The sequence below is a fragment of the Salarias fasciatus genome, chromosome 23 (genome assembly GCF_902148845.1).
Source record: "Salarias fasciatus chromosome 23, fSalaFa1.1, whole genome shotgun sequence".
NCBI classification, from domain to species: domain Eukaryota; kingdom Metazoa; phylum Chordata; class Actinopteri; order Blenniiformes; family Blenniidae; genus Salarias; species Salarias fasciatus.
This window is the reverse complement of record NC_043766.1, coordinates 18,769,081-18,895,679: the sequence shown is the minus strand read 5'-3', so window position 1 is coordinate 18,895,679 and position 126,599 is coordinate 18,769,081. Positions and strand designations below refer to the sequence as shown.

The 126,599-nt window shown below is 40.3% G+C and overlaps 11 protein-coding genes across 17 annotated transcripts; 7 read left to right on the top strand and 4 right to left on the bottom strand.

Moving 5' to 3' along the window:
• Nucleotides 1-7,015: 7,015 nt before the first annotated feature.
• LOC115381851 (ras-related protein Rab-8A) lies at nt 7,016-14,990 on the top strand. The gene is made up of 8 exons (XM_030083477.1): nt 7,016-7,207; nt 7,695-7,755; nt 8,758-8,818; nt 12,175-12,252; nt 12,410-12,499; nt 12,619-12,684; nt 13,185-13,235; nt 13,333-14,990. The coding sequence occupies exons 1-8, from the start codon at nt 7,084-7,086 to the stop codon at nt 13,420-13,422; spliced, it is 621 nt and encodes a 206-aa protein (XP_029939337.1). The 5' UTR covers nt 7,016-7,083; the 3' UTR covers nt 13,423-14,990.
• A 2,343-nt stretch (nt 14,991-17,333) lies between these two features.
• hsh2d (hematopoietic SH2 domain containing) lies at nt 17,334-21,754 on the top strand. The gene is made up of 5 exons (XM_030083385.1): nt 17,334-17,510; nt 18,426-18,515; nt 18,624-18,789; nt 19,124-19,384; nt 19,836-21,754. The coding sequence occupies exons 1-5, from the start codon at nt 17,380-17,382 to the stop codon at nt 20,289-20,291; spliced, it is 1,104 nt and encodes a 367-aa protein (XP_029939245.1). The 5' UTR covers nt 17,334-17,379; the 3' UTR covers nt 20,292-21,754.
• A 1,754-nt stretch (nt 21,755-23,508) lies between these two features.
• tax1bp3 (Tax1 (human T-cell leukemia virus type I) binding protein 3) lies at nt 23,509-31,491 on the top strand. Of its 3 annotated transcripts, none has more exons than XR_003930524.1 (5): nt 23,509-23,730; nt 25,411-25,530; nt 28,800-28,877; nt 29,360-29,580; nt 29,623-31,491. XR_003930524.1 is itself a non-coding variant. In XM_030083984.1 (5 exons), exons 1-4 carry the CDS (start codon nt 23,692-23,694, stop codon nt 29,507-29,509), a joined length of 387 nt encoding a protein of 128 aa, XP_029939844.1. In that variant the 5' UTR covers nt 23,509-23,691; the 3' UTR covers nt 29,510-29,554; nt 29,597-29,812. The 3 variants fall into 3 exon arrangements, 2 of the variants coding, with proteins under 2 accessions (XP_029939844.1, XP_029939843.1); XM_030083984.1 differs by having other exon boundaries at nt 29,360-29,554; nt 29,597-29,812; XM_030083983.1 differs by having other exon boundaries at nt 29,360-29,812.
• Nucleotides 31,492-36,142: 4,651 nt separating this feature from the next.
• On the top strand, nt 36,143-49,320 carry slc1a6 (solute carrier family 1 member 6). Of its 3 annotated transcripts, none has more exons than XM_030083571.1 (11): nt 36,143-36,167; nt 40,485-40,751; nt 40,907-41,044; nt 41,266-41,473; nt 42,146-42,188; nt 42,437-42,565; nt 42,691-42,875; nt 46,038-46,271; nt 46,492-46,686; nt 47,123-47,257; nt 47,515-47,713. In XM_030083571.1, exons 2-11 carry the CDS (start codon nt 40,529-40,531, stop codon nt 47,711-47,713), a joined length of 1,689 nt encoding a protein of 562 aa, XP_029939431.1. In that variant the 5' UTR covers nt 36,143-36,167; nt 40,485-40,528. The 3 variants fall into 3 exon arrangements, with proteins under 3 accessions (XP_029939431.1, XP_029939429.1, XP_029939430.1); XM_030083569.1 differs by lacking the exon at nt 36,143-36,167 and adding an exon at nt 37,476-37,563 and having other exon boundaries at nt 47,515-49,320; XM_030083570.1 differs by lacking the exon at nt 36,143-36,167 and adding an exon at nt 39,346-39,447.
• A 1,172-nt stretch (nt 49,321-50,492) lies between these two features.
• On the bottom strand, nt 50,493-54,286 carry ccl44 (chemokine (C-C motif) ligand 44). The gene is made up of 5 exons (XM_030083810.1): nt 54,062-54,286; nt 52,872-53,001; nt 52,042-52,189; nt 51,870-51,948; nt 50,493-51,737 (listed from the first exon to the last, which is right to left on the bottom strand). The coding sequence occupies exons 1-4, from the start codon at nt 54,123-54,125 to the stop codon at nt 51,910-51,912; spliced, it is 381 nt and encodes a 126-aa protein (XP_029939670.1). The 5' UTR covers nt 54,126-54,286; the 3' UTR covers nt 50,493-51,737; nt 51,870-51,909.
• Nucleotides 54,287-61,208: 6,922 nt separating this feature from the next.
• On the bottom strand, nt 61,209-65,105 carry pole4 (polymerase (DNA-directed), epsilon 4, accessory subunit). 2 transcript variants are annotated; one of them, XM_030083350.1, is made up of 4 exons: nt 64,720-65,105; nt 61,820-61,904; nt 61,671-61,712; nt 61,210-61,479 (listed from the first exon to the last, which is right to left on the bottom strand). In XM_030083350.1, exons 1-4 carry the CDS (start codon nt 64,972-64,974, stop codon nt 61,466-61,468), a joined length of 396 nt encoding a protein of 131 aa, XP_029939210.1. In that variant the 5' UTR covers nt 64,975-65,105; the 3' UTR covers nt 61,210-61,465. The 2 variants fall into 2 exon arrangements, with proteins under 2 accessions (XP_029939209.1, XP_029939210.1); XM_030083349.1 differs by lacking the exon at nt 61,820-61,904 and having other exon boundaries at nt 61,209-61,479; nt 64,720-65,099.
• Nucleotides 65,106-66,364: 1,259 nt separating this feature from the next.
• Nucleotides 66,365-70,611, top strand: LOC115382054 (serine/threonine-protein kinase NIM1). Its single transcript, XM_030083697.1, has 4 exons — nt 66,365-66,386; nt 67,976-68,269; nt 68,797-69,065; nt 69,829-70,611. Exons 1-4 carry the CDS (start codon nt 66,365-66,367, stop codon nt 70,579-70,581), a joined length of 1,338 nt encoding a protein of 445 aa, XP_029939557.1. The 3' UTR covers nt 70,582-70,611.
• Nucleotides 70,612-81,051: 10,440 nt separating this feature from the next.
• On the bottom strand, nt 81,052-83,065 carry ccl25b (chemokine (C-C motif) ligand 25b). Its single transcript, XM_030084027.1, has 4 exons — nt 82,982-83,065; nt 82,526-82,618; nt 81,398-81,515; nt 81,052-81,160 (listed from the first exon to the last, which is right to left on the bottom strand). The coding sequence occupies exons 2-4, from the start codon at nt 82,587-82,589 to the stop codon at nt 81,052-81,054; spliced, it is 291 nt and encodes a 96-aa protein (XP_029939887.1). The 5' UTR covers nt 82,590-82,618; nt 82,982-83,065.
• Nucleotides 83,066-89,059: 5,994 nt separating this feature from the next.
• Nucleotides 89,060-101,612, top strand: gclm (glutamate-cysteine ligase, modifier subunit). The gene is made up of 7 exons (XM_030083663.1): nt 89,060-89,437; nt 91,843-91,905; nt 93,352-93,436; nt 94,225-94,281; nt 94,370-94,572; nt 98,122-98,236; nt 100,495-101,612. The coding sequence occupies exons 1-7, from the start codon at nt 89,306-89,308 to the stop codon at nt 100,662-100,664; spliced, it is 825 nt and encodes a 274-aa protein (XP_029939523.1). The 5' UTR covers nt 89,060-89,305; the 3' UTR covers nt 100,665-101,612.
• A 2,554-nt stretch (nt 101,613-104,166) lies between these two features.
• Nucleotides 104,167-111,386, top strand: dnttip2 (deoxynucleotidyltransferase, terminal, interacting protein 2). The gene is made up of 7 exons (XM_030083649.1): nt 104,167-104,295; nt 105,357-106,765; nt 107,175-107,310; nt 107,469-107,564; nt 108,449-108,613; nt 108,731-108,837; nt 109,476-111,386. The coding sequence occupies exons 1-7, from the start codon at nt 104,197-104,199 to the stop codon at nt 109,546-109,548; spliced, it is 2,085 nt and encodes a 694-aa protein (XP_029939509.1). The 5' UTR covers nt 104,167-104,196; the 3' UTR covers nt 109,549-111,386.
• spata6 (spermatogenesis associated 6) lies at nt 110,894-125,579 on the bottom strand. 2 transcript variants are annotated; one of them, XM_030083650.1, is made up of 11 exons: nt 125,447-125,579; nt 124,668-124,805; nt 124,153-124,201; nt 123,983-124,024; nt 123,753-123,865; nt 122,703-122,783; nt 117,965-118,405; nt 116,603-116,705; nt 116,073-116,113; nt 114,456-114,565; nt 110,894-111,060 (listed from the first exon to the last, which is right to left on the bottom strand). In XM_030083650.1, exons 1-11 carry the CDS (start codon nt 125,510-125,512, stop codon nt 110,955-110,957), a joined length of 1,290 nt encoding a protein of 429 aa, XP_029939510.1. In that variant the 5' UTR covers nt 125,513-125,579; the 3' UTR covers nt 110,894-110,954. The 2 variants fall into 2 exon arrangements, with proteins under 2 accessions (XP_029939510.1, XP_029939511.1); XM_030083651.1 differs by lacking the exon at nt 117,965-118,405.
• Between the last annotated feature and the right edge of the window lie 1,020 nt (nt 125,580-126,599).

Below are 126,599 nucleotides of genomic sequence, written 5' to 3'. Positions count from 1 at the left end.
GGGGTTGTGTGTGTGAATGAGTAAATGTGATTACAGTTTTTTTCGATGGCTAAAACACAAAAGGCAAAAATTAAGCACAATTTTCACAACCTTTACTTCTGTCCCCAATCGCTTGACTCAATTTTTACTACTTTAGATTTCCTTATCTTATTAGAACTCTAACTTTCCTTCTTTACATTCTGATGTCAACTTCACATCACCTTGTTGTCAAAACACAACACACACTTTTTCAGGTTTGCACACACTTCTCACATAAAATCTCAAAGCATCAATCCACAACACACAAATATGCAAATCTCTAAACTTTCGTCCCACTGCTCCAATCAATGGAGGAGGCTTCTGGAGATCTGGGCTTTGAGGCAGAGCCGGCCCGGACTTGTTATGTGCCCCAGACCAGCCTGGAGATTCATCTGGAGATTATTTACAGACTGCGCATAGATGTTTTGACATTTCCGGACAGTTATCTTTTTGAACGGTACCGCTTCACGTCATACGCTATATTCACAATCTTATCCGTCCATACATTTACAACATAACCAACCATAGTCGGGCACTCACATCCCAGCATATATTGTGTGTTGCGCTGCGGTTCGTCGCAAATGGAAGTTTTTTTATATAACATTGGAGATGTAGATAGGGTGACCAAGCGTCCTGTTAACCATTCCTGCCTTCTGTCTCCTAACTGTGGTTGGGGGACGCAAGGGAGATCTTCTCCAGGGCCGAGGATGACTTCTCCTCCGGGGTTAACTCCCAGAAACAAGGTTACCTCTGCTTGAAGAATGGCAGAGGTGGGAGATTGGAGCCTGATCAAGTTTTCTCCATGCCATGTTTTTGCCCTCACCATGTACCACAGACAAGCTGAGGAGCAGGGTTGATTAGATTCACCTGGTGTGATACATGGTCAGAGGAAAAGCAAGGCATGGAGATGACTTGATCAGGCTCCAGTCTCCCACCTCTGAAGAATGGTGGCAAAAAGAACAACTCCAGTAGTGCTGAAGAGCTGGGGCGCTTTATTACTGCACTGCACAAAAGTTCCCTTTCTGCCTCGGTCGCCGTACCTGTCCTCACTGCCTCCTGCATGCAGTCGCCCACACTCAACTGCTCCGCGCTCTCTCCAGGGCCGGCGCCGGCTTCTCAGGCGCCCCGGGCAAGGCCGACACGAGCACCCCGTGGTAGTGTCGCGGAGGGTCCCGGCGTCTCGTGAGAGTTGTTGGGGGGGGAGTGAGCGAGCGAATCCAAGCAGTGCGCTGCTCAAACAGGCCGTCACAGCGGCGCACCCTGGGCGGCGCGCCTCACGGCCTCAGGCACCCCCTATGGCTCAGCGCCCTGGGCAAGTGCCCCGGATGCCCAGCCTAATCGCCGGCCCTGGCTCTCTCACCAGGCACGCTCACAACACTACCCCCACCATGGACTGGCAATTAGCAATAATTCCTTTCCATCCTAACTTCATAAAGCTGGCACATAATCTCTGTATCTGTACATAAATTGTAACAGTGAGGTAGGAATATCAGTAACAAGTGTCTATGCAGTGATAAAACTTAGCTCATTTAGCAGTGAACAAGTGTGGAAAAATACAATGAAATGCAAGTTTCTCATTAAACAAAAGAGTACTTTACACTTTCACATCTAATCTTTGGTGACCGAGGATGACACTGACTAACTGAATACATACATTCACAAGGCATAAAGTGCAAGTATAAGACAGCGTTGTCTCTTCAGCTTCTTTTTTTGTTAACAATGAAAAGTGCTTTTAACAAACAGAAAACTGTAAAACTAGCCTAGAGTCCATATGAACTGTAAAGTATCTAGTGCAAATATAAACCATCACAGGTGACAAACTAAGTTACCCAGTCCCCGTAGTGGTTGAGTCCTCTGCGCTGGCGTCTGGGCCGTGACACAAGCTGGGTCTGGTGGTGTGGTTCTCCCACCACACCCCCACCATGGTCAAGTATCACATGGAAAGGAGTGGATGGAAGAGACTCGATCATGCTGGAAACATTAGCAGGTGGTGTAGACGGCTGAGAATCACTGGAACCATAACTTGAGGCAACAGAAAGGAGGTTATGTAGGTGAAGATCCTGATCTGCTGAGTCTCCATCTGCAGCTGGTGGCAAGATCTCAGCAGGTGTCCAGTTCTGGGCTTGGTCCAGGACCCAGGTGTTGTCCAGCGGATCACGACTGCGGTAGTGCTTCAGCTGATCATGATGGACGACTTTGACTTTGGCTCTTGGGCTCTTTTGGATCCGGTAGACAAGGTTGTCCAGCTGTCCCATAACAAAGAAAGGTCCTTCGTAGGAGGGAAGAACCTTTTTGACTTTATTTCTGACATGACGTGTTCCTTTGATGAGATACCACGCTGCATCTCCGATTTTGTACTGTGTGTGGCAAGCATTTTTGTCGTTTTGTCTTTTTGCACATGTGACTGACTCACCCAGGGCTTCTCGAGTGATGTTGTGAGCCAGCTCCAGCCGCTCGTGCATTTGTTGGACATATTCTGGGGCTGAAGTGCATGGTCAGAGTCGGGGGGCAGACCAGCTACAAGGTCCACTGGGTCACTTATCTCACGTCCAAACATCGTGAAATTGGGGGTGAAACCAGTTGAACTGTGCTCTGTTGCTCTGTAGGCCATAACGGCATATGGGATCATCAGGTCCCAATCCTAGTGACAGCATTCCGCAGTAGAGGCCAGGATCTTTTGCAGTGTCGCATTGAAACGCTCAACTTGGCCGTCTGACTGTGGTCTGAATGGTGTAGTGTGGGTTTTCTCAATGCCGAATAGATGGCACATTTCCTGGAATACCTCAGATTCAAAATTGCACCCTTGATCGCTGTGCAGAGAGTGAGGCATAACAAAGCGACAAACCCATTCTGTAGCAACAACACATGCCACTGTGACAGCCTTTTCATCTGGGATAGGAAATGCTTCAGTCCATTTTGTGAAGCATTCTTGTATTACGAGCACATAGCTATTTTTTGCGTTCTGTCTCATTGAGTGGGCCCATAATATCCAGTGCAATGCGCTCCATGGGGGCTCCAACTCTCACTGTTCCCATGGATGCTTGTGGAGTTTTGTGAGGTCTGGCTCTGCATGCACAGTCGGTGCAAGTCCGGCACCAGAGGGCCACATCTTCTCTCATGTGGTACCAGTAGTATTTGCTTTGAAGTCTGGCGACAGTCCGTTCAATACCAAAGTGTCCACCCACTGGCCCCTCATGCATTTGGTGCATAACATCTGGTTGCATTTTGCATGGCAGGACAATTTGGGGGTAATACTGTGTGTCGTCCAAACAGTAAAAGCGACGGACCAGAACTCCATCTCTGAAGTACAGTCTTTTCCCTTGACTCGAGTATGTTTTGGTGGCTGGGCTGCATGGAGAGACTGTGGTCCAGGGGGGGCGCTCTCTGCTGGACTCTAACCAAGCTTTTATTGGTGCAATGTCTGTATCAGCAGCTTGGGCCTGGCACAACTCCTCTATAGTCCAGCCAGAAAACAGTGTGGTCTCGATTGTGTTTGTTATTGTCTCCGTCAGTTTTAGTGTGTCTGTATTGGTAATGTTGTCTGCGCTTACCCCCACCCGACTCACAGTTGCAGTTACAGGGCGTGTCTCTACCCCCACCGGACTCAGCAACAGGGGGCTGGTGTCGGAGTCCAGTTCACATTGAACGGCTTGGTGACTTGTGGTTCTTGGCTGTGAGAAGGGGTCCTGCAGATTACAAGGACAGGACTGGCGGCAGGGCCTGCGGGAAAGACTGTCAGCATTAGTGTGTAGGCGACCTGGGCGATGAATGATTTCAAACTGGTACTCTGCTAGCTTGTCAAGCCACCTGGCTAACTGACCTTCCGGCTCCTTCATACGTGTTAGCCAACGGAGGCTGCTGTGGTCAGTATGTACCTTGAAAGGTCGCCCAAGAAGATACTGCTGAAAATGAGATGTGAAGTCTACAATGGCTAGCAGCTCCCGTCTTGTAGTGCAATAGTTTCGTTCAACTTTATCCAGTTTACAGCTGCCGTATGCCAACACGCGTTTTGCACCATCCTGCATTTGTGACAGGACGGCATCAATGCCTGTGTCACTGGCATCAGTGTCCAGAATCATTTCGCCATTATCCAGTGGGTAGCCTAAGACAGGGGCTGTAATGAGACGGTGCTTGAGGGTGTCAAAGACAGCCTGGTGCTCAGTGTGCCACTGGAAATGTGCGTTTTTCTTGGTCAGGTTGTGTAATGGCTCAGCGATGGAGGCAAAATCTTTCACAAATCTGCGATAGTAGGAGGCGAGGCCAATGAAACACCTAACCTCTTGGACTGATGTTGGAGTGGGCCAAGTTTGGACTTTGTGAACCTTATTTGGGTTAGTGGCTACACCATACTCAGACACAATGTGTCCTAAATAGGCAACTTGGTGGTGAAATAGGCAGCATTTGGCAGGTTTGAGTTTGAGGTTTGCTTGTTGCAGTCTCTGGAACACTTGACTTAGCTGCTGCAGCATCTCGGGCATGTCCTTGGCCAGCACGATGATGTCGTCCAGGTAGACGAGGCATGTCTCCCACTGCATGCCGGACAGGACGCGGTCCATAAGACGTTGGAACGTCGCCAGCGCATTGCATAAGCCGAATGGCATGACGTTCCACTCAAATAGTCCTTTTCAGGTGCAAAAGGCGGCTATGCAGCGGGCTCTTGGTGCTAGCTCAACTTGCCAATAACCCGAAGCAAGGTCCAAGATGCTAAACCATTTCGCAGTGGCAAGAGTGTCTAGTGTGTCTTGGATGTGGGGAAGCGGGTACGCATCGGTGATGGTGAGGTTGTTGAGTGCTCTGTAATCTATACAAAGGCGGTAAATTCCATCCTTTTTACGCACCATAACAATCGGTGAAGCCCAACTGCTGTGGCTGCAGGTGGCGATGCCGTTCTGGAGGCTCTCGTGGATCTGCTGGTCTGCGTGATGCTGCTTTTCCAAAGCCATCCGACGAGGGGGTTGCTTCACCTGAGCTCCAGGCCGAGTGATGATGTCATGCTACACGAGATTGGTCCCGCCCAGGTCACCGGGTCCCCTGGAGAAGACATTCTCATAGGCACATAACAGGTTAGACAGTTTAAGTTTCTCAGTGTCATTAAGCTCAGCGGAACTCTGGGCATAAAGCTCCTGGAGGTGCTCTGGGATTGCAGGGAAGCTGGCTGGAGAGTCTGCCGCTGTGGGGACACTGGGTGGGGGCAGAGCTTCAGCTGGTTGGAGGAGGCCTGCGATGGCACCGTCTTTAATAGTCCCATCTGGGTCGCCAGTGTTAACCATTCCTGCCTTCTGTCTCCTAACCGTGGTTGGGGGACGCAGGGGAGATCTTCTCCAGGGCTGAGGATGACTTCTCCTCCTCCCAAAAACAAGGTTACCTCTGCTTTAAGAATGGTGGCAAAAAGAACAACTCCAGTAGTGCTGAAGAGCTGGGCCGCTTTATTACTGCACTGCACAAAAGTTCCCTATCTGCCACGGTCGCTGTACCTGTCCTCACTGCCTCCTGCATTCAGTCTCCCACACTCAACTGCTCCACGCTCTCTCACCAGGCACGCTGCTCGGCCGCGCGCACACGCACACATATGCACTCTCTCTCTCTCACTCATGCACTGAGCTCCTGAACACACACATATCTAGACACATCTCACATGTCCACTTTTTACGTCCTGTCCGGGGCGTCCAGGCGGGTTTTTTTAAATTCAAGGAAATGTCCGAGGTTCACTGTTTCTCATTAGCCTCGTAAACCAGACCCGCTCACTCCTCATCCACATTTGGATTTGGAGTTAAGCTTAGTCTGGATAGGAGCCCATTGAAACTTCTTGCAGGGGGTGTCGGTTACTCCTTTGACTGACAGCGCACTTCAGCCAATCAGCGCTTCAAAACAAATACGTCATCAAAATGCATTCGCTTCTCTAAGGATTACCATTAGCTCATTAGCTCTAGCTTCCTTACACACAAAGACACGCGAAAATGTCTTTTCCTGTTAGAAATTCACCAAACGCAGACTCTTGCTCTTGCTTGATTGTTGTATTGCTTGGTATTTTGGCTATAACTTTACTGATTGCAGCTTTCAGACGATGGTTAAAGTTAAAGTCCGTCATCTCCGATAATGATGTCATATGGATCGATGTTTTTAATTGTAGCCACATGCTGGTCCCTGGCCTCCTTTATGGACATTTTAGAGTCACTAATCTGGCGTGTTAATAGAATGGGAAGAGAAAAAGTTACTTGTGCAAACAATTTCTTTAGGGCCTGTCCCATGTTTGATCCTGTGGCCTTCTTGGCAGCACAGTGGTACTGCAAAACAATACATTTTTTTTGTTATAACCCTGCAAAATAAAAACTCTGCATAGAAAACGAATCAAAAACAAAGAAAATTTAGTTTGATGAAAAACTTCTATATTGTACATTGGCTGATAGATAGATAGATAGATAGATAGATAGATAGATAGATAGATAGATAGATAGATAGATAGATAGATAGATAGATAGATAGCTTTCTTAAAAAGAAGAAATAATCAAACAAACTTAAAGCTATATTATTTTGTGCATAGTTCATTTACTACTGGGTTGAACGATAACACTTATTTTATGACCCATATATATCTGTATTTATTTTTAGATGAGATAACGCTTTAAGTAGCTGAGCTTTGGAAAGAAAGCAGCCTCATTGTGCTCACTGTAGAAAGCAGCATAGAGTGTGATATACAGCCATATCTGATGTTACCTGTTTCCTGAACATATGAAACAGAAACTACCACGAGCCCGCTGCCGGTGAACTGTCACCAGGCACATTAAAACAGACTGCGTGGTTCGGTTTGACGCCAAAAACCGCAGTTCCGCGTTCAATGTGAAGAACAACGAAAATGTTCTGCAAAAGCGATAAATTGCTATTACTAAACGTGCCGGTTGGTGACAGAATTCAAAACGAACCAACCCACAGTGACAGCGAAGGACTTCCGTTGCCACGACGACAGAGAAGAGTGACGTTTGATTCGACCAAAAGACCGTTCACGAGCAGTGACGTCTCTGTCTTCACACCGGGCGGGATATCCGCAGTAGTAGGCAAGCTAATAACATGGCGAAGACTTACGACTACTTGTTTAAACTACTTTTAATCGGCGACTCGGGCGTCGGGAAGACCTGCGTGCTGTTCAGATTCTCAGAGGATGCCTTCAACTCGACCTTTATCTCTACGATAGGTGAGTTAAAGGCTTAAGATCGGGACCTTTTTTTCGAGAAGAATAGGTAAAGGAACAGCCCATCCCGTCATGCTAATGTGCTGCTAACTTTTGTTGCTCTTGTCAGGAAGCTGCCCACCCGGCTTGTCACAGGGGCTTCTCCTGGACGTTAGGTCCATTTTAACACATTTTATGTGGCTTAAAGTGGCTACGTGTGTTATCTGATGTGGGTGTACTTTTGTCGTAATATTTGCCTGTACTGCAAGCGGAGCTAACGTGCTACAAGGTGCAGTGGAGTTAGTTGTCATTTCCCATATCTCCAAGCTGCTCTCTGCACTTCGCACTGTGATCAAACTTATACAACGTTTTCACTTTCTATAACCCTTACATTTTCTACCAAAAAAATACTGTATAAATTGTTTCTGTCATCGAGATGGTTAGCCAGACGCTTTGCTGAATTCAAAAGTAGGATTATTTTGAGTTGTGTGTTTTTGTTTGTTTTTTGTAGGTATTGACTTCAAAATCAGGACAATAGAATTAGATGGAAAGAAGATCAAGCTACAGATATGGTGAGATACCGAAAGATTTGAAATGCGTTGACGGGCTCAGTGTAAACTTTTTTTTTTAAACATGCACTTCACTCCTTGCACAGGAAGGAAGTAATGATCTACAAATGGTTTGGTATTGTACAGAACATGTGAATGTATTGCAGTTAAATGGGTAACTCGCTAAAAACTCAATGCTGTTACAACCTGAATTGTAGCATACATCTATGTAATTTGTTTCTAAATACTTGTTAAAATTAGATGTAGACAGGAAATATCTTTCTAAGGGCTTCTTTGTTTAAACTGTGAGAACATCTCAGCATGTCTACCTTTAGCGAAGACATTAAATCAGATCTCCTTTCTTAATAGATCTTTTGTCTTACTTATACTAAAGCAATCCATGTTTCTACTGAACTGTAAATTTGTTGAAATTGTTCACTGTTCTATGACTTCATAATTTCTCAATTATACAAGATTTGATTTAGAGAAAATTTGTTTTATTTTCTGAAATGTTTGTATATTGCATGTAGTATTTTACATTTATAAATGGAGTAGTAAGAAATGTCATAAAAACTATTCCTATTCAACATTTAGAGAAACCTTGAGTTACATGAGTTACACTGTCTTAAACTTTGAATTTGCTTTTTGTTGCAGCATTCTTTTTTTAAACTGCAGCAATAATTAAATTATTTCATCATCATATGCACTATGTACCGTATATATCATGTGACCTTTTGTACAATAGAGTGTCTGGATCCATATTATCCAATTAATTGTGACATGTGATCATTGTAGTATCCATATGTGAGTTAGTTAAACAGCAGCAGTAACCTGGGGCTTCAAGGACCATCCATCAGTAACTTAAATTTTGAGTTTGTGTAAGAGTCTGTGCTGTTGAGGGTTTCTGATTCATTTTTTGATTTTGTTATGAATACATTAGTTTTAGGTTGATAATGATTTCGGTTTAGCAAAGCATCTTTGGGTAGCTTCTGCTATGCCACATTGAAACCCTTTTTTGTCGTTTAGGGACACAGCAGGACAAGAGAGGTTCAGGACAATCACAACAGCCTACTACAGAGGAGCCATGGTAAGTTGCACTGTCAGCTTTGCATCTACTGCACAGGTCAGTGCTGGGAACTATGGGTAATTATCTTAGGTATAAACATGGCAGCAGAAACCTTTACCAGGACCACACCCAGCATTGTTGATGTTGTACACTCCTGGGACAGTTGAGTTGCACTCATTGCATCTTGTGATGTGTTATTCAGCCTCTCTTCCAGTTCAGGTTTTGCTGCATGCCTCCATTTGTGGATAGCAATTCAAATGTAGTTAATTGTTGTCAACTTTGATATTGAGTTTGTCATCTACTTAGATGCTGAGAACACAGTATGTGTAGAGTACATGTTGTTGATATCAAAGCGGAAAAAAAAAAGATATTTTACTTTCCCTTTTAGTTTGAGATGACCCCTGTCTGTCTTCTTTGCGGCACACAATGTAGTTTCCAAATGTGGTCATGCAAGGAGGAAAGTCTATTCACGACATTTGAACAAAATTTTAGTTACAACGATTTCCTAAATATTGTAAATTGAAATGCCTTTTTAAAGTGTCTATTATCAAATCCAGACAAAATTTGATGTAAGCTTCATTTGAAACTACTTAAGCAATTTTGTTGACTGTCAACAATAACGTGCTACCTCCAATTTTCATACATCATTCAAATGTTACATGTATGCCATTCATGAAGGTTTTATAATGGTTATTGTGTATAATGTGTCCTCAGCTCATGATTTCAGATGTTTAATAATTCAATCAAATTGATCGTTTGACAACTGTAAATATGGAGGAGGTACTGATAAAAGAAGACTGTTTTCAGAAATTCACTTAACACAGCTGCTCCATATTACACAGAACAATAAAATTAATGTTTAACATTGAAGTTATACAACAATTTATAATTAAAACAGAGATCAGCGTATACAGCATAAATAAAATAAGTGAATGACTGACAAACACACCGAAAACCTTTTCAAAAGTGAAAAATGTACATATTTACAGTAATTTAGTCTGAAATATTTTGAATCAGCAATGTTACAATATTTGCATTATACAGTTTTGCAGAAGGTATAAATGATCTATGATAGGTCCTTCTTGGATATAGGATGCATCAGTGACCTGGCCTTCCTGACCAGTTCGTTTAGCCTGGAAGAAGTTCTTTATCACATTATATTGCTCAAACTGTTATTTTCTGATATAACTTCAGTAAATTAAAAATATTTGCAGTTGCTCCTGAAGGAAATTATCAGTGATGTAGCTTGGAGTGTTAGTGCGTTTTGGGTCTCGCACCATTAGACACCATTAAACACCCTTTCCAAGACCACACAGCTTCAGTTGATCAGACTTGTGATGTTCTCAATGGCTTTGCTCCTTGTTAACTCAGGTTCTGTCCTGTGGGACTAGAGCTTTGTGAAGGAACCCTCAAAACCTCTCCGGTCTGCCTTAGTGGGCATACATGTCGCCTTCCAGCTATTTATTTGACAGTTGATGACTATTTATTCATAATTGGCTTTTTTTGTTGGTCTACCTTAAGACCTCCTCCCTGTGTCATTGTAAGCTCTTTGATAATGATTTGCTTCATGTGCTCGGATCAGAAAGATCTCACTACAGTTCTGACAATGTGCTATGACCATTACAATTGTTTCTCCTTTGATCTGCTTGTCTTGGGCAATAGCCCTTGGTTGCTGACTTGATATAGCACACAGTGGTCCAGATATTGGCGTGTACACAGCTGTAGATGGTAATCTCCTTGCTGATTGCTTTTGAAATAGATTTCATTAATAGACATATTGTCCATGGTGTGGAACCCTGAGTCAGTCAAGGTTGAAACACCCATTTTAAATTCTAAACTTTGTTGAAGAAACACTGTGGAATCAACGTGTACATGTGCAACTATGCTATTACCTTTAATAGCATCATGAGGTGCATGTGCCAATAATAGTGTTTCCAAAACCTTTAATTTCCTATGTTCAGAGAGAGATGAGGCAAATTGATATTGTTTCACTCTGGAAGCGGCTCCATTTTCTGGGGTGAAAAGCATATTTACTGAGTAAAGAAATATCAATAGTTTACTGTTTTCATTTGTAAAAGTCATATAACAAGTTAGAGGTTGGTCACAAGGTCTTCACCCTGACCTTCCTGGATCGTCCACACTGCTCCGTAACCTCTACACACACACACTTCGTCCCTCCAGCCATTCACATCTCTCTTGTGGGCGAGGATGCGGACCAGTAGGACTCCCTCTGATTGGCTTAATAAGTTGACATACAGAGCATACAGAGCACATCAAAACATAGTTTTTCATATTTCAGTCCATCTTTTGTGATTTGTACATTATTTCATGAAATAAGGACAGCAAATATGTGATATGTTGTGCAGCTTCAGTCTCCATACATCCACAGGGAAAGGATTGCAGGGTATCACACACTGCCCAGATCAGGAAGAGAATGCGCTGTGCTTCTTCCTGCCAAAGGTCCATCAAAGTGGCTTCCTGTTTAATGGCTTCCTCACACCTTGTCCAGACCCCTGTTACCTCAAACCAGCCACGCTGAAAGACATTTTTTCCTCTACTGCAGCTGCCTCTTCCTTGTGAATTTACATCTGCTTGTCCTTTCCACTGCATGGTTTGTGCTGAAGTGTTGAAAACAATCCCAAGCCTGATCTTCAATCAGCCACCACACGCACCAAACTATTGAGCCGTAACTGACTCTGCATCCAAAACAGTAGCCAGATCAACTCACTTTCTTCCAATTCTCATCTGCACACGCACCGGTTCTACCTTTGGGTCCCTCTGGTCCCCGTAAAGGAGCAGTTTTCTTGTTCATGACATCTTCTGTATCCACTTATTGAGGAAAGCAGGAAAACCAACAAACAATCTCTGATACTGGACAGATTCTATATCGAAGCTTCATTATACTTGAGTGAAAAGCACCCGCTTGACTTTGAGTATTATATTAAACATATAACAAAACTTACACACCCCTGCATGTCACGCTCTGATTTCTTTCAGTTTTTTCCCCTCGATTCATCTGTCTTTCTGCACTTTGTTTCATCTATCACATGACAACAATGCTTCATTTAATGCACAATACCACAAACACCATATTAACACTGCTGCTACTAGCCCCACTGTCATCACAGTAAACACACAGTAAATACCACTCACACCTCCACCAACACCACTGCTACAACTATAACAACAAACTCTACTAACACCACAATCACCATCAACTCCCGTATCTCTGCTCAGACTGGCCTGTTTTTCTGTTCCTCTCTTCCTCTTCAGTTCCCCTCCACAATGGCAAATGAAGTTTAGCCGCGTGATGCAAACACTGAACCTTGTCAAAAGCGCTACTGTGACTTATGTTTTGTTCGTGTTCAACTCTACAGGGCATCATGCTAGTTTACGACATTACCAACGAGAAGTCCTTTGACAATATCAAGAACTGGATACGGAATATAGAAGAGGTAATACGTTATGTTACGACTACTGTCCTGTTCGTCTCATTTTTCATTCTTTTCTCTCCCCTTTTACACACACTCTACAGAGTATGCATGCAGTTAAATGCATTATTGTTCGTTCCGTCTTTCCATCTATTCATCTTGCCTGCTTGTCAATTCACAGCATGCCTCAGCAGATGTGGAGAGGATGGTCCTCGGCAACAAATGTGATGTCAATGACAAACGACAGGTGTCTAAAGACAGAGGAGAAAAGGTAATTACTGTGAATGCAGTGAAAAGTGTGTTTTTCTCTGAACACATTAAATCCATTTTATGGTTTCAGTTGACATCTGAACATTGGTTCTGATTCTGTTTCTGTTCTCTTGCCTTCAGTTGGCCTTGGAGTACGGCATCAAATTCATGGAGACCAGTGCAAAGGCAAACATCAATGTGGAGAACGTAAGTGTCTTCTTCTTGTTTTAATGGTTGAGCACCGTTGTTTTGAGTTCATCATGTTCAGATTGTGCTTGGCACTCTGAAGCACTTGCAAAGAGTCATCCATTTACTATATAATTCAGAATTTTTCTAATAGATGATCTTTATGTTTCAGGAGAATCTTGCTTTTTCAGCTCGTTTTAGCTGAAAGATGCACGAAGCAACCTTTCAACATATTTCTTACGCTGGTTGAGAATAGACGATTTTCATCATTGTCACTCATAGCAGCAGTAACTTGGGACTTGAAGCAGCTAGTCTCAACGGATCAGCTCAGCTGACAGCATAACTGCATTTACAATGTAGTGTCAGCATTCTTGGGTCAGCAGGTTGACTCTCAGCTGCTGCAGTGAGACCATTCAAAAGACACCTGAGTTGAGATAAACAAGAATGCAGAAATTCTAATTTTTCATTGTTCAGTTTGTGTCAGACTGGTGCTGATTTTGTTTTTATGTTTTTGTTTTCAGGCCTTCTTGACCCTCGCAAGAGACATAAAAACAAAGATGGACAAGAAGCTGGTAAGAAAATTGGATACAATGGAAACAGTAGTGCTCATAAACTAAAAATCCCAAATGCTTATGGTGTGGTCATGCTGTGATTTTACTTGTTTTTTAGGAGGGTAACAACCCGCAAGGCAGCAATCAAGGAGTGAAGATTACAGAACAACCCAAAAAGAGCAGTTTCTTCCGCTGTGTGCTTCTGTGAGCGGATGGGAGATTTGGTATCCACCATTGCCTTAACTGTGTCCCCCACTGGGCAGAACTGGACCGAGTAACTCTGATCTGTTTTATCCCTCTTCATTTGTCTTCCACCCACCTTTAGTCCTTCTTGTGGTTTTGGCCTGTTAATCTAAAAAGAACAAGGTTTATCATTCTTCACTAGATGCCTGTGGATCTCTCTTCTGTGGCCTTTGTTATGTACTGAATCTGACGTAGATTGACTTCAATTTCCAACTAATCCTTGATTTTCAATGGCTTCATCCTTGTGAGGCATCAAAATCCCCACCCTGACCCCCACCCTCCCACTCTCACCCACTCACTCTTTTGACATTTGCCTTCAGATTATTACCTTATCAATTACATTGTTAGGGTCACATGCTGAAGTCTTATTTATTGCATTTTTACAAGCAAAAGTAACCCAAGTCATGCTTCCTGAATAAGAATAATTTCATTGTTACTGTCAAATGATTTCTGCAAAATCATGAGATTACAATCTCTCTCTTTTTTTTTTTTGTTATAATACCACGTTTATACTGACATAATGTAAATGCAGCATGTAAATAGATGTCACTGATTTTGTTTTACCATATGAAGTAATGCCAGCCCGCTTTATTCATCACATCAGCAGTGAGTTTACTCATCCTCCTTTTCTTCTCGTCTTCTCTTGATTTCTTCTACTGAACTATTCCAGTCTTATTGTGAACTCTTAATGTGCAATGTATGCAGAGCCCCAATCGATCTAATGCAAGTATTCACGTGGTTGCAGTAAGACTGCGTTCATGTCAAATCCTGCTTCTTCGAAAAGCACACAATTCACTTTTGTTGTTTGCATTCCATGTGATTTTAACTATTCTAATCGGCAGTGGTTTTTTTTGAGTATTTATGCAGCTCTACAGGTAAACTAGCAATATATAAACCAACCACCTGGAGGCAACTCAGTTACACAGGCATGGCACAGAAGGAATCGCAACAATGTTAAAATCCTTGTTTTTTTTGCATTTTTCCACTTGTCTGTTCCAATGGGGGAACATGCACACAACTGTTTTCGGGGCCTTGGATAGGGGCTGTGCTGTAGCAGTATTTATGGAGTGAAACAAACATAGCACCAAAATGACAAAGTGCCCTTTTTTTTCTTATTCCTTATGCACTTTTTTTTCAAGCTTTTATTCTTTCTGTTAAAACAAAGACGTTGTAATGTTTCTTGACATTGTTTGTTGCGAGTCTTGAAAAACAATATTCATGCACAAGATTTTTGTCACATATCTTCTCTGGGCTTCCTAGAAACATCCAAGCACTGAAACCTGTTTTTAGTTAGCACATCAAAGGTTTGGAGAAAATTTTGTGCTGCAGGGATTTATTTTCCATGATATCTTTGTCACAACATTCCCACTGAAGGATTGAAATTATGTGTATTGTGTTTATACATTTGCTTCTTCATTGATGCTTTTGGGAACCTCAGCACCCTTTAATTTTGCCTCTCTAAAGATATTAAGTGTTGATTTGTTGCAGTGTCACAGTCGTCTGAACTATGCATTTTTAGAACATTTAAAAAAACTGAAAAAGCTTTGCACATTTGGCTTAACAAGCTTTATTTGAGATTAGAAATGTGCTGAAGATTCTTGAAGATTTTTTTTTTCTGATATCACTCCAAACTCAAGAGGGCAACAATAGGAAAACTTTTGAAATCTGGTTAAAACCATCTTGAATGTCTTTACAGTGATGATCAGGTAGCTTGTTGTGGTGCAGAAGATTCATCAAATCTGTAAACTTGTGGAATTAAGGAATTGCTGGTCTAGTTGCTCTCAATTAAACCAAATCACAGTTTGTTAAAAGTGTGTTGGTTTTTTTTTATTTTGTTTTTTTTTGGGGGGGGGCTTTGATTTTCCTCAAATTATTAATAGTAATAATAATTACAAAATAAAACAAAACAAATTGATTTGAGTGTTCAGTAATGTTCACTGCTTGTAAATTACACATTTCTGTGCACATATCTGCAGCATTCCTTCAAGTGAATTTAAACATTTTATCGATTTACTTCATATCAAGTAAATTCCATACTTCAGCAATTGTAAATAAGACCTACAATGATTGTACTGTAGTTTCATAAATCTTATTGATCTACACTTTTTGTAGATATGTGTACTTGTGATGATTTATTAAAAATGAGATTCTTAAAGAAAATAGGTTCGTCCTGTTACTGTCTTTTTCTTTGTATTTCAGCTTTCCGAACAAACGTATAAAGCAGCATCCAGTAAATTACAACAATTGCATTTAGTTATTGAATCACCACCAAAAATAAGAACGGGAGTTTAACTGCTGAGTTTTTTTCCACCCACAGCTCATTTTCTAGGAAAAAAAACATATACAGGTTTCTCTTGCACTTTTACAGAGACTCTTGTATCTAGACTTGTTCTCTCTCACCACGACATTAGACTGGGCTCAGAGAGGATCTTCAGTGGAATCCTGCCTCTGTCACACCAACAGCACACCTCACTGCTATCAAACGTCCCTCTTGTGTGTGCTGTGTCACTCTGCTATACTTCTCAGCCACTCCTGACTTCTTCGTGCAGCATTACACTTCCTGTCTTCGGATCCTATCATATGATTTTCCCACAAGGAGGCAGTGGCATGCTGTGAGTGGTCATATTCATTCCACTGTAGTTGCTGGAGCCTCAAACCTCTCCCTTGAACATTGAGGTTAATGCACTTCTCCACTCCTTTGACGTCCTCTCACTTTAGAGGGACTTAAGCAATGTGGCAGTGGGTGTATTCAAACCGAAAGTCCCAGCGCTCTTTACACAGCTGTTATCTGAGAGCATGGTGGGTGGCAGTGTGTGAGTAGAGAAGAAGAAAATTAACACTTCCGGACGTTACATCTGCTTCACAAACACTGGTGGAAGATAATCATGTTTGAAAGACTTTTGCCTTTCTTTCGGGATTTCTTTTGTGTTCATAAATATGTCATGGGTGGAAAAATCTTTTGGAAGTAGCCCTGTTCCATTGAAGGCATTTGTTATTGACTCATGTCAACAAGGGATCGATCCTCCATCATGTGCTTTTACTGTTTAAGAACAATCTGTGACCTTAACAGAAGTCACGTGCTGATTTTACCGACACATACGAGATATCAAGTAATCTGCCGACAACCGTGAACTGTGAACTCTGGCACTATAAAAATGATCAGATGTCATCTAACAGGGCAGGACTGCAGTGTCCTACTTCATCTATGTCTAATTTCCTCCACAACTTTGTTCAACCTTTTTTTTCTGTTGTGTTTCGTGCGTGTGTGTGTGTGTGTGTGTGTGTGTGTGTGTGTGTCTGTGATCATTGCTGTGCATTGTCTTGTTTTTGTTTTTTGATTGGCTATCCTGTGAATTCTTCCTCTCCAAGCATCTCCTTCCACTCTCAGTGTTTAGGCTCCTCCCTCGGGCAGGTGTAGTCAGGGGAGGAAGTTCAGTGTGTCATTTCTTTGCAGAGCTGCCAGAAACGGTGAGTAACTTCTGCTGTGAGTTGTTAGAGACCTCATAAGTAGTGCAATTCAGTTTTTACTACAAAAATGGACGTCTAACCTTTATTTTTTATCTTAATTTGTATGTTTAAAATGCTAATTTTGGATTGTTTAACAAGTCTATTTTTATCTGTTTTATGATCATCGTGGCAAGTCTGACTGTATCTTGCTTCTTTTGCACTTTAAAAAAAAATCTACCAAATATTTGTAATTGAAAATGCAAAATAATTAATACATTAACTGCAATAATGTTACTGGACTGTCACTCTGAATACCACACCTTGAAGAGAAACCACTGATATTGAAAGCTATGTGTGTTGTGTGTCTTGTGCATGATGACATTTTCTATTAAACATTAATGAGCTGTAAATGATACGATTGCAGGTCTCTGTGTGAAGAGAATTTTTCCATCAAACACAACAGAGGAATAGTGTGATGATGATGGATTTGACGCAGACGTTACAAGGACAGCATGATGCTGTCACCTGGTTCGCAAAGTACCAGCTCCAGTCCGTGATCAACAACGGTGTTGTCCCAGAATGGTTTCATGGCATTATTTCCAGGAAGTAAGTTTACCACTCAACCATCCATAGAGGAGATTACCAGACAGAGAGCGATGTTAAGGATTGTTGCTTTAAAAGTCTGAAATAGAAATGTGAAAAGTGCATATGTACAGTAGTATTATTGAAGTTTAAAGTATTCTTGTGGTGTAATTTTTGCACTGTAGTTTTTCATGATAATATCAATGTTTGTTTTAAATCGTAACATTACAGATAGAGTAACAGTATACAGTTTTTAAGAATATATGTCAAAGTTTACATTGTATATACAGCAAAAGTATGGAAGTAACAGAAGGTAGAAATATATATGCCTTACAGTGTGAGCAGGAAAAGATTTGTACAAGGCTACAACATGATATTTTGGGAAGTTGTGCAAATGTTTTCAGGAAGCTGTTGTTCACCACAAACATATTAAATGCATTTGCTCCACTGAAACATCAAAAGCATGAAAAACTGGAAGTGAGCTTCATCAAAACTAGGAGACATGACACTCGTTGGTTTAGTACGCTTCACTCTGTTAAAATCAATCATGTAGAATTCAGTCACTGCCTACAAGTTTGGTTGTAGAAATGTGAGACCAGAAAATAATTATACTTAAACACTTATGTAAGCATAAGTGGACAAGTCTGTGAGCTCGTTCAATATTGTAAAACTTGATTTGTTCAGAGCTGTGGACACTGAGTATGGACGGTCATTTGGATTATTGAACTGCGTATCTGTTTACTTCATTTACAATAGTAAAACTTTTTTTTTTTTGATTTGTCTATGTCTGCATTTAGGGGAGCTTGCTGGCTGTACTTCTTACAGATATAAACATGATGATTCCCACCGTGATCGTCACTGAAAAGAGGACTTTCCCCAAAATTCACAGGTTAAAGTGACTGTGTGAAGGTTAACTGTTGTCTGTGGTCGTTTGTGTAGAACAGCAGAAGACCTGCTCATGCCCAAACCTCCTGGATACTTCCTCATCAGAGTCAGTGAGAGCAGGATCGGCTACACTCTCTCATATCGGTGAGCAATTTCAGAGTAAAGGTAGATTTATTTATTTGTTATTCTCACACCCACCTAATACCACAGTTCAAAGTGCTGCAGTCTTGACTCTTTTGTGCGACCCCTCAGCGCCGAGGATCGCTGCAGACATTTCATGATTGATGCTCGGCAGGATGGCCAATATGAAATTGTAGGAGAGAACAGGTGTCATCAGTCATTGCAAGACCTGGTGGACTATCATCGCAGGACTCCCATCATGCCGTTCTCTCAGGTGCTGACTGTTGCCTGTGGTCAGGTAAGGAATTGTGTCTGCTATATGACCTTCGTACAATGTTCTCAAAGATATACAGTAAGGATTTGTTCTGTTTTATGCTATTGTAATGAGCACACTTAATATTGAAGTGTATTGTTTCAGTTGCAATGAAAAACAATCCATTTCAAACTATGACGTGACAACAGGACAGCTTATTGCTACAGCAACAAATCCTCCAACTCAAGCATTTATTACTGAGTATTGGTCATTTAAAAACCACAATAGCTGCATCTTTTTTGTGTGCTGCACCCAGAAAGAAAACACAAAATGAATGAACACCTGCTCTCTTTTGTTTCTCTGTTTGGTCTCATGTAAGCCCTCAAATGATATGACCAACTATGCAGAACTGCTGTTTCCACAAAAGCATCCAAAACCAAATAGCAGTTTGCCTCCAAACAACCTGCTGTTCCCTCACACAAGTCACCAAGCAGCTGCAGAAGAAGAAGAAGAAGAAATCCCACCAGCTCTTCCTTATCGACCCACCAACCTGATCAGCTCTGAAGTCCTTTCTCCAAATAGGCTTTACCCTTGTTTGGATGTTGAGTTTACACAACCTGCCATACCACTTCCTGTTAAGGTAAAAACACATTCAACAACAGCAGTGAATTTCAAAATATTTGCAAGGTTATAATTAGAGCTAATTAGATATTTTTTCAAGGGTATCTTGTTTTTTTAAGCATGAGTTTTGATATGTAGGAATGTTGATGATGAATTATAATGTGAAAATACAGACATTTCTACAAACTCAGTGTTTATAGATATTTGCAACACACTTATCAATTCATATCCAACATATTTTGCTGGTCTGGGCGGTTGTCAGGTTAACTGTAAGAAGATGAACTTTGTTGCACAGACATTTCTCAAAATAATTGACCATTTCTCAGAATTAAAGTGAGAATGTACAGAAACCATGAAACCACACTATCTGTCAAGTTTCGTTCACATCACCTTTACCCATCAATTAAAAATAAGCATGTTATTTTTCTAACAGGTTTCTATGTTGTCTCTTTCATATTCTTGAACCACAGCCTGTGCCAATACCCAGGAAGAGATACGCAGCTGAAAACCCTTCAGCCAGCCAGCCTCCTGAGGTCCCTTCTCGGAGCAGCGTGCCTCTGAGGCTCAATCAGGTTTGTACAAGAACTGTGTCTGCGCCGGAGAACACGTCCACCAGCGGTGAGCAAGCAGCAGCGATTACCAACACTCAGCCAGGAAAACAACTGGAGGCAAAGGTGTCAGTCGTCACCAACTTTAGGAACCTCAAAAAGAAATTCCAAAAGAAGCGAAGCAATTCACAAGATACTACATACGCAGAAATTCCCAAGGCAGAAACTGACCATGCGGAGAATGAGTACCAGGCGATTGACAGGGAGCGGACCTTTAGTGGGACAGCGCTGTCTTACCCCTGCACTGATGTTAGACAGACTGGCCAAGGTTTACCCCAAGAATACTTCACACCTCCACCTTTTGCACCAGGCCACTGATACACAGCATGTATCCTAGTGAGATGATCTAATGCTGGTATGCACTGCCTTTATAAAACAGAAGCAAAAAAGGTAATAAAAACTCACTTCATGACCAATACGTGTTATAGTTTAGTAAATCCAAAGGTTAGTAGGTTACAAGGTTGATTTCTTCTCCACATTGTACAAGACAACAGTTTGACAGACGAATCCAGACTAGCTGTTTTATTGGGAGTAAAGATTTTGTTTTGTACCTGGCATTAGATTTACAATTTATGGAACTAATATTAATTCGGATGAAGTAACATGTTTTACTTATTGTTTTAGTAAAGCACAATGTAACAAAATGCAATAACGTACAGAAAATATAAAATGCAAAACAATAATGCTCGTATGTTTGAGTTGCATGGGCTGCATGGATACACTATGGGCTTACTTACTTGTTTTTAGTGTGAGTTATGAATTAATCAAGCAAATTTTACTCTTGATGGGTGAGAATAAACAGCACTGCTTTACTTAGGAAATACATATATTTATTCAGTTTTGTCTGGTCTGTGAACTAGCTCTAATCATTATATGTGATACATTTCATCCCACCCATGAAGAGGGGTAAAGCCAGAGGAGGGGTCATTCCCTCAATCACAACTAGCAGATCTCACTTTTACTTAAAGGTGTAACGGACGATTTTCTCAAAAAAGTCGAAGCCAAACGTCTGTTACTCGCTTTTTGAAAAACGTGCGTGCGCCAGACCATCCTACCTGCTCTGCTGCTCCTATGAGTGCGCTTGACGGCGTTACGCAAGCGTTTCTCCAGCGTGATTGACATGTTAGAGAACCAATAGTTGACACTCGCATCACGCCATTCATTGGCTAAAACATCGTCCATTGCACCTTTAAGTAACAACATTAACATCATATTTTACTTTGCCTGAATGCTAAACTGTGCCTTTTGACTTTTGTAACTATTTTATAATCTGTGTCCACATTGTCAAGTTTGTAATGTTTTCTTTTGTCTTCAAGGAGTGCAACAAATATAATCCAATGTAATTTCAAGATGAAACCACCTCGGTCATTCTATCTTTTTTTCAGCTTAACTTGACAGGCTTCCAATGAAATAGCCATGTTTCTGTATGTACTTCTTTGTTAATGGCATGAAGACAGCTAGAGGAAGTTTCAATCATCATATGTAAATCGGGACCAACAGTCACCCTTTATGCAGGAGTGGTGGTGTGACCTGGTATCACGATCAGATCTGTTATCAGATGTATCACAGAAAAGCTGGACAACAGAGGAACAATGTCTGGTCATGGTGAAGCTCTTTTCATATGTAGAAACCTTCAGGCAAATGTGCTTTTAAAATGTTTTACCAACAAAGACGCAATTCTCACAGCAAATAATTGTGTCCTACATTTGAATCGCAACTTTCATGAGAAATGTAAATTCTGCAGAGGATGTTATGTCTGTGTCTGTTTATCAAATGAATGATTTAACTGTGATAGAACTGTTTGAATAAAGCATTTTGAAATGTTAAGTCTGCAATGTATTTCCAGTACTGCACAATAACTGCCAGACTCCAGCTTTACCAAGAACCATTATCAGGTGGACTGAGCCTCCTACAGTTATAGAGTCAGGTGTGGGGATCATTTAGCATGTCAAATCAGGCTGAAATCCTTCATATCAAGCTCATAAAAACAATGTTTTTCTCATAAAGGGCAATCATTTAAAAATCATGCCGAATCTTTAAAGAGGTGTTGGTTAGATGGTTGACCGTGCATCCTCTGTGTCTAAATAAAAATCATTACCTCTGGTGCATTCAAATCCATCCATGTGCTGTAACAGCTTTACATAAATAAAGAACAAAGAGTGCCATTTTCAGCCAACACATATTCAAACTCTTGGACTATGGGAAGAAGCCATGATACCCAAAGTGAATGCTGTTTTAAGGAGAGGGGAATGCTCTCAAACACAAAGTAAGATGAGTGCTCTAAGTACTGGTCCAACATAGAGATAAGACGCATCTCCACATCCCAGTATGTCACACTCTATCATCAAGGCCTGTCACTGCTTCGAACCCCCAAACATTATCCACTTCACCTTGAATGTTCTGTATCATGATGAACTTCTTAATTCCAAATTACATAGATCATTAAAAAAAAAAAAAAAACAAAGAAAAGAAAATGTAGGACTAGTTCTGCAAACGTATCGAACTTGGTTTGATTTCTTTGTCAGCCAAACTGTACTTCAGAATTCAAAATTCTTGTTTTGTTTTTTTTTGGTTCTTTTTTTGTTTGTTTTTTTTTTGGGAGGGGGGTAGATGGTGGTGGTGGTGGTGTGTGTGTGTGTGTGTGTGGGGGGGGGGGTGATTACACATGTGCAAAGTGAATAAACTTGGCGTAGCCAGTTGAGAGTTCATCCATCCGCCTTTTATGATGGTTTATCTTCTTCAAGGGTTGTGAGATTGGAGGGCATCATTAGAAAGGAAGCTGAATATCAATCATCATGTAAATGTAACATAATTGCACAGTTTTAGTAAGAACAACAGAAACAACATAACAGAGACCTTAGCCGATAAATCAGCGATGCAACAATGAGGTACTACAATGTTAGTGATGTAGCATTAGCCTTATAGGCACTGTGAAAGTGAATCTGTTAAAATAACAACAATCAAAGAAACCATCATGAACATTATAACTTTTAAATATATAGTTGCTGATGATGATGTGGTCATGGTCAACCAAACCTAGCAAGTTGCCTGGCCTTGTAGCTGAAAACTGCTGGTAGTCATTGTATTTCAAGATGATCAATCTCAAAGTCAAAACCTTTGGTGTATTTTTGTTCTGGATACAACTAACTTCAACAAGCAAATACAGGTCTTGATATTCCTATGCACGTTTGATTGTTGAAAATAGAATGTTAGGTATTAGAATTTCTTTATTCAAATTTTGTCCTCTTATGTCTTTGCACTAAGCCAAATTGTTACATTTGAATAGTGTTGTTTTTAAAGTTACTTGGACTGGCCACCTCCATATTAAACTGGGCTGCGTGTGTTCTCTGGACCTAAAGTATCTGTGATTCGCCATTCCCCGAATTACAAGCTTCTCTGACCCGAGCAGGGCGCAAAGATTACCGATTTGATGTCCACATCTGTGCAGAGCAGAGCAGAGCGACGGTCAGTGATTAAGCACCGCCCGCCCGGATTATCAAGGTGTGGGGAAACGGGCAAACGTTCCGAGCCGTAAATCGCGGTGACGTCATCCGGGAAGCATTTGGTTCGGGTTCGTCCCGCTGTAACAGATGTCGAGGGCCGGGAAGTTGTCCCCCTGAGAAACGCCTCGCTTTTCCTTGTTTTTGTGCTGGGGGAAAAAAACCCACTGCTTTACTACAAGTTTCTTCGCCTTGAGCGCCTCAGCGAGCCCACAGCCATGTCTTTCGTCCCAGGCCAGCCGGTGACTGTTGTTACGGTAAGTTTGGAAGTAGAGCCAGTTCCATTCAACGGGACTCTATTGTTCAGCGCTGCGACTCTTTTTTTCCGTTTCTACTTTAAGATAAAATCATTCTAACTGTCCCACGTGACGCCCATTAACTAATGTCACATATATTCACCGCAACGAGACTGTTTTCCATTAAGTTTAAACAGTAGATACGTGTTTCCGCCTCGCGTGGCTGGATGTAATTAAATAACTCATCGAATCAACGATGTTTGAACTTTCATGGTTTCTTTAGCTGTAAAGTGTGACTTTGTGTCACTTTAAAGGATTTAAATGTCTTCACAGCTTTCACAGCTAACTACTGAAAAAAAAATGGGCGTCACCTCTGCCGTGGTTCGGTTTTCCTGGTCGAGCTGCAACGTTACACTGTTAACATTGTCGACTGTTCTTCAGACTTTGAGACATCAGAGAGGAGCTCTGGCTAACACATCCATGTAAATAAGCTCTTGAGAGATGGGATTTTATGAGCTTTTGATTTACTAGACGAGAAGTAGATGAGCAGGACAATGAAATAGTCCGTTCATGTATCATTTTTCTCCCTCATATGTCAGTGATTGTTTTATATTTTACTCTCACCCATCTGCCAAGGCTCAGCAGATTGTACAGTATCCAATTTTTCATTATTAATGGAGTGTATTCGATCACAACACTTATTTTTCTTATTTTTATCTTTGTTTTGTTTTGTTTTTTTGCATTATAGAATTTTACAGAAGTCAATCAATAATTATTACTATATTGTTCCATACTATATTCGGGTTTCATCTGTTGTTTTTTTCTGAGCATTGTTTTTGTTTGGTCCTCACATTCAAAACAAACAAAATAGACAATCAGACTTACAATCACACCTACACTTAAATTTAGAACCACCAAGTGTCAAATGCATGTTTGTTGGACTTTGGAATAACACCAGAATACCCAAAGAAAATTCACCCAGAAACACCTGTGCTCTTCTAATGGTGATTCAAAAATGTGACCACAGTAATTCAACCAATTCACTACATATTCATGAACAGTGCAGCAAAAGGTGGATCTGTAAGGTTCATATACCTCTTTTCAAAGTGACAGAGAAGGAACGTTCTGTAGTGCTGCCACATCCTGTCTGACTGACAAACACCCAGAGGTGGTCCCAGTCATCCTCAGACTTCATTCTACCAACCACACCACTGAGAGACTCTGATTATTCACAACACACACAGAGACAGGCATTGTATTTGAGAGGTCTTTCCATCAGAGTCATCTGGTCCTGGTATGAGCCTGCAGCTGCATGTCAGTGTCAAGGGCAGGGCGCCATTAATAAACTGTCCATCCCAGAGAGGACGACTCAGAAACAGCCTCAAGAATTCAGCTCTTCGCCTGCAGTGAAGCATCAGTGGTGAATGTACCAGTATCTCAGTGCCATGTAAAACAACACATTAGCGGTCTCTCTTCCTTTTGTCTTTCTGCAGGTTTTAGATGTACATCTGGAACGGGATTTTAATGTCGTTGCACATTTAGCTTTTCGAAAAATTAACCTCAAAAGACCTGGAGTTTCTTCTGATTGTAATAGTTGTAAAACAAAAGAGACTGTGTTTTTCCACCTCCCACTGTACTCTAAACAAGAAATTGTGTTTAATTTGAAATTCTGTTTTTTTTTTCTCTCTCTCTGCTAAACAGCAACGAATTGAGATCCAGAAATTGCGGCAAGGAGATAATCTGATCTTGGGTTTCAGCATCGGAGGAGGGATTGATCAGGACCCTGCGCAGAATCCTTTCTCTGAGGACAAGGCTGATAAAGTAAGCAAAGTTCACACACAAAGGATGGAAATTTGTGTTTGCTAGATTATTTCTTTGTTGTAGCAGTGCTGTTCGGTAATAAATCTCATAATATTGAAAAGCCTGGTTATTTCCCCTGTAGATGGTGCCACATCGGGGCCTTATTGAACTCTGCTGGATCCAAACGTCTTTTGTTTGCAGTTGGTGTTTTTTGATGGGTTGGATGATTGAGTTAGAAGAAACAACACCTGTTGACATCTTTAAAATGTGAATTGTTCAATCAACAAGAGCCTTAGCAGAATGTGGAGGAAGCATACACAGCCACAACAGCCGGAAACTATCTCCTCACGGTGGTCACCAGCCTGGAAACACACTCTAGTGGGATGAATGCCATTCTTTAACCAACATTTGCCACAAGTCAGTCATGGTGGCACTCACAACGTGCTCAAGCTGATCCCGTAACTTTAATGGTCCTTCACACTCCTGAATTCTAGTTTGGTCCCACATTGTGGAGGTGTTGGATTACCACTGGCAGCAAAAACTCCCCTTCGTATCTTTTCCCATTGAGCGTTACCATTCAGATTCCTGTTTGTCGACACCAGAATCTCTAAACATGTGTCAAGAAAGAGACGTTTGCACAAAGGATTTGCAAAACGTTTGGGGAGTGCTACCCACATACTCAGATCAGCTGCTCATCCCACAAATGCCTTTTCATTTCAGATATGGTGTCATTCTAAAGTGAAATGATCATTGTTTGAAAGATTTATTTCTGCAATGCAAAATTGCAACACAGAAATGATCTACCAGACATAAATATCCCTTCTTCTTCTTGAATAATTTATTGAAATCCTGTTTGTAGTCATCAGCTCTTTAGATACAATGAATGCATGGAGGATGCTACAGTTTGTGTCATGACAGAGTTATGCAGAGGAACGGTCAGGTCCAAGAGTAGATTTTCATACAAAACTACTGTTGTAATGGTGTTTCTCAACGGGTGGGGGTCAATCCAAATGTGGGTCCTGAGCCTAGGCAAAAAGCATAGCAAAACAAAACTATATTGAAGTTAACAAACAACGAAGCAGTATCTATTGACACTCTATAACATTAAGTGGTTAAAAATTTTAGTGAGTAAGATTTTTTTTAATGTGATTATCGAACATAGCTGAACACAGGTGTAACTCAATATCTGATTAAATGCAGTGTGTAATGTGGATTTCTCTAGGTTCTTTGGGGATATAAATGTCTGTGTTTTGTGTCCCAGAGAGTCAGTATGTGAAAAGATGAAGCCATGAATACTGAGGTGACATCTGGCATACATTTTGAAGCTACACTTCAGTACTCATCTTATTTTATGATTGAATCTGTTGGAGAAAAAAAAGCGTTGAAGTTACTGAAGTGAAGAGTTTTGGTTTTCAGTAAAATGCAACTTATTGTATATAGAGGGGAGTATTTGTCTCTTTCAATTCTCATTTACAGGCCATTTATTCATATGCCAACATGGAAACAAGTTTAATCAAAAACTCTAATAATCTGTTTGACTACTGCAGCTTTAAATAGTTCTCTGTTTGAATTCATTAGAAGGTTCTTGCCGACTTTTCACTGAGGAGCTGGTGGGACTACTGTTGTATTAATATGTGCACTTTTTATTTCAGTCTTCACTTGCATGTTTCTGAACAGGTTGAAACACGTCACTCCCGGCCTTAGGAGGCAATAAATTATGATCAACTGTCTGAATCATCGAAAGACAAACTGCAAGTTTATACAAAGTTAAATCTGACCAACCTGCTCGCTGTATTTATGAGCTGGAGGTATAAACATGAGTCAAAAGGCATGTGCTGCAATCCTGAAGGTGTGTGCCTCAAGCTCACATTATGGTCTTCTCTGTTTTGAACTTCCACACTTCAATTTAAATATTTTGGACATATTTCATAGACATTCACAAGGTTGAAATATATGAATGTTTCCTGATTCCTGGGAAGCTTCTGAAAACTAACACTCGTATGTTTTAGGGGTGGGGAAAAATCGAGTCACATAAATATTGGGATTTATTATTTAGTGATTTTTAGATTGATTTTTTGCAACATTTTTTCCACCCCCAAAACTTTAAATACTTCACTCTAGTTTTATGTGTAGCAAGCCGGGTTGAAAAATACTTAAAGTCACCTTTTAGATATATTAGTTTAACAGTAATATACTTACGCTACTTTTGTTTATGATAGGTCTTTTTGTATTATCTTGTTTTTGCAGTTTAAAATGCACTAATATATACTGTATTTTAAGAAGAAATGCAAAAGAAATGACTGGGTTTTAAGAAAACTCTATCTTTTATGCTTTTATTTTTGCATCTTTAATACACTGGCAAAGCTTTTGAAAAAGTTCAGTATAAAAAATTTAATTTGGATGTGATGTGTATTTTTTTGGGGAACTATGCCTCCTGAAATAGTCTGTAGACATCAACATTCAACTTTTTCAAGTGGTCGTGTGTTAAACCCAACTAAAAAGAGCACAAAAATGACAAGAATTGAAATTTAAATTGAATCAGCACCCCAAAAAGTTGTAAATAATATAGTCAGGAAAGAAGCACATCATCATATTCTGCAGAGTACAGAGCAGAGATTGACACAGAATTTGTAGTTTTGTCTGTTTTTAATGATATTCTCCTGAAATCCAGAGAGAAGAGCAATTTTAAACTTGTAAACATTTGAAAAACAGATGAAAATTTCAACATCATATTTTGAAGTCGTAACTTCACGCTTTACCCATGTATTCATTCATCCTCTACTGCTGATAGTCACAGACCGCATTTATAACAGGATGTACTGTTGTGAGATAAATGTGATGTTTGAGGGTTTACCAGGATCTCTCACCCAAAATGCACAACTGACTTGTTCTTGCATCATCTTTTGCTGCCACATTATGCACAAATGGTTGCATTGAAAATACTAATATGTGCTAAAATAATGGGGTTTGAGAATGAATTCATTGTGATGTTGGTGTAAATCGTTCATTTAATTAAAACATGTAAGCGTGGCCATTATAGTACCATACTATTTACAGACTACTGTGCCTAGTAATGGTGTGTAGGGTCCCTGTTGTTGTCGAAGAACAATTACCCGTTGTTAGATGGACTCTAACACCATTCAGTCAGAGTCATCACACTGTAAATTTCATTGTCATTTTATATCTGTGATATTTTCTTTTTTTTTTTTCAGTGTTTAAATAGCCTATATAAACATGTGGTCCCTGTAAGTTATGTGGCTGTAATTAAATATGTGATTAATTGTTTAAAGGGCATCTATGTGACCCGGATATCACCAGGAGGACCAGCTGATGTTGCAGGTTTGATGATGGGAGACAAAATAATGCAGGTATGTATTGCAGTGAAATATTAAATAAGTGATCCACAAGGTGGCACTATGTCCTCCCAAGTGCCCTTATAGAGTAGCTCTTCATTCAGCTGCATTTTTCTTTTTTTTTTTTTTTTACAGCACATATTTTATTCTGTTTTGCTGAATTTCTGCCTTGATTTTCTTTTTAACTTTATTGAATCTGTTCAAAATTACAAGTTATATAAATTTCTACTTAAAAAATGATAGGCATGCAGAACACTGAACATTGTTCCTAACAGTTATCTTTGTTTACATTTTACTATTTACTTCTTTACAAACGTAATGCTAGTATAACCATGTACACAAAATAATTACCTATCCGAATATACCCACGCATTTCTTTTTACCCATAAACATTGTTTTATTGTGTGTGTGTGTGTGTGTGTGTGTGTGTGTGTGTGTGTGTGTGTGTGTGTGTGTGTGTGTGTGTGTGTGTGTGTGTGTGTGTGTGTGTGTTACAGGTGAATGGTTGGGATATGACCATGATGACTCATGACCAGGCTCGCAAACGACTCACAAAGAAGAACGAGGATGTGGTGCGACTTCTTGTGACCAGAAAGTCTTTAGAAGAAGCTGTCAGACACTCGATAGGCTCTTACTCCAAACAGTGACGTGGTGATACTACAGCTCATAAAGATGCAATATCAAGGGACTGAACACACACACACACACACACACACACACACACACACACACACACACACACACACACACACACACACACACACACACACACACACACACAGTATATTGACTCCCCAACATTCAGAGGGTGTTTGAAGCGTGGCCTTTATAAATACATCAGTGCAAAAAAAAAAAACCCACTAAATACTGTCTTCCAAAGCACAGAGTTCAAAATATGCTGAATCTGGATGCGTCCGTTCTTACATATTTAGTTTTGTTCTTAGAAATACTAATTACCCCTGTTCCTATTGATTTAGCATATTCAAATGGAACTGACAAAAGAGGTAAACTAGGTGAAAAGCTGAGGCAACTACTGACTTTTAAAAAGTTCAGATTTTGCTGTGGGACAACTGCGGAGGATAAAACAATGTCAGGCTGGGCTGAAATTAATTTCTGAAATGTGCTTTTTAGATAGATTCTAGTCTGAAAGATCTTTGTCACACCTCTATCCGTTGAGAGAGGAGATATGGGAACAATGATATCAGGTGTTGGGATCATTCCTCGGAAACGTTTTTAATCCTTTTTCACCTGTACTTGACCAAAGTGGGACACTGGATACACCAACAACAGCTCACTGCTGTTGATTGTCTCTTTCACGTTAAGATTTGCCTTTCATTTAAAGGAGAGAACCAATGTTTTGTTTTCAAAAGTCACAGCATTCAAAGCCAAAGTGAAAGTTCATGTCCTGCCACACAGTCAGCATAATGTAATACAGTGTTTTTTGTTCTACGATATTTTTTCCCCTTAAATAACGGTACAACATATAGTACAAACTATTGTAAACTACACTGTTTTGATTTATACTTTTTCACTAATTATCAGTTAACTGATGCATGTCTCTAATCTGTTATTTTTTTGTTGATTTTATGCAGTAAAGAGTCAGCATTTCTCTGCATCTGCTAATCTGAGATGTTTTTCTTTGTTTCTTTTCCTATGATGCTCCACAATCGGGCTCAGTGGCTGAAACTTGTTTTGGAAGATGCCTATTATGCAAAATATGGTCATTTTATTCTTTTACTGATTATCACCACTTCTGCTGAACACTGTAAGAGAAAAAATGATCCATCATTAATTTGTTGTTTTTGCTGGAAGAACAGTGTCACACTGGAATCTCATTCACATTGATTGTAAAATGTTTTGCAGGTCTTCATTGCCAATGACCAGAATGCAAGCTGTAAACCTAAACCAAACAACAATGAATGTTTAATTATTTGAACTGTGCATCTTTAAATGAACACTCCATACCACTAACTAATGACTTGTTTCTTTTTTTAAGAGACTTTAAATCCTATCATGCAGTTCTTTTACTTGTGAGGGAATGCAGACTGCATAAAAGCACCTACCAATGGAGTTCATGACATATTGTCTCGACCCATCACCACCACGCAAAGCACTGTTTTTGTTTTGTTTTGTTTTGTTTTTTCCTCTGTACTGTTCAAAATTACTAATATTATATATAGGATGTCGTTGCATTTTGCAGTCATTGCATGCTGGCCAAACAGTGACGAGTCAGCCTGACAATAACTAGACTGAGAATAACTGTGCTGTTCCCAGAATGATTCCTAGAGTCACCAGACCACAGAAAGTAACTTGTAGTGGAACTACAACAATAGTGACTGTGTGACCTGGTGGGATCTTGTCATACAAACAAGAAACAAACAAAAGTTGTTTCATTAACAACAAGAACAAGACATGTGCACGGACAAGTTGTATTCTACAGGTTCACTCAAGTACAAGTCTTTTTTATTATCTTAAGGCTCTTTCTCATATTGGTTTACAAGATGTTTCATGTACTGTAAGTGTTCAAGAGAGGACTTTCATTTAAGGACATTCTGAATTTTCTCCTTAAAACAACAACAAATGTCCTTTTATTTTGGTGTAAGAGCAATAAATGTATGCATACTGATGATACAGTCTGCCCAAATCTATGCACTTCAGTATATGCAGTTTATCATATGAACGTTATTCAGAGATCAAAACTGAAAACAAAGTCTGCCCTTCCACCTTTTATAGATAAAGAATCATTGTAGTATGATCCATAGCTAACTATATTTATCCACTCTCTAAAACTGACGGACCCTTCAAATAGCTTCATGTTGCCGCTTGTAATCAGCTGACATTTCAAAGCCAAGAATCTATTCTCTGACCTTTCTGCATTTGCTGAAGCATTTTGATACAGAGCCCTGTCTGTACTTTCATCTCTTTAATATGTGAGCTCAGGACCAATAAAATGTCTTTGAACTGAGGACTCGGTGGGTAAAATCGTCCAGAATGTCTCAAACTGAGAACATATGAAACATAAAACACAAAGAGAGACCACTTAAAAAAAAAAAAAAGATTATTTCTCAGGTTTTAGTTTTTGCTTCTTTTTGGAATTTTAACATTTAATGGAATGCAGTTAGAAATTCTATTAATCTGGCTTATTTTTGTCAGGTATGGCCCTACTGTTTCTTCTGGTGTTTGTTTCAGTGGAGCTGCTGGAAATAATTTTCAGAGTAATGTTTAAAGTCTTGGGAAAAAAAAGCATCTGGTCACATCATGGGAGAGGGTCGATTTGGGGCAACACTGAGCTAAAATCTCCCCTTTGACAAATAATTGATGAGCAAGCTGTGTGTGTGCGTGTGCGCTGCCTTGCTTGCCTCATTTGTGGGGTCCAGTCTATCTTGTGGGAACTTAAACATAATTTTAGATCATTTTAAAAGTTGTGTGATTTACCTCAGTCGCTGTGAAGGATGGCAATGGACTTGTGATTAAGTTATAGGTAAGAGCTATGGAATGCACTATATCAATAAGTGACCTATTCAACAACAGTGATGTACATCACATATATATCTGTGTGTGCGTACTTGATTTCCAGTTACTGGGGAAGCATGCTCCATTCCACTTACATGGGCATCTTAATGCCATTATACCGCTCCACAAGACAATGTTGTGATCACACAAACATCTGAGAAAGTACTCACAGTCACAATTTGGGTTAGCTTTTATCAATACTTCAACATTAACACGTTCCACATGTTGCTGGGTAACTAATGGATGGCTATAAAAGGGAGGAATGAGCTCCTAACTTCATTACAGGAAGTGTTGTGTGCTGTAATACGATCAGGGGGCAGGGATGAAAGCAATTTATTGAAAATTTGTTGCCATAGTTGTCAAAGTGGTTTAGTTAACTTGTACTGTGATAGGATGACCCATTTCCATTCAAGAATAATAGCTGTGTATCAATTCATTTACTTGATTTATGTTCTAAAAAAGAAAAACTCACTTTAAAGCTCTCGTTTGACAGAACCATTCCTGTGATGTACCGAAAGAATGCAATCTGTACCACATAACAGATAACACAGAGATAAACAACCCTGCCTGCATGTGGTTGAATAATTACGCTATCTAAATGTAGATCATACATGATCCATGCCTCCCACGTTATGGCAGGATAATTGTGTTGCCATGGCAATGCAATCTGCTCCTATCACTTTGGTTCTACACCAGATTGGAACCAGAGGGAAGCCCACCGCCTATGCTTGGAGCAATAAATGGATGAAGTGGAGTATATGTAATAATGGCAGTGAATGTGTGAGCATTCATTTTTCATTCATTTGAATGTAGTTATTTTAATTTTTAACAAAGATAGTTATAAACTTTTGTCAAAGTGGCCCCAACGATCATTGAGGTCAGGGACTTTTCATTCTGCTTGTTGCTGAGCTCCATTTACTGTGAACTAGTACTGTGCAAAGCATCAGAACATGATGTAAAAAGTCTAGGTGCAAACCTTTAGATAGATATGGAACTTGTCATTCAGCTTTTGAAACATAATTTGTTTCAAATGACACAATGTTTCCACAAACCATGATATTAAATCGCTGCATCAAAGTTGATAAAACCCTTATTTCAGGTCCATCACTTCAAAGATCTTTTGATTCTAATAGATGAAAAAAGCATTTTGTGTAAATCCCGTGTAATAGATTTAGACTCATTAGTTTCTGTCATTTTTTGGTCTGTTCATTTTTGACACAGCAATAAGATTTTATTTGTGTAATTTCACTGAGGTGTGAATGAAAGTCTTTCTGTGTTTTTCTGTCTGTGTGAGCCGTGGTAATCTAGCCAAGGCATACTCTGCCTTCTCCCACAGCTGATTGGGATTGGCTCCACCTCCCCATCACCTTGAACTGAATAAAGCAGTATAGAAGATAGATGCAATCGACCATTATTCTATTGAAAGCTCATAGAGTGCTCTTCACTACTCTTCATCGTCAAACTACTACTGTTACATGATATGAGAGAAAAAATACTCTGGTGAATACCAAAAAAAAAAAAAATAAAGAATGGCAGAGAATAAAATAGAAAGTAACATAGAGTAGAATTGTAATATAAATAGGTACAATATAAACAATACATACAGTGTTCACAACATGAACAGATAGGCTGGAGGGATGCAGGGAATCTCTGGTGTCCCTCAAGATGCTTCTTCAAGGAGAAGAGTCTAGAAGCAGTGTTTAGTATGCTGTGTGATGCCAACATTTTCACTTATTCCACTCATGACTGGATATCTATTACATTAGAACTACTTTTAAAATGTATGTTCACACCATTGAACATAATAATGATTGATAAAAACATTCAATATCTAATTTCTTTTGAGATTTGTGGCTGCAGAACCTGCTCCATTCACTCATTGACTCTAACATGCAGAGTGCACGAAGACCACTTGTTATACTGCCTTTTTAACATTTATTTCTGAGGATCTATTACTCATATTCATTTGTAATATTATCATGGAAATGGAAAACACATTTCTCAGGTGGGAGCTGAACATTTGTCTTCAACATCCTGCCTCCTGTGATACACACATTACCACTGACTCTGAGCGCAATTATGTGTTGGCGCTTATTTGGGTTTTGCTTGTCTCTTTGATGCATCTGTAGTAACCAAGTTATACAACAACCGAACTCTTTGTTTGACAGTATCACAGTAAACTATAACATGACACCAGAATCTCACATCAGGAGTCAGAGAATACCTTGTTTATTTTCCAAAAGAGCAATGTGGGTATTCATCTTTGCTGTTTTGCCCACAGACAGATCAGTTTTCTTCACCCCTGTATCCTGTGCAGAGTCACGGGAGCGAGCTTTGGGTGAGGGCAGGAGACACCCTGGACAACAGGGCACCAGTCCATCACAGGGTAAACACAGAGAGGCAGACAACCGCAAACACTCACATTCACATCAAGGGGCAATTAAACTCACATGCATGCTTTTGGACTGTGGAGGAATCACACACCAGCACAGAGTGGTCACACAAACTCCAAACAGAAAGGCCTGGCTGGTGTTTCAACCGGGAACTTCTTACTGTGAGGCAGGACGGGTAACCACTGTTTCACCGCATGGCCTCCACAAATACGTATTCCATGCAACTGTGCCACCATGTAAAAGACAAGTGTTTTTCAGTGGCATTGTTACAACAAAGAAATAGTCTAATAAACACAGTTATCCTATGTTTTGTGTTTATAATCATCCATCCATCATCAATATGGCTTCGCTTGTAAATATATCCTGGCCACATGTCACTTCATAAGAATTGATTGATTGATTGATTGATTGATTGATTGATTGATTGACACTGCTATAATTGATTAAAGTACACTTAAAAATAAGATCTCGGAAGTCTTTAATCTCCTTTACAATTGAACAGAAAGGTGCGTTGTTTTTTTAATTCATGCTAAGAAGACACTGATTGTGGAAGCGATTCCAGTTTCTTTCCAACTCCCTGAACTTGAATAAAATGGATGTGATGTGTGGGTGTGAGAGGGGAGAGCAGGGCAGCTGGATGCCAGCGGGGGTTTTAACACATGAGATCCCCAGAGCTCAGAGATGAGCAGATGCATGTTGTCATAGCAATCTCATGTAGTGTACTCACACAGTGCGACTCCGTCAGGAGCCAAATGCATAAAACAGGTTCCAGCCGCAGCCTCGCCGTCCAGGAAAGGGAACACCTCATCTGTTTACCTCAACGTGTGACAATAAGAAAATCCTTTAAAAAAAAACCTGCACTGCTCGCGAGGCGGTGTTTCTCTCAGACTTATTTGTGGTGGACGGTCAGGGTTGTGTGTTTTTAGTTATTTCTCGCTCCTGAAGGATCCTTGACCTGTCCTCCACCCACGTAGACCTCCCATGCGCTTCTCCTCGCCAGAGGCGCGCAGAGAAAGCACGAGCCGCTTCATAGTAAACCGGCAGATGATGATGATGATGAGCATGATGATGATGATGATGGTAGCGGTGGTGGAAGATCCGATGTGTGGGCACCACTAGTTCATTATCGGCTGCATGGTGGAGAGGAAGGCATTCACATGACGGTGTGAGGATCGTCTTGGACGCACAGAGGTGCGTAATAATTTATTTAACAGTAGTCCGTCATTTATTTCCGCACAGTCAGTCATTAACACGTCTGTCACAGTTTGAGCGAAAGTTGCGCAGAGGATTGACTGAAGTTTTGATCTCTGTTGTTGCAGCGCCTTCGGGGAGGACGACCAATACAGGGAAGGATCAATTTCCTCATGACCGCTTGACAGAAAGCAAGGCACATACCAGGGTATCCGAGTTCATATTTATTGAATCTGATGCACAATTTTCCTAGACGACTGTTGTTTTGTCTATCTATCTATTTATCTATCTATCTATCTATCTATCTATCTATCTATCTATCTATCTATCATCTGCCTGTCGAAATGCAAATGAGGATCAGTGTAAGATTTGAAGAATGAAATGAAGAGTATTTTGCAAAACCTTGTCTTAAGTTTGTCCCTATTTCACTCTCATCATCTCCCTCTAGGTTTTCTTTTGCTCTTTGTCTTTTTTTTTTTTTTTTTCTTGATTGTGGAGAAGGTCTTTCTTGATGAAGAAAATATGAATTCAGGCACTCATCTAAAAATTATTCACTGTAGAGAGTTGATGGGCTTCAAACCCTCAAAATGAAATCCCCTAACCTTCCAGTAAAACCCAATTATTTGCTGCTATTGCTGTAAACCTTTTTGACAAACTGTGAAGCGCAAACTGTCACCTTTTTTTCTGTAATCTTAAAGGTACTTTGACCAGTGGAATGGGTTTGGTCTGATTTGGACAGATTGATTGGAAGTGTGAAATGGACTTAGCAGTTTGCTAAATAAAATTTACAGAAAAGTTTTTCAGCTGATAACTTGGGCAACGGTATTGTGAGGAGATGCATGATGGCAGCATAGTGATACAGTGGTTAGCGCCTCATATTGAGGTTGATTTAGGTCATGAGTTTGAATACAGGCTGGGCCTTTCTGTGTGGAGTTTGCATGAATGCACTATGTTCAGGGGTTTCCCACAGGTACTCCACTTTCTTTTCGCAGTTAACTTTAACATACATGTGAGGTTTGGTTGTTAGTGTGATTGTGATTGTGAGTGGTTGTCTGTCTGTGTCTCTATTTGCTCTGTGATGGAACTGATGACAGTGTACCTCCAGTTGTCAGTAGGTTTGCTCCAGCCCCTGTGGCCCATTAAGTGAATCTAGAAGATGAATGAATGGAGGATATGCATTGATACTGATGGTTAACTGCATGACATTATCAGTAAAACACTTCTATGTAGTGTGTTTAAAGAAAAAACTTTGTGTATGAATTTCAACTGTCATGGACTTGCCATAGATGGGAAAAGGCTGCACGCTGTGTGTGTGTGTGTGTGTGTGTGTGTGTGTGTGTGTGTGTGTGTGTGTGTGTGTGTGTGTGTGTGTGTGTGCACGCGCACGGCGTGAGAAGGTCAGATCATATGAGTGGACTTTTCATGTCTGCCTCAATATAAGAGCAGGGCAGAGACAGCTCATCATTGTGGTGCTCGGCTGCACACACACACACACCCACAAACTTACACACACACCCACATGCAGTCTGACTCTCGTCTGTGTTGCTGCAACTTGGTGTGTCACCTGAAACTTGATTGGACTATTTGACTTTAAATCATGAGTGGTGAGTAATCAGTTGGTTGCTAATTAAACTCTGCAAAGTCTTAGAGACTTTTTCTTGTGTTTTCACTTTGTTTTTATAACTGCAGTTGATATTTGTAATTTATTTAGTTTTTGACTGATGGACTGTTGAATTTTGTACACTTGAATTGAAAAATACAACTGTATATAGTACATAACTGTACTGATAAGGGAAAAAAATGAAATGGGAAAATGAAACAAACTGCAGCTTGAGTTAGGATCTCTGTGTCCCGATGTATTTTAACATGGTAGTCTGAAGTGACTTCTTGTTGAAGTGCGAAATGTGTCTTGCCTGACTGGCTTCAGGCTCCTCTGGCCAGAATAGTATCTCAATCAACGTATGGCCTTGGCTTATCATTTAACTTTATTTTTCACTACTTTCCTATCATATGTTGTTGGATTTTGGGGTCGTCAACCAGGACGGTGACATCTACAGCCTGACCAGTCTGATGCAGTGTTGGCATCATTGGGGGAAAAAAATAAGCTACGCTACTGCATTGGCAACACAACTTTAAATTTTACAAGATTATACAAGATTCTGGCTGGGCTTGAGTTGATTTTCTGTGATCAGCATGTTTGCGCTTTAATGTATAGTACTGTTTAATATATTAATAGCCATGAAATAAACAGAATTACAAATTATTATTCAGCACAGCTTACAGTTGTTATTGTGGTTTATGTAATGTGATTATATTTCATTGCAGGAGCAGCCTTTGCTCCTCTTCATGAAGAGAAACCATCTTCACCCATTCATCACAAACACAAAGACCAACTTAAATGTTTTAAAAAAACAATGTCTTCACTCAGTCACTTCTCATTTAATGTTGCAACTTTTACACTTTTGCGAAGTATTTCTGTTTGGGCATTATTGAAATAGCAAGGGATGGTAAATAGGAACAATAATGACATATTGCAGGTGTTTTTTCTTCTATCAATGATAAACACATTAAAGTGTGAAAGTACTTGCAAAATATGCATTATAGTGGAACTGAGGACTTATTCACAGTGTTTTTCAAAGACCTGAACAGTACTAAACTCCGTTATTTCCAAGGCAGTGTTAAAATGTTTAGAAATGTTTACAGAATCTTAAATCAAGTCTGCCATCAGGAGGTACAGGATTTAATCACTTTTTTCATGTTCTCCTAGTGGTTACACTGTGCTTATATGGTTAGCTTTGTTCATTCATCGTAAAATGTTTCTGTGGGTTTGATTCATGGCCAGATCTTTCTGTGTGGAGTTGCAGGTTGTGTGTGTGTGTGTGTGTGTGTGTGTGTGTGTGTGTGTGTGTGTGTGTGTGTGTGTGTGTGTGTGTGTCCAGGTTGTTGTTCCCATCACCCTTGGTTAGGCTGAATATGCCCCCCCCCCCAAAAAAAAAAAAAAAAAAGTTAAATAAAAAAAGTCATTGTTAAGTGCTCTGTACCTAAAGCATCACAAACATTAAGGGGCTTTTTGTGCCTCAAGCGCTCAGTATACTGAAAGGCGGCTTTTTTTTGACACTGGGTTACCATAAATAATGCACTAGTACCATCATTCAGAGTGAGTCCAGCCTGCTGAACAATGGATTTGCTGTGTTACAGTGAGATGTCAGCTCCTCACTGCAACACGCAAAAAGACAAAAAATGGTGCAAGCAAGGAGATGTAAATGTCAGTGATCAGAGATCCGGTATTTATCTCCCCGGAAGAAAAAAATGAAAGAGAGAGGTGTGTAAGCTCATGACGAGGCTGACCTCACGCTGCACTATAAACTTCACGTGCGGGCTTCAAGTGTGTTTACTGAGGGTGGTTAGAAGGAAATGCTGCAGCCTAGATAGATAAGGAGTGAGACCCACCGCCACGTGTTAGTCGCACATTGAGGGAAGGAAACACGGTAAGACTACCATAAATCAATACTTATACTTTTTTTGCAGTTTACGGCTGTTACTGAGCCTTTCTGCTTGAACTTGTTAACATGATAACTGCACAGTTTTAGTAAGACTCGGCTGTTACCGGCTTACAGGCTTTAATCCACAACGGACTGGGTTTGGACTTGTAGTTCACTGCATATACAAGGTCATGCAGGATATTATAAAGTTTTAGTAAAAATAAAATGCTTGAATTATTTTGTAATTGTGGTAAAGCTCATTGTTAAATGTTTCGTTTCTCTTTGTGTGTTAGCATAGCATTTTACATCCTACATAAATTTACCAGCCAGGTAGTACAATATCAGGTCATATTCAAATACTTGGACATTTAAGAAGCTGTAGACTTTTAGACGGTTAAACATTTCTGCTCTATGATACAGCTTAAAAGCTGAATGAATAAAAAAGAGGCCGCATCGGCTCTTATCAGTAAACTTCCCTCCATTTCTGGCGCGTGCCGTGGTGTATTGTAATCATTATATCCTGCCAGTCTGAAAAATGTCTGCCACAGAGTATGTGTCCTGAGTGAGCTGCAGGTATTATCGCTCAACAATGATTCATTCTGACAGTTGATGAGCTATGATCAATACATTTATTCTTTATGAGTTAACTTTTACTTACTTTTAAAATAAGTTAATTTGCTCTCTGAACCTTGAGAGAAAGACCAGAGAGGTATTCATGAAGAGAAATATAAATGAAATGCTGTTTGTCTTTAGACCTCACTTATGCAGTGATGTTGTATTTTCCATTGGTGTGCATCAACATGCAGGAGTGTTCTGTTCATCTTTCACACAGCAGTCCTCTTTTTCATGAGCTGTTGTATTTTCAATTTTGTCCGCCACTTTCCACCGTGTGCTTTTGAGAGCTGATGATTTCAGATCCTCAGACAGTATTACTGTGTACGCACACTCTCTTTATGTTATTAAAAATTTCATCCAGCATCGGCCAGAATTGGCACATCAGAAAAACAAAATAATTTCACCCTCCTTATTTCTTTCTTGTCTAGTTTCTCACGAGACCTGCCTCCTGGACCAAGTACTGGATCTTATTATGAATGAGAAGCCTCCCACCAGCACTAGTCTTTTCCTAAACGAGGACACGGACAAACTGCCTGCTGCAGACAGAGGAGACCTGAGGAGGCGAATTCGAAGGGCTATGGAGAAAAAAGCCAGCAGCATGAAGGAGAGGATTAGCCACATCAGCTCGAGCAGCGTCAAAGGTTTTTTCAAGAGAAACCTGTTTGTTTTGTTCACTGTTGCTGCTGTGGCTCTGGGTGAGTGGACAGAGAAGCCGGCTGAGGGTTTAACATGTGGGTTTTGGTACTCGGTTGACTCCATTTGACTTGTGTGTGTGTGTGTGTGTGTGTGTGTGTGTGTGTGTGTGTGTGTGTGTGTGTGTGTGTGTGTGTGTGATTGCCTATTTATCCAGGTGTCATCCTGGGCTTTGCTCTACGCCCCCACAACCTGTCCCTGAGGGAGATCAAGTACTTTTCCTTTCCCGGGGAGCTCCTAATGAGGATGCTGCAGATGCTGGTGCTGCCTCTCATCATCTCTAGTCTGGTCACAGGTTGGTTTCTCAAGACAAAACACAGCAATACTTTAAAAAAAATTGTAAAATCGGGGTTTGTAAATCAGTTTGTGTCTTCAGGGTACCAGTTACCCTTCTAGAATAGTCCAGTAATGATGTAGAACACATACTGTGTGTATTTGTCAGTCGTGAATGAACAATGAAGAGATCTGAACCTGCAATCAGACTGAATTTTCAAATCAATCTCCTCCTTGTATCAGGTATTTCCTCTTTGGACAGTAAAGCTTCGGGTAAGATGGGTGTTCGTGCTGTGGTCTACTACATGGTGACTACCCTGATCGCTGTGTTCATCGGCATCGTGATCGTCATGATCATCCAGCCGGGAAAAGGAAGCAGAGACAGTCCGGTTGACAAAAGTGGAAACATTGAACCTGTTCAGGCTGCTGATGCTTTTCTGGATCTTATCAGGTAACGTCTCACAATAATAATGTATGAGTGACTGTTGACACTGTGTGCCCACTTGCCCCCACATTTCACATTTAACAAATCAAGATGCAATTCGACATTCACGAGTATCCCCCAGTCTCTGTTTGTGTGCTTCTCCTTTTCCAACTTGATTTGATGTCATGTTATGCCACCTTCTTGCATATGCATCTCCACAGAGCACAATAGATCTAGCTGTTTACAGTTTATAAAAATAAGAGGTGTGTGTGCTGGTCCAGGTCTCATTTGGTGAGGGGAGTTAAATTTACCAAACAAGCAAAACAATTGCAAAACAACAACCAGTTGTTCTTTTTCATAACTCATTTTAGTGCATCAATAGACAGCTTTACAAATAAGATTTCACACCACACAATTTTTTTTCTTTGTTTGAAGTTCACAAGTCAGCTTGCAGATGCAGATAAACTTTTCTTTTGCGCTATGTTAAGCTGGCTGTTTCCATTATTGATGATAGTTAGCCAACCTGCTCCTTCTTATTTACTGTAAACTGACGTGGAAAATGTGTTTGTATTAGATCTTGTAAACAACAGTAGGGATAATATGTTTTGATTACTGTTGAATATGGTGATTAATAAAGTTTAGCATCACAGACTTAACAATCTATTTCTTCTCTCTCTTATTTTTTTTTTTTTATCTCAGGAACATGTTTCCACCCAATCTGGTAGAAGCCTGTTTCAAACAGGTGAGGCTTTTGTACACTTATAATCACATTTATGTCATGTTGCAAAAAAATAAATTAATTAAACAATTTGAACAAGATATTCTTTTCATCCTGATGCTCCCATCAGAGCTCTTCAAATAGACAAAAAAAAACGAATGTGGGGAAAAAAAAGACATTTTATGACATTATTCATTATGAAATCACATTTATCGCCTCAGTACTGATTTGAAATATCTTGAAACATGCCTGATCTTTATTTCCTTTTTCAGTATAAAACCATGTACAAGAAGACTGTTCACACGAGGAACGTGACAGTGACGCTAAACCTCACCGACTCTTTCAATGTGAGCGAGTCCATCCTGAACGTGAACCTCAGCAGGGTGCTGCACACTATACAGGTAAGTGGAATACATCTCAATTATAGACTCAATTTAAAAACCACATGTTCAACAATTATGAGATGGGAAACTGAGTGTGTGTGTGTGTGTGTGCTTTAATCTATTTAATGTGTCTCCTCCCACAGGAGACGGTGGAGGAGACAGTTCCTGTGTCGGGCTCCTCTGGTGGAGTCAACGCTCTGGGTCTGGTGGTGTTTTCCATGTGCTTTGGTCTGGTCATCGGCAACATGAAGCAGCAGGGCCAGGCTCTGAGGGACTTCTTCGACTGCCTGAATGAAGCCATCATGCGACTGGTGGCCATCATCATCTGGTCAGTATAGCGTAGAGGTTGAAGATCTGTATTGTGACATGATCCACCTATATTCATACCGCGCTTTTTCTAGTTTCAAATTGCACGGGGACAGGGGTGGGGGTTATGTTGATCTCAGCTGATTAAAAGGCATAAATTATATATGTATATATACATATACATACATACATATATATATATATATATATACATATATAGAGAGAGAGAGAGAGAGAGAATCACACCTGCTCACAATCTCACCTACATGCAATTTGTAGATGCCAATAATTGTTTTTGAATTAAATCCAGGGAAAACATTCACCACACAGAAAGTTTTATACAACTATGCAGTTTTTTTTTTTGGTTTTGGAGGGGGGCTCAATGCAAAAGTTTCGCCAACCCCAGCGAACAATGTGTTAAACTTGTGGAATCAGTCGCATATCGAATCTGCTAACTCACTCAGTAACACTCGCACAATTTCAGTTATCTCACACTGTCATGTTACACAAGCCTTTGCACATATTGCATTCATTAAAGGTGCCTTAAGGAGTTTGCACGTTTTATGCGAAACAGTGCCCCCTGCAGGCCTTGGGCGTAATGCAGTTTAGTGAAAAACTTGTCCCTGTGGCTCGCGTGCACGGAAGAGGGGAACTCCGTCTTCGCTCGTTTAGTAGCGCTCAAGTAAGATTTAAGTTTCTTTTACCTGGTGGAGTCTGTGCTGGAGCTGTGGCAGTGCTAGAAGCCAGTCTTTTCTTACTTTCTGGAAGATCCTGCTCAGTTGTTGCTCACTAAGCATCTGGCGGAGTAATGGCGGACAAAATGAAACCTAACCAGCCGGAGCGTGCATTACGTCATTCCTTTCAAATTCTCCCCAAAAAAATGCTGGTGCCGGACCGGCACTGCAACTTTCAAGTGACAATTTAGCGCTGTTAGAGGTACTTGTAATAAATATGTCAGGGCACATTGTACACATGATTAAAAACATGTAACATATTTATGGTGGAAAATAAGTATTTTTAAGGTTGTAAAACTCCTTAATGCACCTTTAAACAGTTGAATGTGTCAGAACTAATTATTGGATTTATATTTTAACCAATATTGTCTTAAACCCGGTCATTAAAGGCTCAATGAAAGTGTTTTCTATACATCTCAGGTTCTGTCTGGTTGACGCCTGGATTAAAAGATTAAAAAGAAACATTTAAAGAAAATATTGGATTACTACTGGAAGGCCCAGAATAAATTTTCTGTTGTGTTGATTGTTGATTTACATATTTTACTGCCCCCCCCCAAAAAAAACCCCCAAAAAAACCAAAAAGACAGACATTAGGAGATATTATAGGATGAAATACAAAAGATAAATCATTTTAAAATGTGACTCAGCCATGCTGCTCTTTGTTATTGTGGCTCACTGTGTGCATCTGCATCACAATATACTGTTCTGAAGGGTGTTCAGTTTCAGACATACTGTGTTTAACACCTTTATGGTTAAATTGAGGCAGTGGTGGCATAGAGATTAGAGAAGTGGACGTAGGATCAAGAGTTCACAGGTTAAAATCCCACAGCTGGCCTTTCAGTAATGTGCCTGCACCTTAGAGGTAGGACTGGTCACCATTGACAAAGTATTTGTACTGATGTACCTCAGTATATTTTTCAGGTGGGTCTAGGAAAGATGATTAGGAGCAGTATTAGGAAAAAACAGATGATGTTAACAGGCGTTCAAACTGAAGCTGCAGAAAGTTATGACAGTGATGAAATTGCATCAATTAGATTAAAATAGAAAGTTCCCTGTTTAAATGGATTTCATTGTGTTCCATATGAAGTCGGCACAGGTTTTTCATGATAGTTATTTAAACAAAACTTTACTTTCTCACTCAAAACTGAAAGACAAACATGATGTGTTATTGCTAATGATTAAGCTGATGTAGCTACACTGAGCACAAGTATTACAACAATAATAGTTATGAGATGTGTGTGTCCGCATGTTCCTACAGTATATGTCTGTACAGCTCACCCTTCCATGCCATCAGCACCACAACCATCAACAGTTGTGTCGATGTACGACTACTGTAGCTCCCTGAGCAAGACTCAAACAACGCTTGATGCAGCCCAGGCTGCATCAGGAAGGGCGGTCAATGTAAAGCATGTGCAAACGCAGGGGTCACATGAGATCCAATAAGAGAGCAGCTGCAGTGTATTCCCTCTTAAAGCGAGGGTAGACGATGTTGAAGAGCCTGCAAGATTTGAAAGTCGCACACCTCAACCCATCCCCCCTAAGCTCCTCCTACTCCAATCAGTGCTTGGCCCAACGCCACACCCCCACCAACGTGACCGCGCATCTCAACTAATGTTTTCAATGGGACCCCGCTCCAAGCCTAGGGTGACCATATGTCCTCTTTTACCGGGACATGTCCACTTTTTACGTCCTGTCGGGGGCGTCCGGGCGGGTTTTTTAAATTCAAGGAGATGTCCGGGGTTCACTGTTTCTCATAGCACATAAATGTAAATTGACCAGCGCTTTGCACACAATACTGTGATACTTTGTTGCACGACGTAATTACCGAGAGGCGTCTTGTGAGCCGATCTGCGCCGCGCGCTCTCTCTCTCACACAAACACACACACACACACACAGACGGAGCGGAGCAGACGGGGCTGTTCAGACAGCGGAGCAAGGCATCTGATTGGTTTCTTAAGAGCGGTCCGCGCCTTACGATTGGTCGGAGTTTTTACTGTCCTTTGGCCGCTACAGTTGTCAGATTTTTTTCCGCACCTTTTTCCGTCCACATAATGTATTGACTTCTCCCAGGGGGCAAGGAGAATTTTCACTCAGTATGACAAAAAGTGCTTTTGGACAACATCGCCTAAATAAAAATCTTTAAGTATATCTGTGAAAAGTTTGATTAGATCTTGATGAAGGATTGATGTATCTTAGTCAAAAGCAACACCAACAAGTCAAACCTCCATTTTTTTAAATGTTTTATTCTCAATTTTCTAAGATCCACTGAAGAACAAACTGGACATATTTGTTGATTCAGGCAAAAACCAATGATAAACAAGGCATCTGTTGATGCAAGTGTTTGTCTGCACTGTGAGCCCAAAACACAAAAATATCCAAAATTCTGCTTCCTCTGTGACGAGGCGAAGTGACATGTCTGGTGTGTTTTGTGTTTATGTCCACCTCTCAGGTATGCTCCAGTGGGCATCATGTTCCTGATTGCAGGGAAGATTGTGGAGATGAAGAATCTTGCTGAAGTCGGAGGTCAGCTGGGGATGTACACCGTTTCGGTCATAGTGGGCCTCCTCATCCATGGACTTTTTGTCCTGCCACTGCTCTACTTCCTGGTGACCAGGAGGAACCCCTATATTTTTATTGCCGGGCTGCTGCAGGCACTCATCACTGCTCTGGGGACGTCCTCTAGGTGGGTCCAGTCCTCTGATATTGAGGAAACTTAGAGCTGGAATTTGTGCCTGATTTGGTTCAATCGTTTATGTAATGTCAACATCAGTGTCTATTTTGATAGATAAGTCAGCCTCATTATATGTGAGTTTGAAACCAGTCCAAGTCAGCATTGCGTTGTGATGTGTGATAATAGAAAAATATTTCTACTTTTTCTATGCCTTTCTACTTTCCTCATCCAGCTCGGCCACTCTGCCCATCACCTTTCGCTGTCTTGAAGAAAACAATCATGTGGATAAGCGAGTGACACGCTTCGTCTTGCCAGTGGGCGCCACTATTAACATGGACGGCACCGCGCTGTACGAGGCGGTGGCAGCCATCTTTATTGCTCAAGTCAATGATATGGACCTCAACTTTGGCCAGATTCTCACCATCAGGTACACACGCACACACAAGGAAGGTCTTTAGTTTGGAAAGACTTTTCTCACAAATAGCACACAAGATAATAAAAAATAATGAAGCATCCCACATGCCACTTTGATACACTTTCAATCTGACAAAGTTTGTCTTTGTTCCCATACTTGATTTAGACCAGGTAAGTTTATGGCAGTCATGGTCACAACTTAAATAATTCATATTTGCAGATGGAAAGATAATTTATGTAAAAAAAAATAATCATTTCAAAAGCTTGTTCCTAATATGTATTTTAAACATAAATTGTGTGAGAATAGGACATATGGGAGTCTTATTATAATTCCTCATATGCCGTCATTACTCTACTACGTCCTGCCAGGATTGCACATGTGCTGTTTGTTTGTTTCCCTTTATTAAATGTCTTCACTCCCCTCTCCATCCCTCCCACCGCCCACTCAGTATCACAGCAACTGCTGCCAGCATCGGAGCAGCAGGCATCCCTCAGGCTGGCCTGGTTACCATGGTGATCGTATTGACATCTGTGGGACTGCCCACAGAGGACATAACACTGATCATCGCTGTGGATTGGTTCCTGTGAGTTCCCACTAAATGCCAGCTTGATGGGGATTGGTCTGGGATTGTGCCAGCCTAAATGTCATTGTAAAGCTTCAGAGAGCTCAGAGGTCCCACAACTATAAAGGTTATTAATGCATAATGCAGAGAGACAGATGAGAATGCCTGCAAGTGTTTTCTTACAGCAGCGTTTCGCTAACGTTTTTGAACTGTATCTGTCAAATTGTCCATCGGTTTTTCCTCTCTCAACCACTTCTTTGTACTTCCCCTGCCACCAGGGATCGCCTGCGTACCACCACCAATGTCCTGGGCGACTCACTCGGGGCCGGCATTGTGGAGCATCTTTCCCTTGGAGAGCTGCACAGTCAAAATACAGAGATGCACAACTCTGTCATTGAGGAGAGCGAGAAACCCTATCAGCTCATCTGCCAGGACAATGACACACTTAACCACATCAACAGTGAAACCACAATGTAAATCAAGAACAACCATCTGAGTGGACCTAATGTGACAAACGTGCTTTAAGTAGATAGTTGGCTTGGAAAGTTGCAGCGAAGTGGAGCAGTCCAGCAGAAAATAACAGCTCTTGGTTGAGTGAGTTAGTGTTTGCAGTTCACAGGGTTTTTGCTACTCCTGGACATAATCTCACATCTTTCAGTCCAGCAGTATTCATCCTGTGGCAGGGTGATGACAGGAAGTTAAGTGCACATGCTATTTGGAGGTTATCACTCACTTAATGCGAATTGAATTTGTCCAAAAAAGTTTCAGGTAAAATCTTCAGTCTCATTACAATTTCAAACATGTATATAAATTGTAAAATGCACAGACAAAATATGACAAAGATATCCGCATTTAGTTTGTAGAAACACAGTTTTGTCTATAAATATAATTGACATCAGCAGTCATAAGTCAATGATCAGGAAACCAGCAAACGCTTCAGTTTTGCAACTTTCAGTTTTGCAAAAGTGAAGATTTTTTATCATTCTCCTTGTAGAAACATTTTTTTGGTCATTTTCATTCTGACTCTACCTCTGATTCAATTTTGATATGGGCTGTGCCACTCACGCACACACACACACACACACACACACACACACACACACACACACAGTTATATGAAAAAAATACATATGAATCAGTGTTATTTTGTTTCTACATATAACTCTGTGTTATAAACGTATACCGACACCATGGAATTGTAAACCTATGAGTGTGTTTGACTGTTCAACACTAGTTGTTATTAGTTTGAGGTTGAGATGCTTTAAGTCAATTGTATGATTTGTTTGATTTTTTTAAAACTCGGTGCTTTCTTATTAATGCTTGAGTACACTTCTTGTGTGTTCTAGTGCCATTTGGTTTATGAACTATAAAACTGGACTCTACCACACTACTTTCACAGAAACAGCTGGAATATAAATGACAATACTGTTAATTCTCTTTCTGTATTTATTTAAAATATTATCAGATTTGGAATTATAGTGCATCATTTAGGGTTTCATTTATTGCTTTTGTCTTGGATTTCTTTTTTAAAATCTTAAAATATTTTGGTTTTAGGTCAAAAACATTTTATTTTACGTAATAGCAATATGTCCACATTTACATTGATATTGTGTGCAAAACACATTAATTTCATTTTGTTGTATCCTAAATGCATTGCAGACTAGTCATCGATTAATATAGTTGTTCTTAATATTATTGTTATTAGCGGTCGCAGTAGAAGTATTGATGTTGTTTTTATTTCTTTCTCTTTTTTACTGTCAGTTCTGTGACAAAGGATTGTGGGAAAGGTTTTAAATGCTGTGACAAGTCAAATGTACAAAAAAGCTCTTGATGTCAAATGTTTTAGGAAAAAAAAGTGTTGTGCGTAATTCTGGAAATATATACACTTATATTATCCATTTATTGAAGTTTTCAGTTGTGCTTCTCATGTGCCTATTTGACTTTAAATTTGATACCAGATGTTGGTGAAAGTGTAATTTCTCATGGAGTAGCTCAACATGTTGATGGACATCGCTTGAAAAAAATGTGTCAAATAAATGTCTCAGGAACTGAATTGTGATTGTCGTTACTGTGATTGTGGCAGCCCCTTGTGGAGGATACCATCTATCCATCCATCCTATCTAACCGCGCTTGGTCCTTGTCAGGGTCACAGGGGGCCGGGGCCAGTCCCAGCTGCTGTGGGCGAGGTCGCCGGTCTGTCGCAGGGCCAACACATACACGAACAATCACACTCACATTCACACCTAGGGGCAATTTAGAGTTACCTATTAACCTGACATACATGTTTTTGGACCGTGGGAGGAGGCCGGAGGGAACCAACATATACATTGGGGAGACCATGCAAACAGAAAGGCCCCAGGCCCCGGCTGGTATTTGAACCCGGGGCCTTCTCTCTGTGAAGCGAGGGCTAATCACTTCTCCACCATGCCTAACCATAAAAAAATAAACAGACAATTAGCTTGTTTTTCCTCACAAAATGACATTGTGCACTGTCCTTGTAGCTAACCTGCTGCTTTTAAAGATAGTTTGGATGTTTATGAACTTGTGGAAAAATTAAAATGCTAAATGAAGGCACTAAAATGCTCAAATCTTGTCAACAGTAGATCCAGTGATGGATTGGATGGAATCAAAGTCGATGTATTCACCTGCTACTTGAGGACATTTGCAGCACAGCTTAGGTTCCATTCATCCACATGCGGCATTAACATGTATTTGGGTGAACAGATCACAGGTGGCGAGACAAACATAAACAGGCGTCAAAGCAGTTTCACTCACATCACCTCCCAAGATGGGCTGGGACACATCTGCCCACACAGGTTTTGTAGAGCGAACAGTCATGCATTGCGAATGCTTTCCAGGACGGTGGAGTAGAGGTACAATTCAAACTCAAGTAGTTAATGTGAAACACATGACAGGGACAAGTGAAAACAGGCCTCACCACATGTGACCTGATCATCTGAAATGCATGTTAATGCCAGGTGTAAACAGGTTCTTAGTGTGCACTGACCCCAGCGTGACTCACCATCTCATGAACTCAGCCAGCCAGAAAAGATAGTGGCACCAGATATCTTATGTCAGTTCAGCATAACACTGTAACAAGGGGGTAAAGTAACAAAGACAAGTTTATACCATAAGTTCAACTGGAGCGTTACACCTTACACCGTCTGCTCAGAATGAGCAGTATGTGGTAATATCAAAATGCAGTAAAAGTACAGGAATAATTTATGAAGAAAGTAAAAGAAATTATTTGTTTGTGAGCGTGTATTTCAACAATCATACTACAACATTGTTAAGAACATCAAGAGGAGGTTCAAGGCCAGGACAAACACATTCACAAAACATCCGTCATCTAACATTATAGCTAAGATAATAAAATATTTTACTGTTTTATGAATCAATGTGGAGCTATGTAGATTCCACCAATAGCTCCATGGGAATAAATGAGACAAATACACACAAGAAAAAGACACCATAGCAGTTCCAGTTATTACATTTGATTAATTTATAAAATAGCTCACTTGAGATACTGTGTTAACATACAGTGCATTCTTCTACAATACAATGTGTGTGTGTGTGTGTGTGTGTGTGTGTGTGTGTGTGTGTGTGTGTGTGTGTGTGTTACACACACAGTTGAGCCCTCTATGTTTTAACAGCCTGGCCATATAATGAATTCAATCATGAAGACTTTGGCATAGATTAATGTCAGACTATTAATTAATGAAACGATAAATGCAAAATATATATTGAGACTTGAATTTTTTTTTTTTTGTCAGTACCTATTTTTAAAGACTGACTCAAGTATTGCACAGAATTTAAAAACAGTTAATTTACAAACCGGACAAAATATCAAGACAGTTTGTTCTGTATGGAGCAGATAAGACTGGATGCACAATCGATTTTTTTTTCCAGATCCTAATTTGATATGAGAAACTATCAAATACAACCTGAATATGGATTTTTAATCCTGTTGCAGCTGAAACCAAACCTGGAAATCGAGGTGCAAAATGATATTGGAGTTATGTTTCCCACCGTTCTGTGACAAAAGCCCATCTACTTAACTGTGTGAAGTGTCGTTACAGATTTAAGGTATACAAGTCACAAAAAAAGCATAGGGTATCCTGCTGATATACAACATTAACATCACTGCTCGTTTCATTACGACTGGTTCGATGATTTTACTTCAGCCACGAGTAGTTATGCTGTCGAAGAGGAACACTCTTTCAGGCAGACTCTGGCAAATAACAGTACAAGCCATTAAAAAAAAAAAAAAAATCAATGCAACTTATCTTACAAGTTACACTCCTCAGTTGAAACTGTTCCAGCCACATGTTGGAAATATCTCAAGCACTGCTCATGTTTAAATATCTAAAGCCATTTAAATACGTATTGCTACCCAGGTGTGGCCCAGGGAGACGAATGGTGTGGATAAAGACACAAAATGACTGGCGAGTCAGCGAGCTTGGCTGTGTAAAGAAGACGAGCTGCTGAAACGTTACTTGGCCTGTTGAGAAAAAAAGAGAGAAAACAAATGGAGTTCACAAATTGTAGATAAGACTTATACATTTAAATGATGTTTTATCAGTTACAATTGGCTAAACGCGTGCAGGAAGCTGCAAATTCAATAGGGCCTTACTTATGACTACAAGTTATCATCCATTTCCGACGGGACTTGGTCACTCCACATTGAGAACTGCCCAGTTGTCTTTCTTGTCCTGGCAACCACAAGAAGAGGAACGTTAATCATATCACCTGTGGTCTTCTTCTTAGTGTTGCGCAAATAAGCCGTCAGATCGTCTGTGTCTAACCTCTGACATGACGGGTAAGTTGTCATGAGGGAGGAGCCACATGGTTCGGTGAGCCTTAGTTCTCTGTCTCTGGAGAAGCTTCCGCAACAACCTCTTCACCTTTCGGTCTTTGGGGTCCGCACATTTCACTGCCTTCTTTGTGTAAAGACTAGAAAAAGAGCAGAAAATCATTATTTTGATTCAGCACAGGAGGGCAATATGAAAGCTCTGAAGAGTGTCCCATTCTGTTCTTCTTTCACATGTGTAACTCTTGAAAGGAAGCCAAAACGTGAGGCTACAGCGTACAAAAAGCACAAATTAGAAAGCTGTCTGTCACACCTTGTAAGGCTGTAGATAATCCAAGATTGAAAAGTTTTGAAAAGAGAAATAAAGATTCAAAAGGGAATCAGTGATACCTAAAATAGAGATGACTAACATAAACATTTACACCGCTGGGTTACGCCTCCAAAAAAAACCTCCATGTTTTTGCAAACGTGACCATGTGAGAGAACAAGCTCTTCATTCCGCAGCTTCATCAGGTTTCTTTGACCTGCTGGAAACAATAGATATCAGAGCGCAGTTTACTTAACTAAACCCTGCTGTTCTGACTGAGTGGCTGAGGCAGGGCTCAGCTGGCTTGGAAGGTATTTCAGATGCTTGTTATTCCCACATATTTCCTTTCTTACTTCCTTGGCAATTACAGCTCGAAGCCCTGCCATAACAACATGACCTGGAAAGATGACAATGCCTCTCAGCCCGTCTCTGCCCTCCTCTAAAGAGAGGCATATTTTCCATGCCTGCAGATTGCTGTGTGCTCTTTAGCTCCAGGAGCGGATTGTTGAAATACTTGCATGATGGCTTGTATACTGCAGTCGGGCCCCTCTGTCTGCACCTCAAACCGCAACACGTCTTTGGTGCGCACCTTGCCCTGGGAGTACAACATGCAGCACTGGACATCCCGTTGCATCTGCACGCCTTTGGCTGGACGGGAGAAGAGACAAACAAGAGGAAAATCAGCTAGCCGAACAAAGAAAACTGACTGAAAATGATGCTGAAGTTTTCTTGGGCAAAACTGAGTTCATCATTCTGTCTTAACTTAACTAACATGATACCTCTGTAGATATCTCAGCTTTAGTTTTGAAAGTCAGGTCAGAGTGAAAATCTTTCTAAAGTGAGAAGAGATTTTCCAACATGTTAGCGACAAAAAGTTTCAAGGTGCACGCACAGACATCATGGCTTAAAATATATTAAGCTGCAGAATTTCTGTTTTAACTTCTGCGACGATGATCTTTTAACATTGCTAAAGCTAATGTTATAATTTTTGCCATGCCTGGAGCCAAAAGCTTTGGCAGCTTTTGTGGACAGAGAAAATGATCATTCCTCCAGAGTGTTCACACACAGTGACAGCTACACACACACACACACACACACACACACACACACACACACACACACACACACACACACACACACACAAATGTCAAGAGGAAATACAATGGCATCCCATTGTGCTGAAAAACACACTCCCATTCCAGCAGAATGACAGAAAGTAAGAGAACGAGAGGAGCAGTGTGTGTTTGTTTGCAGGGCTTTCCATGGTTGTTGCAAGCCTGAAAATGAATTAAAGTGTGAGGGGAGGCAGCAGGAGCTATAGGAGCCATTAAATAGGACAGTGCTGCTTTGTTGTGCCACAGATGATTTTGAGTCAGTCCTCAGGCAAATCAATGGACTTCCAGCACTGTCACCACATTTCAGAGCGCAGGCGAGACCACACCATCACACAGGCTGAGCCCTGACACAGTTGCTTTCTGTGTGATTTCAGATGCTCGCCCTCCTGTCTCCTGCCCCTCTGTTTACATCCACGCTTCCCTCCCTGCTGCTGCTGCTGCTGCTATCCCTCTGTCCCTCTTCATTCCTTTTCTGTCTTCGCCATCGCTCTCTGTGTGATACACTGTCCACCTGCAGGGTGCATGTAAGCTATGCAACAACAACAACACACACACAGGCATGCGTGCACATGCAAAGTATGGTGGTGTCCTACCTTCCACAGATGCCAAGAAGATAATAGTCAGAGAAATAACAGTCAACATCTGCAGCATGAACATGATGACGATGGCAGACAGGAGGACAAGAGAGAAGGATAATCTACTCTGTCACCTCTCCTCTATGGCTGCCTCTCTTATATTACTCCCTCCCTCTCTTTATACCTCCCTGCCCATCTCTTACTCACTTCCACTACCTCTCTTATTCTGTCTTACCGTCCTTCCCTCCCACCCTCTGTTGATCCATTTTCAGTCATTCTCACGCTCAACTAAAGTCCCTCCCTCATTCTCTGTTTCTTCCACATTCATCTCACCTCTCACTCTTTTCTCCTTTCTTTTCTCCTCGCTCAGGATGCCAAGCCTCATTTGTCTCATTTGGGGCTTTAAATTCCTCCTTCATACCATTTCTTCTCTTTTCTTTTTTAGCACATTTTTCCTTTCAAGACTGAAACAGATCAAAGAGGTGAAATTTAGATGTAATGACTGTGCCCTGTTCTTGCTAATTTCCCATATCAGTCCTGTTATTTAACTTGTAAATTATGTAGCATTTCTGAATATTAAAGATGATGTTCGATTGACCTTAGTTTACAGTTACTTCATGTAACTGGAAACATTTTTGAACAACAAGTCTGTCTGACTGGATCACTAGTTTTTTGTGTGGAATTTCCAACGAAATGTTGAACACATCCAGAAACAACGATGAACTGCTCTTGCAACTCTAAATGTTACCGTGCAAGAATACATAAGAAATTTCAACAGAAAAATAGACATGCGATTTCAAATCTACATGGATTAAAAAAAAAAAAAAAAATCTCTGAAAAAACTAAATATCTTATCGATTATTCATCATTTTGGTGTCAGCTTTTAATTTATCATAATGCAATGGATTTTTTTTTTTTTTACATGTATTTTGAGATGTTGTCATTTATTTCATTTCAATTTCCCAAAAGTTGGTATACAGTGGGAATAAGCATTGCTTACTTTATGCTTAATATGTCTTTATCATCACCTGCTTTCTCTTATTGCTCATTTTCAAGTGGTGCTCCATAGGGTTTGGTTGCTTGCATGTTTCGGTTCACTTTCTACACACACCCTTGTTAGAATAATTATAAACACAGTCTTACTGATATATAAAGTTTTCATGGGGGCTTTTTCAAAGTGCATTATAATGTACAGTATTAAATATCCAGATATCTAAAAGCAAATAAACAAAACAACAGTAACAACAATAATAATCCTACATTCTTTTGTTTGGCCCTTTTTGATCAAATCTCACTTTTACATTATGAACTTGAAGCCCTGGCAGCAATTTCAAACATTTTACTTCTACTTTACTTCTTTTGTCTTTGAATATTTCATTTTTCAGATTCTACACACCGATCCACACAAATACATTGTTGCTCAGGTTCATGCTGTGCATCCTGAAAGATTGACACAAAACCTGTCTTCCATCTTCTGCACCATTTCATCTAAAAATCCCAGCTGATGATGGGCAAAGAGTCAGAGGTCACAGTGCAGGACACCGTTCTTAGGACACCACATTTGTTCACTGGTGCAGCAGGACCAACTCATTATCAGATGTTTAGAAATGGTTGATCAGATTAACTCTTTTACTTGTGGGATAAGTCACTGTCTAATGTCAGACAAAGTATTTTTTGGATTTGTTGGTGTAGTTTTACAAATCAGTGTTACTAAGTACTGGAAAGACTTTATTTCTGCTAATACAGTCCCATTTGACATAAATTTGTTATCAGGCTGTTCTCCATGACGAAGGGACTGAGAAATATCCATCCATCCACCAGCTTCTCTAAAGCTTTATCCTGTTGAGGGTCGCCAGGTTCTAGTTTATCACAGGGTAAACGGAGACAGAAAACCATTGTTACCTAGCGGCAAATTGAGGGTCACCAATTATGTAACACATGTTTTTGGACTGTGAGAGGAAACTGGGGTTACCTGGAAATAACAGGTACACACAGAAAGGCCTGACCCAGATCCAAGACCTTCATGTTATGCAGGACATAGGTAGCGTACGAGGGGGGAAAAAAAGCAGGTTTTTATTTTGACAAAGTGAGTCTGATGAGAAGAACAAGCTGTAAATTCTTTCTGCTGCATTAACATCAAAGGGTGGCTTTTAAAGTTAGAGGATTATAGAAATGAAAAATACTTCTAGTTAAATACTATGCTTGTTTTTTAAATTATTTGAGCACTTATCAGCAGATGGAACTGAGAGATTTCTAAACAGCTTCGACATGGGAATGTATGATACATCACAGACAGCTGTCTTGTTCTGGTTCTTATTACACAACTTCAGTAACTGTCAGTGAAACTGCCAGGGTGGATCCACTGAGAAATTCTGCCAGTATAATGAAAGAAAAACATAACTCTCTCTTCATCGCTGCATAAATTAAGCTTTAAAGAACTCCTCGCACGTCATTAGTTTAAATGATTTGGACAAACGGTGCTTTGGACAAAGAACAAAAACAAAGCAATGACCAGTATGCTGCAAGCATGAGTCACCTCTCAAGAAGACAAATGTTGCTTTGGACACGAACATGGGAAGTACAGCAGACATACTTTGAAGGCATAGATCAATATGGAACTGTCTAAGTTAATCTGGTACTACAGATCTAACATCATACAAATTATCCACTGGTTTCTGAAACACTTTGTGGAAAAAGTCTTCATTCAGTGAAAAGTGTGCATCACATACACTGTGTCTCATATCATTCTCTTGCTGAGGTGCAACAGCTGGGATCACACAGACTTTTTGGGTCTGAACTTTAGGTATCTACAGGTGTTCAAGGGTTAATGTATGGCTTTACAATTTAGGTTCAAGAATTTAGAATTCTGTTTGCGATGGTTAAAGTGGGGTAATGGGCTAAGGAATGTGTTATGTTGACGATCAAGCCCCACAAAGATGGAAGTATTAAGATGTGAGTGTGTGTGCGTGCGTGCGTGCGTGCGTGTGTGTGTGTGTGTGTTGGCTGTTCAAGAATTTGACCCAAGAAGTCAGGTTGGAATCTCAGCTGCAAAAACATACCTTCCGCATGACTACAGGTCTGCTGGTGAGCCAGATAATTTTTGTGCATATCTTTTCAGTGATTAAAATATCTCCTGTCAAGGTGTGCAGATCCACAAACATGTGAGAAATTTAAAAGGAAAGACTGGCAAGGCTGACCAAATAATATCAATCACGCTGAGGCTTCTGAAGAATAAAATGTAGGAGGAATATACTTCAAACAATCTTTGAAGGTAATCGAGAGAAGAGACTCGTGAAAGCTGAGAGAAAGCTCTGTTCAGAAATCCAGAAACCTGGTTTTCTGGTATTCAGTCCATTGATCAGGCAGTTAAGCTTAGTTGAAATTCGCAATAGTGAAATCAAATATAATATGATAACACATTTGGTTGATTAATTTTCCACCTCCAATATTAGGTTAGTTAGCCAGCGTTGGATAAAATTGCTACAGTAATAAACAAAAAGGATACTTTCGATCAACTGAAAATGTTTTGGCAGAACTGTTTCACATTTTCTTTCATCCTCAGACACCTTGTGGATTCCCTACTTTTTTCACCTTTCACTCCAACAGAATTAAATTAAAGTTGAATGAATATATCGGATAAAGGATCAAAAGCTTTCTGCACATCAAGTCACTTCTTTAATATTCACTCTGATAGTTGAAAGATGCAGTATTCAGCAAACTGGATCAGCTTTTTAACAGACTCCTCTGGAATGGTGAGAAACAGGCTTAATGTATCAAAAGTACAAAAACCTGCCGACCAGTTATATTCTTGTGCCTTTTGAATATTGTTCAGTGATGGTTTCCTGCGGAACGTGCCCCTCCCTGGTATCACTGATCCCCTTCCTCCCATCAACCTTTTTCAAAGAGGCCTAAACCCACTCTGTTCTAACAAGTATGTAATGGATCTGGAAAAGAATTTCAATCAAGCTGAAGCAGACTCTTCACTTGAAACTGTCTACTACAAGTGTTTGGTTTAGTCTAAACATCGCAAAAGAGCCATTCCTGTGGAAGAAGTGGGTGGCGAAAGGTTTTCTTGTGCCAGGAGATCTAGATGATGGAGGTACGTTAAAATCATTTACAGAGCTAGCACAACAGTTTGGAGTCAATCAACAGCAGTTGTGGTCATTCCTTCAAATTGGAAATCTCCTTTCTCAAACCTTTGGTTCCACATCAACAGCCCCCCCTAGCTCTGACATGCTCTATTGCAAAGCAAAGATATTCAGTAGAAGTCACAGGCCTCCAAATAGTCTCTGTTGTTTAAAAATATCATGAGCAAGGGAAGCAATCTCTGTGTGTCTGATAAACTGCACACAGCCACTGGAATAATCGTAATTTTTAAGCTGTCTGCCAATCTTACTTTTGCTTAGTTTATAATTTAATTCAGTGTTTTTATTTTTTTACATCCTGTTTGCAGTATGTGCTTGTGCGCACAAATAACTGCATATAAATATGTACAGACTAGTACTTCATGCATACAGGTGTTGTTTTAGTATTGCTTGTTTGGTGACATGTATGAATTTTGTTCTTGCTGAAGAAAAAAAACTCAGACATACAAGAGATAAAGTCAATTCTTATGTCCACTTTTAACAAGCAGAGCTCCCAGATCAAAGCTTTCTACTTGCTTTTTTTTTTTTGGCCAACACATTCAAGCAGTCACACGGTTCATGTTCTGGACGGGGGAAAGCTCTGCATTTTCCTTTCACATGAGATTTCCTTAATGGAATGTCTTTATTGACTGTGGAAATAAAATGATGTCCAATCCTTCAGCATGTGATTACATTTTATTAGAAAGGAGTACTGCGTGTTCCCCTGTGCCAGTCAAGCATTCCTCAGCAGGGAGTTGACTGGTGCTCCTCTGGAACCAAACATCTGTACTTCTCACAGCTCTGTTTCATTACCCCCTGAAACACTAAACCTAGAAAATAGGCTTAAATACACGCAGGCATTTATTTTTGAAATCCCCACTACAAAAACTCAAGGGGTCTTGCCAGAGTCTCGAGTGAGAAACTGGACACTTTGGATGTGTTCAACAAATGCTGGCTGAAAGAACAACACACATCTCAGGTCTACAGAGATTCAGATACATTCCTAATGCAAACTTGAAGCTCTGTGTTATTTTCTCCGTGTCATGTTGAGCCAAAAATGTGAACTTCAGTGTTTTAGTACAGGCTGCCAATTGTACTTGTGTGCATGTAAAACAAAAAAACCGAAAAACAAACTGTATGAACTAAGTTGAGTGTTAAGACGGATGCTAGTGACAATCTTTAGATTCACTTCTAGCACTAATGAGACGATAAAAATAACAAGGTGATAAAGTCAGAAACTATACTTAAAGTAGTGGACGGTAATTTCTTTTGTCTTCAAGGTGAAAACCAGTAGATACTCACTGGAAGAACCACTGGCTTGTAACACAGAGTGAGACTAAGCAGATTCATAATGGAAAACTGTGCTGCGGTCATTTTTCTTCTTGGCAATATTAACTACCTAAATGCATTTTTCACTTTCACCAAATCAGTGCAAACAATGACAGTACCATTTTTTGTGCTTTGCTTCTGTTAAAAAGTAATATTGACAAAGACACTTCTATATTATTTTAAATTTAGGAAGTCACATCGCTCGGTAATGACGAATGATGAGATTTTCGTCCAAACGAACACCTGTCTGACAGCCTTTTCATCATAAATTGACGATTCATTGAATTGTCACCCAGAACTGAAGTTTTTGAATAAATCAATAAAGAACTTACAGGTTTGTGCATTTCAGGGGATGCAAATGTGATACATTGCAATAGTAAAGAATACAAAAAAAATGTGTGCATGAGATAAATGTGACAGCTCGTTATTCCAAAGTTCATACAAATAATACTAATTTGATGTAGTGTAAGAGCTTCATCTCCCCTCACACAAGGCCAAAATAACAGCATGAAGCAGTCGTGATATTTCTTCCTCACAGTTAAAAGTGAATGCATGCAAGAAAGGTTCTCTAGTTGAGCTTTGTTGTTATTTTCAAGCATAAGAAAAAAAAAAATATTTCAAACGTGTCACAAGGTCGGTACCATGGACAGCTCCCACGTCAAAAATTCAGCACCTTGGACAGCGCTCTCACCCGCATCATTTTAAATTGTTTACCTGCGATGCAAACAAAGCACGAGAGTTGGTTTTTAAAGACATCTTGTCTGCAGGTTTCACACAGGAATAAGTACTCAGCAGATTTTGGGCACAATTGACATTTGTATGAATAGGTTAAATTAATCTTCATAGATTCATCACCTCGAGCTGTGGTAAGATTATGTTAAGAGCTGCGTTCTACCCTCTATATGATTCATGGCTCAAGTGTGGTTATGGGTCTTTCTTGTGTAGAGTCTGCATGTTTTCCCACATTCATCTGTGGGTTTTGTCCAGGTACTTTGGCTTCCTTAGTTAAACAATACAAAAACACGCACTGATATTGATTATTCCAGATGGTAGGTGTGAAAACTGAAATGGCCCGTTTGTCCTGTGAATTACTGGTGACTTTTCCAGGGTTAACCTTACCTGGTGGAACCATCACCAAAGCCAACAACCTAAAGAAAGGGGTAAATAAGATAGGGAGGAGGAAAGACAACTCGCAAAACCAAATTATGGAGAGTTCTTAATGGTGATTAATATGGGAGAAAGTCATCTAACGGAAACGTCTCATCTGCTCATGGAACATTACGATCTCAAAAGGTTTGTTTAATCTGTATTCTTTTCCGTACCTCAGAAAAAAAAAAAAGAAAAAATCTGACTATGTCCGTTTGGTTCTCACACCAGATTGTTTACTCAAAGGCTGAAGGTGAGCTGACGCATTTACCTGTACACCATCAACAGACTGGGTACACTGCCACTGCTGGGGAGGTGCTCCCCACAAGGAAAACAGTCACTAGATGGGGTGAGGACACAATCTCAAAATGTTAAAAGGCAGTTTGTTAAATATCGTCTTAATGAAGTAATCAATTTAAATGTTTGTTTTTTAAAATATCATTTAGGACTCAACCTGTTTTGCACTCTTGACATCAAATAATAGAACATATTGAATCTGTCTGCAATTCAGGGCTGGAAAACTGAGAAAAAAAGGATTTAATTCTGACAGGATTTATTTCTTTAAAGATACATTTATTTGATTTTACAGTAGCATTTCACAAATATTTACAAACATTTGTACATCATCTGTGTTGTTACAACTGGGCCTGAAAAATCTTAAAAGCTTTAACAAAAGTATAAAAGGGATTAAACCATCCGATTTGTGAGTTTGTCTAGGAAAAGTAATGGACGGTTTCCCACAGTGTCTTGAAATCCTATAATGAAGAACTGTTCTGAATAGAGGCAGGTATTCAATGTTGCGATTGGTCTGTTGAAGCAGTCTTTAATCCAGTGTGCCTGGCAAGAAACAAATCATTAGTACAAAAGGTCCCTGTGGAACATGTAGCCATCAAAGCTATTGGATTTAACAAAGTTTTAATTCACTCATTGCTATTCTCCAAACATGGGTTGTAATAATCTGAAATTTAGTCACTGATGACATCTTCGACGTTGACTTTTTCCTTTTATCGTCTTTGGACACGACTTACCTTCAAGAAAAGCGAACTCATCGATGGCCTCGATTGCATTATCTGTCAAGTTAAAGAAACAAGTAATGCCAGTCAGTTCATAGGATCAAACAACAGTAAACACTCTGCATTTCAATATACAGCATTAAAAAGATATTCATAGCACTTGCCTAAGTCTCTTCGTTGCAATGTTTTCCTCTTCCCTTGCTGGGCGTACACTAGAGCATCTTTGGCAATCATCTCAACAAACAATTCCTGGAAAACAGAAAGAGGAAAAACAAAAAACACAAAAATTTAGTCTGGAGCAGGCTGGGGCCTATTTGGGGGTTGTTATAGATCATATACTACTATTCTGCTCTGACTTTGTCAAAAAATACACTGCACATGTGAAAAACTTGGTGTTTGGTGGAATATTAGTCCAAAGACAGGGGATTAAACCAAACCCTCGAGACCGACAGAGACTCGGTCCGGCACAACTCTGAGGAAGTGTTTCCGTAGGACCTTCTCTTTTTCCAACATAATTTCCCTTGACTCAGAACCACAGCTGGACTCACAATGTTCCTTCTCGTGGCACCAACTTCTCCTCTCCTCACCTGAAGCTCAAAAGTCAAATTTGGCCGCTAATATTAAGAGTGCTGTGCTGTCACGGTTTGCAACTGTTCTGTTCACCACTTAGCGGTCCGTGTCGTCTGCCAGTCAGAAAAGTAACTCAAGCACCTCATGAAGCACTAACCACTGGCTTACCCCACGAAAGTTTGCTCACTGACGGGTTAAGAACGCTTACAAGCAAAACATTACACAAATTATGTCACTGGTGATTAGTTCTGGACCCGAATATTCAAATTATTTTTTGATGTGGTGGTATCGCGAAATTTGAGACCCCTAATCTCCACTATCACCACACACACACACTTGTAAATGGGCCCCGATAGCAAAATTTAACACACAAGCACTTAAAAAAAGAAATGTCTAGAAACAAAACAGTAGGAAGGTGTTTTTTGTTTTGTTTGTTTTTGAAGTCCACAGCAAAGGTAATAAAGTGATGAAGTGACAAGGTGTCAAGATGCATCATACTGTACTGGATATGTTGCACTGAAACTGGATAACTCTATCATCTCAAAGACGTTAAAACAGGGTTCAGCTATTTTTTTTAAACTGCAGCACAAACTTTTTCATGGTTTCCCTTTAACCTTTAAATTTATTGCTTCATAGAAACAAATAAAAAAAAGCAGTTCCAAATATTATGAACTTTTCAAAGACTGCATACACACAATTTCTGGTATTGAAGGGCAACTTCGGTTTTTTGACATCTGGACCTTATTTCTAGGTGTGTGCATGCTCATATACTCACTCATACAAACATTGTGCAGTACGGAGTCCTTCAGAAGTTATTTAGATCCAACCGATTTAGCCGCACTTAACAGGGGCCACGGCAAGGGAGCTTCAGCGCGGGACGTAATCTCTGCAAAGTCGCTCATTTTGTCTATATTTCTTCATCCATCGCCAGGGTTATCATAAAGTCAGCTCGCCTACCGTCTTCAGGTGGGTCAGCTCAGCTGACGAGCTGACAGTTTTCACTAAATTAGGCACAATTAGCTCGGATGGGAACGTCGCGGAGCTCCTCTCCCCAGCAGAGAGGCACTTTGGCTGGGCCTCGGCTGTCACGTCGCGCGAGCGTCTGACTTCCAGGGCCCAGTTGGTCCGAGTCGGGGCGAAGTGGGTAAACGGCCCGGAGCTTGCTCCACGGAGTCTCTGGAGGTCTCCAGGCCGGCCTGGCCGCACCGCGCCGTGTTCCGCCTGGATAACTCTCCTCACCGAAGGTCTCCGGAGATCTCCTGGCCACACTGCGCGCGGGCCACGGTGCGCACGACTTGGACACCTCCGGGTCCTCCCGGTGAGGGGAGAGACCCAGCAGCTGCACCGCAGCCTACGCGCGGTGCGCCCAGGCCGGCCTGGAGATCTCCGGAGACCCTCGGTGAGGAGAGACATCCTGGCGGAACGCGGCGGGTCCCCGCACGTGGTGCAGCCAGGCCGGCTTGGAGACCTGGAGACTTGGAGACTCCGTGGAGCAAGCTCCGGGCCGTTTACCCACCTCGGCCCCAACTCGGACCAACTGGGTCCTGGAAGTCAGACGCCTGCGCGACGTGACAGCCGAGGCCCAGCCAAAGTGCCTCTCTGCTGGGGAGAGGAGCTCCGCGACGTTCCCATCTGAGCTAATTGTGGCTAAGTTAGTGAAAACTGTATGGTAGACGAGCTGACTTTATGATAACACTGGCGATGGATGAAGAAATATAGCCTAAAAGAGTGACTTTGCAGAGATTATGTCCCGCTCTGAAGCTCCATTGCCGTGGCCCCCGCTAAGTGCGGCTAAATCGGTTGGATCTAAATAACTTCTGAAGGACTCCGAGCTGCACAGTTTGTCTGAGTGAGTATATGAGCATGCACACACCTAGAAATAAGTTCCAGATGTCAAAAAACCGAAGTTGCCCTTTAACATTTGAATTGGTTAAAATTACTTATATGCTGTGAAAGGAGAAATGACCATCAAAACGTTTAACTTTTCATTCATATTTCTTTTTCTGATGCAACCATGGTGCAGTTTTCCATCAGATCTTGCTGTGGTCAAAAAAAGCTATCCAGTCATTCTTTGACATTATAAAAACATTCTCCATCAGTGGTGACAGACTGGGAAGACAGGCCCCTTCAGAGGCCCTCCAGAGAGGGAGCCAACGCTACATTTCTCATGCGTTCTATATAAACTGTAAATTAATGTAATATTCTAGGGCTGGCAGTCCCAGAAACGCAAATTAAAATAAAACTAAAATAAAAGATTTATCAAGGGAATTTCAGGAGTGACAGTTTAAGTCAAAGGTTGCTGAAATAAGTCAAATTCCAATTCGTGAAAATTATCATTTCAACCTCTGTTTGTGACTACAGAAATTTTAAATGTACTGGGACAGTTCGGGGCTGACTGAACATGACCTATATTTGATGTTTTGTTCACATATTAAAGCGTGTGGAGCAACACGCAGTGTGAGCATGTGGAGCCAGAGTGTCCGTCCGTATCTACCGTGGCTTTAGCGATGATGAACACCGACTCCTGGCTGGCGAGGGACACGTCTGGGTCGGTCTTCATCAGAGCTTTGATGCGGGCCAGCGGGAGCTTGGAGAGGCGGCTGTGGTGCCCGGCTGCGGCGGCAGCGGGGCCTTTCTGCCGCGGACTGCCGTCCTCCGCCACAGCCGCCCCGCGGCTCTCCTTCTCTCCCACACACCGGCTGGGGTCGTGCTCCACCGGGGTAATCGGCGTTGCCAATGCTGCTGCCATCCTCTGGTCGTTCTTTACACAGGTGAATATATAAAAGTTGCTAATACTGAAATAAAAAGGGCGAATACGGACTAGTTACATGTCACAGAAAACAACAACACGAGCAGCAGCGCGCCACCATGTGCTTCCGGTCTTTCAGCGCAGGCCCCGCCAACTTATCCTCATCGCTGATTGGACAGACTGAGACTTGGGCTCTTCCCATTGGCCAAAACCGCACGTCAATCAAAAGCCACTACCGCCCATGCAGCGTGTAGTATTCAGGAAAAGCCGAGGACGAACTAAAAGCAGTGTCATTATATGCCGAAACAGCTATTCGCGATACCTCCCAAAATATCCACGCGGAATCACGTTATGTTGGACAACGTGAAAAAGAATATATATATGTATATATATATATATATATATATATATATATATATATATATATATATATATATATATATATATATATATATATATATTTGTTCACGATTTCCCCACTAGGTGGCAGTAGAAACGAGCAGTAAAAGTTTGCCTTAACAGGAAAAACCCCATTCTTAATTTAGTGTTCAGCTCTGTAGATGGATGCATGGAGAAGTTTTTTTTTTTTTTTTTATTTGTATTTAGGCATGGTCAAACAAGCAAATTTTAAAGTGAAATGGCAACACAGAGTCATCAATATTTGGTGTGCCCACTACAACTTTGTGCATCATAACATCAAACTTTAACAGTACAGGTTGTCTCAGTCATTTGTCATAGCTGGACTTTCTACTGAAAGTGTAAATTCTTGTGAGACTTGTCAGTACAACGATACCGCAGACACCTTCATCCTGAGAACATGTACATGCAGTGTGTATCCAAAAAGGGATGAATAAACATAGCAAATTAATACAAATAGCAGGCTTTTTACCCCTCTGTTAACAACTTACAGAAGATAATATGTTGTGCTTCTGAAGTGAATTAATTTTCATTTGACTTCCTTGTCAATGTAAAATGTTATCAAACATTTATCAAAATCTTACAGTATTGTTCCATCATTCCATCACAATATAATATAATATAATATAATATAATATAATATAATATAATATAATATAATATAATATAATATAGTATAATACAATATAATATAATATCATATAATATAATATAATATAATATAATATAATATAATATAATATAATATAATATAATATAATATAATATAATATATTGACAGCAACCAGTTTTAACTCATTATTTTTTTCCATGAAGATGTGTCTGGACCATTTCCATTGAGTCAGTCCCTGTCAGACAAGATAATGAAGGCTCCGCTAATACACTGTGCTAATAGGATTGTGAGGAGCTCCTCAGTCTCAAGTTCCATTCACATATTCAGTGACAGTCAGGTGTTACAGCCTGAGCAACAGACATGAAGGACCCACACTTCCCAGGTAAACTGGTTACTTTATCTAACTAGTTTTTATATAATGTGGGTTTTTTTCTACTAGTTTGAAAGATGTGTTGTCTTGTGATTGATTTCAGATTTTGGAGCAATTTATCAAAAGCTATTTTGTCATTATCTCTCTTTTTGTCACACATGTTTTGGGTGTTTATTCTCCTAATAATCTGTAAGACTGATACTCCTGTGAGCATGATAACTTTACAGTATTTCTATCTGAACTCTTTGCTTATACAAAAAAAAGACACTGATCCCACATCCATTAATGATATGTCATTCTTAATTATCTTTTTGTTGATTTGCTATCTTTTTAAAGCTTTCATACATATTTCATGAGTAATTGTGTAGCTTTTGTCTTTATCTATCTTTGTGTCTTTCTTTTTACCTATATTATATTGGTATATACTGTATTATATTGGGCTTCAACACCACACTTACCTCATATGCCATTCTGTTCAGTCAACTTCCACTGGTAAGTATCCTATATATAGCTTCCGTGTTCAGAAGTGACCCACTAATACTCTCAAAGAAGGAAGTAATCTGGCCATTCTGAGGGCCAAGTTTACCTCAGCTAAATTTAACCTACAAGCGGAGGAAAAGGCACAGCTTTATTACAGTTAAGATTTATCATTTCTAAGATTACTCCAATCTGATTGTCGTTCACTGATATCATAAAGACTAACTAATTAACTCACGTGCAGCCACTTTAGGAGGCTATATGTGCTCTTTTGGACTCCACACAAGATCTAAGCTCTGATAAACTGTCTGACTTTTCACCTATTTTGATTGCATTTGATATAATACTGACTCTGCAGTCAACAGCTTCCTGACAAAACAAAGGAAGTACTGTGCAAGCTTTCGCTGTAAGTTCAAAAATTGCTTTGTTAGGAAATAAAACAGTATTTTCAGCTTTTAAAAATTTGCTGATTGTTGTATGAAAAGACAATACCCAAAGATCCCCGGTAAAAGAAAACAAAACTGAAATTTCAGCATATCCTGCTTTTGTCTTCTGTGCATGTGTTCATCTTCTATATCACTCCAACCATCTTATTGTCACATGGCACCAGAGCTGAACACAAATTAAACTTGGATGTTAAAATATTTATGGCATAATGCAAGTGCTATATGTTTTGACTCAAATAATGAATAAACTAAAAGTCATGATTTCGAGACTACAAACATCTTTTCAACTAAATAAATAAATAAACAAATAAATAAAATAATCTTCTGACACTGATTACAGTTTGTGTGTGTGTGTGTGTGTGTGTGTGTGTGTGTGTGTGTGTGTGTGTGTGTGTGTGTGTGTGTATTTATATATGACCTATGTATGAAGCAGGCTATAGGGGCAGTAAGCTGTGAGACAGTTTGTCTCATACAAGGCAAAGAGTTGCATGGAGGTTAATCTCATTACCAATGTTCTGTGCATTGAACAGCCGCACTACTTACCTGCCCACATAGTTTTGTAAGAGCTAAACTGATACCGTAACACATCTTGACCGCTTGTCACACAAGTGGTCCAGACGTTTCCTCAGTCCATGCCTGGAGCTTCTAAACCTTTCTTCCCTTTTTTCATTTCTTTAGCTATCAAAACACGCCTGTGGCCAAAGCAGAAGAGGAGCCCAAAATCCAAGGATGAGACCGGGACAGTGGAAAAAACAGACAAACCTTTGGTGACATTTGCCATCCCGCAGCTGACTGAGGTGGAGAGAATGAGGCACTCTCCATTTGAAAGAGTCGTCTATGACATGGCCCACAATGAGAAGATCATCAATGAGCTAACGGTTGGTCGAAGGGTTGGATTTTATGAACTTCGAGGAGAGATCGGACAGGGCAACTTTTCTACAGTCAAGTTGGGCATACACGCTTTAACGAAAGGTAAGGATCCGAGGTTTTTTGTATCATTCTTCTTCTTCTTCTTCTTCTTCTTCTTCTTCTTCTTCTTCTTCTTCTTCTTCTGTCTAGAGTTTCTCACTTTCTCTTCTGTCCAGTCTGCAAACTCTGTTTAACCTTTGTGCCTTGCATAGTCTGCCCCGAAGGACTTTCAAGGGGATTTTCATCGTGTTTGCAAATACCGTTTGTATTGATGGGAAATGTGTGATGTCTTCTCCAAATCTTTGTTGATATTATCTTGAGAAATTGTTTAGAGTTAGGGTCTGCATCTGCAAGCTGCCTCTCTTTATTTTTGTTTGGATCTGCCTGGGTCTTATCAACATTTTCTCCTGATCTCAAAATTGCTGTAGCAACCATCTAATTACATCAGTTGCCAAAATGTTTCTGTATCATCATCTCTTTTTTTTTTCTTGTTCAAACCTCTGAAATTTATTTTGTTCTGTCTTCATCCGCATTAGCCCCTCTTTATTCTATAAATCACAGCTAAGCCTCCCCTTCCTCTTCTTCCTTAGAGAGAGTCGCTGTCAAAATTGTGGAAAAACTGCGAGCAGATAAGAAGAGCAAGCCTTTGACCTCTTCAGAGATCAGCTGTATGGAGAAGCTAAGCCATCCAAACATAGTTCGCCTCTATGAGGTTATTGAGACCAGCAGGAGGATGTATCTGGTGATGGAGTACGGCAGCGGAGGGGACCTTTTCACTCGAATCACCACCAGAGGGAAACTCAATGATGTGGAAACCAAGCTGGTATTTGCCCAAATCATCTCTGCTGTTAAGCACATGGTGAGCTTCATTGTTAATAACCTTTCATTGACACCATTTGCCATGTTTATCTGAGGAAAACAAATTAATTTATTAAGAAACCCTATCTATGTCAGAAATTATAGAGTAGACTCACATATATGTTAGAAAATCATGAATTTATTAGTTTTAAACCAATCCATTTTTAATTGTATGGCATCTTCCAGATCGTAAAATATTGTTAAAGTACAAAGATAAATGTTTACACACATGCACACTTATCTATGTTTGAATATGCTTATTTGCATTGAAAGATATGTTTTATTCTTTCAAAGGATTCCAATGACTTTCATTAATTTCCTGCGGATTTACTCTAAACATAGCAGTACCTAATTCTACAGAAGCCCTTTCCTTATCCTAGCGTTAATTCACCCAAAGCCATACTTTCAAATGAAAACATTTGTCCATCTCAGAAATTAATGATTTCTGCCAACTTGTTTTTGTACTGTCCCCTGAGGTTAGTCTCTTTCTCTCTCTCTCTCTCTCTCTCTCTCTCTCTCTCTCTCTCTCTCTCTCTCTCTCTCTCTCTCTCTCTCTCTCTCTCTCTCACTCACTCACTCACTCACTCACTCACTCACTCACTCACTCACTCACTCACTCACTCTCTCTCTCTCACACACACACACAACACAGGTTCTCTCACTCATTTGTCAGTGTTATTTTTCAAGAGTTCATCACATTTTTGCACCGAGGCCCATGTGACAGCTAGACTTGTCTAATTGTCATCTCTTGTGTGATATTTCAGCACGACAACAACATCATCCACAGAGACCTGAAGGCAGAAAACGTCTTTTACACCACCAGCTACTGCATCAAAGTTGGTGATTTTGGCTTCAGCACTGAGAACACTCCTGGTGAACTCCTCACCAACTTCTGTGGCTCTCCACCCTACGCTGCTCCAGAGCTTTTTAAGGAAAAAGGCTACTCTGGTCGTTGCTCAGACATCTGGGCTTTAGGCATTTTGCTCTACTTCACAGTGACTGCAACGCTACCTTTCCATGGGGACAACCTGGGGAGGCTGAAGCGATGTATCCTCCAGGGGGCTTACAGCATCCCTGCTTATGTTCCCGATCCATGCCAGTTGGTCATTAAAGGCATGCTGCGTCCTGTGCCTGCAGATCGCTCCTCTCTCACTCAGATTATAAGTAGCAATTGGATGAAAGGGATTAAGTACCCTCATGCATATGCAGTGTTGCCACTCTGTCCTGCACATTTTGCCCAGGAGGGCAGGGCTCTGTCTCTGGAGGAGGAAGAGGTAAAAAGTCTTCTGGCAGATCTGGGTATTGTGACAGTTCATTTCCGAAATAACCCCTGCATAGACTCTAAAAGCCCTCTGACGGGTACTTACCGGATCCTCCTTCATCGGGTGCAGAAGAGGAGAGCAGTGGAGGCTGTGGGTTATGCTTTGCTTCGCCCTGATGAGTACCAGAGTCCTTTCAAGATGTCTCCAGCATCAGTTGACAAACACAACCCCTCTGCTGTCTGCGCTATACTATAGTGAGAAGAAACTGATCCGGAACTGTTCAGGTGCAACACTGACTCTTAATAACATATGTACTGTAATGTACATGTGAAAAGACCTGTACCACAAAAAGTTTTTTTGTTGTTGTTTGTTTACCTCTATTCACATTCGAGTATTTGATCTTCTTCAAAACAATTCTCAAAGATATGGACAACATTGTGAAACAAATGTGTTAATCTTCATATTTTATCAGCATATTTATAATTGATTTCAGACACGTTCATTGAACAGACGAAAGGCTGTTCAAGCCCAACAGTTTAGAAAGAAATGCAAAAAACCCCCCAACATTTTAAATGATCAAAAAATGAATTATTGTACTGTCTATAACTGAACTTCTCAGTAAACTCAGCCCCAAAATGTCAACGTTAATGCAATGTTAATGATAGATGACGTTATCTCAAAGTGTTCTCACAGCATCAACTTGCGGCTTTATGCATGTAAGTACGATCAGAGATTTCACAAATTTAACTTGCAACAAAACAAAACAAAACAACTTCTATGGCCTACTGAACATAAAAGTCATTAAAGATGCTGACTAAAATAAGATTGTTTGATTCAAGATGATGTCAAGAAAAGCTGCATTATTTGTCTCTGTGTTTACTTTGTCCCACGCCTGTAAATGCCTATAAGCTGTCTGATACTCCTGCACAGGGGTCAAGGTCAAGGTACATATAGGATCATTGTCTCCCCTTCCTATGAGTCAGTTTGCAGCTCCTACACTACGTAGTCTACTAATATAGGACCATTTATGTAGCAATTAGCTGCAGCTATTTTGATTACATTGCTAGAACCTGTAAGCTTACTGATGCAAAACTTTGATCAATCACTAAATGTTTATCAGCGTCTTCCAATCACTCTTATTCAAAATACAAGTCTTCTGGGTGAATCCAAGCGGCTGCAAGTAATCCGAACGCATAAGCACATTTTTGAACAGAACAGGAATAAGATTATAGAGGGAACCATGTCCAAAAAAATTACTGGGAGACAAAAATATGAGACCACAGATGAAATATAAATCCACTCTGCTGCCATTTCAAAATGATTTTTCATTTTTGATTATGCCTAAAATACCTGTACTTGATGAAGACATTGCACAAACGTGTTTGTAAGTGCAGTGTGTGTTGCGTAGCTGTGATTTAAAAAAAATTGGTACTCTCACTGTTACATGTTTTGCACAATTGTGATATTTGTATATTCCTACTGCATGTCAAGCACTGTGCCCATGTTTGAATACATTTTGAACGAATACTTTGTTGAACACTTTACATGAAGTCACTCTGTATCTCTATCTAGAATTATGCTACTGAACTAGGCCTGAATCATCAATCAGAATGTAGTTGTAACTTCCTTTGGCTTACTTCTGTAAACAGGAAACATGTTATTAAAGAATTATACCAAAGCCTTTTTTTTTTCATTGGAATCCAAAACTCTGGATGTTAACTGTTAACACAAAACAGCTCACTCTTTTCCTGCTTGTTGGCTCGAAACATGAATAAAACTGACTTTTGAGCTACTTCACAGGGAATGATTTTGGGCTTTTCCAAAGCATTTTATGTAAGGAAGCTATGAAATATGTGGATCTATGCATTCACGATTACTTACGTAACTCCTCTAAGAGTGAAACACTTTATTTTGTTCAAACTGGGAGGGGGGTCAGCTTTGTTTCTTTACATAATGGCCCATCAGTTTGTCTTCATGTGAATTTGCCTCAAGTGTAGAAATGGCTCTATTCATCAACTACTCATCGTTCTTTACCTCTCACTTTTCTCACAAAATTGAATGCCAATTCTGCCAGTGTCTGCATGCAGCCATGCACCTGTTCTGTCTCTAATCAGCCTTTGGCACAATGATAAGCTTCATGTTTTGTAATAACAGTTAGAACCCTCATCCCATAGCCTGTTCATACAGGAATGTACAAACATTGTGTGGGCAGGAGCAGACATTGAGGCTCATTAACAGAAAGCCGGGAAGAAGAAGTCTCAACTTGCTGTTTATTTAGCGTTTCTGCTCTTGCTCAACACCACTAAGCGCGGGTGTCTCCTTTGTTATTGAAAAAAACTTCAGTCCTAGATTTGATTATCGAACAGGGAAATGGAAAGAAGACTGTCAAGATGCTTCTAACAAACACCCTCAGCTTGCATGTAAACAGGTTGGTGTGTTGTTCATGTATTGTCCCATGTGTTTTATGTAGAATTCTAACTGTATCTCTTGTTTCAGGTTTCTTGGCTCCCCCTAGTGTTCTCCACCTTAATATCCTTCACCTGTGCGCGTGAGTGTGTGATTATCATCACCTGGTGCCTTGTCTATATAAAGAGCTGTCCTAGTGTGTTCTGGTTGTCGGTCTGTCTGAGTTACTGTGTGACTGTGTTCCTACCTCAGTGTCCCAGTGTTTCTACATTCATGTTTCTGTGTTTCGTTGAACCTGCACCTCAGTTCACCTGCATCCCGACCCTACCATGCAGCAGCTTCTGTGTTTTAGTGCCTTGCTCCTCTGCTGCAGCTTCTTGGTGCAAGTTGTGGACTTTGCTCCTTTTGAGATGTGAATGTTTTGGTTTGTGAAATCTTGACTTTTCTGTTTGAATAATAAAATGAGTTTAACTTTGAACTACAGTGATGCCTAGCATTTTGGGTCCTGCTTGTCACGCCATCACATAACAGTGTTTCCCAGATGTTAAGCATGTCACTGATGGATTTACAGCGCTTCATGAGACCACACCACAACTGGTGGAGACATCAAGTACATGTTGCAGAGATGTCTCCAATCCAAGGCCTGCTGGAGATTGGAAAAAGTCTTAAAGCGACACTAAAGAACTTTCAGTTTTCCTTGATTTTGGCAGCGCCAGTGGACAAAGGTGGTAGTGTTTTGCCTGAACAGTTCCCATGAGGACTAGCGTGTGGTGTCGTAAAGTGCTGCTCCCGGTCGCATGCTGTCGGATTGAACTTGCATACATTTGTTTCCAGTGGCTGTCTGAAGGATGGATAACGACGAGGTAATGAATCTAATGGTGGCTAAACAATGTTATATCATGATGCCGAAAATAAACGTTTAACTTTGGTAAACGTAACTTTGTTTATGTACCGCTTTTCCCCCTTTGGAGACCATGCCGTAAAGCAGTCCGTACATTTGGAGTTTTTTAGTGTGCAGGGTTCCTACCACCCTCCTCACAGTTGCTTAGTCCAAGTGAAAGCAATACTGACGCCCTCAGGCCGTGACAGAGGGGTCATTCAACTAGTTGTAAGTCATGGTAACATCACAAAAGATATTAAAATGTTTTATTAAGGTTGAAAAGTTATCAAGTGTTGCTTTAAACAAATATGCAATATGTTTGAATTTCCCCTAACTCTCTCTGGAGAGCTGGCTGGTCTACAGGAGACGTCACTTGGACATATAATCAACCAGAAGAGGCTCATGATGTCATGGTCACCACCTCATTTCTGAGAAAGGCCCTTTACTTGCCAACTCCAGTGAACAATCTTCAGGAGCACGCTACCAGTAAACCAGGTACTGTTTATCATACTCTAATTTGCAGACTGCCAGTATGTTCATGGCAGATCTGGTTGATCTGAGAAGCTGTAAGTTGGAGGACGAGCTGGAAAAGGTGGAAACAGACTGCTGGAGCATGCTGGCTTGAGACAACTGACATGGAAAGCAGGGTGAACCCACATGGACCTCGGAAGCCTGAGGCTTACAGAAGAGGCTTTAATAATTTTTGAGACCAACCAGTCTCAGCCAGTCAGACAAAATGAAAATTCCAGGTTGAAAACCACACCTGCTGACCGGTTCTGTAGGAAGGGCCGAGGAACAATGTTGATCTGCTTCAGTCTTTCATGGGAGTCCACTCAGACAAGCGTCTGGCAGTCCCATTCCTAGGTGCAACGACTGTGACAAACCATGGACATGGCCAGGGAAACCCTCACTTTTGCCTTTAATGCTGTCTCATTGGCCTAAGGGCACTTAGGTAGGACAACAAAATGGACCATCTTAGAGAAGTGGTTGGCAATGATGAGTACTACTGTGCTACCTTCTGAATCAGGAAGTCCAGCGACAAAGTCCACAGAGATATCGAACCAAAGATTCAATTCAATTCAATTCAGCTTTTTTTATGAAGTGCCAATTACAACATAGTTATTTCTAGACGTGATACAGGTAATGGACACCGGAGACCAGAGGCTGGACGGTGAGAGGACTTTTGCTGAGCACAGGTGGGACAGATGGCCACATAGTCTTCTAGCTCTTATAGGACCACCAAAACTGCTGCTGGACTGCAAAGAGGCTTATTTTGTTTCCAGGATGACAGAAGAGGGATGAGGCACAGGCCCAATGGATTACTTGTGACCTCAAATTCTTGTTAATTAATAAAGAGATGTTTAGTGGGCAGTGATGTGCAGTCAGGGACCCTGTCAAACATGACCATTTTTTTTTCTCTCCATAATTAAAAGGTCATTCTGAAATGTGCCTGGAGTCAATTACTTGTTCAGTTTGCAACTTTATCCGGAAAACGAATTGTTATCGTTGAGCTGAAATGTCCTTTGTCCTTAAAGGGATCGTAACTTTGTCCCCTCTGCTGTGGCAGGTGTAGTTTCACTAGCTAGCTTTGGATCAAAGCTGGGTGCTGCCATTAGGTTGTGTAGAATTGAGTGGCAGTATCATCAACCAATGAGATTTTAATGCGTTATTGACAGAAAGCTGAAGGTTTTTCAACTTCTGAGGTGGGGTCTTTCAGATGAACTTCACTGATGGGTGAGTGCTAGGTTTTGTTGTTGCTTTATTGACTCTCTGGATCAGACTCATGCTACTGTTGGGCTTATATATGCTTTGGTGTTGCTCCTGGTTAAAAACACTCTCCGTTGTTGTTGTTGTTGTTGTTGTTGTTGTTGTTGCGTCATTCTGGTTTGTGCATTGTGTGTTATAAGTGGGGAGTGAGATAAGATGATCTGGTGATGTCTTGATGCCCTGTGCTTGCTGATCAGCTGTCATGTTGGTGTAGGTATTGTTAAGTACTGAAGTGGTATTGATTTTGGATTGTGTATGTATTGTAGGGTGTATGTATGCAAAGCAATACTTTTCTTGGAGAGAGTTTGAGGATACGAAGACACTTTGTGTGGATATCAGAAAGGGTGAGTGGAATCTGGCAGGTGTGACAAGAGACACACCACAATACCTGACCATTAAAGGTATAGTGGACAATTTTCTCGAAAAGATGAAGCCAAACATCTGTTACTCACTTTTTGAATAATACGCATGCACCAGACCATCCTACCTGCTCTACTGCTCCTCCCGAGGAAAAGCCTATCAAATGTCGGAAGCGTGCGAGTGCAAGCCCATCTTCCCCGGGCGTGCATCGCTCTGTTTACAGTTTCTGTGATCGGCCTCGCTCATAAAACTTATTTTCTGAAACAGTTACAGTTTCATTATGTCAGACTCGCCATCGGTAAGTACTGGCTGAAACCGAAGCTTATCGGCTACATAAACACTCTGAATGCGCAATAAGTAGAACCTTATTGGGAGCGAGCACGTACAACGGCTTTACGAAAGTAGCTCAGCAGAATGATTGACAAACAGAACCACCAGTTATTTTGATGATCCACCCGGAACTCAAAGCAAATAGAACATCCTTCATTACACCTTTAAGCAATGTAGCCTGGAGGGACTTGCTCAACTGTACCAACCCCAACTTCAGCTGTTCAATGAGGGACTGGTCCATCAGGTCAGCATCACCCTCACAGTCAATGACCACCTGAGCGCCATCTCACCTGCTGAAGTGAGACAGTAGCAGAAGGCACGGTGACTGAGGGCACAGCACAGACATCTTGTTTCACAGAACTGCAGAGGAATGAATGGGATAAGCCGAGTGAATAGGGGTGCTCACCATGGATGATTGCCATGCAGCTGCCGATATGGAATTAGCTCCAGAAACGAGTGTGATGTTAACAGCTGGAGCTGCAAGACCCGTCAGCCCACTGTGGCAATGGATGATTCATGACGCTATAGAGATACCCTATAGATTCAGTGGAAAGCAGCCTCAAGATGCATCTCTTGTTCTGTGAGCTGTCGCTCCGGTGCAGCCAGCACACCCTGCAAAGGATAGAAGTCCACTGGGTCCATCTTTGGCCAGATTGTACTATTAAAGGTGGTGGTGGGACCCAGAAGCAGAGACAGACAATGTGAAATGAGTTCAAATATTTTATTAGTTAAAATGATCTTGGAATAGTTGAAGGTATCCAGAGTAAAATCTAAATGGACTACACTTAAATAGCGCTTTTTACCCTGCACTGACAGAGCCCAAAGCGCTTTACACTGCATTATCACATTCACCCATTCACACGCACATTCACACACCAGTGGAGGCGGCTGCCATGCAAGGCGCTCAGTCCGTCCACTGGGGGCGACATACGGTCCAGTTTCTTGCCCAAGGATCACTTCGACAAGCAGACAGGGGGGAGACGGGAATCAAACTAACAACATCCCAATTGTGACACAACTGCTCTCCCCACTGAGTCACAGCCCCCCAAAGGCTAGTCAGAAGAGGTTCTTATACAGAAGTAGAGGGAGGAAATGTGGAACAAACCACTCAACTGGTAAGACAAAACAAAACAGGAAATGATGAATAGGTAAGAGACGGGAACTTGATGAAGACACAATAATCAATGACAGCTGCAGCCCAGGGTTTATAGTATGAGTAGTTAAAGTTAATTATGAATAGGATTATGTCATGAAGAGAAGTGTCCTTAAGAGAGGATTAGCAGAGAGGCTATCTGTTCCTTTATGTCAGGACTCTCTCCTGCCACATCTTAAGACTTCAAGTGTCGGCAGGTGTGTGACTGAGATTTAGTGTAAATTCTTTTAAGATGGCTAAAGTGGTGAAAATATATAAATAAATGTCTTTTGCATTCAAACAGTGATTATGCATCTGTGAGTGAACAACTTACCCTGGTAAAAAGAAAATCAGTGTGAGCAAAGATGAACACCTCTATTGTATGAGTAACTGCTGTTACTCATGTTTTGCCTTCATATAAAACATGTTCTCTTTTACTCATAATCTTCCATCTCCTCATTGTGTTTGGCAGCGACACAGCAGCCTTGAGCTTTGGATGAATGACAGATCTGAGCAGGTCATAAAGGGTGATGTGATTGTGAAAGTGTAAACGCTTTGCCTTAAGAAAGCAATTTGTTTCACGACGAATGTGACATTTTCACATACCTTTATAAAGAAAACTGCAAATTTAAGAAATCGTATGGTATATCCGTCACAGAGTATTTTATCGGTTGGTGAATGTGTTTAAGTTATGGGATGAGTCCAGGCAGAGGTTTATGTTCAACCTTTGTACTTACTTTCAAAGTGCTTCAAAGATGGAATCCATGTCTTGAACATTGATATTGCATCTGCAAAAACTGAGTTGTAAACTTAAGTCTTGAATTCATATATGAGGAAGTCATTGCTGTGCTATGCAAGATACTGTTTGAGTAATGATCCTTTTTTATTTATATCAAACTCTAAACATGCATCCATTTCTAGGTCTTAGTCGTTTATTTTCTTTTTTCTTCTTTTCTTTTCTTTTTTTTTTTACAGTTATATAAATTACAGTAAATGAGATGTACACATCTTCAATGAAAATTTGCAGATTTCAACTTTTCTTTTCCAGTGAACTCCCAACAAATCAAGTGTGTTCTGTCGTCACTAATGATCTGTTTGTTGAGGCTCCATGTATTGAAAAAACCAGAACAATTGCGGTCAAGTGTTTTCTCTCACAGTGTGACTCATTGTTCGCGCCATATGTTATTTTGACATGAACTTGATTGGGCCGTTGAATACTTCACCACTGAAGAATGTAAACGTATCTGAGCCCACAAATTCATGAAAGAAAAACTTGGATTCATGTCCAGTCCTGTGTTGATGGGATTTACGGGACCTTGAAAAAGAATTTACAGGAACCTGCATGTGAAAGTAACAGCCATGGCGACTTTGTTAAGTGGTGCGTGTTGGTGGAGAATAAAATGCATCCTTGCAGAATGGCACCCAAATGTTTGAAAAGATCCACTTCACATTGCACTGAGTGTTAAAACTTGTTTAATCACAAGATGAAATATTGCTCTCAACACTGTCGAATTAAAGTTGGTTTACATGTTTAGCTTCACTTGACATTTTTGTTCCTCTTACTCCAGGAGGAAATGTTCACAGCTGGGTTGAATCAAATCATTTTTTGATGATGATTCTGCAATGTGGGGAAAACATGTTGCTGACTAATTATGAAGTTCACTGAGCTGTTGCTTCTCAAATTACGATTTGCCAGATGTTTCAGTTTGATACAAATTCTTGTTAATACAAAAATGATTAAAAACAAATATGTTGGGTTTCTTTCTCACAGATACGAAGTCACGACAGTGCAGTCAATTCTCGTGTAGAAGAATTAGGTGTTTCATGTATGTTGTAATTTGAGTCAAAGCTGGAAAGCAGTGAGTATGCACTATGATGTGGGTCAGCAACAAAAATATTTGCCGTACTAACTGAAACCATCTGAGGACATTTCGCAATCCATCTACAAGAAGACTTTTTTTTCTTTTTTTCTTCACGGTGTCAGTCACTGAAGCTACAAAACTGCCTAGTCTGAAGCCCTTGAGCTCCCAAGGCCCCCCTGTCTTAGTTCATGGTTCATCTGTGGTCGTATCATTATTCAATAAAATCCTGTGGACAAGGCAAACATTTGTTTATAAATCTTACTTTTTTGTGTGTTGAGCTGACATGCATGAAAAATAATACTCAACAGCTACATTTTTTCCATCTCTATTTTAACATTAACTTAATGTAATTTGAGTTGGGCTACATGATGGTAGTGGTTAGTGAACTCACCTCACAGCAAAATACATGCTCAGTTGAGGACATGGAGTTTGCATGTTCACAAAATAGGTCTGTGGGATTTCTCTTGGTACTGTGGTTTCTTGTCACAGTCCTAAAACAGCAATTTGAGGTTATGAATGTGAAGCTGGGATTGTGTTCTTGTCTGTCTCTGTATTTTCTCAACGATGAACTGGTGATCCGCCCAGGATATAAATTGCTTCTTCCAGGGGTCTGCTGGGATACAATGTCCAGCCAACTAAATACCTGAACTGGATAAAGATGGTAATCATGCAAGACTGTGTTACTAAAAACAAAACAACAACAACAAATAACTTGAATATTAAGTTTCTTGATGGAACAAATTTTTCAAAGGTTGAAAGTGATTAACATAATAAATAAATCGAAATGTAGAACGCAATCATCCCTCTTAAAGACTTATAGTAACTTTATAGTAATTTTAATCTTTGCATAAAAAAGTCGACTGTGGACAGCGCAAACATTTTTTTAACCGTTTTTATGGGAGCACATCATTGCCTGCAAACCTCACTTAAAGCAGACAGGCACATCTGATTGTTATTTTAAAAGAGACATGAATGATTAAGTCGTCATTATTCATTAATCCAACTCCATTTGACTGAAAGGCTGAGAAGATGACACACCTTTAACATCCAACAGTGAAAAGTGGCTCTGTGCCAAATGTGCCGTTGAACATTCGTCATGACCTCTTTTTTTTTTTCCGACTGATATGTCCTGCTTTCATTTGACAACAAAGTGATGCCAGAAGGGATTATGGGAGTGAAGCTATGCCTGCTGTTTTTCATAAAACATAAGCTCACAAGATCAGATCACACTGATTTCAACAGTTGGATGTTCATCCCTCCACCTTAAATTCAGACAAACACAGGACACACACTGAGCACTTCTCCAATCGCAAACTCACGCAACTAGAGACAACTGAGACGAGAACTGGGGCCTGAAGAAAGCTTGTGTATTCACAAGAGAAACGTAACACAGAAAAGACCCATGCCCCAAAAGAAACTGCAGATATTCTTCATCGTGTGTTTCAAGGTAATAATTAACTGTAAAATCCAGAGTTTTTGCTGCATTTATACTTTATTTGTTGTAAGAAAATACAATGTAAGATAAGAGTGCCAATACAAAAATAAGGAAATCTGTCAAACTCTCAGCTTTTCTCCAAAGTCCTTACATATATCTGCATATATGTTACACTCACACACATACTAATTCACATTTAAAAGCTGCCAAAGAATGGCTCAAACCTTGCAGGCGCTACATGTCACAGACAAGTGAACAGTATATGGCTCAGTTATATGAAAGCTGCAATAGTGGTTATATCTGTATGGTTATGCTATGAAGCAATGTTTAAATGATTTACAGTTACTGTCAGCAACAGGAAATACCTCATGAACACAATCCATCTTGTTAAATGATGCCTGACAGGAAGGTGAAACAGCCGTTCTCCCCTCCGTTGTTCTTCTCCATATAGTGATCTACAAAGACACAGGTATTATGAACACTCATTGTAACTGTCAGCCTAAGAATTAAAGTGTGCTTCCTCTTTTACTCTTAATTTTTTTTTTACCTTACTCTACTTTCTTGTATCCAATGCCTGCACAATCGTGCGGACCCAATCGTCATTTGGATTGGCACAGACCGTCTTTTGTTTTTTATGTGAAGGTTGCTTCTTCATCAGAAACCTGCTCACACATGCATGCGTATGCACACACACACACACACACACACACACACACACACACACACACACACACACACACACACACACACACACACACGCACACACCAGATTAAGTGCTTATCGAGGGGCACTATTTTTTTTTCCATAAAGCTGACCCAGTTTATTATAGTACAGAATTTTAACAATACAGGGCAACTCAGTGATGCCAAAAACAGGAGGAATAACATTCACAACTCACACAACAGCCCTGATGTTGCAATCGCCATCTGTTTCCTGGATCCTGTAGCTTTCAATGTTTTTCTTTGCTTTCTTTGGAAGTCTTACAACGTACCCAAGGCAGCAGTTGTCATATGAGCCTGAAAATAGAGCGAGAAATGTACAAAGCTATGTAGCGCACAAAGTATTTATATAAGAGATCACTTCCTAGCTCCCCGTTGAAATGTGTGTGTGTGTGTGTGTGTGTGTGTGTGTGTGTGTGTGTGTGTGTGTGTGTGCGCGCGTGTGCGCGCGCGTGCGTGTGCGTATGATGAGAAATTACATCCTGCAGTCTTTTGTTTTTACATATTGAGCAACAACCTGTGAAGCTAATTTGAATCTTCACTTGCATCAGTTAAACATGACCATCAACAAATTATACGAATTCAGACACACACAAGCACACATAGGCACATGTGCACTCATGCACACATTCACACATGCACATACAGATGCACATAAGCGCTCAATTTATTGAAATACTTTATAAAATTCTTTGGGTTTTTTTGCTGGATGTATTTATTCATTTGTTCATTTGTTTGTTCAGTTGTGTGAAAAAGGGATGATTTGAAAAAAAGATCACTTTTCCTTTATTTATTTTGTTTTTAAAGCATATTCTTTTCATTAACTGAGGACTAATTGCTAACGCGGTCTGGTCCTGGACCTCCTGCCTACAATACTTCAACTTCACTTACTTCTGATACATCAACATCTCAGCACTTACAAGACCCCAAAATATTTATGCGGACCAATGTTTCTCTGTAATGACATCTGTCATATAACCATTTGCACCATACAGTTCTTTTACAAATATAAACAGTCAATCATAACCTTGCTTTCTTTACTGATTATTAAAAAGAGAATAAATAAGTCCTGGTGAACTAACAGAGGAACATTTATAAAAATGGTTGAAGTGAGGCATTTCATCCTCCTAAATAAGTGCAAAACTTAACAATGATTATTATATATTTTTAGAATGCATCTACTGATAAAAACAACAATGCAAGCATGCACAGTGTCTATAATTGTTATGAAATGTGCAGTTAAATGTCTGTATTTGAATCAAACATCACTGCTCTGCAATGAAACAATTCTAAACTGTTCAACTTACCTTGAGCCAGACTCACATACATGCAGGTGAAGAGTAGAAGGAAGAAAAGAGCATGAAACTTCATGGCTGCAGCTGATCTTGCTGTGTTTCTCACTGCAAAGACAGAAATGAAGTGAAACATCGAGCAGAGTGTAGCAGAAAATTGGAACCAGACTTCATCCACTCACTACCCCCATCCTTCCCAGCTTATAAATGTTGGGTAGTGATTTAATGTTTTCCATCACAAACCCCTTCATCTGAGCTCTTGTAAAAGAAAAACTATTTGGCCATGACTGAGACTGCTTAAATCTTCCTGGTTCGGAGCTGATTTCTTCTAAAACACCAGTGAACCGCCCCAACAGAATCTCAACTAGATTGAGACTTGGAACAAACAACAACTTGTTCCCAAACTCAGGATTTCAGAGTCATTAAGAGTGAGCAAAAGAAACTGTCTCATATGCATACAGAGAAACATACCTGCTCACATCCAGTATTTCACAAGAAAGTGTCCCTGGTTGCTAAAAGGTCCTGTGCAACTCGTGGTAGCCCTGTGTTCTTATAGTGTGAGATGTGCCCTCCCCTGACATGAACACTGCTTCAAAACACCTCCTCTTACTCGGCAGGGCTCCAAGTTTTACAATTTCACAGATGGAGTGAAATTTGATCACCGAATTCCATTGGGGGGCTTTTCAGGGAAAGTGACTGCTTTACACAAAGTCTTCTGACCAAAATTTCACTAGGAGAACTGAATTTGTTTGTTTTTCTTTCCTGAAAACAATGTTGTTATACAACCCATCCGAAGCACACTAATCATTTTAGAGATATTTTTGGCTGTGTTCCTTATGTGTATATACAGATGCAATTTTTCTTAGTAAAAGTATAGCAAATATAGATTCAGTCACATTTTGAGTAAAAAGTTAAATTTAAGTATCACGTTTTGATTGTTATCTTGTTGACAGATGTTTTATCGAGAAAAAAGGGAAATGTCACACAAAAACAATACAGTGAAATATTAAAAATCTGTATAAAATGATCACATCAATCTCTATCTGCATTGTTCCTGTAGTGTATTTTCAAGCTAAAGTAAAGTACTTAAAGCGACACTAAGGAACTTTCAGTTTTCGTTGATTTTGGCAGCGCCAGTGGACAAAAGCAGTAGTGTTTTGTCTGAAGGAATACTACAGTTCCCATGAGGCCTAGCGCGTGGCGTTGTAAAATGCTGCTCCTGGTGACATGCTGTAGGACTGAACTCGCCTACATTTGTTTCCAGTGGCTGTGTGAAGGATGGATAGCGATGAGGTAATGAATCTAATGGTGGCTAAACAATGTTATATCATGATGTGACGCATGCCGTAAAGCAGTCCACACATTTGGAGTTTTTTAGTGTGCAGGGTTCCTACCACCCTCCTCACAGCTGCTCAGTCCAAGTGAAAGCAATACTGACGCCTTCAGGCCATGACAGAGAGGTTATTCAACTAGTTGTAAGTCGATGTATCATCACAAAAGATATTGCAATGTTTTATTAAGGTTAGAAAGGTCCTTAGTGTCGCTTTAAGTTATACAAAATCTCTGACACCCTTTTAAAAAATGTTGTATTGATGACCCTCCTGATTTTACTTTGTAGCTGTAAGCATTTACATGCCCCCCATGATGATCACTCCATTACCTGAAGAACGTTTAAGTCTTGATATGACAGAATTCTTGAATCTTTAATACTTGTGCGTGATGTGTCGTCTGATGCTTCTCTTTCCATTATGCCTTTTCAGCATTTGACTATCGCAGCTCTTATTTTATTTACAAGTGCCAGTCAGATCACCTAAGGTCTTTGTACAAAACAAATGGGGGGAAAAAAAAGCCTAACAAAATACAGATGACATAAAAGAGAACTTAAAAAAAACACATTCATTGGGTGAGGGACAACATGAAGCAGTTGCAGGGAGTAGGCGAGTCTTATCTGATGCATTTTGAGTTTGGATTTGAGATGTAAAGAGAGTAGTATCTCTTTTTGAAATATTTTATTTTTGGTTTCAAATGCAGAACAGATGTACAACAGATGACATAAAAATACTTTTAAATTTTCCCCACAACTCCCACCCATCCCTGCTCACTCTGGGGAAGAAAAATAAAACACTTCATTCATTATGTTTTAGGTACAGTTTTTGTTTTACAGCTTACATACATTGACATGAAGCAAAGTATTGCCAGTCACTTTACAGTTACACCAACACAGTTTAAATATGGCTGTTAAATTTTGACAACGGTTTTGTATGATTTTCTTACACTGTATGTTATCTTTTCTAAAGGCACGCAACCATTCATCTCTGTATACCACTTGGCAATACATTTTTTAGCTACTGCCAAAGCAGTTTCAAGGAATTTGATTTGATACTTGTTTAAATGATCCATCAATTTTCATAAAATTTCCGATTAAACAAAGTTCGAGTAGTATTTCTTTATCCTGGTAACGAGAGTTGTTAGCCTCTGTTGAACAGTTTCAAGTGCCTCAGCGATTTAGATCTGGATGTATTTCCCTTGATGCCTCTATTTTAGTCGTCTATCATCCGGAGAATACTGGTTCTTACATACCATGTCCATCTTGTATCCATACTCCTTTAGGAATTCTGTTGCTGGAACGTGTGAATCAGTTTCTGGGTTTCGGTGATGGTTATTGCAGGGATTGTGTTCAGGGCAGGGCACTTCACCTTCCTTCACAGGTCACTCAGCTCCATCACTAATCTGTCCATATCTGCTGCAGCTTGGTACCAAAATGCATGGGTGATGGTGACATCCCTCCACTGACCTGGGGTCTCCTTCCATTGCATTTAATTGATCTGTAATTGTGGCAGTTCTTTATGGTTATGAATGTGAGAACTCTGCTACTAGACATTTGTCAGTATTGATTGTGGATTTGTAAGTGTTATAGTAGCATCACACTGAGAAAGTATTCATATTTTCTGCATATACCTTCGCTCTGGGATTGCTTGGGTTTTCATCACGCTGACTCTCTGCAGGAACTGATGCAGGTCGTCTCTAGCAGGTATGATCCTGTTTGTCTTGTTTTAAGAAATGCCTGACATAGACTGTCACAGCATTAGGGATTTTCAAACAGGACCATCACTAGATGATATCAGTCTGCACTTAAAATGCCTCTCCCACAGTCTTTCCCAGTAATTGATGCTGCTGTTCTGTTTGCACTTTCTTAAACGTAAACTCCTCAGTGATGTTGTTTATAGCTATAGCTACTTGTTGCAATTTGCGTGGATTATTCTGGAGCCAAAAAGTTTCTCCTAAACATGATTTTCAGTTTAAAATCAATCAAGGGAGTCAAATAAAATCATTTCACAATAAAAACAAAGTTAGCAAACTGTTCTTCTGTACTATCTGTATGTACATATTTTGCTGTCTGATCAAAGCTTTTTCCTCCTTCTGCTCATCATTAAACTCCAGGCAGACATATCTGGCACATTTTAATTCTCGAGTTTGTAAACTGTAAATACTCCAGAACTGAGAAAACATCAAACTCCCAAATGGAAAGTAGTGTAAGCAAAATCTTTTTTTCTTTATAAGGCATGTTTAGTTCTTCTCACCAACAAGGGTTGCAAAATCACACATAACTTTACAGCGCAACAAATAAAACAGACCAGACAGAAAAAACACAAGTCAAACTCCCTAATAGGGAAAACAAGCAAGTGATGTGTAACTGATATTCAGATCTAAATAGGAATGTGCTAAACTGTTTTAAGAGACGCCTCTGAGTCAAGGAAATGAAGTGCAGCTCAAGCCAGAGTTTGGCTGCGACCACCCTGAAGGGCCTCTTGGCTATTTTTTTGTTTTTAATCACTACACTTTTATTGCTTGCCTTGTTTGGTACATTGATTGTTTCGGCTGGCTTTTAAATGTTAAATGTTTTTTGTTAGTATTCAGGTATGCAGTTAGAAACATTATTAGTTTGGATAAGTGTACAAAGGTAAAACAGGTTCATATATTTGTTACGTTTTTAAGTGGATGTTTACATATTAAGTCATTTTAGCATAGTGCGGTTTTAATCATATGCATATGTGAGTATGGGACTTCTCCTTTAAAGGTGCCTTAAGGAGTTTGCACGTTTTATGCGAAACAGCGCCCCCTGCAGGCCTTGGGCGTAATGCAGCTTAGTGAAAAACTCGTCCCTGTGGCTCGCGTGCACGGAAGAGAGGGACTCCGTCTTCGCTCGTTTAGTAGCGCTCAGATTTAAGTTTCTTTTACCTGGTGGAGTCTGTGCTGGAGCTGTGGCAGTGCTAGAAGCCAGTCTGTTCTTACTTTCTGGAAGATCCTGCTCAGTTGTTGCTCACTAAGCATCTGGCGGAGTAATGGTGGACATAACGAAACTCAAGGAGCCGGAGCGTGCATTACATCATTCCTTTCAAATTCTCCCCAAAAAAATGCTGGTGCCGGACCGGCACTGCAGCTTTCAAGTGACAATTTAGCGCTGTTAGAGGTACTTGTAATGAATATGTCAGGGCACATTGTACACATCATTAAAAATGTGTAATATATTTACAGTGGAAAATAAGTATTTTTAAGGTTGTAAAACTCCTTAATGCACCTTTAAGGACTTATCTTGCTGTGAAAGTTTTTCATTCATTCTAGCTATGAAAGTGTAATTGCTGGGCTTTCCTGACATTTTGCAAGAACATCCTGCAGCCAAGAGCATAGGTCAAGAGAAGAAAGGTTTGGCATGCACTCAAAGCTTGATGGAGATTGGGTCATGACTTCTTGGAGAACCTCCAAATTACACAAGACTCAAGGAACAAAACTGGACTTTATTGACCTTGCATTGTTTTTACCATACACCATAGTTTCAAAAAGGAAACAGTCTCTCTACAGTAAAAACAAATATCAAAACTCAATGTTCAAAGTTTTTTTTTTTTTTTTTTTTTGGTACAATGAAATACAATGAAAGATGTTTTCCTCCTTTAACAGAGGGTCAGGGATCCCTTCATCTCCATAATCATGCTTACATAGAGTTTACACAGATCTCTATTGGTACAGTAATTTGGGAGAATAAATGATTTTACTTAATTTTATTATTATCTTGAAAAGAAAAACTGAAATCAATTGTCCCAAGTATTTTAACAAAGTGGTTTGTGGCAGCACTCTGCAGAACTGCCTGCAGAGCATTTTAGATTCAGTGAAAAGTGACCTTCAATGAGTAACCCCTTTAAATATTTTCACTTTACAAAAAGATGCCTTCCATTTTTATTCACATTTACATGATATTACAACTAATTAGCCTTTCACTTGTAACAACACTGCGACATTGGAGCCACCTGAAAGTGGTAAAAATTAAAGCTGTCACTGACCGATTATATACCAGTAAGTAGCTATTTTTTTTGCTCATTTGAATCTGTGTATTTATTTCAAAGTATTGGGGGCTAGGGTAAGTTATTTCTTTCTCGTTGGAGAGAGTGTGCATTTACTTTTTCAATCTCCACTGTTAATGTTTGACTATTCTTATGGTTATTCTTATGGAAAATATTTTTAGGGTTACATTATTCTCTGCAGCATTGGTTTCTTTAGTGCAATTAACAAGCTATTGTCCAGAGTATTAAATAGCTTCGGTGCAAATAAAGCCATTTATCAAAAAGATTCCAGACATTATGTGGCCATGCAGTGGTTAGCGCTCTCACCTCACAGCAAGGAGGTTAGGGTTCAAACACTATAGGTGGAACCTTTTTGTGTGGAGTTTGCATGTTCTCCTGGTGTGTGTGGGTTTGAACCACTTTCTCTGGTTTCTTTCCGCAGCCAAATGGGTGACCCAACGTGGGTCCCTGAGCAACAACCCTTGGTGCCAGATGGTTCAATTAGGTAAAGAAGGAGAATAAATACAGCATAAACATTTTTTTTTTTTATCAAAATTAAAAAAGTTAGGTTAAGGTTTCGCCACTCTCAGAATAATGACCAACAATTTAATCAGCATGCTTAGCATGCTAAAGCATGATTTTTTGAACTCAAAGTGAAGTGACAGCATTGAATAATGTTATCAATTTTATGACACATTAATACAAGTCTGGTGTCATAAGCAGTATTTACTTCCTCTGTTGGTCAAAAAAAAAAAAAAACATAAACTCAAGATCAGCTTCATCCACATTCTGTAGTCATAAAAGGTAATTTCACCAATGATCCAGTGTTGTGTGTTTGAAAACATCATAAACACAAAAAGCTAGCAAAACCCCACACATGCACAGAAAGAGCTTTCACAGCTATGGGCAATTTTTGGCTCAACAATTAAACTGACGTGCGTGTTTTGGGAATGTGGGAGGAAACCCACGCAGGCCCAGGGAGAACATGTAATCTCCAAACAAAAGGTCGGGCCTGTAGTTACCCAGTCTGGAGTTGTCGCCACTAACGAATCAGAAAAATATGTCGAGACGCCATCTAGCGGTCAAACTGGAGCTCTGCTGGAGAAGACGCTCCAGTAATCCGGTCCGGTGTTGACGGCCCACCGTGAGTTACAGCTCCGGGGGATCCTAACCAGTTTTCCCGGTCAGTCCATATATCTGTGGGCGTGTCCGAATAGCTTAACTCCCTAACAGCCACTAGGCAACAGGCAAACCAGCGAGTCAAGTCAGTCAACACCGCGGAGTGCAAGTCATCCTGACTACGCTGTTTCAGCAGCGGCGGGGGCTGTCCTGCAGAGTCGCTCCTCCAGCAGCAGCAGCAGCAGGTCCGGGACAGAAGTGAGAGATTCGCCCGTCGGCACATTGCGACACAGAAAGCCGCTGTGTGAGCAGCCTGTTAGCTTAGCCACCGAGAGACCACATGGACCCCCAAAACACCAGCACTGAGGCGAGGATGCTGCTGAGCCACGCCGAGACTCTGCGGCTGCACACCGGGAACCTGGTGAGCCGGAGCCGGCTGAAGAAGAAGTGTCCCGGCTCCCCCAGCGAGGAGGTGAGAGGAGCCGGAGAGTTTCTAATCTCATGTCGCGACGTGTGTCGGTTCATGTAGCACGTTAGCTCGTAGCCCGCATGTTGAGCTGCCTGGTTAAACCTTTAGCCTTCTAAACTTTACTGGCGGACAGCAAATAATCACACCAAACAGGATTTTTACCTGTTCTCGCCATTTTCTGAGATGTGCGCAGCATTGCGTTGTGTCCAGTTAGCAGCTTTACTCCATCACAGGTAGCTTTCACGTTCATGCGTGTAAACCAACTGTGAGCTACTGTGTGGTAAATAGTTCACTAGCCATTAGTCTTGTTGAATGATTGTTGTTCACTGGTAATAACAAGCGAACCTCTGCTGCTGTAACTGCCAGCTCTTCTTCATGATCTGAAAGGACTTCATTTCACAACAAGTGGTGAAATATCGAGGCATTCTTCCCAAACTACTCATAGTTTAAGTTGATGTAATTACATGGTCAGTAGAAGGTATTAAACTTACATAAAAGAAATGTTTACCTTTGAAGCTTTTCTCTGGAAAATGATGAATCCGACACTTAACGAAATTGTTTTGCAAATTGGGAAGTAGCATGGTGTAAATTGCTCATAATTGTGATTCAATACGAATATCCTTGTAAAAATTCAAATGAACAAAATCGAGTATTGCTAATATGTAAAAATGGTCAAGCTCCGGACAAAACCACGTTCAAACATCTAATAACTGTTTTTACAGTTTCTTCATTTGGTTGATCTGTTTGAGAGGCACTTGGCTTCATGTGTGTATTTGGAGTAAGAACCGATGTCTACCTTTGTGTGTGTGTGTGTGTGTGTGTGTGTGTGTGTGTGTGTGTGTGTGTGTGTGTGTGTGTGTGTGTGTGTGTGTGTGCCTCCCTCCACACGTTATGTTTCAATTCATTACATCTTAACACACTGAGTTGTTTGTCATAATTAAGCAGTTTTCAAGTGTGCCCTACCATCCTACTTGGGTATTTTGATTATTTATATTTTATGGAGGAAAGCATTATTGAAAAGGATTGCAGGGACTGAAACTATATATTATTTGTTTAAAATATGCTCTCTGTCATTTAAAGAAGTTGATTTTTTTATGTATTTTTAATGGGGGAATTTTACTATAGGAAATTACTAGTTAGGAGAGACTTTCTGGACATTTCAAACAAAAAAATTGTCAAAGTAATAAGAGCACAAGATCTTATTTTAACATCTTAAATCTTACCAGAATTTCCAGACAAGAAGAAATCTTGGACATTCCTTTTCATTTGATATTTTCATTTTATCATTATTTTTAATAATCTATGAAATCGCTTAAACCAAATCCAAGTAGTATTTAATTGTCCAGGAAAAATGGGGTGGATTGGCTAACTTCAGAAGAAAAGAGCCCCAGTTACATAGCAAAATTAGCAATTTATGTTCAATCAAAACACTTTTCATTTCCAGTATTATGTCAAACTTATTACACAAGAAAAAAAGCCCCATAAGTTACACATACCAGATTACTATGAGGAATACAGTGCAAAAGCAAGGTAAAATAAGATAAATGTCTTTCCTACATTACTATGAAGGTTAAATTTCTCTAAACAGAAGAAGTGGGCTGTAATATCCACTGTGTGACTTGTAGTTTTCTCTAAAAGACTGAGGCTTGGAATCAACTTTGTTTTCCTTTATTTTAATTCAGCAATAATTTGGCAATATTCAGATTACACTCATAGCACAAAATTCGAAACTGGTTATTTGCCTATCAAAAAAAAAAAAAAAACGTGTAAACACATGCATGGCTGAGGTGTTGAAAATCAGCAAAGGATACCTAAACTATGTCTGTCTGTACTTTTTCTTTATAGACATCTATTGTACATATCACAGTCTCTTCTTAACTCCACAACAGTTAATTAAAATTTAACTGACCTTGTTCCTCACTAATTTAACAGTTAAAATGTGACCACTCCTGCTCTGTGTCCCTTTCTCTCATTGTCCAACAAAGAGCATCTCCATGTTTTGGTTTGTTTTACATTTTCTGATGCTACATTTCACTCATCAATAAACTTTAGTGAACAGATGATGCAGCAGGCCAGTATTCCTATGGCACAAACAGATGAGACACTTTGAATGGACAGTTTTATTTGTTAGTTTGTCAGTCCAGCTTCTTTCATGATTTATAGCTCACGGTGACTTGTGCATCTCCCAACCAGCATACCACAGCTCTATAGATGCTGTTGGTAAGTCAACTGCTTGATTTCATATATATCTTAACGCTGCCAATAATGAATATAATACATTTCATCTGCAGAGATGGTCAAACTGTCTTGCATTAGCGAAACATGAACATAGACACAAACCGTAGACCTTTGCAATAGGAACTTCAATCGAAATAACTTTAAACGTCACCATGTTTTTTGTTTTTCAGCTTCGAGACTGTATCCAGGCCACCCTGAATGATTGGTTTTCCACGACAAAACCTTCAACCAAGGTGAGAAGATTTAGAGTTTGACTTGTGTTTTTTTTTTTCCCCCCCTTGGATGCAATGACAAAACACACCATCAACCAATTTCCCATGTATTTTGTGACTTTGAAATAAGAAGTGTGTGATGCAGCCAGACCGGCAGGACATGAATGAGTTGCTCAATGATGTGCTGCCACTCTGTATTTCAGGAGGATTTCAGTGAATGGGAAAGTGAAATAACTGCAGTGACAGACATCAAAGAAACTTGTAGGCTTACTGAAAAGAAGCTGTCATGTTGAATGTTCATGCCGTGCTGGCTGCCAAAGGCGCCATTCCCAATGTGCATCTGTCTGTTAGTTTGGAGGGGGGGGGGGTTGGTGTACATATGTTTTTGAACAATGTTTAGCTCAATAACAGCAGCATTGGACTGAGAAAGGGACTATCACAAAATGCATTTATATTATATATTTCAAGGTGAAATAAAGTTGAACTAAAAAGACTGCAGTAACAACATAAAATGGACCATCAGTCTGCCTGAATACACCCCCCATTCTGGCTGTTTTGCTAAACTCAGCTAATCTGCCCCCAGCTTCATTCTCCTCGCTCATAGGACCAACTGGGAGCGGGGGGGGGGGGGGGGGGGGGGGGGTGTGCAGAAGTGAGGAGGTCTTCTATATTTGAAATGCAAAGCTCATGACACACAGGCCCTGCAGGGAAATGTTAAGAATGGCATGTTTGAATTATTGGTCCATTTTAGGTTTTTCTATACATGGGGTGAAAAAAAGGACAAAGGTATTTAATGGCAAGTTGATACTGTGAAATGCATTTAAGAATCAAACTGCTTCCACAAAAGCAGTGTTCGTGCACTGCAAATCAGTATTTACTTTTAAAAGGACTGTTGCATCAGAAAGCCACTCCAACATGCACACACACACAAAAAAAAAAAACATACTTTATCCTGTGGTGAGTAGATAAGATCCTGGGAGACCTGGCCCATCAGGGAAGAAAATCACCCCACACTGCACAAATCTGTTGTACACTACTGCTGGTGTCAGTCAGTATGTAATAAAATAATTTATCAGTAGTCAGTATCAGTAATATCTGCGCCCTTTTCTAGGTTTCTACTGTGTCAGCTTAATGCTGAAAAGAATGAATGATGGACAGTAAAATATATATGTGTGTATTGCACAACCGTTGTTTGATTGCAGTTGTGCGTGTTGATTATGTTGGGAAAAGCTTTGACCTACTCCCCCATAAAGTCCCTCCCTCCGAGTGATTGTAAAGCAAAGGTTTTGTTTGCAGAATAATCTGGAATAGTGTAGCAGCCTGTATAAATTAACTCTTCAAATTCTTTAGCAGGTTGATCTGAATGACAACGAAATGGACATTTGACAAAGCTGCTTGCTTCACATCTGAAATAAGCTTCAGTGCCACTGTTACAGTCTCACTCAAAATGCTTTCTGGTCCCTCCAGGATCCTCCAGGCATGCTGGACTGCTTCATCACTGAGGCAACAGACGCTATCACACCTGAGGAGAGGGAGGAGGTGAAGGTATCAGGTCAGTGTCGATTAGGATGCCGACATAAAATCTGTAAAGAAACATTTGAGATTCACTTTCTGTCATTGATTTGTACCTGAAAATGTCTGTGTTTTGGCACTATTTAGTGATTTCTTGTTTGATTAAAGCGGACCTATTATGCTATTTTTCAGTCACGTAATATAGGTCACAGAAGCCCAAAAACATAGTATACAAGTTTGTTTGCCCCAAATTGATCCTATGTTCGGAGTTTGAGCGGTGTAAAAAGTGGCTCTGAGGAGCCCTCCCCCGAACAGCCTGATTTTCACTGCCTACTTTCCGGGATGCACTCGAACGCATCTGGCCACTACCACTCTCTCACACATGGTGGGGGAACAGTCAGAGGCACATCCCCTCGGCCGTTTCAGCTTAAGTTTCAGTGTCATTTTCAAAAATGTGTTGTAGGGAGACAAGGAGGAAAAAGACAATTTTCAAATTTGAACGTCTTAATGAGGCTACGGCAGCACATACTACTACAACCACCTATCCGAGGGCTCACCAAAGGCTGGATCCTCTTCTGGGGGGGGGAGTGGTGTTCCTCTTGTTGACGTAGACAAAAGTAAGATTTCAGAATCGCGTGTTTGAGTGTATATTTTCTTAAAAGTGGAGTGCGCAATTGAGGGAGGTGACTGAATTTTTCACTTCTGGGGGCTCATACAGAGGCTCTGGGAGGTAATATGACTGTAAAGAAACCTTTTTAAAGTGAATTTTGCATAAAATGACCCCTTTAAACAAAATGAGATCTGTTTGCAAGTTCTTTGTTTCTGCAGTGAAGCTGTTCCTTTGTGAGTCAAATCAGTCATCCATCAGAGATGCGGTGGAGTTAGGTGAGATCACTAAAATAAAATGGTGAGGCACAGCCTTTTTAAGTAAGCTATTTAAGTAATATGGCCTTGTTTGAATTTATTTCTTCAGCCTGCCAGACACTGGCAGTGTCTCAGCTTGACTCAGTCATAATAGCGCCCTCTGCACCCTTGGAGGGTGACAACCAAACTCTGGCTGACCTTCAGCCGGCGTGGAAGCAGCTGGAGGCGCTCGTCCGGAGCCAACAGATCGCCGCCATCGGTACCTCTGACCTGGACAAAGATCTGCTGGAGCAACTCCACAACTGGGCTCAGGTCAGAGGGACTCTTGCATCTACAAATCTCAAAGTCTGAATTGCACTGATATGTTTTCTTCTTTTTACATTATTTTTAAGTTACTCTGATTACAGTTATCAACTTTCTCTTCAATACGGTTATCTCATTTTCTCTTTTGAAATCAATTTATCTTAAGTAGTATTCCTCCTATAATACTTCACTGCACTAATCCATCCTAACAGTAGTTAACAACAAAGTTGTTTGATGCAAAATTGTGCCGTCAGTCATCCTTGAGTTTGACTTTCGAGTCCAGACAATATACTAATTGTGTTTTGATGTGTTGCTTTAATCGTTTTTATCTTTAACTTTGCTCCGTCAAAGAGGTTCTTGCTTGGAGAAAGGCTTAATCCTTCCAGCAACCTGCACCCAGCTTACTGCTCCTTTGGGCTGAAGGAGTGCAGTGATGGTTTGATGTCTGGGAATATGCACTCACAAGTTGTCAGTCGCTCTCACAGCAAGTTTTACAGACAGCAAACGACGTGACTTTTGATCATGTCACAACTTCCATCCTCCTCAGTGTTAACCCAGAACCAAATGTGTTTCTAACAATTCCTGTGAAAGTCAAGAGCCAGAAAATGGTGGGGGTTTTAACCAAAGTGCATACAAACAGAATGAGTTTCTGAAAGTAAACATTTCAAATAAAAAAAAATAATTGGTTTGGTTTAAAGCCATAATATCTTTAAATAATATATTTGATCTACAGTGCAGCTGGAAAGTATTCAGAACGCTTAACTTTTCCAAACCTTATAGTACAATCATATTCCAAAATTAATAGAATTAATTTTTTCCTTAGTTGTCCACTCAGTATCTGTCTGTCACAATGCCTGTTGATATATTTGCATATTTAAATATTTGTAAAAAAATGAAAAAAAAAATAAATAAATAAATGACATGTATGTATCTTTTCACACCCTTTTCCATGAGGCTTAAAACATAAATCATGTGCTTCCTGTTCCCACTGATCATCCCACAACTTGTCTGGAGTTTGCTTGTGGTAAATTAAGTTGATTGCACATGATTTGAATAGTGCATAATGACAGGGCTGTCTAAGCTGAGTGATTGGGGGAGAAAGGCCTTAGTTAGGGAGGTAACTAAGAACTGATGGTCACAGCTCCAGTGTTTCTCTGTGGGAGGAGGGGAACAGTCCAGAAAGAGAACCACCTCTGTAGAAATCAGACCAGTATGGTAGAGTGCCCAGATAAAAGGCACACGGCAGCCCACTTGGATTTTGCCTAAATGCACCTGAAGGACTCTCAGACAACGAGAAACAAAGTTCTCTGGTCTAATGAGACAAGGATTGAATTCCTTGGTGTGAATACCAAGCATCAAGTGTGGAGGGAACCAGGGTCATCACCAGGCCAGAACCAATGTTATCCTGGATGAAAACCTGCTCCATTACAAAAATAACCAAATATGTGTTGGACTTCCTGTCTCACTCAATACTTCGGTGTGAAGTTGATGCACTGCCTGGAGAGGAAGCAAGCCAAACATGCCTCTCTCACTGCATATGGCCCAATACTGGAGCAGTGTCTTAAATAAGTCCCAGCGGTTGTACACAGCAGAAAAGTGTGTTGCTCTACTACTGTACGTGGCTCGACATCGTACACTGCACGCGTACCTGTGACAGTGTTGCTGCCTCCCAGGGAAATGAGCAGTACTGGCATGAGTTATTCAAAGTGTGATAATCAAAGACAGTTTTAATGATAATTGAAATTTGAAACAGTAACACTAACCACCAAGAATCTCACTGTGGTTTATCATTACACCGGCAATCGTGATATGTATATTAATTAAAAACATTAAAACAAAAAACTGTGTTCTCACTCTTCCTGGGCTGTATCTCCTTCTAGCTCGGGTCCTCTACCAGAGGCCTGGGAGCTTGAGGGCTCTGCAGGATCTTAGCTGTTCCTGGTCAGATGTTGTTCCTGGTATTTCCTGGAGCCATGCGTCCAGCTTGGGGGTTACTGCTCCTAGTGCCCCCATCACTCCTGGCACCACTGTTGCCTTCACAGCCCGCCGCATCTTCTCCAGCTGCTCTTTCAGCCCTTGGTATTTCTCCAGCTTCTCCTACTCCTTCTTTCTGATGTTGCTGTCACTGGGGATTGCTACATCCATCACTACTGCTCTTTTCTCGTGTTTATCCACCACCTCTATGTCAGGCTGATTGGCCAGCGCTGGGTACCATTTAACGGTACCTCAGTGGTACCGACCGAAAATCTTCGGTATATACCAGCACCGAACAAGAGACGTGCGTACGGGTATCGGTTTCGGTTCTTAAAATAACTGCGTGGTCAATAAACATGTGTGGAAACGATCATTCAGTTCTTCTCTTTTACTGAAAAGACGGTGCATCGCATCATTGAACATGTTACCACGTCTTACCAGCTCACACTCTTTCTAACAACATGCAGAAAGAGCCTCAGAGAGAGCCTGCGGCACCCTTCTTCCTCTGTGGTGTCTGTGTAAAATAAGGTTGAACATGCCAACAGCACACCTAGTGGCATGAAGTGCAAATGCAGTCATGGCGTCGTCTGTGCGCCGTGAAGGCAGGTATTGAAAAAAGTACAGTTCAGGAACTGGTACCGTACGTGAGGTATCGAAAAAGTACTTGTACCTGAAAAATATCTAAGGGTACCCAGCCCTAGTCTTGGCTCGGTTGTTCTCCACCACTTTCAGGGGTGTGCTCCATCTAGACTGGGGTCTCCAGCCCATAATCGACACAGATGTTTCTGTATACTATGTCTGCAACCTGGTAATGGCGTTTCATGTATGCCTTTCCTGCCAGCATCTTGCACCCTGCTGTGATGTGCTGTACTGTTTCAGGGACTTCCTTGCACAGTCTGCAGCTGGGCTCTTGTCTCGTGTGATACACCCCGGCCTCTATTGATCTTGTGTTCTTGTTCAACTATAATCAGTGCCTCTGTGCTGTCCCACTGCCGGGGCGGCCATCCGTCCCATTCTGTCTGGGATGTGTAGTGTATTGGACTCTTTGGGGAAAGTTATTTTTTGATATATATCGTTGTCACTTCATCACCCTGCCCTACCTCTGTGAATAACCTCGAGTGACCCTGTCAAAGCACATACTTCTGGAGATACCTGAAAATGGTTGGACACCAACACTTCCCCTTCAACCTGATGGAGCTTGAGAATTGCTGCAAACAGGAAGATAAGAGCATCAAGCTTGTGCCATCATATCCAAAACGACTTGGGGCTGTAATTGCTGCCAAAAGTGCATCGGCAAAATATTGAATGAGTGTCAGTACTTATGCACATGTGTTTTCTTATTGCTTTTTTTTAAAAAAAAATCTCTAATTAAAGTACCCCATTTTTTTTTCATATTGTCATTGTCACTGTGTTGAATTAAATCCATCTTGAAATAAGACTAACAACAAAACGAAGGAAAAAGTTAAGCACTCTGAATGCCTTGTGGATGCACCATGTTGCATAATTTGAGCGGAGAGTTCTTCCTTTGTGCAGTTTTCTTTGTTAAACTGAAGTCATTAGTGCATTGTTCTTCTGTTGGACCAGGTGAAGCCCAGCAGTAACCAGGTCAACCTGGCCTCCTGCTGTGTAATGCCTCCTGACCTGACTGCTTTTGCTAAAGAATTTGACATCCAGCTCCTCACACACAATGATCCCAAAGGTGAGTCCCGTTTTTTTTTTTTGTTTGCCTTTCAGATGTTTTTTTTGTTAATAATCACAATTTGCATTTTATTTACAGGTAAGAACATCATACATGTAGATTAAGTCGTTACTATGTTGTTACTTCCAATCATTTGTTTGATGGAGTGAACAATTCTGTACAAGTAAAATTTGAAGTGTGTCAAATTATCTGTGTGATAGTTTGTTCCTTACAGGTTATGATTTTCGATCTAAGGTATTGAAGGCCTGCCAGTCACAAACACTCACTGGTGTCTTCAGTTGGTAAATTCCTACAAACTAATGTGTCATAATTTCACCACCTCATTAACATACATGAAAGAGGCTGAGTATCAGAAACACCTCTCAGTATTAGGAATGCAGCGGTACAGGTAGCCCATGGTAGGGGTGTCAGTGGTTACAGTTTTTTCTACATGTGTAACTGGGGCTGCTAACTGACGTGTCCGGTTACACGTGACGTCAGAGATTTGTGATCTTTTTCTATAGCAGTTGCGCTTTATAACCACTGGAGGGCTCTGTCTCCATTGAAATACTGTACCTCATAATCCCATTAAGTCAAAGCCATTCCAGTAGTTATCAGACCAGAGGGCCACCATTTCAGCTATTAAGTTGATGATATGTTCACTAAGTGTTTTGTCACGTTGTTTCAATTTGTTGTATGTCAGATCACTCGTGCTAGCTTGTGAACCGTTAGCGGTAGCGCCGCTGCGTCTCTCCCTCGCGCTTGTTGGAGTGTTTCCATGGCAGCTGATCTCTCGTGGATCCCCTGCTGCTGTTGTAAACTAGCTGTGCCTGACACAACCTCCATCCAACAGTATTTCCAGTTGGTTAGAAAAGCTGCCACACCGCGCTCCGCTCATTGTCAGCTGCCATTGTGTCCCCGAGTCAGCTTGAACGCAACACTGACTAATAAACGTAACACTGCGCTGCATGTATCTATTATGTATGTGGGTAACTGCACTAGAGGGAACATTTAGTTAGATAATGTTATTATCTGAAGCTTTTCAGGTAACATCATCACCCCCCAAAAAATTATATATACATATAGGTGAAAAAAGAACGAGGAGGAGGAGGAAAATGACGTGTACTCGGTTATTGATTTTTCCAAACGGTTATGATTTGTTATCCGTGTACATGTTTACACGTGTGTGGACGTTGACAACCTGAGCCCATGGCACGGTCTGCACCTCGATTTTTGGGCCCTGGTTTCAGTACTTTGCTTTTGGATGTTGTTGCAGAACCTTATTCAGTTTACATTGCCTTTTAAATGTGGGACATGTTTCAAGCAGTATTTGCAGACAGCGGAATTTCTGTTGGCAGTTTTTGCCCCCTCATCATTGTATTCAATAGGGAAACCAAAATGATTTCACTGGAGATTTGTGTGAAGTCGGTACTTCTTCAAATGTCTGTCTTGCAACAAACTAGTGCAGTTTGTTTATTTGAAAGACTGTAACTGATCCCCCTATCAACTTCATAACTATCCAGCCTACACCTGATTAGACAAGCGCATCGATTCTGGGGCTATCTGCTCCTGGAATTTAAACTAGAACAACATGGTGGCTTGGTCACAAACTTTCTCTATTATTACTAAAACAACTCAGCAAAAAGTATTTCCGAACAGATTTTAGACATGAAATAAGCTGTGCAGTTGCTGAATCTGTCCTTGTTTGATTTTATTACAGCTTATTTTGCAGTTTTACAGAAGTTTCCTAATACTTCAGACCCCCGTTCTCCACGGGGGTCTGAAGCACCAAAGCGCTGCAAAGACACCAAAGCGCTTCACGTTCCAGAGAGAATGGGACAAGTGGACACCCAAGCTCCCAAGCTGTGGGACAACACTGAAATAAAATGTGTTCTCTCAGAAGAAAGGACATAACAGTTCCTTCTTTTTTTTTTAATTGACGTGAAATAGTTTTATGGTGTTGCATGTCACGTTCACCTTTGGCAGAAAATAAATATTTACAAAAAATGTCTACTTCTGATATTTCCAAATCTCTATTAAGAGTAACAAAACTCATTTAAAACAGAAAAATTGCGATTTGTATTATATGGTGGTATTTCAATATTGACTGATGTGAAGAAAATTTATCATGATGTATCACCATAAATTGATCTTGGGCTGTAAGCAAATGTTCCTCTGACTAAGATTAAACGGTGTGTGATTTTCAGGATTTAAATGTTTGTTTATATTGTTTGTTTATATTTGTCTTTGTCTCTTTTTTATTTTTATTTTAATTCTAGAGCTCATGTCTGCAGCAACATTCCAGGAAGCGGTGCAAGAGGGTGTGCAGGACCTAAACATTGGAGACTGGAGACTGGAGTGGGTCCTGCGTTACTCTGTTATCGTTAAGAGCAGAGGCATCATTAAGTCCAAGGGTTACCTTGTCAGTGCAAGGAAGGCAAGCCCCTAGCAGCCAACTGCATAAACAATAAAAAAAAGACACAGGGACGAAGCCATTGCCCAACGTTTTCACTCAGTACACATGTGAATTAATAACTCTTAAAAATGGAAGCTACCAATCACCTCGAGTCATTGTTTTATCTGACAGATGAGTTACATCTTCGTCATCTGTGATTCATTCTATTTATCAGATGCAGGTATTCACTGTCGTAGCAACATTGAGCTCCAAAAGCAGAAGATGAATTCCTGTGTCAGTTCTAGAGAGGAACATTGATGTTTTTCTGAGACAGTCAATAGATATGTGGCTTATCGGCAATGTAGTTTGTCACAATGAAGGACAATGTTTGCCACTACTCTTTCATCAAAGATTTCATAATCACGTTGTAAAGTGCCTCTCACTTGTTTATCCTTCTATTTTGATGTCTGCTTTGTCTCCGCTGTGTCTGAATGATGATAAATTAGTGATTTAGTACCATTAGAACCAGTCAAACCTTCATATGGGAATAATTAATTTTTAAAAAGAGAGGAAGCACTTCCAAGAATTAAAAAAAATTGGATTTTTTTTTTTTTTTTTTTTTTTACCTGCTGGACAGTAAATTATCCACATTCCTGAACCAAGAAGACTGACCCATTAATTCAAACCAAAGTATGTTCCACACATTCTATCAGACTTTATCCAATTCAACAGGCAGCCATGTGATCATAGATGATTTTACCTGTTTATCACCCATGCACATGAGATTATTTTGAATCCAGTGTTTTTTTTAAGCACTTGAAACTTTACACAACTGGATTTTTAAAAATAATTTAGTCTGATTGCGGTGTTATTTATGTATCATGGGCTTTTTTGGCTTGGTTCCAGTAAATCCTCAAGTTGTCTCTTGTACTGTAAACATATTTAATTTTCTCATATACTGTATCTGTTCATGAATTGGCTGTATTAAAGTATTCAACTAGATGCTTTTCCTGTCATTCTGATTTTTTTTTAGCTACCAACAAGTGATAAGGTAATAATGCATAATACTTTGAGAGGTATTGTTGCACGTTTTGTGTTGCCAGTGCTCCTGAAAACCAAAGTGGACAGGGCTGGGGTGGACTTTCATTTGGCTGAGTGGATTTTACTCAATCTCACCAACAGGCCATAGTTAGTGAGAGCCCGGGATTGTAAGTCTGACCTGCTCACCTGCAGTGTGGGTGCCCCCCAGGGGGACCATCTTGGCCCCCTTCCTCTTCACCCCCTGCAATGCAGATGTCAGACACAACACAGACAATTTTGTTCTGCAGAGGTTCACAGATGGCTCTGCGATCGTTGGCCTGATTACTGAAGACAATTTTGTGGCGTACAGAGGACTGACAGAATTTTATGGAATGGTGTCAGTAGGACTGAACGATATGGGCAAAATTTCATATCTCGATATCCATGCCAGATATCTCGATATCGATACTTTATATTACAATGGATTCAGTGAAAGTTAAGCATTTTTAAGAAAAATAAAAACATAATACAAAAGGATGCAAAAAAATTCAATTTTTTTATGAGAACTCACTGCCACTACCACCAAACTCGTTTGTGCAGATTCTGCAACCGCCCTCTCTTCAGCACTCATGTTGTTGTTTTGCTTACTCTCCGCTGCGCGTAGCACATGTGAGTGTGCATCTCAGTCTCCCTCCTGCCCCTCCCTCTGACGTTTCTCATTGGCTGCCATCAGCTGTCAACCAGTAAACAAGGTTTGTGGTTGGCTGGCCTTACCTGTGCATGGACAAGCTTACATGCAGGGCAAGCAGGGGAAATCTTGATATCGCTGATTTTGAGAAACTAATGTCCTGAATGTTCATATCCCGATATCAATATGATAACGATATATCGTTCAGCCCTAGGTGTCAGCAAAATCACCTCTTGATCAAATCAGCTGGTGGTTCATTTCTGCAGACACCAGTCTGCTGTCCCCTCACTGGTGAACATCCAGGCAATGAACATAAAGAGTGGAGTCTTATAAAGTACCTGGATGTTCACCCAAACAATAAACTGGACTGGACTCACAGCACAGACGCACTGTACAGGAAGGGCCAGGGCAGGCTCTAACTTCTGAGGAGACTGTGGTCCTTCAGACTGAAGGTGGCACTCCTGAGGATCTATGACTTAGTGGTGGCATCAGCAATTTTGTACAGTGTGTCACAGACAGTCAGAGGGAGCAGCTGGACAAGGTCATCAAGAAGTCTCCTTCACGCCCACTTCGCTCTGCATGTGAGAGATGCCTGGTGCTTCCAGCCCAGCACAGCTCTAAATCTCCTGCCAGACTCTTCTCCTCTGTTGTTCCCAAATGGTGGAACAAACTACCTAACTCTGCGTTCTGCCGAGTCCCTTTCTACTTTCAAGAGACAATTGAAGACTCAATTGTTCAGAGAGCACCTAGGGACTTAATCTGACTCCACCTTTGGGGTAGAATAGGTCAGGTAGTCCAAAACCCAGCACTTATGTACCACTGACTAAGTTGACTAAAAAAAAAAAAAAATTAAAAAAAAGGGGGGGGGGGGGGGGGGGGGTTAGTGGCACCTTTTCTGCAACTTGATGGCAAATCCCTTGACCAATTGCACTTGAAGCAATTGACGCTTACAAATGGTTTCTTTCTTATGTCTGAATTCTTGCTTGTGTTGTACGGCACTTTGGACAAAAGCGTCTGCTAAATGAAATTGTAGTATTGTAGTCAGTCCTGGGCTGTCCTCTAGATTCAAAATGGGAGGTGGATCATAGAAAGGTCCTGGCTAAATTAACATCTATGCTGGACCATATATCACACCCACTGCAGGATGTTCTGTCTACTCTGAGGAGCAGCCTCAGTGACAGGCTGATCCCCCCTCACTATGTGAAGGAGAGATAACGCAGGTCTTCACCGCCTCCTGCTGTCAGACATTATGAACATTTGGAAACTACTCCCATTACACTCTTGCAAAATTTCAGTAACTTCTCACCTTTTCAATACCTGTGCAATATTTTATTTTATTAGCATCTGCTTGATATCAGTGTCCTTACTGCATATACTCACTCTGTCAGAACACATACTGGACATATTCATAATCTTACTACTCATGGTCTTTTATTGATCATAATTCATTTTAGACAATTTATTATTCTTGTGTGACCTCTTATGTGTGCTACTATTTAGTGCACAGCTGCTGTTGCAACAAAATAATTTCCCCACAGGATGAACAATAGATATTTTCTCATCTCACGTGGGTTTGATTTGAAATGAAATCCTGTGAGGTGTGTGTGTGTGTGTGTGTGTGTGTGTGTGTGTGTGTGTGTGTGTGTGTGTGTGTGTGTGTGTGTGCGCGCGCCCGCGTTTAACTTGATATTGCATAACATTTATAACTTCAATGCAAAACAAATGACAGGCGCAGACATGTCCAATCGAATGAAGCCAGCAGTCAGACCTATTTTAATGGCTCAACGGATGACTCTCGCTCTGTGATCGTCTACTCATCCTGTTGGCACCGGATGTGGCCGAGATACCGGAAGTTAAATCCACAGAACGCGTGCAATCATGGTGCGAACTACGCGTGCAGTCATGGTGCGAACCAGGAGTTCAGCTCGCCTGAGATCAAGCGAGGAAACCGTCCTGACCAAAGCTCCTGCTGTTTTGGTAAGTGTGGGAAGAGGACTAAGCATTACAGCGTGACGGATCCCAGCCGTAAAGACGGCCTGATACGTTTGACAGTTGTGTGACTGTGAGCAAAGCTCACATGGACAGACAGAAACCGTCAATGTCCACGCGGTTTGAAAACCTGAAAAACTTTAAGAGTAATAATGATGTGGTCAGTTTGTGTCCGACTTTGAGAATGTGGGTCGATTTTAGTGGGAATGTGGGAACCACAGTGATACGTTGCCCTGTTGAAACGATATGTGAATGCCTCCGCCATATTGGTCCGGGCAGTGCATACCATTGCTCACATTTTAACGACTGTCATAAAAGAAAAAAAATACCATAACGGTTGTATTACACAGTATATTAAGTGAAACATTGTTTTATTAACAAAGAAGAGAGTGGACGTCGATTGAAAGGGAAGCATTGGGCTCCAGTCTTATAAAAGTAGTATGTATAACTGTATAGCTGCTCAGGTGTGTTTCAAATTGTTCACCCAATAATCAGCTCAGTTACATGGTATAAACCATTTCTTTAGCTATGAAAACCGTCACTTTTGATTTTAAAAAAAAGTTACAAGGTCTTAAGTTTGTAATACAGAAGAAATGCTCTCTAAATTTTAAGAATGCATAAGGAGTCAATATGACGGTGACCCAGAAGGGCCGACGCAGCAATACAACAGCAAAGGCCGCTGTTGTATTTTGGCACTGGGCCTTAGGGGCCACCATAACAAAGAAAGACAAAACAAAACTTCTCACATTACAGCAATATGACTTGGGACAACCACTTGATTTTGCACTAAAGAAATGAAAAAGAGATGTTAACTTGTGTGTGAGTCACTGTAGCATCTCTATGGATTGTGTATTTATGATTCATAAAATGGGAATTAAAGTGGACTTCGATTTTATGCTGGAGTTTGAGAGTGACAAAGAGTCTAATCCTCTGTCCTGTGCACAGACTGAAATGTTTTTGTTTTGCTAGTGGCCAAAACATTTAACCTCTTAAGCCCTTTCTTCCTTTGCTGCAGTTTCACAATTGGCAATGATTGCTGTCCTCCACAGGTCACAAGCCATCAGATAACCCCAGAGGGCCCTGCACAAGCAGAGGACGCCACTCACCATACCCTGATACAAAGCTGTGATTCAGAAGAAGCTCCATCTTCTGTCTCCTCAAACAAGAAATGTTTTACTCCCGCCTGCCCTGTTGTTCAAATTGAGGGAGACTCAAGCTCCTCCACTGTGTCCCGTGGGACTAGAAGACATAATGCAAGAACGAAGACAGTTGCCAGCAGTTCTACTCCTTCTATTTACCAGAGAGTCACCAGGAGTCGCTCTCGAACCCAAGAAAAAAACAAGATGGAGTCTTCAGGTGAAAACAGCAGTCTCCCAGAGAAGCTGGAAGATTGCCACAGATCAACTAGATCCAGAAAAAAGCTTTTTGACCCCATTGATGAATTGGCAGAAGAGCTGACAGACAGCAGTTTGTGCGCCACCCAAGGCGGCGGGACTCCCTGCAGCAGTCGCACAGGATCAGGGTACAGCAGCTGTGGCCCTCCATCCACAAGTAGCTCAATCAGGAGCATCACAGTTGTTTACAAAGAAGATGCTGTAGAACCACTCAAAGAGGACGAAGCCCGCAACTGTTCCTCCACAGATTGCACATTGAGCCAGATGTCTGAAGGAGAAGTCATAGACGTCACTCTTTCTGATCCAGACAAAAAATGTAAAGAAAATTTGACATCAGAAGATTACTCACATTTAACATCTGCAGCGTCTGATGATCCAGCTTGCCTCAAAGAAGCTCCTAATGAGCTTGCAATTTTAAGGGAAGACCAGCAGGTGGAGCCACCTGCTGAATATGAAGGCAATGACACCTCAAAGATGAAAAGAGAGGAAGTCCACTGTTCATCTGCACCATCACAACCTTCACAGTCTGTGAGTACAACAATACATGAAAAGCCCTCTGAAATGACTGTGGACATGGACGAAAAGCTGCAGGATGTGGATGTAACGGACGTGGAAGCCCACACATCTCAGAGCATCAGGCCTCTTCATGAGGCTGCAGATGTTCAAATCAAGCCCAGTGTGGCCATCACCACCTTTACAGGAGACTCTCAGAAGGTGGTTGAGGATGATGCAGCTGAATCTCTGGCTAAAAAGCGGAAGACCATCAGTCTGCTGGACAGCAGTGATGAAGATGAGGAATCTGATGAGGAAGACAAAGAACAGTTGGAAGTATCTGAAGCGGAGAGGGCCAAATCTACCAAAATATCTGCTGCATGTATTGATGGACTGTTTGTGATTGACACGCGACCTGGGAATGATGTAGATGATCAGTACTACAAAGAAGGACGTGAGGGAGAAGAGGCAGGTGCAAGTAAAGAAGTTGCGGAAGAAGAGTTTGTAGACGAGGAGGAGGAGGATGAAGATGAAAAGGCACTCACTCTGTTCTCAAGGAGAGATTCAGATGTGTAAGTATTGAAGAAGGTGGTGCCAGCCTGTAACCAGTTCATATACCACAAATATAATTTTTCATCAAGCCGTAAAGGCTTGAAGGTTAAATGTCATGTTACACATTAGTCTCTGATCGTCATGTTGAGAAAAACTCTCTTGTATGTACATCAAACACCGCACTGTGTCATACTGGGGATGTTTTTGCCTTAGTTGTCATCAAGAAACATGACTTCCTGTGGAATAAGATTGAAATGGTGTCAAAGGGCACAAAGCTAGTGTACGGTACACTTTGTAGTACCTTCTCTTTATTTGGAAATAAGACACTCTGAAAAGCAATACTACTGAGCTCTGTAGTTTTGTTTCTGTCTTAATGTGAGAAAAACGGCCCAGTTGTACTCAATGACCCCAATGTATCTGTTATTTCAGGAAACACTTGTCCAGCAGTATCGACCCTGGAATCAAAGTCAAAGATTTTGGTGGACTACGCATCACTTTTGATGGCGGCTCATCCAAATCCAGCCACACTTCACAAAAACAGAAAGAGAAGAAGATCTACGATGATGTAAATTTTTCTTTTTTCTTTTTTTGCTTCCAATATGTTCTGGAATGAATAGTTTCATTTTCATACAGTCAGGAGTGAATCCATCAACTTTCAAAATGGTCTTTTTACCATTTTCTGTTTCTGGAATTTGTTCAAGTGTTGCAATCTTTTGTCCACAGGTGATGAAGAAGAGTGTGATTGGACCAGATTTTGAAAAGACGGATGCCGTGTCTCCATACCGTGAATCTAAAAAAGCTTTGAGGTTGAAACGCAAAGTAAGTTGGACAAAAAAGTGTTTTGTTAGTGGTTTCACCATGTGGAAAGTGAATCCTGATTATTTTAATCTTTTACACTCAGATGATTGAGGAATTTTGTCAAACTTTGACGCGTGACACAAAACAACTTTACTTTTTGACATTAGCAACACAAGAACAGTGAAGTAAGAGTTTGTTGTGATGAAATCAATTAGTGATACATTTTAGATGTGGTTCATGGGTCCAAACAAATGTCTGAAAAAAAAAAAAGAAGTTTTCCTGAACTTGTTCTTGGTGTAGTTACTGGAATTTCATTCAGTTATTTTCTTCTGTATCGAGACCGTAACAGGCGGTTGTGTAAAACTAGCTAAATAATATAATGTTTAACATGTTCAGAACTGAGCAGAAGGACACAGTTTGTATGAATACGTGTTGTGGTGGTGTTGTCCCGAAGCTACTGTCTTCCTGTGACCGTACACATTGTGAAGAATTTACGAGTGGTTTCCAGAATGTTGTTTTTGCATTTTCCACATGCCATAGGACCTCGCCAACAAGCCTTTCTAATATCAAAGTTAATTGAGTTTCTGTGAATTAGAATATAGCAACATGGGCTTTGGCATGTCAGTCTGCTCTTCTGTCAGCAGCTTCAGCACTTCATTTAAAGTTTTGCGACTGGAAGACAAAGTGAAATTTCATCTTTCAAGTGTTGTGTACATAAAGTTACCAGTTATGTGTGATTCCATGTGGAGGTTGTCAGTGATTCCTGTATGTTCTTGCATTTTCGTGTCCGCAAATAGTCAAGATTTAGGGACTTGAATATTTTCGCTTCTGAATGCAATGCTGCAGTTTGTTTAATGCTGCTGTTTACGCCACTGGCTAACCCCGCCTCCACCCCCCAACCGCAGGAGGAAAGGGAGAAGACAACAGGAGAGGCTTGGTTCAACATGAAGTCTCCAGAGCTCACTCAGGAACTGAAAGGAGACCTCCAAGTCTTGAAGATGAGAGGCGCTCTGGATCCAAAGAGGTTCTACAAGAAGAACGACATGGACCGCTTTCCGAAATTTGTCCAGGTCAGTGATGTTGTCACCTGCTCCTCAAATGTCCTCCAACATGTTTGTCAGTCTGCCAAGTCTTCAGGAGTTTTACCATGAGATCATGGGCTTTAACCTTTGGTCTGCGTGTTCCAGCTTGCCACTGTGGAGGACGACGCTATACACCATCATTCCCGTGTCCCCAAAAAGTACAGGAAGTCTACAATGGTGGAGGAGCTTCTGGCTGATGCTGACTTCAGACAGTAAGTCCAAAATTTACACAACACCATCATTCGCTGGGTGTTTTATAACTTGACTTTTCTGCTATGGTTTCATGATATGCGTACTTTTTTTTTTCTTTTTTTAGTTGTTTTAGTTGCTGTTCAGATGGATTAGAATGGAGTGCCTTAGTGGGCATCCATATGATATAAATATCGAATGTAAGAGAACACAAATTACCTCCCCATACAGCTCACTTAAATGCAATAGAACATAGTGTGAACATAGTTCACTAATCCATTATTTATTTAGAAAATTCTTGGAATTAACTATATAACAGGGATAAGACTCCCAGATGGATGTTTGCGCTGTTTTTAATTGGAGAAGTTTAGACATTTCTATTTCCATTGACCTAACAGTAGTAAATCGATACATGCAGTGATAAAGAAGTGAATTGTAGCTGTTCAAAGTGGGTTTTTTAACTGATACCATTTAAATGGCATAAATTTTGAGCAGTTTTATACACTAAATATTTGGGTTTGTTGACTGACATTTGTAGTCTGTTCTGAAGCCTCCGCTTGGTGTAAAACAAAGATGATTTTGACTGTATCAGAGAGATGTAAAGCCTTCAGCTTTATATTATATTGTTCTTTCTTTTTTTCTTTCTTTCTGTCTTTCTCAGAAGCAACAAAAAGAAGTACCAGCACATTCTTTCAGAGCGAGCGGTTTCCTGCAGGAAAAAAAAGAATCGCTAGGTGTTGATTCAACTTTGTACGACTTTCTCATCTTGTATATCCCCTTCTGATCTAAATTCAGTGCAGAATCATTGATGACAATAAGTGCAAACGTAACATATCTGAATACTTTTTTTTTTTTTTTTTTTACAGGAAAGATGGAGCCAGCTTTCAAAAAAGAAAAGAAAAACAGTTGTCAAAATAGAACCAATAATAATAAAATGGAACCAGAGGATATCAGCCTGAGACTCACTACTTCAGAATGAAACACAAAACGATAGTTTCAGCAAACATTTGTTGCAAATTTTGATTCCAGGAACTCAAAATGAAAGCTGTAAGGCCTTCTTTTCTTTGTTTGAAACAATCTGGATTGATCCTTTGAATCGGAAATGTAAGGAGAACTTGTGTGAAAAAGCAAAAAAAAGGGTTACTTTTTTTTCTTTCTATTTTGACAACTGTTTTTCTTTTCTTTTTTGAAAACAAAATGCAAATGACTAAAGTAATTTAACAGTATGCTATATAATTTTTTTTTTTTTTTTTTAACAGTCTGAACATGTGAAAACGACGAGTATAAGATAATGACATGAACACTTACCCTGGCTTTCCTCTGGACAGAGATCAATATAGGTTGTTTGTGATAGCTAATTGGACCCCTGCTCCACATGTAGTCGGTCTACTCAGTGCAGTCAATAAAAAGATGTGAAACTTGTTCACCGAAAAAAAAAAAACCCAAAAAAACCAAGGCCTATATTTTGTTATTTGCGTAATTCGAAACTAGTCTGTGCATAGAGCTACATTTTTTTTTCCAGCAGTGGTAAAAGATGTAGTTTTACTCCTGCGGCTCCTTAACATACTGTAAAATGTATGAAATTACTGTGAGGTGCAGGAGACCTCACCGTCAGCAGCATTCACAGAGCCCTCTTTGAGAAATGTCTTCTGTAATGAGAATCACATAGTGTCTTCGTTCGTGGTCTCAGTAAATCTGTGTCCGCCTCTTTTGTTCAGGATTGCTTGAGTTCCTCTCAAATGTCAGTCTCTTCTAGCTCCTGGCTCCCTCTCTGCGCTTCCTTCTTGTTTCTTTTTTTGCTGTGAGAGATGATTCCTCTCTTTAAAATGCAGCACAGAGGATAGATGAGAGGGCCTGTGCTGCTATGCTGTAAGTTTCCTGTCTCCTCAGAGGACCAAGCACAAATGTGACCTAGCATGCTTTGAAGAACCAAAATTTAATTGATGTTATTTTAAATTTACATAAATAAAGATGTGTTTGCTCATTTGAAAATGAGAAAACTTGAAGATGAGTGCAAGTGTTTGTGCATGTGTTTACACAGATGACACAAGGCACATTGACAGCAACAGAATGATCATTTTCAAATATGCTTTATTGCAACTAGTGAAGTTGCCCATGAAATGCATTGATAAGGTATTGGTCAAAGGTCAAAGGTCAGGACGTGGTCTCCGCAAGCTTTGTGTGTCTGCAAAATCCTTTGGACCCGGTTGTGGATCTGCTCCCCATAGGATGGGCTGTGATGGAGTCTGAGGAGCAAAAATAATCCCATTAACATGAAGCTTTACAGGCTGTGTTCATCCTACGTTGACATTTTCACTGTTGCTGTGTCAGCATGGCCCATTTATGGAAGAATCAACGCTGCCATCTGCAACTCTGGTGCACACCAAGCAAACTGAGTCCACTCCAGAGTACACATTTTTGGCCAATAGGAGGACAAAACTGAACTTCGTAACTTTGAGGAGGGTAAATGGGCTGTTGTTCATTTACACACATACAACATGTAAAGTGGCAAAAAATGAATTTGGAAAAAAAAAAATCACAGAAAAAAACAAAAATTAGAGTTAAAAAACAAGTAAGGTAGAAACAAAAACTGAAAACAAAACCCAACATGTACAACTATTTTTTTTGTGTGTGGTTTTACTTTCCAATGATACTGAGTTGGGCTGTGATCTGATGAAAAGTGGGTGTATTCTCTTCTCTTATCACAAGAAACACATTTTAATATATTGTAGTCTAATGCAGAGTACAAGAGCAAGCAGAACTGATTTCTACCACCTTTGTAAAGAAAAAAATTAAAAATAAAAACTGTTGCACTGGACATGATTGAGTCTTAGTTTGAATTGGTGAGAAGGGTGTCTTGTGCAAATTTGAGGGGTTCATAAATACCTTATATACTGTAATTTCATAAGTGCATTACAGTATATGTTCTTTATTATGCAGTGGAATCACATGAGACACACGTAACACTAAATCAGGCTTAACCCTGACAGATAAATATAAATAAAATCAGGAGGCAGAGTGATAATTTGTTTACACACCATTTAAAAAAACATTTTTTCTAAGACCATTTCATATGCATTTAAGTTAACTAAAATTGTTGACTAACTCGCTTGAAACCACCAAATTTAAGTTCCTATTTTTTAAAGAAATATTGTGCGTCTTTTTTTTTATTATTATTAACAAGTGCACAGTGATGTTTAAAATTGCAAACCTGTTCTACAGTAATTGCTCACAGCCCAGGAAGCCTTTCTTTGCAGCCTGTGAGTACATTTTCAAGCATGCTGATGCAAGGAAGAATGCCAGTCAACCACAGTAGAACCCATTACTGACTGAAGTTATTTTTATTCTCTGTAATAATGCCTTGAAATGTGTTGTACTTGGTGCTATATAAATAAACCTGAATTGAATTGAAATATACCTCAAGTGTTGTGAAAGTCGAGGCATTTTCAGCTGCAAATCAACAATTGCATTTTTGTTCAATGAGCCTGATTTGCTGATACTCAGTTAAATGTTTATGCTAAATTACTACAGTCAACTTTAATCTGCCAGGTAAATAATCTGTTACAATTTGGACCACTGGTCTCTACCACAAGTTGTTGTGTAGCCCTCTAGCCCTCACTGTACTCACAGTTGCCTTTTCTTGCCTGACAAGATGCAGTCACAATATCACTTCTTTCCACTAGTCTGTGCTGCAACCAAAGAAACGATGAAAAGAAAGGCACAGCCACTTGTGTTCAAAAATAAGCTCTGAAATTGACAGAGCCTCCATGCTAACATTCATTTGGATTTTGTTGTTAACGTTCCAACTTTTTTGTGCCAATAATTATATTTCACAATTGTGAGTTGTGCCTTCTGAACTGGAAAGCCTTCGGATTGTGCTTCATCAGTATAATAAGAGAGCGTCTGTGAGGTGGCCAAAGGCAGTTATGAAACAACAGATTGCTCTGACAAAAATAAACTCCTGTATTTCCTCTCATCCACATCTATTTGAGTGGAGGGGAGATGAGTGACAGGTGTCTTGGCTGGGCTGCCAGCGCGAGAAGAGGGGCTTTTCATCTGTTATCAGATAAACTCACTACCTGCTTCAAAAAGTCATCAAGGACAAATCATCCAGAGACATGAATAGACTGAGACTTCAGGGCTTAGGGGGCAAACGTCACCGCTGGCATCTGTCATTTTCTTTATAGATCAAGGATTGGTAGCAACACGTGCCCCTCTGCCTGTCGGAGGGAATCTACAAAGGCCCGCTCTAATCTCCCACCCAGCAAAACCTGTCGTGTTTCCAATCCTCAGAAACTATCATTAATTTCCTGCAATTTACTTTTCAGTTTAAGATTGTTCATTGATTTTAATGTTTACTTGTGGACTGAGCAGAAGGGAAGAGGAACGGGAAGCAGAAACAAACAACGCAGGCGTCGGTCCTGTTGCTGTGTTCAACTCACAGCTGCTGTGATCGATGACAAGGTCTCTCTGAATGTATTAAAGTCTGCATTGGGTCAAATGTATCAGTCTCAAGCTCAAACACAAATCAATACCATTTTCCTCTTTGTTTTCTCTTCTCCCTCCATAATGAACAAACATGACAAGACATCAGCTTCTGTAATTTAAAAGGTGGAGGGGAATTTATCCTGCCTGTCGAGTGTGATCAGAATTAAAGATTGGATGTGTCTGTACACACAGATGCACACGTGCGCACACACACACGCACACACACACAGACAAACAGATGATGGCAACAGCAGCAGCGTATGGCCAACATCTCATGGGATTTCCATATATTTGCTGTAGACTGTAATTGGAAACTCATACAGGTGTCTCTTTTGCTTTTAAGATCTTTTCAGCAAACACACAATGATTTACACAGATGGAACCGGATAAATTCAGGGCAAACACCACAAAAAAGAGGATTATGCTCGCTTCTGCTCTTGCGTGAGTGTGTGGACAAGCTGTTTGTTTAGTGGCCAATAAAGTCAAACTCAAATCTCAGAGGTGATCCTGAAAGTTGAATACCTGCTGATTATTAGATTGTAGTGCAGGTGGAAACACAGTGTTCCCTGATTTCTAACATTTATTGTACAACCTGCAGAAGTCTGTCTATGTTGGTCTCAGAAAAACATGGAATCCAAATTAAAAGTTCACTAATTTTTCCACTTCAGTTTAGCTTTACATTGGACATTCACTATACTTAAGTTCACTTCATTATTTATGTGTAAATTTCAATATTTCTAGTTTTTTTCTTTCTATATTATTCTTTATCTTAGCTTAATATCAAAACATTTGAAAATTTCAGACTTTTTTTGGGTCGTCAATAGAGAATAGATATGAAAAAGACAAATTACTGCAGTCTCCATTTTTAAGAGAAGAAGAACTTCTCTTAAACGTCAGTGAACATTTTTAGGTCAATAGTAATGCAGAATGTCTGCTTTTTGGTCACAGAGCTCCACTAAGTTCACACAGTTGTGCAAATTTAAAAAAAAAAGTCTAGATGGACAATGTCCCTCAATTCACTCTCAAAACTATTTCAAACCGGGAAACAAATTTTGGGAGTGAAAAATGTTTTCTTTTGAATGTGTGTTTACTGTTGTTACATAACACATTTAAATGAACTGGATTTAATTTTCAGGAGGTGTTAAGTGGTCACCTTTCTCGGAGGGAATTGCTGATGGCCGATGAAGAACCTCTTGTTGGGCTTCTGATCTGTGGCTCATGTTTGGATGACGTGTCTCGGGGTGACTGGATGCCAGATTCAATCTAGTGAAGAAATTCACATTAAAACCATTATTGGACAGACATGAAAGACAGGTAGAGGCACCACTCAATTAAAAGTGAAATGATTTTTTTTTGTCCTGAATGTATTATCCTTTATTATTCTGGTTTGCTTTGTTTATGATAAAATAGTTTAAGACAGATGAAGGCTTTTCTTCTTTTTGAGAGGTGACACTTTTTAGTTTTAAACAAATCTATCTGCCAATCTTCTTCGTTGGTGAAATCAAAATTCACACAACCTAAACTACTTTAAATGATAAAATGCACCATGATGAAATTGTAATCAATGACAAAACCATAAAAGAAGAACACAGATTAAGTGCAGTAAACTATTATTTATCATATGCTTTCAGAGGACTGTCTTAAGTTACATCAACAACGTCATCCTTGCTAGTCTGGACAGACATCAATTTGGAAGAACCGGGCGACAGAGGATGCAGTCTCATTAGCACTGCACACGGCCCTGACTCATCTGGAGCATCCCAACACTTATGTTAGGATACTATTTGTGGACTTCAATTTGGCTTTTAATACTGTAATCCCAGACAAGCTGACAATGAAGCTCCAGAATCTTGGTCTATCAACCTCTTTTTGCCTCTGGATTAAAGACTTTCTGACCTACAGGCCTCAAGTGGTGAACTGGGGACCAGACATCGTCCACACTGATCCTGAGCACAGGCACACCGCAGGGATGTGTGCTCAGTCTGGCCCTTTTCACACTGTTCACTCATGACTGTTCTGTTGTTCACCCCACAAACATGGCAGCGAAGTTTGCAGACGACTCCACTGTAGTGGATCTTCTATTGGTCAATGATGAGACTCACTACAGAGAGGAGCTCCAGGACCTGACGGGATGGTGTGCACAACAACCTGCTCCTGAACACCAGCGAGACCAAGGAGGTCATTGTGGACTTTAGGAAATCCAGGAGGATGGAACACACCCCTCTCTACATTCATGGGGAGGAGGTGGAGCGGGTGGACAACATCAGGTTCCTGGGTGCTGAAAACAGCACAGGGGATTCTGGGGAGTCCTCTACCATATCTGGACTCGATATACGACAGCCGAGTTCGAAAGAGGGCTGGTCGTATAGCTGCAGACCCCACCCACCCAGGCCATGAACTGTTTGTGCCCCTTCCCTCTGGAAAGAGGTACAGGAACATCAGAGCCCATACTGACAGACAGCTTCTTCTTCTGTGGAAGCACAGCTTCTTCCCCAGAGCTGTGAAGTCCATCACCCCATCTCCTTAAGGCAATATACTACAACATTTCACAATCAAGTAACATTTTGTTTACTGTCTACTTTGACTCACAAAACACTGTAGTATAGTAACAAGATGACCAAACTCAAGCTTGAAATGTGACTTTAAGGTCACTGTTTGTCAATATACACAATATAATAATGATCATGCAAGTAACCGTGTCTCACTGATGTGCTGTTGCACCAAAACAAAAATTTATTTCATGGTAAAATATTATTGGACTTGGACTTACTCTTGTTGCGCTTGGTCTGTGACTCTGCCGGAGAGAAGAATCTACATGAACACAGACAACAATTGTTATTTTTAATAAATCCAGACAGCTCAGAGTAGTTTATAGACTGCACAGTGGTGTAGTGCCACTTTTAAATACTAAAATCTGTCTTCCTGTACATGAGGTCAGGTAAACTTAATTCCGTTCAAATGTTTACACAACCAGTAAAATCTGAGATCACTGAAATAATTGGAAAAAAAATCTCAATCTCACTATCTCAGTCACGAAGCTGGTATATTTTCACAAGCAAAACAAAACAAAGATGAAAAATAATAATAGTTAGGATTAATGATGCTATTATCAGTATATTATTAAAGGCACCAGACCACAAGATCAGCTGGATGCCCTTTAAGACAAACAAACAAACAAAACAAACAAAATCAGGCTGTTGGCTGGTCCAAGGAAATTTACAGCCGAGTTTATTCTTGCATAAAATTATCTCACAATCCTATGCAAATGGGAGAACATGTTTTATATTTCTGGTAATTTACCCTTGTGGTCAGCTGAGAAGCTGACAGACCACCGAAGCACACTTCCATTTAGTGTAGAGGAGGAAAGAGACCCCACTGAAGAGATATTACTGCCACAAGAGACCTAGCAAAACAGGAAATAAAAAATGTTTTAAGCTGTTTAATGGAGTTACAATTTCAATTTATTTTAAGCCAGCCAGTAAACACAGAAAATAGGCAGAAACTGAATACATTTCTGGACTTGTAAAATTATCCTTGGTCCAAAAGTTTATCCACTGAAGTAAAAATAAAGAGTAGTTCTGCAACTATATTGCATAAATTAAGTCAAAAACATTTTTCACAATGGATCATTTCTAACAGCTCGTGCACAATATAGTAAATGCTCGCTGTCAAGCTATTTCCTGTCATCTCAACACTGAAGCATTCCTCAGAGAAAATCACAATGAAAGCCCAAAGGAAACAAAAACAGCCTTTTTCAGTAAAGCCTTTACCAAAGTACCTAGACTCTGATATTTATAGACATGGGGATCCCTTCACACACAGAGCAGGAGCTGAGGCTTGAAGGATGTGCTAATAATGCATTCACCATTGAGCTAAACTACTTCATTAGGTATCTATTTGTTAATTGCAGCTTGACTCTCAATTATCAGGGTTAATTGTAGTAAGAAGATTCCCTCAGGAAATCTAGTGGCTGCAAAACATGCTCCTGTCTTCAATCAATTGCCCATTGTGTCCTACTAAACTCCATTCACACATGTGACAAAAACAAACACAGCAGCTAATCAGCTCTCACAATAACAGCTTGCAAGTGGAATTTGAAATTCATACCTCAAGATTAGATTTGATGTAAATGAAAAGGCTGAAATACAGAATACAGTGTGTGTGTGTGTGTGTGTGTGTGTGGGGGGGGGGGGGGGGGGGGGGGGGCGGTTAGTGAGGGTGGAGCTGAGAACCCAAGGCTGTGCTGTTCCTGTCCATCCACTGTAAACATTCCCCAAGGCTGTGTGATCAGAAAATCCCTCTCTTTCATATGCAAATCTCCGCTTGCTGTGATAGTCATAATTGAAGTGTTAACAAATGACTGCGTTCCAGCCCAGATACAGGATGTGTGCTATTAAAGCCGGCTCATGTCCCTCAGTGAAGATCATAAGTCATATTCCAAACGCATGCAAACATTGTCATGACGTCAAAATCCATTAACAGCTCAGGTAGAAAGATTAACACTGCTCTCTTATTATGTCTTCCATTTAATCTGCCAACCACATTAAGTAATATTTTGGGATGCTCCCAAAGAGATTCGAACTACATCAACTCTGGACCTTATTAATCTTATAACCCCTGAGCATCAAACACGTTGGCTAGGAGGGATATAGCTAATGTTACCAAAAACGGAGGCTGACTCTCCGTTTCCTTCCTGAAGCGGTGAGGCCCCAGCTGAAGGTGGCTAAGCCTCTGTCTGGTGTCCTCGGAGAGCTGGCACATCTTGCGGTGGGTGTAAGGGGACAGGGCTCGTGTCCTTGAGGAAACTGTGTGCTGCTGGTATCCGCAGTCCGTAAAAGCTCTGGTCACACTGCGTTTCTTTCCTTTGCTGCCTCTTTGAGGGCTACGACCAGACGGTGATGAAAGAGGCGAGCGTCTGGATGCCGATAGAGGGGCAGAGTCTGTAATTCTAGACTCAACATTTAACTTTTCTTTCCTTCCTTTCAAAGACGCACAGCTTCCATCATCTCTTCTGATGAAATGCTCAATAGAGGGCAGAGGCTTGCCTGTTGAACTTCGTCTGGACGAGGTTAAAGACAGCCTCACCGAAGAGAGATTGCAGCTCTGGGGGTACAAAGCACAGGGGAGCATGTTGTTTAAACCAGGTGAATTATCCTCACACTTCCTTTATTAAGATGACACACAACATTTCAATAGCTCATATGTGTTTTCTTAAGACAATGTCAGCCATTTATAGTTAAAGACCCACTCTCAGTGGACAGCGCCAATAAACCATCAGCTAAATCATTCAGCTTAAGTGTTATAACAAAAACAGCAATGACAGTCAGCACTGCCATGGAGACAACCTCTGCAGAATTACCTCAATAACTCTAATGGCGACTAACATTATTCTCCAATGCAATATCCCACTTCCTCCAGGTAATGCCAAGCAGAGATAAATAAGTTAAGGTAAAATGTTAATTGCATTTGATGTCCATCTCCAGTCTAATATGATAAAGAAGCATAGCCTGGCTGTAAAATGAAGATAATCTAAATGCTAATTAGGAAAATCACACCACATTAAAACTACTTTTTTAAATAAAAAAAAAGGATGATGAATAAAGCCACATCGAGACTGCCATTTGAGAGTGATCTCATTTAATGGAATTAAGAGGAGTAAGCCTTCTTCCCCAAATCCCTCCTCATCTCTTACTTCCTTCAGAACGGCTTTCTCTTCAGTCTAGGACAAACACTGAGAGTGTGAGACTAATTTTTCCTGTCACCAGTAAGCGAGGCAGCCTTGTCTCATGTGATTAACAATTGGTTTTGTGCATTACAGACACAGTTCAACAAAGGGCGGGATGCTGATAAATACCAACAAGGCCAATTGTCTGTAGCGAGGCAGGTGCACAATGATTCATAAAGCTGCTGAGCACTCACAGAACGCTAACACGTTAGCACTGGAGGCAGTTGTGATATTTATGACAGTCATGTTTGCTAAATGCCACTGGACAAAGAATAACTGTCTGCTTGACATTATGGAAATACACAAAGATATCAGTTAAACACACAATCCGACCAGATCATGGCCTGAAAGGGCTAAAAAGGAAAGAAGAACCTTCTTCCAAGAATGCCACACATGTGTAAACTACATTTATTTAACTACAAACTACAGATCTTAAGGACTTAATTACCTAATCATGTTAAGGTAAGATAAGGTAAGGTAAAGATATGATATTAAAATGATTTTCCTGTTACTACCTTGTTTTCAAAGGCTGATTTTGTTTTCATGTTTCTTTGTCTGTAGTGAATCAATAATATTTATCATTGTAGTACTGTCACCGCAAGTGTTTAGCTTTCTGCATAATGTCTAATAATTAATTCTGACCTTGAAGGTATTTTCTAACTGCAAATACTACTGAAATGCATATGCAGCTTTGCCAGCCTATCCTCTGTTCCTCCTCACGTTAGGTTGAACTGGCAGTGGTGTGAAACTTATCTATAGCTCCATATGTGAGAACTTCAGTTAAATCTGCTGCTTTGTAGTGATTTACTATCAATACATAAAGAAAAAGAATCAAACATCACTCTGTCAAAATGTTACAATGTCCTTATGGGACTGTACTTCTCGCTGCAAACATAAACCCGACGAGGGTTTTTACAGCAAAGTCACCATGAAAGGGAGATTTTCAAACACTCCATCAAAAAGGTGGACAAACAGGTCCTTTTGACATTACTGTCATATCATAAAGATTATTGCATTTCTTGAAAAATAACACACTGCTAGAATCTGACCACAAATTCGCAGTATTCTCTCAGAATAGGATATAAATTGTCAGCTGGTGGGGATATAGGGAAATACCTATGCCGAGGAGCCATTAGGAGAGAGAAAATGGATAATTTCTGCTGTCTGACAGTCACAGTGGTGCTCTGATCCTGACGTCCCCCTGAGGGACCTGGAGAACACTCTGACAATCTTCCTGGCTGACAGTGACATCCCATTTAAACAAATAGCTTAGCTTAGGTTACCGTGCCTGGGAAATGCATGGCACTGTTTTCGACACATGCCCATTGTTGCGTGATGGATCAAATGTGACTCACAGGACTTTCTGTGAAAGATTTTCATTCATCTTGTTTTTTGAACTTACTCTCTTTTCAGGCCTCAATTAGTATGTTCAATAAAGTGTCCTTCTGTTCAAACCCACATGAGTGGAGACACATTTCATAGACTTACTACATTGGATTAATACAATGCTTCAAATGAAGGCTGAGTCACAATTAAACACCACTCCTTTCACAGGATGAGTGCAGCTACTCTTTTGAATGAAGACTTGCATCAAACAGACACCGCAACAGTTTTTCATAAGAGTTCCTCTAATTTGCCGTACTGCTGCAGAAGAGTGTAACTTTCCCCACCTTCGTTAAAAAATAAATAAATAAATAAATAAATAAAAACAGGGCACTTTGAATGAAGGCAAATGGCCCTGTCAAAAAAGACAAAGACACAGTTTTAACTTAGAATTTAAGTATTTAGGTACAGAGCACAGAGTCTTGCTGCACACTACTTCTGAATGATTTATTTGATTTTAAGGTAATCTATAAATATGCAGCATCTCATCCCATCTGTCCTGCTGGGCAACAAGTGAGGAAAGTGGCTCTGATCTGCTTTTAATGTAAACTGTCTTTAATGTAGGCTTGTTGAGTTTGATGGCTCAGTGGTCTAAGTGTCAGCTTTGGTCACAGGTTCAGATACTGCAGCGGTATTGTGCTTCTCTAAGTTCTTCTTAAGACAGACATATTCCCACACTTGCTCCTTGGGACAATAGAGTTTTATGTATCATCATATCTAGGTCAGATTAATTTCTTTTTAAATGAAAATGTCAAAATATTAATTGAATTAAGCAAATGGCTAAGCTGATGTTTTCTTTTTGAGATTTATATTTTCATTAATAATTAACCTTTATATTATGACCCTGAAGCAATTACTTGGCCCATAAAAAGTCAAAGAGTATCAACAAACCTCCATCATAATTTTCTCTCACCCGAGGTAATGTCGCAAAATTGTTTCTCAGTGATTAACACAGTAGCATTAAACATGGGATGAAACAATCACAAGACTGAGAAACACAGAATGAATCTTTTTTTTTTCTGTACAAATTGATAAACTCCTTAAACTATTACCTGTTTATCAATATATTGTTTTAGCAATATACTGTTAATTAAATAGAAAAGTATTTTAGGACACTGCCATGAAATAAAGATGGTCTCTGTCCATATCGGCAGTTTATTATCAATACGATAAACCAACGCACTCTCAAGCAGAGGAATATAGAAGCTAAAATACTAATAATAACAGCTTTCATTGTACAAGCAATAAAGAAGACAAAGAACGACATAAAACAACAAAGTCTGGGAAAAAGTCAAAAGTAGTAAAGTTTAGTTACAAACAACAGTAAAACACTGGTCTAGACACATGTTAAGGAACTAACACGCTGACGTGTTCAGTGAAAACTCTCAGCTACTCAGATGTGTGAGAAGAGCGTTGCTATCACCAGCACAGATCTGCCTGTCTGTAATTATATTTACAAGGAGAGAAGAGATACCCTTGAAACACCGCCAGTATGGATAGATAGATGCAGTAGCCATGGCAACAATAGAGGGTAGGCATGTAGGGGTGAAACAGGCAAATGTGATGGTGAGCGAGCGATACCACTCATTAGAGCCCATCAGAGATCAAATCCAAGTCCAGATGTTTCAAACTGACAAGTAGATCCTCCAGTATATTTACAGATCAACGACAGACATACGGCACAGGAATTAAAAGCAATAAATTATCTGGTACACTAAAGTGGGAAACCCTGTTTGTGTGTGTTTATGTATGCGCTGTTCTTTCAGTCCTATTAGCTGCGTTGACATGGTCACGTTTTTGTCAGTCCGAGAGAATTCCTTTCGATTATCAGATTGGTCTTTTTTATATGAACACTGATTAAAGTAATTGAAATGTTTCGTCAGTTTATATGCACCGTGATGTGACACGATCAATTTCCGTGGATCAATCCCATAATGCTTTTGCACTGTGACATTTGCAGTTTGTGCATGCGCACAGAATCCCACAACTGGCTTTACTCAGAAGCCTGCCAATATCAAAACTGGAATTAATTATTTTTTTAAAGCTGCAACATTAGAGATACCTTCTGATGACCGGGAAGAGACGAGCGCAGGATGCTTTTTTGAGTGTCTTCGCAGTTACGTCATTACATACAATGACACTTTTTAAAAATTGATGAGGTCAGTTTGAACTGAAGGTTAAAGCAAGGGTTTATGGTGATGGTGATGGTGAGCATATGTTAAAGCAATATCCTATGTGTGTGTGTTTGAGTTTGTCAGAGACCTAGGTGATATGATAAAAGGACATACTTACAGGTGAGGCAGCCGAGCTGTCTCTCCCATCACTCTCCTCTATGACTGATGTTGTGGTAAAGTCTAGCTTAGGGGAGATTCCCTGGAGGGAGAGGAACAATAGAACAAACACAACATCTTTAACAGGGAGATGAAGACAAAGGACAGATAACAGCACTGCCTCCAACACCAATTTACAACTGCAAATCTTCCATCTATGTCTCAGTTGAGGAAAACAAATTGCAGAAAAGATAGACTCCAGTGATGTTTAAATAATAAAGCACTTCAAGAGGGACACCTAAATTGATACATAGTCCTCAAACACAAACACATAAAAGCAATGGTGAGGGGAAGGGTGTTTAAAGATATTTAAAAATGGCAGTTAGTGCCTTGGAGAACAAGGAGAGAAAAGAAAAAGCTTTCGCCAATCAAGGAGTTAAAAGAGTGAACGCAAGGAGGAGGTCGAGTGACAAAGGGATAATATAAGTTGAGGAGGACAAGAAAAGAAGAATAAAAAAAGATGACGACTGAGTTCTCAGACTGTTTTTCTAGTCTGCAAAGCCAAGACAGTCGACAGCTGCATTTGAAAAATGCCCTCTTCCAGAGGAATCCGCGATGTCTGAAACAAGACAGTCCTTTTGGAATTGGTTGCCTTGGAAGTGTACTTGCCTGTCATGAGGACAGAAGTGGAGCCTCTGAAATCTCACTTAGAAAATCAACAGTCTCCTCCAGTTATTGAGAGCAAAGGCAATACTGGTGCCAATCAAGCTGGATCACATGGTGAGCTCCGTGTTGCACTCTGCGACATTTGATTTACGTTTGAATATATGGGCTGACAGGAATATTAAGTCAGTGGTATACAGTTTGAAATTGGTATCAGCAGCTCAGGTATGTACAAAGAGAAGGGAAAATAGGATGTATAAATTGAGCTGTATTTACCTAAATGCTCTATGTGAAACAAACAATTTAGATATCAGTGACTTTCTATGTATCGTTAGGTGGATAAATAGAAAGTTTATAGCCATCAACCCAGGTGAAAAAGGAGACAATAAATAGATAGTGAGGAGCTTACTAAAAAAGAGGGGGACCTTCTCATCAGTATTTCACCCTCTGCTGCTTCCTCTCTGGGACCAGGGTACAAGAAACTTCTGGTGTTTTCTTCCATTGTGGCTAGGATTTCACCCTCTATAAACCGCACAAAAAGAGAAAACAAGAACACATACACAAGCAGTTCCACAATCCAACTTAAAGATCCTGCTTTTGCAGTGTAATGATTAGACAGAGAGGGGACTGAACACATACCTGGAGGCACTGACTGAATCAGCTCAAAAGATGTTGTGTCAGCTAAGAGGAAGAAAGAATAAAATGACTGTGAGCTAATGACTGGTATCACAGCTAATAGCCTATAAGCCTTGCATGGGATAAGATTCAGGACTAAAAGATGAGGAAGCAAATCCCAGATGGCCGTTTACCTTCAAGGAGGTCAGCTACATCAGCAGGGTCAACAACACCGGAGAAAGTCTGGTAAAACAAACACAGTACAGACAAAGCAAATCAATACTAATAAGAAGATCTGGCAGACAGGCCAGCATCTAACTTTGCCACTTTCTCAAAAGTGGAAAACACTTTTATTGGGACCTGGGGTGGAAATGGAGAAACTGGAAGGATGCTGGTGAGAATCCCAATAATTTGAAAAACCTGCACGGCAGCATAATAACTCTTTGACTACAATCTATAAATGAATACTATTTTCATTTAACAGGTGCACAACAAAGCACATACAAAAGGTAAAAACATTTGTTCTGTTGTTAACATCTAAATATAAGTACAGTTAATAAATTTCACTGCACTAAAATGCTCGTCAAATAAAGCCATAAGCATTCCTTTCATCTTACAAAATCTAAACAAAGCCACCACAAACTAACAGCAATCCCATGTCACATCCAGGAAGACTTTTTTTTCCAGTGATAAATTGCATTATTCTTACCTTGACAAAAACCATTTTGTGGTGGAACACTAAAGGGAAGACCGGAGGCAAACAGGGGGTCTTCTTGAATTGGCCCATGATGCACACACTGAGGTAGATATCATTCTTCTTGGAGAGAAGCACTCCCGGGCATGTGATCTGTACACAGTGTCATATGTTGAACATCTGGCGATTTCAGACCTTTCTTAATGGATTTTGTATTTTCTTTTGGTGCTGTTGATTAATTATGCAGATGTTCACAGAATATTACAACACACTGAATGCTGTGCATATCTAAACAAATACAGGCAAAGACTATTCAAAATCAAAGTTTAAAAAAAATGAGTTGTAGATTATACTGTAATCAATGTGGCGAGATGCGCAGTATTCATAGCTAATGCGTGATTCCCAGTAAGTGTTGCAAAATCTTCCTTGGCTTGAAATTAAAATTTGGGCTCTGACTATGGGTGAAGGTTGGATATTCCTTTTAGAGAGTCCCCTGGCTCGAGCTCCGGACTCGAACCAGCGAACAGTGAAGAGTCAGTGTATTCCTGGCCTAAATCCAGTGATAGGATTTGTTAACCACGGTATCCACAACAACGTCGACATACAAGGTGTATACTAACGTATCTGTGGCTTATTTAGTAGTATCTTCTGTACTAAAAGTCATTTATCGATAGAGGCTTTAAATACTGATTTAGTTTTGCTGTTCAGAGGAGGATATGAGCTCGCGACCAGGATACATATCAACCGTGCTCCGAAAGAAACATCGAGTTTCCGCCTAAAACAGCAATACTTACTTTATGGACATCCAGGAAAACAGTACATTTCAGAGACTTCGATGGCTCTTGGGAGGAGGAAAACATCTTGAGGCCAGCAATTCAACTTTTACAGGGCGACATCATAACAGCAACAGTCACCAAGCGGATGTACGGTCACGTGACCAAGGAGCAACCAATCAGAACAAGCGCGCACGCACACGCAAACACAAACACGGGCGCGCGCTTATCTTAAGTAAGGAAGTCAAACATATGGCCATTTGGATACAAATTAGAAGGTTCAATCCAGCCTGTGGGATAACCTTGCAAAGTTTAGAAATTGTTGCTAATAATTTGTCCCCTAGGAGGTTTACTGTTTTTATCAAGCAAGGTCATAATGCCTTGCTGATGCCAGATCCCATTAGATCGCAGAAGCTAAGTAGGACCTGCTTGGTACCTGGAGACAGTGAGGGAACACCAGGAGGCTTGTGTGAATGCAGTGTGAAAGTGAGTGAGTGGTGGTGGTATACCTCAGGGTAGCTGTGGCTACAGATGCAACTTACCAGCATCAAGTGTGGAATGAATGAATAATGTCATTGTAAAGTCACTGAAAAAAGGTGCTATATAAAACCAGCACCTTCTTCTTTTTCTTCTTCTTCTTTTTCTTCTTCTTCTTCTTCTTCTTCTTCTTCTTCTTCTTCTTCTTCTTCTTCTTCTTCTTCTTCTTCTTATTATTATTATTATTATTATCATCGTCATCATCATCATCATCATCATCATTATTATTATTATTATTATTATTATTGTTATTATTATTATTATTATTAAGAGTGAAGGACGGATGCAGAATGAAAATGGGTTTGACACCACTGACTTGGAGTTTCACATCTGTTGCTATAACATAACTAAACTTGGTCAATTTATTTACATAATGTGGAACTTTATGACAATTAGACACAAGAAGACAAATCGAGCAAGGTCATGAACAAATCGTCTTGTTTATTGAATAACTGTCATACTAACAGATATTCTAATACTGTCTATGTGACAAAATCATTGAGGAACCACTTTTCGTTACAAGAAGAAATGAACTGCCAAATGTAGTTCCCAGGCAGAGTTTAAATGGAAAAAAGTGTGTGTTTTTGTTGCTTTAAATACTGTACTTTTATTTGCCATGCAATAACCCAGAAGTGAA

Coding starts and splice junctions, on each gene's coding strand:
- tax1bp3 (XM_030083984.1), top strand. CDS start 23,692: ATGTCTTTCGTCCCAGGCCAGCCGGTGACTGTTGTTACG. Junction 25,531..28,799: donor CTGAGGACAAGGCTGATAAA/GTAAGCAAAGTT, acceptor AATTGTTTAAAG/GGCATCTATGTGACCCGGAT. Junction 28,878..29,359: donor TGGGAGACAAAATAATGCAG/GTATGTATTGCA, acceptor TGTGTGTTACAG/GTGAATGGTTGGGATATGAC.
- LOC115381851 (XM_030083477.1), top strand. CDS start 7,084: ATGGCGAAGACTTACGACTACTTGTTTAAACTACTTTTAATCGGCGAC. Junction 7,208..7,694: donor GACCTTTATCTCTACGATAG/GTGAGTTAAAGG, acceptor TGTTTTTTGTAG/GTATTGACTTCAAAATCAGG. Junction 12,500..12,618: donor CTAAAGACAGAGGAGAAAAG/GTAATTACTGTG, acceptor TCTTGCCTTCAG/TTGGCCTTGGAGTACGGCAT.
- pole4 (XM_030083349.1), bottom strand. CDS start 64,974: ATGGCAGCAGCATTGGCAACGCCGATTACCCCGGTGGAGCACGACCCC. Junction 61,713..64,719: donor TCATCATCGCTAAAGCCACG/GTAGATACGGAC, acceptor TTAACTTGACAG/ATAATGCAATCGAGGCCATC. Junction 61,480..61,670: donor TGAGTTCGCTTTTCTTGAAG/GTAAGTCGTGTC, acceptor GTTTCTTGCCAG/GCACACTGGATTAAAGACTG.
- dnttip2 (XM_030083649.1), top strand. CDS start 104,197: ATGGTGCGAACTACGCGTGCAGTCATGGTGCGAACCAGGAGTTCAGCT. Junction 107,311..107,468: donor AGAAGAAGATCTACGATGAT/GTAAATTTTTCT, acceptor TTTTGTCCACAG/GTGATGAAGAAGAGTGTGAT. Junction 108,838..109,475: donor GCTGATGCTGACTTCAGACA/GTAAGTCCAAAA, acceptor TGTCTTTCTCAG/AAGCAACAAAAAGAAGTACC.
- slc1a6 (XM_030083569.1), top strand. Junction 40,752..40,906: donor TGTTGCTGCTGTGGCTCTGG/GTGAGTGGACAG, acceptor CTATTTATCCAG/GTGTCATCCTGGGCTTTGCT. Junction 42,876..46,037: donor CTGGTGGCCATCATCATCTG/GTCAGTATAGCG, acceptor TCCACCTCTCAG/GTATGCTCCAGTGGGCATCA.
- gclm (XM_030083663.1), top strand. CDS start 89,306: ATGGACCCCCAAAACACCAGCACTGAGGCGAGGATGCTGCTGAGCCAC. Junction 91,906..93,351: donor CGACAAAACCTTCAACCAAG/GTGAGAAGATTT, acceptor TGGTCCCTCCAG/GATCCTCCAGGCATGCTGGA. Junction 94,573..98,121: donor AACTCCACAACTGGGCTCAG/GTCAGAGGGACT, acceptor CTGTTGGACCAG/GTGAAGCCCAGCAGTAACCA.
- ccl44 (XM_030083810.1), bottom strand. CDS start 54,125: ATGTTCATGCTGCAGATGTTGACTGTTATTTCTCTGACTATTATCTTC. Junction 53,002..54,061: donor CTTCTTGGCATCTGTGGAAG/GTAGGACACCAC, acceptor TCTCCCGTCCAG/CCAAAGGCGTGCAGATGCAA. Junction 51,949..52,041: donor ACTTACCCGTCATGTCAGAG/GTTAGACACAGA, acceptor TGTGGTTGCCAG/GACAAGAAAGACAACTGGGC.
- LOC115382054 (XM_030083697.1), top strand. CDS start 66,365: ATGAAGGACCCACACTTCCCAG. Junction 66,387..67,975: donor GAAGGACCCACACTTCCCAG/GTAAACTGGTTA, acceptor TCATTTCTTTAG/CTATCAAAACACGCCTGTGG. Junction 69,066..69,828: donor TCTCTGCTGTTAAGCACATG/GTGAGCTTCATT, acceptor GTGATATTTCAG/CACGACAACAACATCATCCA.
- ccl25b (XM_030084027.1), bottom strand. CDS start 82,589: ATGAAGTTTCATGCTCTTTTCTTCCTTCTACTCTTCACCTGCATGTAT. Junction 81,516..82,525: donor GTATGTGAGTCTGGCTCAAG/GTAAGTTGAACA, acceptor CTCTATTTTCAG/GCTCATATGACAACTGCTGC. Junction 81,161..81,397: donor TGCAACATCAGGGCTGTTGT/GTGAGTTGTGAA, acceptor ATGTGTGAGCAG/GTTTCTGATGAAGAAGCAAC.
- spata6 (XM_030083650.1), bottom strand. CDS start 125,512: ATGTTTTCCTCCTCCCAAGAGCCATCGAAGTCTCTGAAATGTACTGTT. Junction 124,025..124,152: donor TGTAGCTGACCTCCTTGAAG/GTAAACGGCCAT, acceptor TCTTCCTCTTAG/CTGACACAACATCTTTTGAG. Junction 111,061..114,455: donor AGCAATTCCCTCCGAGAAAG/GTGACCACTTAA, acceptor TTTGCTCCTCAG/ACTCCATCACAGCCCATCCT.
- hsh2d (XM_030083385.1), top strand. CDS start 17,380: ATGATGATGGATTTGACGCAGACGTTACAAGGACAGCATGATGCTGTC. Junction 18,516..18,623: donor GGCTACACTCTCTCATATCG/GTGAGCAATTTC, acceptor GCGACCCCTCAG/CGCCGAGGATCGCTGCAGAC. Junction 19,385..19,835: donor CCATACCACTTCCTGTTAAG/GTAAAAACACAT, acceptor CTTGAACCACAG/CCTGTGCCAATACCCAGGAA.